General features: G+C 34.7%; 8 protein-coding genes across 11 annotated transcripts in view; 4 read left to right on the forward strand and 4 right to left on the reverse strand.

Moving 5' to 3' along the window:
- LOC116118001 (tRNA threonylcarbamoyladenosine dehydratase) overlaps positions 1-15,228 on the reverse strand; it is a 21,847-nt gene extending 6,619 nt beyond the window's left edge. Inside the window, exons 1-4 of one of the 2 annotated variants that reach the window (XM_031403987.1) lie at positions 15,062-15,228; positions 14,909-14,952; positions 14,331-14,436; positions 13,125-13,272 (exon numbers count right to left, since the gene is read on the reverse strand). In XM_031403987.1, coding sequence (XP_031259847.1) covers positions 13,125-13,272; positions 14,331-14,436; positions 14,909-14,952; positions 15,062-15,153 — 390 coding nt within the window. In that variant the 5' untranslated portion in view covers positions 15,154-15,228. Of the gene's footprint in view, positions 1-13,124; positions 13,273-14,330; positions 14,440-14,908; positions 14,953-15,061 lie in introns of both variants that reach the window. The other variant, XM_031403986.1, reaches the window with a different exon arrangement.
- An 8,324-nt stretch (positions 15,229-23,552) lies between these two features.
- On the forward strand, positions 23,553-77,510 carry LOC116117994 (potassium channel SKOR-like). Of its 3 annotated transcripts, none has more exons than XM_031403973.1 (13): positions 23,553-23,829; positions 66,832-67,056; positions 67,147-67,210; positions 68,320-68,659; positions 69,909-70,204; positions 71,411-71,491; positions 72,090-72,188; positions 72,947-73,168; positions 73,306-73,494; positions 74,724-74,799; positions 74,901-75,195; positions 75,744-75,865; positions 77,186-77,510. In XM_031403973.1, the coding sequence occupies exons 1-13, from the start codon at positions 23,612-23,614 to the stop codon at positions 77,425-77,427; spliced, it is 2,469 nt and encodes an 822-aa protein (XP_031259833.1). In that variant the 5' UTR covers positions 23,553-23,611; the 3' UTR covers positions 77,428-77,510. The 3 variants fall into 3 exon arrangements, with proteins under 3 accessions (XP_031259833.1, XP_031259832.1, XP_031259834.1); XM_031403972.1 differs by lacking the exon at positions 23,553-23,829 and adding an exon at positions 64,597-65,017; XM_031403974.1 differs by lacking the exon at positions 23,553-23,829 and adding an exon at positions 66,416-66,435.
- A 9,135-nt stretch (positions 77,511-86,645) lies between these two features.
- On the reverse strand, positions 86,646-89,246 carry LOC116117975 (protein FAR1-RELATED SEQUENCE 5-like). Its single transcript, XM_031403954.1, has 5 exons — positions 89,223-89,246; positions 87,792-88,770; positions 87,573-87,700; positions 87,137-87,461; positions 86,646-86,938 (listed from the first exon to the last, which is right to left on the reverse strand). The coding sequence occupies exons 1-5, from the start codon at positions 89,244-89,246 to the stop codon at positions 86,646-86,648; spliced, it is 1,749 nt and encodes a 582-aa protein (XP_031259814.1).
- A 2,703-nt stretch (positions 89,247-91,949) lies between these two features.
- Positions 91,950-94,369, forward strand: LOC116117976 (PHD finger protein MALE MEIOCYTE DEATH 1). The gene is made up of 3 exons (XM_031403955.1): positions 91,950-92,244; positions 92,492-92,735; positions 92,806-94,369. Exons 1-3 carry the CDS (start codon positions 91,950-91,952, stop codon positions 94,367-94,369), a joined length of 2,103 nt encoding a protein of 700 aa, XP_031259815.1.
- A 1,130-nt stretch (positions 94,370-95,499) lies between these two features.
- On the reverse strand, positions 95,500-96,660 carry LOC116117973 (probable methyltransferase PMT15). Its single transcript, XM_031403951.1, has one exon. It carries the CDS (start codon positions 96,658-96,660, stop codon positions 95,500-95,502), a length of 1,161 nt encoding a protein of 386 aa, XP_031259811.1.
- A 3,868-nt stretch (positions 96,661-100,528) lies between these two features.
- LOC116118004 (NADH dehydrogenase [ubiquinone] iron-sulfur protein 1, mitochondrial) lies at positions 100,529-112,181 on the forward strand. Its single transcript, XM_031403990.1, has 5 exons — positions 100,529-100,942; positions 101,332-101,578; positions 107,637-107,931; positions 110,514-110,888; positions 111,089-112,181. The coding sequence occupies exons 1-5, from the start codon at positions 100,540-100,542 to the stop codon at positions 111,986-111,988; spliced, it is 2,220 nt and encodes a 739-aa protein (XP_031259850.1). The 5' UTR covers positions 100,529-100,539; the 3' UTR covers positions 111,989-112,181.
- A 2,799-nt stretch (positions 112,182-114,980) lies between these two features.
- Positions 114,981-119,028, reverse strand: LOC116118002 (receptor protein kinase TMK1). Its single transcript, XM_031403988.1, has 2 exons — positions 116,685-119,028; positions 114,981-115,752 (listed from the first exon to the last, which is right to left on the reverse strand). The coding sequence occupies exons 1-2, from the start codon at positions 119,002-119,004 to the stop codon at positions 115,223-115,225; spliced, it is 2,850 nt and encodes a 949-aa protein (XP_031259848.1). The 5' UTR covers positions 119,005-119,028; the 3' UTR covers positions 114,981-115,222.
- A 7,167-nt stretch (positions 119,029-126,195) lies between these two features.
- The window catches only part of LOC116118014 (nicastrin), an 18,825-nt gene continuing 841 nt past the window's right edge, over positions 126,196-144,179 (forward strand). The window contains exons 1-15 of the mRNA XM_031404001.1: positions 126,196-126,259; positions 127,477-127,590; positions 128,612-128,726; positions 131,228-131,310; positions 131,415-131,491; positions 131,975-132,052; positions 133,656-133,727; positions 133,863-133,936; positions 134,090-134,222; positions 134,318-134,389; positions 135,411-135,530; positions 136,611-136,682; positions 141,521-141,661; positions 142,906-142,990; positions 143,097-143,529. Coding sequence (XP_031259861.1) covers positions 126,196-126,259; positions 127,477-127,590; positions 128,612-128,726; positions 131,228-131,310; positions 131,415-131,491; positions 131,975-132,052; positions 133,656-133,727; positions 133,863-133,936; positions 134,090-134,222; positions 134,318-134,389; positions 135,411-135,530; positions 136,611-136,682; positions 141,521-141,661; positions 142,906-142,990; positions 143,097-143,529 — 1,733 coding nt within the window. The remainder of the gene's footprint in view (positions 126,260-127,476; positions 127,591-128,611; positions 128,727-131,227; positions 131,311-131,414; positions 131,492-131,974; positions 132,053-133,655; positions 133,728-133,862; positions 133,937-134,089; positions 134,223-134,317; positions 134,390-135,410; positions 135,531-136,610; positions 136,683-141,520; positions 141,662-142,905; positions 142,991-143,096; positions 143,530-144,179) is intronic.

Genomic DNA, 144,179 nt, shown 5'->3' on the forward strand with positions numbered 1-144,179 from the left:
ATTTCTAAAAAACCTCCCTAGGTTTGCTAAGTTAATTAACACCCCAATACATAAAAATTTTGTAAAATGACAAAAACACCTCCCACCACCTGCAGTGCCAGATTCCGGCCACCACCGTCGGAATCTGACCGAAAAATTATGTTACAACACAGACCAGTCGTATCTGTGTCGTAACGCATAGATCTGGCCTTTTTCGGCAAGATGCCAGATGTGGCCGTCGACATCCGCAAAAGCCCATCGTTGGCAGTCGTTGTTGGTCAATGATGGCCAAGATTTGGCCGTCAGATCAGTGAATTATTAATCAGTTCCGATTGAGATGTAAGCCGTTGTGCCAAATTCCGACAACCACCAGTGGTGGTTGCCAGAATCTGTCAAGAATGGGTGGATGGGGGTGTTTTTGCTAATTTTTAAACTTTTTTTCTGGGGGTATTTAATGAAATTAATAAAATTAAGGGGTCTACAGCAATTAAACAAATATAGTAATATTTCTGGAATAATGTGCCAAACAATATTTGGGGAATAGGATTGGGAATATGAATAGAAATAGGGAACCAAACGCACCCTAAAATATCACTGCTACCAATACCTTCCAAATATTATTACTAGCACGATTGAAAGATAAAATTCCAAAAGGCTAAAGCAAATTGTTAAAAGTCCTTTTTTTTTATTTTTTTTTATTTTATGTTGGTTTGGGCCTATTGGATTATAAGGAACTCATATATTTAATGACTATTAGTGCGTCTATTAGGGCTTGTAATATCTGCCTTTAAATTAGAGTAGGAGGGTTGGTGAAAGGAAAGTTTTTCTTATAATTTCTTCTGCCTATTTTCTCTTTATTTTATTATTTCATACTTCAACTCAAATAAAAGAAATAATATATCAAAAAGTCATTTGTACTAAAACCATAAAGAGTAAAAACACATTTATCTACCAAATAATTACAATTTCTTATAAGTATAGGAGAGCTTTTCTTAAATTTCTTCTGCTATCTTCTCTTTATTTTGTTATTTCATACTTCAACTCAAAATAAAAAATTTAATATATTAAATTGAAAAGACATTTGTACCAAAACCATAAAGAGTAAAACAAGTGTATGTACCAAATTCTAATGGTACATAATTACATAAGCTCGAAAAATAAGAGACCAGATACAATACATATAGAAAACCAAGTTACATGGACCCTTGAAACAAAGTCGGGATGACAAGGTGTCCGACGCAGATTCCTCTTGGAAAAGTTAAAATTTTTCATTAACTTGTAACATACAGTATCCAAATAAACAACTACTCCTAGATGATGAAAAAACTCATATGATAGAGCGATCCAATATCAGTAATGCCATACTAAAAGCACTCAAATGCATTAAATTACCTTTGTTGGCATGTCAAAGAGTATTGACAACCTTCATAGTACATATATCGGCTTCATTTTCATAAAAGCATACAGTATTATATGCCCAACTTCATTTATGTCTAAATTTCAGATATAATTGAACTGCAAAAAGTGATTATCAAAGGGTAACCCCCAATAATACTCCAAAAAACTCACTTAAAGAAAAATTATACAACTAAATCACCCAAATATAAATTGTATGCGAGAAGAATAAAAGAAGCATAATTTTACTAAAATGCTGTTAGTCTCTACACCCATCTTAAGCATTTCACTTCTACTGTCTAAATTCATTTGTTTAAATTTGTTACAAGCAGAGAACTGATTGTAATTTTCTTATGTATTGCATTGACAAATTATACATCAATATATAGAAAAATAAAGAACTAATCTAGGAAATAAATAATCTAATCGGAAATAAAAAATCTAACTTCCTATTTTACAGATTTGTTCCTATTATGTACTGATTACAATCCTAATATCCTATTATAGATTTATTCACTTAATCATGCAATATCTGTAAAATTTTGCATAATTACTACAACATCTACAACACTCCCCCTCAGATGGAGCATAGATGTTAATTATGCCCAGCTGTTACAAATATAATCAATTCGAACCCTTCAAAGCTTTAGTGAAAACATCTCCTAGTTGCTCTCCAGTCTTCACATATCCTGTAGAAATTAAACCTTGCTGTATTTTCTCACGAATGAAATGACAGTCAATTTCAATGTGCTTAATTCGTTCATGAAATACGGGATTAGAAGCATATGCAGAGCGGCTTGGTTATCACACCACAATTTTGCTGGCAAAGAGGCCATAAGACCAACTTCAGTCAAAAACTGATATATCCCTATTACTTCACACACAGACTGGACATAGCCCTATATTCCGATTCTGCACTAGATCGGGACACAACAGTTTGCTTCTTACTTTTCCATGAGACCAAATTTCCACCAATAAAAACACAGTAGCCGTAGTGGATCTCCTATCTATCTGGAACCCGTCCAATTTGCATCAGAGAAGCACTCAATATTATTAGTGTCCATGATTTCCGTACAAAATACCACGTCCTGGAGCTCCTTTTAGATAACACAGAAATGTTCTAACGCTGCCCAATGATCAACAGTAGGAAAGACATGAATTGACTTACTACACTAACGAGTACGAATATCAGGACGAGTGACTGTTAGATAGTTCAACTTTCCAACCAGTCTTCTATACCTCTCAGGATCTTCAAATAGTTCACCATCTTTGGTAAGTTGCAAATTAGGAAACATTGGCGTACTACATGGCTTAGCACTCAATTTTCCTGTCTCAGTTATAAGTCAAGTACTATTTCCTCTGAGAGAGAAGATGCCTTTCTTGCTCCTTGTTACCTCAACCCTAAGAAATACTTCAACACTCCTAAATCTTTTGTAGAAACTGAGTGTGAAGAAATGACTTAAGTAATGCAATCCCTGTAGTGTCACTCCAATATGATAATGTCGTCAACATATACAACAAAGAATAATGCCAACTGCCGATTGTTTGTAAAAGACTGAGTGATCAGACTTGCTCTTTGTCATTCCAACTTTGCAACTACCTCACGAACTTTTCAAAACCAGCACGTGGACTCTGTTTCAAACCATACAACGATTTGCGAAGTGACAAACTTTCCCATACTCCCCCTGAGCAACAAATCCAGTGTTTGCTCCAATAGACTTCTTCCTGAAAGTCACCATGTAAAAAAGCATTTTTTATGTCTAACTGATGTATATGGCCAGAATGAGTAGCCGCCATAGAGATAAATAAGCGAACAGAAGTCAATTTAGCCACAGGGAAAAAAGTGTCAGAATAATCCACTCCATAAGTTTGAGCATAGCCTTTAGCTACAAGACGAGCTTTAGCCGGCCACTGACCCATCAGGATTTCCTTTAACCACACACCCATTGCATCCAATAGGCTTCTTTCCAGTAGGTACCCCATTCCAAGTACCATTAACATCTAAAGCAGTCATCTCTTCTATTATAGCATCACGCCAACCAGAATGAGATAAGGCTTCATGGACAGTTGCAGGAAGGGGACAGAGTCTAGTGATGCCACAAAAGAACAGAAGAAGATGATAGGTGATCATAAGAACAAATGAAGATATAGGATAAGTACACTGACGTTTACCTTTCCGAAGCAAGGAAGATCAAGATCACTCAAGGTTGGATCCAACGACGAAGAGTCTTGGGTAGACATGAAGTCTGAGTGTCTTCTTGACAGGAACACAGGAGCCGGATCACTGGGACTGGGTCTAACGACAAAAGGACTGGTACAAGAGGTTCCTGTCGACGAGAATAGACAATCGAATTGGAGGTAGTGACGAACAAGTGTGGTGCCGGAGGAGGAACGTATGTGGGAAGACTCAGGTGTGAACGTGACAGTATAGATTAGTAAGTCATCGTCCTCCCCCTGCTGTATAGGTAGAACGAAGTGGGAAAAAAAAGGGGTGTTTTCTAGAAAGTAACATCAGGTGACACCTGATATCTATAAGACCAGGACAATAACATCGATATCCCTTCTGAAGACAGAGGTAACCTAGAAAACCAATTTAAGAGATTTGGGATCTAACTTGGTTACTTGGGGTCGAACATCACAACAAAACAAGTACTACCAAATATCTTTGGGGCAATAGAAACAAAGATTACGGGAAGAGAACACTGTAAGAGTGGAACCATTCAAAATAGAGGAAGGCATGCGGTTAATTAGAAAACAGGTCGTGGAAACTGCATCGGCCCAAAACTGTTTAGGAACTTGCATTTGAAATAATGGCTCGAGCGTTTTCAAGAAGGTGCCTTTTTCCTCTCGGCTACTCCATTTTGGGATGTGTGTCAACACAAGAGGATTGATAAGAATGTCATGCTGGCGCATATAAGACTGAAAAGAACTCGAGAAATACTCTTTGGCATTATCGTTTCTTAATGTCTGGACAAAAGCATTAATTGAGTTTTAACTTCAGCACAAAGGCACAAAAATGAGAAAACAACTCAGAACGATCTCATTAAATAAAGCCAAGTTACACAGAGTTGTCATCAACAAAGGTAACAAAATATTTAAATCCAGGTTTTAGACACAATAGACACGGACCCCAAACATCTGAATGAACTAATTCAAAAGGCACTAGCCTTTTATGACTCTGGACTTGAAGAAAGACGGTGGGTGTGGCAAATTGACATGACTCACAATCTAACGAAGATAATTTATTAAACTGAGGACATAGTTTCTTTAACAATGGCAAAGAAGGATGTCCTACGACAATGCTCCTCAAAGGGGTCGATACTGGAACATGCACTGGTTCTGGGCACCTGTGTGTCAAGTGTAAAGCCCTCCAGATTCATGTCCTTTACCAATAATCTGCCTCGTCGTAAGATCCTGAAACGGCAATGATCAGGAAAAATGAGATGCAACATTTAAGAGCGCGAGTGAGTTTACTCACAGAAATTAAATTAAAGCGAACTGTGGTAGACTCAATACAGAGGATAGGGAAATTAACGAGTAGGGGTAACAGACCTAGACCCAAGAACACAAGAAGTTGACCCTCAGCTAAAGTAACATTAGACAGGAATTATGTGACTGATATGATGAAAAGAGACTAGGATTACCTGTCATATGATCTGTGGCACCAGAATCAATGACCCATTTGGAGTAGAAATAAGACATGTGTTTGGTTTACCTGACTCGCGAGAGCAGTGATGGAAGTAGATGAGGACTTCAATGATTCTTGATACTGAGAAAACTTGGCAAACCCATAAGCTGAAATCATAACCTCTTCTCAGAAGTATCAGTAGCGGAACATGAGCTGACTGAGGTTTCTGGGTCTATTTTGCAACTTTCTACACGTGCGCTTTGTATGACCGGGTTCATGACAATAGTAGCACACACCCTCCTGACTCCTGACTCCGATTCTCACGATAATTCGAACCCCCTCCTCTATTATTGCTCCTGTTATAGAACGCCCAGTGTCATGATTCTGACTTACAAGAACACTACTTGATTGAACAGATGGAGTGCTTTCTGTACGAAAACCGTAGTAAATATGTCTTGGAGGGAGGTGATCTCAAACTAGCAAGAACCTGAGATTTAGCAGATTCATACTCAGAAGGGAGTCCAGCTAGGAAACTCATAATCGCCATTTTCTCTCGTTGAGCTTGTTGAACTTTCACATCAGCACTCACCGGTAGAAGAATGTTAAGTTCTTCATATGTCTTTTTAAAATCCATAAAATAGGCCGTAAGAGACTATCTTGTTTCTCAGCTCGATAAAAAGCTTTGCATACATCAAAATACGAGAACATTCCATTTCCCAGAATACAAAAAATCTAGATAGTCCATCAATTCCTTCACATATTCACAATGATTAATTAAACCAAGTACCTCACTGTTGATGGAGTTCCGTATTTGCAAGAACAACCGGGCATCCTCTCTCAACCAGTTTGTTTTGAATCGTCTTCAATGAATCTTTGGTGAGATGATCATTTTTACCCAATGCTTCGCAGATAAAGACGATTGTCTTACTCCAATCAAAATTTTATCAGACCCATTAAACTTATGCTCCGTAATTTTTGACTTACAGGAACCATATCAATTATAGACTTATCAGTCATGTAAGAAACGAAATAGCCAACAAAACTCTTCAACAAACGAACTCTATATCAACAGAACAAAACTGATATCAACAGAAATCAACAAAACTGTTCTGACCTGGCTGAGAAACTGAGGAACTTCATAGCAGTCGCTGAGAAAAAATGGCCACTCTCCAGGTGACTCACGAAAAATGCTCACTTGGGCAAAAAGAAAAAAAAACAAACTGAAAAAAAAAACACAACCTAGAATTGCTTGTATTGCTCTGATACCATGTTACAAACAGAGAACTTATTGTAATTTCTTATGTATTGCATTGGCAAATTACATCAATATATAGAAAAAATAAAGAACTAATCTAGGAAATAAATAATCTAATCTGGATAAAAACTAACTTCCTATTTTACAGATTTTGTTCCTATTATGTCCTGATTACAATCCTAATATCCTATTATAGATTTATTCACTAATCATGCAATTCTGTAAGATTTTGCATGATTATCTACAACAATCTACAACAAAATTTTTTAGAATTTAATTAAACTGCAAAGAGAGATCTTCAAAGGGTAAACCCCAATTATATACTAAAAACCTACTTCTGATGAAAAATATACAACTAAATTACCAGAATGTAAATTAATATTAAGACGATAAAAACAAGTATAATTCTCTAAAATACAGTTACCTTTACACCATCTTAACATGTTACTTCCACATAAACTCTAATTCTTTTTTCTTCCTTAGTATTTGTAGAATATTTTTCTTGTATTTCATAATGAATGTCAATGAATTTATAGCAAAAACAAAAAACTAATCTAGGAAGTAATCTAGGAAGTAAATTGTTACATTCCTATTATAATTCTATTTCCTATTCCTATTATAATTCTATTTCATTATTACAATGAGAAGAAATAATTCTATCCTATATACAAGGATTCTATTTCTATTTTACATTTCAACACTCCCCCTCAAGCTGGAGCTATAAATCATATGCACCAAGCTTGTTACAAAAAGTCACACGAGAACCTTTGAGAGATTTAGTGAGGTGTCTGCTAACTGGTCGTTGGAAACTAACAATAGTTGCAATACACCCTGATAGAACTTTCCTCTCGAACAAAGTGACAATCAATTTCTATGGTTTAGTCCCTCATGAAACACTGGATTTGAAGCATATGAAGGGCAGCCTGATTATCACAAAGTAACTTCATTTGTGATACTTCGACAAATCTCAACTCTTGAATTATTTGTTTAACCAACCAGCTCACAAGTGGCTAAGGCCATTGCACGATACTCTGCTTCAGCACTTGATCTTGCAACAACCGCTTGTTTTCTTACTTTTCCATGAAACTAGGTTTTCTCCAACAATACACAAAATCCTGAGGTAAAACGTCTATCAGATGGAGAACCTGCCCAATCAGCATCTGAATATCCGACAATATGCGAATGGCCCTTATTTTCATACAGTAAGCCTCTACCTGGTGCTCCCTTGATAACCTTAAAATCCGGAACAACTGCATCCCAATGACTATCACACGGAGTTTTGAAGGAACTGACTCACAACGCTGACAGAAAAGGAAATATCCGGTCGTGTGATAGTAGATAGTTAAGTTTTCCAACAAGTCTTCGATACCTTCCAGGATCGTAAGAGGCTCCCCCTGTCCAGGTAAAATTTTAATTAGGATCCATAGGAGAGTCTATGGTCTGCAATCTGACATCCCTATTTCCTCTAGAATATCCAGTACATACTTCCTCTGAGAAATAACAATACCAGATTTAAACTGACGACTTCTATGCCAAGAATATCTGATTAGCCCTAAGTCTTTCGTCTGAAAGTGTTTGAACAAGTGTTGCTTCACTGTCCAAGGCCATCTTGATCACTTCCTGTATACAATATCATCGACATAGACAACCAAATAGATACACTGCCTGATGATGTATGTCTATAGAAAACAGAGTGATCAGACTCACATCGATCATATCAAACTCTTGGATAACTGTGCTAAATCATCCAACCAAGCACGAGGAGACTGTTTTAGACCATATAGAGAACCGACGTTTACATACCAAACCAACTCCCCCTGGCAACAAACCAGGAGGTTGCTCCATATAAATATCTTCCTGAAGTTCACCATGAGAAAAGCATTCTTATATCCAATTGATGCATAGGCCAGTTTTGAATGGCAGCCATACAAAAGAACAACCGGACAGAAGACATCTTAGCAACAGGAGAAAAAGTGCCAAATAATCTGTCCCATAGATCTGAGTGTATCCCTTGGCCACAAAAACGGGCTTTCAGCCGATCAACCTTACCATCTGGACCAACCTTTATAGTGTAAATCCATCGACAACCAACAATCAATGGCCCGAGGTAAGGAATTAACTCCCAAGTATGATTATGATGCAAAGCAGACATTTCTTCAACCATTGTCTGACGCCACCCGGGTGAGAAAGTGCCTCATGAACTTTCAAGGAACAGAAACAGAAGAAGGGTGGAGACAAAGGCATAATATGAAGGACATAAACTGATGAACTCAAAAAATTGTAGATGGGATGAGGTTTGCGTGTAGACCCACATACCTTTACGAATAGCAATGGGAAACTGATCAGCTGGAGACAGGACCGTGGCATTGGAGGAATCGAGCACAGGACCTGCAGGACAGGGATCTCAGGAACGGCAGCGGGAACATCAGGATCACCTGTAAAGGAACAAAAACTATTGTCGACAGGAAGAGTGGTATTAGTAGGAGCTAGGTATCGAAACAGACGAAGGTGGGAAAGCAACGTATGGAATAGGTAGAACATCTACACCGGATCAGACTCCACTGGAGGATGAGGAAAAAATGGAGAAGACTCAAAGAACGTACATCAGCAGAGATGAAGTAACAAGGTTTGGCAGAATACACTTGTAGCCCTTCTGAAACGTGAATCCCTAAAAAATACATTTCGAGACTTGGCTGACAGTTTATCCTGACCAGAGGGAAAATGTGAACAAAACGTGCTCCCAAAGACACGCGGGAAGAGAAATAATGGAGTATCAGGGAAATATGGAGTGTGGAAACCCGGTCTTGTAAAATAAAGAGGCATGCGATTTATTAGTAACAGGCGTTAGAACCGCATCAGCCCAAAACCGGAAAGGGACATGGCTATGTAAAGAAGAGTGCGAGCAGTTTCAATGAGGTGTCTATTTTTACGCTCAGCAATGCCATTCTGTTGGGACTATAAACACAAAAGACTGATGAAGAATCCCCTGAATGTCATGAATTTAGTAAGGAATCAGAAAATTCACGACATTATCACTTCGTAATATACGAATGGTAGTATTATGTTTGAGTCTTATTTCAGCACAAAATGATGAAAATATGGAAAATAATTCAGAACGAGAGCGCATAAGAATAACCAAGTGCAACGGGAATAGTCATCATAAATGTAACAAAATATTTAAATCCCAAGTAGTTAACACGACAAGGACCCCACACATCTGAATGCACTAACTCAAAGGGGACGCAGCCCTTTATTGACATGCTTTGGAAAAGATACGAGTATGCTTTCCACTGACACACTCACAACTCAAGGACGATTTAGATAGACCTGGGATCATTTTCCGAAGTTGGGAAAGACTAGGAGGCCCAAACGATTATGAAGGAGATCCAGAGACTCGAGACAATACGCTTAGATGGGATATGGAGATGATAGAGACCCTGTGACTCACGTCCTGTGCCAATCATCCGTCCCGTGTCGCGATCCTGTATAACACAGAGTCAGTATCAAAACGAATAGAGCAATTAAGGAGCGGTAAGTTTACTAACAGACACGAGATTATGGACATTTGGGAATATAAAGCACAAAGTCTAATGCTAAGGAGGGGGGTTTTGCACATCAAATAGCTTGAACATCGGCTTTAGACCATTGGCTAAAGTAACAGGAGATAAGATACGTATTTGTAATCTGAGTAAGTAAATGAGGGTTACCAGAAATATGATCCGAGGCACCTAATCTAGGACCCAAGGTCCTAAAGCGGAAGACTGGAAAGGCAGCAACTGAATACCCGTTTGAGCGACGGAGGCAATGGATGAGAACTGCTTACTGGCCTGATCCTGTAAGTATTCATCATAATCAGTACCTGTGAGAGTTAGGAGGGCTGAGATCACTGTAGAGGACTCAGAATGAAGATCAGAGTGATCAGCCTGAGTAATATTAGCAGCTCGGGTAGTCGACCATGTAACTTAAAACATTTCTCTCTAGTATGCCCCCACCGATGACAGTAACTACACTTGGGCCGATTTCCTCTGCCACTTCGATCACCTTGTTCTCGAAAAGTTTGGACTGAGAAACAAGGACTAAGAGTCACCTGGGAAGGTATAGTATTAGGGGAGGAAACCCGAAGTAATCTGGCAAACACTTCGTCAAGGAAAGGCACGGTGAATCCAGAAAGAATTTGATCTCGAACAGGTGTAAGTCGGACGACGAGCTGCAAGTGTCAGGACCATAAAGAACTTGTCCCGTTGAGCCAAATCTTCTGCCGCAAATTACCAGCTGGTAACAGCAGATTGAATTCTGTCTTAAGGGAAGCCGTCTTACCAAGGAAACGACATATTCATATCCTGTTGTTTTGAGATGAACTAAGTTGGACACAACAGATATAAACGTTGAATGTCATGTGTATAGAGAAGTTTAGTCTGACTCCAAATATCAACACACAAAGCGGTAAGATTTATAAATAGGGTGAAATGGGATCAATAGTTTGCCATAACATACTACACAGCATAGCATCACTTTTAGTCCAGGAAGACTTACTGACGTAATATCAACAGCTTTGTGGTCAAGTGATCCTCCAGACCTGTACCCATACACCATATCGACAGAGGCAGCCCATGATGAATAAGTAGCGTCCCATTAATCGCTCAGTGGTGATGGGAGGAAGAGATACAAAAGAAAAACCACTTAGATTCGAAGGAGAGGCTGTTTTTGAAGAATCCTGAAGTCTTGAAACTGACGGAAACACAGAAACTTACGCTTGCCGGAAAAACTGAACAGAGGAGGGCTGCTGGAAAAACGATCGGCTCGTGAGGGCGCGTGCAGTGGCGGCCGACGACGAAACCACTCGGGTTGGACGACGAGGAGAAGACAATCAGTCCGGTGTGATTGGACCAGATTCTGATCGTTGCCGGAGAACAGTCGCCAGAGAAACAATTGCCGAAAAAAAAAATCCGAGAAGGGAGAAAATTTTTGAAATTTCAGATACCAAGCTCTGATACCATGTGGAGAAATATTTTTCTTGTATTTCAATAAGATGTACATGAAGTTATAGCAAAAACAAAAAACTAATCTAGGAAGTAATCTAGGAAGTAAATTGTTACATTCCTATTATAATTCTATTTCCTATTCCTATTATAATTCTATTTCCTATATTACAATGAGAATAATTCTATTTCCTATATTACAAAAAGAATAATTCTATTTCCTATTTTACATTTCAACAGTATTAAGCACATGAGATAAAAGCAGCATAATTTTTCTAAAATACAGTTACTCTATACACCATCTTAAGCATGTCATTTCTTCAGTAAACTTTAATTCTTCTTCTTCTTTTTCTCTACCATATCTAACATATGAATATCATAAATATATAACCCCACCCATTATCAAATTTTTTGATCTGCCTGCCAGGCTAGTTAAAGTTATTCCAGTTATTAAGTTATAGCCAAAATTGGCATCCCAAACGGTTTAAATTAATATTGTTATTTTCATATAACTAAGAAAAGAAAAAGCAATTGACGAATAATTTGAGATAGGGTCAGAGAGTTCAATTTTCCAAGAAATTGGACCATATATCTATTCTATTTTATTATCACAAAATTCCCAAAAATATAATAGAATAATAATATATAAAAGCACAATATTATTTTTCCAGATAAACAATAAGCCAATATGAGACATCTCCCTCATTGTACTCCCCAGAAGGATCATGAAAATTTTTATTCACAATCACAAAGTAGATGAGAAAATCAAGCTCTTTCCCTTTTTGAGCTGCTTCCAATCACCTTTTTAAGAGTTTTAAGAATTGAAAGTTTTATTGAATTAATGTAAAGTCAAGATCACATCTCTTCTAGTATGAACATGTCCACTCAAAGGGCATCAATTTTCATTGACGTCACTCACTACTTTAACTGGAGGCTTTAATTGACTTTTTGAAGCCTTATAATCCTACAGCATGACCATCAAAGCTGCAATCTGTATTGCAAATCAAACCAAATCACATTTTGACTCTGATAACTGACACCATCATCCACACAAGAATGACACTTAACTCAATGACCAGATTGCAACAATTACATACAAGGGCAAATCTTTGAGCTGTTAAACAGCCAAGAACCTTTAAAAAAAAAAAAAGAAAAATCTAGAAGGATCAACAGTCTCATAAAACCTAACAAACGGAATAACGCATATCTTCAATTTGAAAGGTCATGCATTACAAGTATTTGAAGCATAAGACAAGAAAGAAGACATGTAGCTCTATTCAGACATCAGATTCGCAAGTTGCAACCCAAGACAATTTTCTCAAACTCTGATTCTTAAAAATAAATATGACAAGAAAATTTAAACATCACTAGTCATCAAATTCTATTGACCATGTGAAGAAGTATTCGACAGATTCAATGGAGAAGGGCAGAAAGCCACCAACTGAATGCCATAGCATAAACACTATATGGATACTCAACTTCACCCCCTGGAGCTACTGATTATTTGTGTTACTGACAAGAATAAAAGCATTTTCATAACAATAATATGCTGCTTGAAGCTTGCATCAAATGATAAGAACAGGATGAATGGCCATTAAACAAAAGAAAAACATGTAACATTATGATGACTGATGTCTATAAATCTTACTGGAGAACTTAATGCATGAGAAAGCAGTGGTGACAGCAAACCTAAAAAGTTAACTCCTCAGTAAATACATATATTATCAGCAACGGGATCATTGGATTAACAACCTCTACAAGTGAGATGAAACTCCGAGAAAATATGGTTGTCAAAGCTGATACTATGTTCAGTTATCAACTACTTGGAGGATACCAGAAAATTACCAGCACAATGAACTGGAAAAAGAAAAGCTTACGGAGAAAATACCTGATCAAAATCCACCAAGAGGAGCCTGCCCACTCCTGATCTCAAAAGCATAGAAGCAGCATGACTCCCAACCCCTCCAAGACCAATGACAACAACATATGATCCAGTCACTTTCTGTTGAGACTCAAGGCCAAAGAATTGAATATTCCTAATATTGAAAAAATAATAACAACTTACTATCATGCTAAAAATACTAGCTTGGAATTAAAATTACATCAGTTTCAAAAGGATCTTTCAAGCCAAATTCAAGCAACATAAAATTTGTCTGCGTAGAGAACTTTCAAAAGTATGAACTACATAATAATAAAAGCAGAAATTTCTCAGGTCTCTGACAAAAATTTCTAAAGATTTTATTCACATACCAATTTCTTCAGTATTGAAGAAATGTGAAACTAGGTTCACACAAACATTTTAATGTCTAACACACACAAGAACCTAAAACTAAACTCCTGAATATTCAATGGTGGCATATCAATTTCTTTTGATATCATTAGAAGAATTGACGTATGAAATTATAGGCATGGTATAGAGTTCATCAAGTATTTTGCTTAGCTAAGTCCATTAAAGTTTATTTAGTTTTATTTTACTGCTAAAGTTTGTTACAATAAGGTCATGGCCTCTATATATAAACGTTTTAGTTGTTTTCTTTTCGGACTTGAAATATGAACAGATTAATGAATATCAATAATACTTTGGGTACTAATGGATGAGTACTAATATGTGTACTAACTAAAGCATAGTACCCATACTATGCACATAGTACGGGTACTATGCTTTTGTTAGTACACATATTAGTACTCATCCATTAGTACCCATAGCATCACTCAATGAATATTGGCTATCTCCACAAGTTTCTCTGTTTCTTCCCTAATTCTTTTGAATTTGCCGTATCTCCACTATTACCAGATTTCCTCCATGCTTCTTATTTATATCCTTCCAGTTTCCCATCAAGAATAGCTGGGTAATTAAGCATTAAATAAAATTATCTAATCTTATCCAATAACTATTTCGTTTCCATGGAAAACCAAAGTTGGTACCAAAACCCAGATATAGAGGCTAAAAGTGAGATGTCTCCAGCAACTAATAAAGCAGTTTTGATTGCATTCTTATACTTAAAATAAATTCATCTTTAGTGTCATTTTTAGTAGGTTTGACACTAACAAAACGGCAGAGACAACCATAATTAAGAAAAGAAATAAAAAGCACCTGGTCAGTTGTTCAGAAACTATTTCATCTTTAAGAAGATCTAAACTCGGCATTCCACCCTTCATCGTGCAACAGTCAATTGGTGTATTAGATACAAGTTCTTTACCTGCTAAAAGCTATCTTTAGAAGAATAGAATAAACATTCAGGTTAAGAGTTTGAGATGCCATCAATTACCTATCCACAAAAAGCTTCATATTTTTGAAATCCACAAACATATTTAAATAAAAATAATAATAATAATAATAATAATGCTGGCATTAGATGTTTTCAGTGTCTTCAAAAATATGATTCTAAAAACACACAAAAACAAAAAATTATCTTCTGTTGCTCCAAATCACAAACACCGAAAGTACTATCATTGTTTTTGTTCTCAAAGTATTGTTTTCGAATTATCCTATCAGGCACCTTCTTAATATTTTGTTTTTCCTTTTTTTCATTTCATGGAACAATTTTTCCAAAAACGATTCTGCACAACAATACCCAAACGGATAGTTGAGGGAAGAAAAAACAGTAATCTCACTTGTCGTTGTATAGTTAAACAAGAAGAATAGCAATAATTTAAGACTTAAGAAATTACCATTCAATTCAACAGCTTTTTCAGAGCTTGAGTGCACCATATTTCTGCAATCAAAAATCACACTTTACAGTCTATTCTAATTATAAAAGAGATTAATAAACTACATGATAATCAATCAATTTAGCAATGAAAATATAAAGAAATTAGTTTTACCTTGAAAGAATTTTATACAGAAAGACGGTTGAAACGGATCCCAAAAGAGCCCCAGCTCCTACCAATGCTAAGCACTTCACTTTCTCCTCCATTTTCCCTTCTCTTTCTACCCTCCCGAACGCACCTGGATTGAGCCCGGCGCGGGTTCTGTTTGAATTTTACTTCAGAAAAACCTTAAACCCGTAGATTCCAAAAGTTCAAGTGCGCATTGTGAGATAATTACATCTGAATCCTGTAAGTTTCATGATATAAGTACAGAGGAACCTTTAATACCATTCCGTTAAAATCCCTCAATAAAAAAACACTATTAAATTTAAAGGGTTATTTCAATAAACCCTCCAGGAGGTGTTGTTCACTTGTTTGGTTGGGGTTATCTCGTTACTATGCAATACCGATTTATATTATTTAGATTATCATGTTTGGTTATTAAGTAATATCATATTTCAATAATTTTTTTAAATTAATAATAATTACTATTGATTGTATAAGAGATAATCAGAATACTATCATTTTCTTATGTATTTTATATTTTTGTTACAAGTTTACTCATCCTTATTAAAATTTTTAGACAATACTACTCCTATTTTGAAAACAATTTACAAATATATTCATAGACTATTTTATCTTTATATACAAAATTTTTAGAACATAAATACCCTTGAACTTGAACAAAATTATCAAAGACTGGTTATCGAATCTAGCCACTACCATCGACCATCGATGCCAGAACAACGCTTACGGCTTCTGGTCATTGTCAACAAACAATAGCCAGAACTATGGCCGTAAATATGATTTTTTTCATATCAATAAAAGGTTCATGTTTGTGAAAAGTTCTTATTATTAATGATGGCTAGATTAAGCACAAAGGTCTATGATCGAAAATAAATGAAATAGTGAATATAACGAGATTGATTTTTTGTATATTCTTACAAACATTAGGAATTGGACACTTGGGTTATACTAATTTATAAGGTTATTAATTTTGCTTATATATAATACATATTATTAAAAAGTTCATGTTTATGAAATGTTCAATTGGGATAATATGATAATAGTTGGTTATCAATTTTATTTTATATTACCGTATGTTTAATTATTATGTTCATTATTGTATAAAATTGATATAGTATGATCTTTAGCGTTATGGTTAGTGACGTAGCCAAAATTTTGTCCAAGTGGAGACAAGTCATAAGAAAAAAATTTCAATTATCATCATCCATGAAAATTTGTTAATAAAATCTTCATAGATAAAATTATTTATTTTTATGTGTGTTATTGATGACAAAAATTAATTTAGAATTTAAAAATAGTAATTACAGTGTTATTTAAAGAATACTAGATATCATGTGACATATGTTTATCCTAATATTTTCAAGTTTTTTTTTTTTTTTTTTTTCCCAAAAAGCTTTTTACTAGAAAAAAATACTTTCAAATTAATATATGTGCAACAAAATTATTATTAATCCATTAATCCCAAATCTTTACTTTGTGCTTAGATCTTAGTAAATGAAAATAAACCAAAATATATTATTTATAATTTCAAAAATAATTAAATAATTCATACTACTATTTGAATAGTTTAAGATAAATTAGGTCAAAAGAGTGAAAAAATTAGTTTGATAATCATAATATGTAAGCATGAGCCCCTACTCAACCCTTAATTTGTTATTGTATGAAGTACTTTAATATATATCCAGCAAATATTATACTCAATTGACGTCTGTTACTATTGATATTTCTTCAACATAACTCACACCGGTTATTTTTGAAGTTACAATAATATTAAAGTAGCACTAAGATATTTCAATAACTACTAAAATAATATAATTAGTTTAATTAATTGAATATTTATTACATAAATAGACACTTTTATAGATATGTAATCATTAATATTGTTTATCATAATGCTTAACAAATAATAATTTTGATTGGTTTTTAAATACTAAATAATTTTCATTAAACTTTGCTCTTAATTAGCCAATTATCTAAACAATGTTTAAGTAGTTAATTAATATATTAAAAAATCATAAATGGCCTAAAGCAATTTGAATAGCCATTGCTTGTGGGAAACAATGACCTGGGCAGATGCTCATGCTACAGGGATTCTCTTAAATTGGAAGATATTAATTACATTTATCTTCCTGTATGCCACGTGTCCTACCACTTGTTCACTCATATTAACATATTTGGGCTTTGTTCCCGTTGGGTAGACTTCACAAGTGGCCCAAATCTCCAATCCAACCCATTTTCAATATTATTTTAATTCATTCTAGACCGTTGATCATATATTTTAGGGGAAGTGATTCTAGCCTCTTATCAAACTGATTAGTATCCTCCTGTTTTAAATGTATTATGTTTCGACAAGTTTTTTTTTTTTTTTTTTTTTTTGGTACTGTTTGAGCCAGTTTACGCGTACTTCAACTAATCTCTATGGTTCATTGAATACCCTACAAACCCAATGAACCGGATAAGACACAATTATACATTGAAGTAAGTGGCTGCAAGATTTGAACCCAAAAAGTCAAAGAAGGGAACACACCTCTTTGACTATCAGGTCAATCCCTTGGATTATGTTTCGATAAGTTTTACCTTAATGACATGATAATTTCTAAATACTCTCGTTGTCTATTTCATATTTTTTTGTTTTAATTTTTAACCTTTAATTCTTACATAAACCTTAAATCTAAATTTTCTATATAATTGAAACATTTTTTTTTTTTTATTTGATGGAAATATATGATTAAAGCCATGGAAAAAGTAGTCACACAATTGGATGAATTTGAACTTGAAGAAGAAAAAAGTAAGTTTCAAGTTTGAAATTGAGAAAAAGGGGAATAAACAAAAGCCTAATTAAGTTTGAAATTGGGTAAAATCAATGTAAATGAAACCTTAATTAAGTTTGAAATTTAGGAGAATGATATAATAAAAAACTCTAATTAAGTTTGAAATTGAAGGAAAATGGTGCAAATAAAAACCCTAATTAAGCCGGGCTACTTTCAATATTAATTGAGATTTAAATATCATAATGCTAACATGAACATACTAAACATAAGATAATACTACTAACAATACAACTTGATCCTACACGCATACAGATAGAATTACGTCTATGGAGTTACTATCAATTATGTCATGATTGTAAAATAAAAAGTAAAAAATAGATTTGGGGTCTTAAATCAGGAAGAAAAAGGTAATAATAAATAGGAGCTAATCCTATGATTATTAAGTCTAACTTTGGCAGATTTGAGATTAATTTTGGATTTTGGTTGGTGGGAGAGTCAAAGTGACAGGTGCATTTGACAAGGTTACAAAGCAGATTAATTAAGAAAGCTAAATATTTTAGCTAAAGATAATGGTATAATATAAAAACCAATGACATATTGTTAATAATGTCAATTACAGATTAGTGCGTAGATAACCTAATTCTCCATATATACTGATAAGAAAAGTTTGTGTTACATTATTTTATTTGTCATGGTTTATAGCCACGAGTTTGTGTTTGGATTATACATATTCAAAACCTTTGCAGTGCAGCAATTGATAAATGACTCACTTGAGTGGGTTAGGACATAAGCAAGTTATTGTGTGGTTGTGGTTTGTACTTATATATATTGCTTTAAACTGGGTGATCAATGATCTCTTATCTCAAGTCTCAACATTCCAAGTGTGATCCAGTTGGGTGTTTTGGCTCTGGGTCACTATCACTAATAGTATAACATATAATTAAGAGGGTGTTTGTTTGACCTTATCAACAATAAGTATTTATAAGCTGTATTTAAAATTTTAAGTAATTACGTGTTTGGTTAAAGTACTTATAAGTAATTGATAAGTAGTTAACGTGTTTGGTAAAATATGGCTTATAAGTACATTTTATTATAAAATGACTAAAAAGCGTATTACATTAAACAATGATATACTATGAAATTTTAAAATTAAACAAAGATAATGCAGTAATATACTTGATTAAACTAGCTTAAACTTATAAACTCAAAAAAGTTATAAACAAACAAGTTAGCTTAATTTTAGAATTTATAAACTAGTTTGTAAGCTTAAACAAACACCCTCTAAGTAAGGATTAAGGAATTTTCTAATTCAACAACCGACCTTGCATCATGCATGCAATGTTTAATGTTATGTACCTACTAAATTCCACTATCCTTACATTTCTTATGAAAATAATGCCTCCACCCTTAGGCCAACCTCAACTTTTAATTGTATAGACTATAGAGCTACCACATATGCTGCATATAGTTATTGACTGCTTATAATTAATACACACAACACTTAAACCTACATTTTATTATAAGATTACGCTCAGCGTGGTGGCGGACCTACATACATGAGAAGGGGGCGTAACGAAACCCATTAATTTCATAATCAATTACATTCCCTTATTACATGTTTGAAAATATTGTATTATCTTATATCTCAATTATTTATTTTTATATCATAAACAAATTTATCTTTTGTTTTCTATTTTAATTTGTTAAACTATTATCAGTTTAATAATATAATTTAAATAAAATGTTGTTAAAGATTTTCAAGGGACCTATCCATAATTATAATTTAGTTTTCACTTTTGTTTTTTTACTATTATTATTCGGTGCATAAATTTAGTACGCTACTTTCAGTAATTGTATCATTTTCCTAGAATTAATTATTAAAATATCAAAAATTACCAGGAAAAAAAAATTAAGATTCATGTTTCTAGGAAATTTATAAGATGATATTTTTTAACACGTAATGTTATTTAAATATTAAAATTTGTATGGTGTCCCCTCTCACATAAATTATTAGGTCGGCTACTGATTACACTATTTATAAATAGATGACTGCCCTATCATAAGAATAATCTAATATTAATATATGGGACAGATTAAATTAATAATATCAACCTTTTCTTCAAAAGAATCATATATAACACAAATTTTGAATGATGCTATTAATAACCAAATATAATAAAAATAGAGAATATGTTATATGTGTGGTGAATTCTAAGGATAACGTCTCAATCATAGTTGAGGAAATCAGGAACAGCAGTGGGGTATAAGTAATCTAGCGTGACAGATGCACCAATAAATACATTATTAAAATAGATAGACTATCCAATTTAATGCTCTCCGGATATTGTAGGGTCGTTTGGTTTGTTATTTTGTATAGGGTTTTGAGAATAATATTAGATAGTTAGATAGGATAAATATTACGAGATAAAATTTAAAAATTAACAAAAAATCTCTTAGGTTTGCTAATTTAACTAAATATTCTAATATATAAAAAATTTGTAAAATGACAAAAACACTCCCATCCACCTACAGTGTCAAGAATTTAGCTGGAAAATAGCATTACGACGCAGACCAGTTGAATCTGGTCGGTCGTGTGTCGCTATGGCCTTTTCTAGTCAGATCTACTATGGATTTGACCAGAAAATGCTAGATCGGCAAATTACCGGTCAATTTCGATTGTTTTTATGTCGTTGTGACAAATTCCAGCAGCCACCGACGGTGATTGCTGGAATTTGACAACTATAGGTGAGTGGGAGTGTTTTAATTAATTTTTAAACTTTTTTTTAGAGGTGTTTAATTAAATTAATAAACTTAAGGAGATTAAAAGAGTTTTTTAATTACACACTTCACCAAAGGCATCATCAATCTATTTATCGTTCACGTGCACATTAATTAGTTAATTAATTAATCACCACAACTTTGTTAGATCAATACATTCAATTATTACTATGTATGCCATCCGCAGTCCCCACTTTCTCGAACTTTCATGAATATCAAAACTAATACCTGCCTTCTCAATTTTATATTATGTAAAATAGTAATTGATTGACATCTAATTCTGTGATTCACATTTGATAACTTTTGTAAATTGTAACATGAATATTATGCCGTTATCGGTATCATTGACTATTATATTTTTGTTCTACAGTTTTTCAATTACATTAACGATAAATAAAATATTTATAAGTGATGTAAATGCATTGGTTAGTGATCATACGAACAAAGTGATATCTACTAATATTCTTTTTTTTTTTTTTTCATATTTTCTAGAAATATGAAATTAATATCATACATACAAACTAAATCTATTAATTTATTGCAGTCTATATTTAATCGTTTAACTTTTTATATACAATCATTCATTTACTTTGTCTTGCATAGCTTTAATATATAGAAAGTCTATATCCTTAAGAATACTATGATTTCAGTTAAATTGTAAAACACCAATTTAATTAATAAATTTTTAATTCAGATAAAATTTGAACAATATTATTAATAATAATAAGAACTCTCAGAATTAATTCATAGAAAGAGTGCAGTTAACATTTAATGAGAAATATAGTATATAACAGAAAGTTTCATGATTTTTTTTTTTTAACCACCACTAAGCATTGTTTTCAAACCCAGACTGGAGGGCAACCCGTTTTGCTGCCCGGGTTATGGGTCAATCGATCCAACCGGTTGGATAGATGATGTCCGCGATAATTTTAATTTTAAAAAACTACATATTAATTCTTCTAATTTGAATATATTACAAAAATTTCCCTAAAAAAGTTTAAATTAGTCCCTAAAATTTTTTATTTATTTAAAAAATGCACCAAAAAATTACCAATTAATCCTTAAAGTTTTGACATATCTCCAAAACATCCCTATAAAATTACAAGTTAACCCTTATAATTTTGAAATATTACAAAAATCCCCCTAAGACCTGAATCGGACCGAAGAAGCTGTCGGGTCCCTGTCTGACTATTTGGTCTGGTCCAGTTTCTAAAACAGAGTCACTGAGTGGTCCAACAGTCAACTAAGACTCTTGAGCGTATTACTCAAGAGGTCCTGAATTTGATCCATTTGAATTATTAATAGGGGTGATCATTGTTGAGATTCACCTAGTTGTCAATTTCAGGGCTCCAGGAGATTAACTAAAATGCGCATAAATTGGCCCGAATATCCCCGGTCACAAAAAAAAAAAAAAAAAGTCTTATGAATAATAAAAATAAAATTATAAAATTTGTTAGAAAAATTGGGATTTATCAAGAAAGTCCTAAGGGCATCTCCAACCCACGCCAAAATGGCGTAAAAAACACCAAATTGGCGTGGGTTGGTACTCCAACCCATGCCAAACATCATGCCAAAATGGCGCAATACTGTAGTGCAAATAAAAAATATATATATATATTTTTTTTTTTTGCTTTATTTTTTTTTTTAATTTTGTTAAGTTAATTTGAATATTAAATTTTACACTAAAAATCACATCAAATTTGAGTATTTGTATTTAATTTAATTTGATTATTATTTATAATAATGATATAATTTAAAAAATGATGAAAAATTAAAAATAGAACTTTATTCAATGCAAATATTAAATTACAGTAACTCAAAATAAAAATTAACACTAATTTAAAAACACTAAAATTAAAAGAAAATACAACATAAACTAAAATAACAATTTAGTATTCCGGTAAATTAGTTCCGGATCCAGTAAGATCATCAAAATATTGAAAAGAACTACAATTATTTTAAGATCCTTGACCTTGTTGTTGAACTCTTTTTTTTAATAATTCTTAATTGCTTATTAAATTAGTATAATTTTTAAAATAATTATTATTTAATAAAAATATCATTCTCAATATTTAATTAATATATACAAAAATAATGAGTGAAATAGATTAATTGTTGATTATTATAATAAAAGAAAAAAAAGAATATTATAAAAAATATTCTAAGAAATATTCTTTTTAGTGTAATATTTAATGTTGTGGGTTGAAGATAAAATAGTGTTTTACACTAAAATTTACACCAATTTGATGCAATTTTACACCAAACTGGTATAATGGGTTAGAGATGGTCTAAATAACTATCAACGTGGCACATCTTTCCACGGACAACACGAGCACAGCATCCCAATTGCCAAAGCATGTGACAATTTTCTCACTTTTCAACTCCACTTTGCAACTTCTTTTCATTTCTCTGTACATTATCCAATTAATTTTATTTTCCAATTTTAACTTATGATAAGAAAAAAAAATATTTAACATAATCATGATTTAACGGTCTATATATATACACACATATACAGCAATCAAATAATTATTAGAAATTTCGTAGAATATTAAATATAATTATAGGCTAAATTATTTAATCATATGATAGCATTATAAATCTTAATTAAGTAAGCAAAAGACACGCTATCGGCCGCTGATTTTTCTCGACTTTAAATAATAATTAATCATCCCACCATTAATTCATCATCACTGTAATCTTATCCAATCTATAGTTCAAATAAGTAGCAGCCTTCTTCATCTTAACACAAAACAATAAAAATAAAACTCATTCTTCCCCCAGAATGCGCCTACGTGTATATCGCAACACATTAAATATATATGTCTCATCCTGTTGCGTCTGTGTTGCTGTATAAATTGCCTATTCACATGGAAACACAACTTCTAAGCTCAGCTTCACTTCATTGCCAATCGTCTCTCTCGATTGTCCGATCTCTCTTCAACTTCCATTCTATTTCATCGTTTTGTAAATTTGAATTGAAGTGAGTATGGGCGATGTTATAAGAACAGAAATTATTAGAGACGATTCGTCGGATTCTGTAGATTACGAAGTGGACGATTTGAGAGATAAGATCAAATCGTCGCGAGGAAGCCGATTTGAATTAATTGCGAATCAGCTGCAGCGAAGGCGATACTTCAGTCGTCAAAATGTTATCACTGGATTCAGAGATCTCTCCAAAACTCTAGTTATTCATCCCGATAACAGGTTCTTTTCGTTTCTCCACAGTTATTTCTAATTATTCAAATTATCATAATTTTTTTTTTATTTTTTATTTTTTAAAGAAAGCGAGAGTTTTTTAAGTTTAACGTGGGAGTTGAGGGTTGAGATTGATAGAGTCGTCATTCCCGCCTATGAAGTACACGTGTTTAGTTTTTATTGGTTTAACGGACCCTGGTTCAACTACTCAACTTAGAGGTAGAGACGTAGAGTCGGACGGCTTATATTTCTCCATATGGGCCTTTCAGTGTCACACACAGTGACTTACTGTGTGTTTGAGGTCCATAGTTTTCGGCTTCGCTTTTTTTAGTTGTAAGTTGTAACCAAATAAAAGTTGTCAACGTGGTTAATAACATTAATCCCCCTGAAGTGAAATCGTCTTACATGGTGTGACACAGGTAAAGAAGAAGAAAATTAAGAAAACAAATGGAGGAAGAACCAAAATAAAGGAGGTTGTGGGAGGAGTGGGGCGGAGATAATGGAGGAGGGCGAGGTGGGAGGCGAAGGAAGCGGGGATGAAAACTGGAGGAAACGGGAGGAAGTGGCAAGGGAAATTGTACTCAAATGTCGATTTGTATAGGCCAATAGAGGAAAAGAAAAAACTCTTTATTCCTATTACAATGGATCAGGAAGTAATGGCCATATAAAGTGTAAGCAGAGGATTATCCCGGAATAGTTTAGGAAGATGTTGACGATGGGCACGTGGCTTGAGGACTCTGTGAGTATTTTCGCTTAATTTTTCTTATTTTTGCCTATGTTTTCCATACTTATCTTGTTGTTTTTATTTGATGCAGCACATCGATGAGATATTGGCACTGTGAGGCTACGACAGACTACTGATGGTGATCTGTTGTATCGGACTATGCCATCACTGATATGGCGTTTGGCAAAGGCTTGTTTGACATATCGCACTTTAATTAAAAATTTCGTTGCTAGTGGTGCAGCAAAAAGACGAAGCGAAAAAGATTGGCCCCAGTACAGTTGGACTGATCCTTGATGATTATCATTTTGATGAAAATTATGCAGTATATACGGGGGGATCAGCCCAAATATGGTCACAGTTGGGCTTTGTTAAAAGAGTGTACTGCATCATCCTCGTCAAAGAGATGCACTGGATAGCAGTCGTTGCGCATCTCGAGGAGGGGTTGCTGAGATCCTTGACTGCAACCCCACCATTTGTCGAGACAAGCAGTTGGAGCCACTGTCCACGTTGTTCCGCAGTTGTTGCGTGATAGCGGGATGTTTGGGCACTTGGGTGATCAAGTACTAACGAAAACTGGCCAATTAAGCGCTCTACCGGCCCAATGAGCAATGTAACTTTTGTGTAAAACTAACTTATATAATGCAATTGTTCTATAAGTTTATTCTAATGCTAATGTCTTCTTCTATGTAGTGTTGAATGTGGGTATATGCCCGAAATTATTCAGTTCGACATGACCAACACCCGGGATGGGTTGAATGACGAAACAATGAGAGGCTGTCGGGAGGGCTGGGTGTCGACTGCTTCCATGGGCAGATGGATCTGTTTGAGTGAGCAGAACCCAATAAAAAGGTATGAAAGTTAGACTTTGAATTTTGTAGTTTATGTGATGTTGATGTTGATGTTGATACTTGGGTTTTGGTGCTGATGCTGCATGCTTATATGGAGTTTTACCGAAAGACGCGGACTGAGTGAACTTCTCACCTACCCACACTGCAACTATTTACGTGTTTTTTTTTTTTTTTTTACAAAAGTTGACGTGTCTGCAAGTTCCTGGCAAACAATGAGAGGAAACTTCTCAAAACAAGCTGGTTGGCAAGAGGAGGGGAGGCATCTGCAATAAAGGCTATTGGGAAGGCATGGTACAAAACAATGATCTCAGAGAGGTTGCTGGCAAACAGAATTCGAAAACTTCTCAAAGGCTGGTTGGCAGGAGGAGGCATCTGCAATAAAGGGATTGTGCAAAGGTGTTAGGGACATTAAACTCTTTGGCATCAAAAAGTAAATTAAGGCAGTGCATAGGAAATTCTTGTGCTGTGGCTCTTCTGCGGCAATGTATAGGAAATTTTTGTAAAGAATTGGATCTGACATTTGGGAGATAAAATTTTTTGTCCATATAAGATATCTTATTAGCAGGTTGAATTTACTATGTATGGTGTGATCATTTGCTTCACCCAAGTTGGATAATGGTTTTTAGCGTTTTATTTCATTTGTGTATCACTACAACGTGTGATGTACTGGTGTGATTATTTGATTCACCCAAGTTGGGGCTAAGGTTAGCTTGATATATTTTGATATTTGCCGCATTCCATGCCTATTTTTTATTTCTGTTTCAATTACATTGATGTTCTTATATTTGATTGTGATGAATTTGATTGATACAAATTCTTTTCGGATTTGGGAGGAAAATGAGTGATGTACAAATGTTTCCCAAATGACCAAGACTTTCACAGATATGATCACTTAAGTGATCTCAAATCACTTAAGCGACCAAGAGTCTATTAAGACATTGCTTAAGCGATATATCAGATCGCTTAAGCGAGATTACCCATCTGGGCAGATGTTCATTCTGCCTTGACAAAGAGAGCTTAAGCGACAGAGACTCATTTAGGAAGCATCGCTTAAGCGACATAAGATCGCTTAAGCGATATAGACTGGGCAGATATTCATTCTGCCTAGGACAAGATCGCTTAAGCGATCATAGATCTGGACAGATATTCATTCTGCCTATGACAAGATCGCTCAGATCGCTTAAGTGATCATAGATCTGGGTAGATTACTTCTGCCTTGGCCAAGATCGCTTAAGCGATTGAGATCGTTAAGCGATCAAGATGTGTTTATGAAAATTGCTTAAGCGATACAAATGGATAGCTTAAGCGATTTTTGATCTGGGCATCTGCCGCGAGCTAGATCGCTTAAGCAACCAAGAGTAAAAGCAATGAACGCTTAAGCGATCTATCGCTAAGTAATCATAGTCTGGGCAAATTCATTCTGCCTTGGCCAAGATCACTTAAGCGATCAAGAGTGTTTTACTAAAATCGCTTAAGTGATACAATGGATAGCTTAAGTGATTTTCGATCTGGGCATCTGCGCGAGCTAGACGCTTAAGCGTTACCGATCGCTTAAGGCCAGGAGTAAAAGCAAGAATCACTAACTGTTCCTATGTATTGGATATATTTATTGTATTCAGAGCATCGGTTTAGCGATTAACGCTATGCTAAACATATAAGGTTTACGATTCGTTCAGTGGACTTGACCGTTATTATATTATATTAAACATATAGTTCTTTACGTCAGTATGAAACATATAAAGTGTTGAATGTTTACGTCTATGCTAAACATTTAGGGTTTACGATTCGTTCAGTGGACTATGACCGTTATTATATTTATATTAAACATATAGTTCTTTTACGTCAGTATGAAACATATAAAGTGTTGAATGTTACGTCTATGCTAAACATATAAGGTTTACGATTCTTTTTGTTCATAACATAAAGGGTGCGTTTGGTTAAATATTCCTATAAATATTATAAATCATATTCCCATAATATATTTTTTAATTATTTAGGAAATATTAGTATTTTTTTAATAAATTTTAGACCCATTAACTGAATTAATCATTAATACGCCTGAAAAGGTTAAAAAGAACAAAAAACACCCACCACCAAACTTCCTAGATTTCGGCACCACCGACGGCTACGAACGACCAACAATGGCTAGTAATCACTGTGGATCTGGCCAGAAAAGGCCACATCAGGCCGTTATCGACTTTCAAAGAAATGGTGACGTGACGGTCAATGACAGCCAAATCTTGGGCACGTTGACTGAAAATGACGGCCATATATTTGGCCGTAGTAGATGGCCAGATGTCACCTTTTCGTCTGTCGACGGGCATATCTAGCCTTTTTCGGCCATATCCGTGGTCGATCTGGCTGGAAAAGGCCATATCGACACCCTATCAGCCTGATCCGACTGTATACATCGTAACGCCCTTTCCTGGTAGGATTCGGCGGTGGTGGCAGAATTTGGGAAGTTGGGTAGGTGGGGGTGTATTGTTAAATTTTTAAATCTTTCGTTGGTCGATTAAGCGATCATACTAAAAGGAACCTCGTTTACACCGGGTCGCTTAAGCGATCGTAGATATCGCTCAAGCGATTCTTTTCTTTTTCACTTGGGCGATTAAGCGATCGTGTGATTGGCAAAATTAAATCTGCCCAGGTGCACGATCACTTAAGCGATCCGTATATCGCTTAAGCGATTCTTGTCTTTGTCTTGGTCGATTAATATCGTTAAGCGATTCTAGTCTTTTGTCTTGGTCGATAAGCGATCCGTGATATCGCTAGTGATTCTTGTCTTTTTGTCTTGGTCGATTAAGAGATCGTGATACGCTTAAGCGATCCTGTTTGAAAAAATCTTTGTCGCTTAAGCGATATATAGTCGCTTAAGCGATCTGGGCAATATATACTTTTCCTTCTTTCTCCTGATTTGACAAACTAAAATTACCAACACGTATTAATTCCATACTTTCCTCAATTTGACAACCTAATTCCAAACTAAAATCACAACAAATATTAGGTCATGTAACAAGAAATATAAAGAATGATTATTAAAGGTAACAATAAATTTATAACATCAATAATTGAAAACAATAACTCATCAACGGGTAGTCTTGGCAACTCCTAAATTTCATCCTTCTTCGAACCTAATTTTCTGGATCTGCATGTGATTGCTTTTAGCAATGCTTTCTTGTGTCCAGGTTGCTGCAAATTGAGCACTATTCATCTTCCGGAGAACCTCAAAGCTGATGGAATACGCCTAACTCTTTTTCTCCCCTTTGCTGTTTTCTTGAATGGCAAGTGGATGATAATATTAGCCATCTCGGCGGCACATACCCATGCTCTTCTGGAGACACCGGATATATCTTTTCTGAATAAGCTAGCATATACTGATCTGTCATATAGAGAGGGGAGCAAAGTTCCATGTAAATTTGAACCAAAATCGGCTTCTGTCGGTGTTTCAGTGCTGCTAGTGCATGAGGACAAGGTAAACGTTGAATGTCAAACACTTTACAGCTGCAAGTTTTTCTAACAAGGTTAACTAGAGCATCCGAACCATAGCCGCGCACAGTGAACTCTTGAGCATTAAAAGGATAGGCAAACAGTGCATTTGACAATTCCATACATTCTGGCAATAATTTTTCAGATGATGGAACAAGGGTTGTAGTAAAATTATCTGACTCGGGACGACGCTCATGGAACCACCGCGACAATGTCCTTTGGATTGCATCAAAAAGTGCAACTATTAGAAACTCTCTTTCTATTAACAACTTTGAATTTATGGACTCGGCTGTGTCGTGTCATGACATCAAACCTTCTTCCAAGAAAGTAAGCTCTACTCCATCGCTCGAAACCAACATCATGCTCAAGATACTTAGCAACTCTATCATCCTTGATTCGGATTTGCTGGAAGTGCTCCTCGAACGTATCAACCCAATAAGCTTTTGCTGCCATGTAGGATGTCTGAAGGAGGCCAGCACACTTAAACTTTTGTTCATGTTCTCACCAAGGTACCTCATACAGAATCTGTGATGTGCTTGACGGTAATAGTGGCAATCCCTTCTTTATAGAGTTGTGTCTATCGGATATTATGCACAACTCGTCAGTGTCAGGCACTATTGTACGTAACTGCTGAAAAAACAAGTCTACGACTCGTCATTCTCAGAGTCAACCACACACATGCAAAAGGATATGTGTGATTCTCGTGTCCTGTGCAGTGGCACCAACAATGTACCTCCATACTTTCTCGTCAGAAAGCAACCATCAACAGTAACACCTTTCTCATGTTTACAAAACCCTTATAGCAGAAACGTAAGCAACAAAAAAATATTTAAACATCATATTCCTATCCCATCAAAGCCGTCTTGCTACCTGGTTTGTCAACTCAAGCACATAACGGTACGCTTCATAATGCATACCCGTGCTCTGGCGTGCCCTCACAAAATTTGTGCATGTTGTCTCCTTTCCAGCATTTCCAGTAACTAACATACATCCCAACTCTGTGCGCACAAGTCTCTGAATGTCTTAGGAGGTGGACATTTCTTCAACGAACTGACTTTTGACAAACGTCCAATAACATAACGGACGCTTGTCGATTCTCACTTGAAATGTCCAAACACACATCGGCTCACGGTATATGTGCTAAGAATAAATTTCCAACTCCGCCAACCTTACACAATAAATCCCCCTGCACTTTCGATCACGAATGCAACCGTCACAGCCAATGAATTTGACTTTTTGGTGATGAAATCAAAATTACCTCTCATGGCAACAAGTTTTAGCTTCCCACCACTTCCTTTTGTTGCAAATAAATACCCTATGTGCAACTCTGATCCATCCGCAAAAACATGAGCTGATCATTACTACCCAATTGCCCCCTTGAACGCATAAACGACCATAGGTTCTCTTCCTCACAATCTACGCCTTCTGCATAATCTGTATTTAAAGGAATCTTACATCTGTGGGAACATCTACGGGGTCCTCCTCCTCAATATTTATTATGCCCTATCACCAACCTCTTCTACAGTGTCCTCTACCACCCAATTCACCGTACTCTTGATTTTTCAAATAACAAATCAATGGCCTCGTAGTTAAATTAAAACAAGGCAAATCCTACTTCCTCGTTATCCCATTCCTTTGAAACAACTTCCAACAATTTTTCACAAGAGAAACCCTTAAAATCGGCCTTGAATCATTATCGGCCACAAATCATATATAACTTTACACCTTTCATCCGACTTTAATATAGCGAGGTACCTTATAATGTTTAGGAACTTGCTTAAAACATACTTCACAACTATATCAATACGCGAGAACTCAAATTACCTCTTCTAATTATTTCATCAATCAACTCACAAAACTAACCTCTGTGCCACAGCATTGGTATAACTTCTTGTTCTTCCAATCCACTTCCAACTACTTTTTTCCTCCACCCACTCACCAAATATTCAACACCCAAAACAACTTGGATCGTGTAATAATAAAATTCTTAAATGTTGTACTAAAGGTTCAAATATTTTAAAAAGAATCTCTACAGTCACTTATATGGTCTGCTGTATCGCTTAAGCGATCAGGTTATTTATATGGATTGCTTAAGCAATACACTTGATCGTTTAAGTGATCCAGTATAAATAACCATGATCGCTTACGTGATCTATGCCATTATGATCGCTTAAGCGATCTGCTCTATACACTAGACTTTTACCAGATCGCTTAAACGATCTATCTGCTGATACTGATCGCTTAGCGATCTATCGCTGCATTACAAACCTACCAGATGTAAGCGATACACCAGATCGCTTAGCGATCCCTATACTAGAACACATTTTCAGTCATCTCCACTACAATCGATCCATCATACCCAGAAACATACCGAGAACAAATTTTCAACAAATTTCACTCCTTTCAACTTGCATTACATCAAACACAAACCAACAACCTAAACAACTAAATCAAAATCATAACCAAACCCCATCATTATTAAATATTTGTAAATCTAAATATAAAATGTAAAAATGAGATACACATACTTAGATGAAATGTCAGGAGGACGAGGAGGGGATATTTGGCGGAGAAGATGTAATGGTAGAGGAAGAAGAAAGTGTCAATGGCGAGGAGGAAGAAGAAGTGTTAATGGCGGAGGAAGAAGAAGATGTAGAGAAGAGAAGAGAAAAGAGGTAGAGAGGAGGAAGAAGAAGAAGATGCAGAGGAGAAGAGAAGAAGAAAAGTGTTATGGCGGAGGAAGAAGAAGATATAGAGGAATGAGGGAGAAGAAGATGTAGAGGAAGGAGGAAGAAGAAGAAGATGCAGAGGAAGAAGAAGATGTAGACAAAGCTAAGAAAGAGAGAAGAATATGCAGAGGTAGAGATGCGTTAATGGCGGGAGGAGAAGAAAGAAGGTGTTTGGGTTGTTTGCAACAATTTTGGGTTTTCGGGAATATAATATAATTTTGAAAAGATTACATAATACTTCATTAATCCTAATTAAGCACTAATTACCCTTAATCATAATATGGCTATTTAGTTAACACTTAAAAACTTGATAGTCTTTTTAATTAAATGCAAACTTTAGATGGCCTTAATAAAACTGCCCAGAAAAACCTAAACCGTAGATTCCAAAAGTTCAAGTGCACATCGTGAGATAATGACATTTGAATCCTGTAAGTTTCATGATATAACAGTACGATCCTCTTGTTTGGGAAGTGAAACCTTTAATACCATTCCGTTAAAATCCCTCAAAAAAAAACTATTAAATTTAAGGGTATTTCAATAAACCCTCGAGGTGGTGGTTGGTTGGGGTTATCCTATTTCTAGGTATATATATTTTATACATAGATTACCATGTTGGTTGTCAAGCAATGGTAATTTTTCAAAATAAATAATATTACTGTTGGTTGTATCGGAGGTAATCAGAATATTACCATTTTCTTATGTATTTTATATTTTGTACAAGTTTACCCTTACCTATTAAAATTTTTGAGCAATAAAACCTTATTTTGAAAATAATTTAAATATATTCATAGACTATTATTTTATATACAAAATTTTTGAACATAAATACCCTTAAATTGAACAAAATTACCAAAGACTGGTGACCGAATCTAGCCACCACATCGACTGCGGTGCAGAACAACGCTTACGACTTAGTCATCGTCAACAAACAACAGCAGACTATGGCTATCAATCGCAGAACTTGGCCGTAAATATGATTTTTTCATATTATAAAAGGCTCATGTTTATGAAAAGTTCCTATTTAATGATGGTAGATTAAGCACAAAGGTCTATGCAGAAATAAATGAAATAGTGAAGTAACGGGTTCGATTTTTTGTATCTCTTACAAACATTAGAAATGGGCACTTGGGTTATACTATTTTATAAGGTTATTAATTTTGCTTATATTTAATACATATTATTAAAAAGTTCATGTTTATGAATGTTCAATGGGTTAATATGATAATAGTTGGTTATCAATTTTATTTTATATTACCGTATGTTTAATTATATGTTTCATTGTATAAAATTCAATTAGTATGATCTTGAATGTGTTGTAGTGACGCAGCCAAATTTTGTCCAAGTGAGACAGTCATAAGAAAAAAATTTCAATTATCATCTCCATGAATTTTGTTAATAAATCTTATAGATAAAATTATATTTTTAGTGTCTTATTGATGACAAAAATAATTTAGAATTTAAAATAGTAATTAGAGTGTTATTTAAAGAATACTAGATATCATGTGTAGGCATGGCAATGTTCCCCTGAATTCTGGGGACTCGTCCCGCCCGCCCCACCCCGTCTCGTATCAAATATATAAAATTAAAAATAATATATATTATATTATATATATATAATATATATAAATATATATATATATATATCATGTGTAGGCATGGCAAGTTCCCCTGAATTCTGGGGACTCGTCCCGCCCACCCCACCCCACCCCTCGTATCAAATATATAAAATTAAAATTATTATATATATAATATATATTCACCTAATTACATAATTATCCTGTAATGACTCTCTTTCTAGCTAGTATATTTGTAAAATAACAGTAAAAATTCATTAAATACATATAAAAAAAGTATATAAACGAGTATAAAAGTATGGGTCCATATTTAATTTTCTTTATACACAAACTTTACATAATACAAATAAGTCTCAAAATATTAGCTTGACAGTTTTGCCCAACCCTTTCCGCTGCGTGATGATCCAAATGACCGCATTTCACCCGTTACCTGCAAAAACATTGTAAAAACGGGGTGAGCACAATTGCTCAGTAATAAAACCGTTATGTATCCTTCTTTTCTTTGCTTAAATTCTGAATCTTTCCTTACTCACATTTCCCTATTCTTCTATCTCTTTCTTTACTCTTACTTTGTTTTCCTCTCTGTTCTTTTTCTATTTAATTTCTCACTACTTAGATAAGGGCATGATATATGCATAAATAAAATGCAAATGCACATTGTATAAAAGGTGCGTTTTCTTTCTGTTTTTCTTTCCTCTCGTTCCTATTCTGTTTTTCTTTCTTTTTTTATGTGCTTTCCTTTTCTCTTTTTTTTTTTTTTTCTTTCTTTCTCTCTATTCTTCTTATTCCTTCTCATCTTTTCTTTTCTCTTTCTTTTTATTCTTTCTTCTTTTTTATTTTTTCTTTTCTTATCCTTATTCTTTTCTATTTCGTATTCTTTTGCCGATCGGACTCGATTGAAGCATGGATTTGGAACCTTGGCCGTGTAAATGTATTCTTCTTTCTTGGGTACAACCCTCATCTACATGCACTCTTACGGATTGTATCAATTCTTCTTTCTTCTTCTTAGGCCGCTCACTAAAGCGGCGTGCATGTGGGAAAATTCTTTCTGTCACTCACGGTTCCCCATTGCAACAACCTTTCCTTCTTTTTATCTTTTTACACTTCTTTAACTAAAATTCAGATATTGGAACTTTTAACATTCTCATTTCTTTCTATTTAATCTTTGACATTTTTTAGTGCTTTTCATACTCTTATGAATATGCATGCATGTAGATGGTTTCATGCTTACTTCTTTCTAAATTCAAATGTTTAAATGCAATTATGCAATAGGAATGCAAACATGTCATTCTCTAACATATACAAAACTCATCTCAATATAATACATAATCATACTCATATAAACAATCTCTTTGACATTTCATCAACACCTTATGTGCACGAAGTAAATTAATTTGGCTAGATTCTATCTCTTTTCTAAGCACCAAAATTTGGGAATAAACCCTCCATATTCAAACACAAATCTGCCCAAAAGAGACACTCCAAAATTTCCACTCCACCTCTTCCAAATTTCATCCAAACATCAATACACCAACACAAAAATTCATGGACAAGTTATATCATTATTCAACACCAAATCCATCAACAATTTCTACATATAAGACATATGTATAAAAAAGAATTCTCTACACCACATAACTTAAATACATATGGGTAGGATTTACTTACCTTATACAAGAGCAATACACTTTAAAAACCTTCTGGATCCAACTCCTTCCTCTAAAATCATGAACATAATCATCAAAATCAACACTTAAAAATTTAAACTCACTTTAGTGCAAGGATCTTACCTAAAGATGCTTAGGATAAAAATCCACCCAAGTACCAAAATCTATGAATTTTCTTGAAGAAAAATTGAAAAGCTTGAGAGATGGAGGTGAAAATGGCGTGTATATGGTTGAAGAGTGGCTAGGGTTTCACTCTTCCATTTGATATAACATAAAAAAAAATAATGTAGTTTCCCATTTTGTCCTTGCACTTCTTTAAAATTTCATCATGTCCCTAGTCAATTACCATAATGCCCTCATATTTATTACATTCACCATGAAAGTCTATCTCTTTACTCCTCACAATTTCAACTAATTTTGAGTGAAAAACCATTTTACCCTTAATGCAAGTTTAAGGCATTTTCTTCACATTTTCTTAAAAAACTTTAACAAAAATCAACTAAGGGGTATAAAAACATAAAAATTAAATACGTACCTCCTGTGGGTGTTACATATCCTACCTATATAAACCCATATTTTTCCAATTTCCCCACTCTAAACAATAGAACAAACCCTAAGCCATATTATGTAAAATAACTATATTTAAACGATTAATTTAAGTGTTTGTCATATGGACGAGAATTAACTACAGTATTATGTTTGATAATACTCAAATTAATTATGTTTATGTAAAATAATGGGGCGGGACGGGCCTCTAACATTCCCCTTTGGGGCGGGGTAGGGGAATTCCTGTCATCCTGTAAGGGGTGGGGGGGGGTAGGGAGTGATTTTGAGGACGGGGATGGTTACAGTGAATGAGACCATTGCCACTAATCATGTGACATATGTTATCATAATAGTTTTCAAGTTTTTTTTATTTTTTTTCCAAAAAGCTTTTTACTAGAAAAAAATACTTTCAAATTAATATATGTGCAACAAAAATTATTATTTATCCATTAATCCCAAATCTTTACTTGTGCTTAGTCTTAGAAATGACAATAAACCAAAATATATTATTAATATTTTAAAAAAAATTAAATATCATACTACTATTGAATAGTTTAAGATAAATTAGGTCAAAAGAGTGAAAAAAAAAATGTTTGATAATCATAAATGTAAGCATGAGCCCCTACTCAACCCTTAATTGTTATTGTATGAGTACTTTAATATAATCCAGCAAATATTATACTCAATTGACGTCTGTTACTATTGATATTTCTTCAACATAACTCACACCGTTATTTTTGAATACAATAATATTAAAGTAGCACTAAGATGATTTCAAAAAATACCAAAATAATTAATTGTTCATTAATTGAATATTTATTACATAAATAGACACTTTTATAGATATTAATCATTAATTGTTTATTATAATGCTTAACAAATAATAATTTGATGGTTTTTAAATACTAAATAATTTTCATTTAACTTTGCTCTAATTAGCCAATTATCTAAAAATGTTTAAGTAGTTAATTAATATATTAAAAAATCATAAAGCTAAGCATTGAATAGCCATTGCTTGTGGGAAACAATGACCTGGGCAGATGCTCCTGATACAGGGATTCTCTTAAATGGAAGATATTAATTACATTATCTTCCTGTATGCCACGTGTCCTACCACTTGTCACTCATATTAACATATTTGGGCTTTATTCCCGTTGGGTAGACTTCCCAAGTGGCCCAAATCTCCAATCCAACCCATTTCAGTATATTTAATTCATTCTAGACCGTTGATCATATATTTTAGGGGAAGTGTTCTAGCTCTTATCAAACTGATTAGTATCCTCCTGTTTAATTATTATGTTCGCAAGTTTTTTTTTTTTGGTACGTTGGCATTGATCAGTATCCTTCTGGTTTTAAACGTATTATGTTTCTACTAACTTTTTTTTTTTATACGTTCGGCGGAGTTTACAAACACCTCAATATATCTCTAGGTTCATTGAATACCCTATAAACCCAATGAACGGATAAGGCACAATTATGCATTGAGATAAGTGATCGCAAGGTTTGAACCCAAAAGTCAACGAAGGACAAGTACACTTTTTGACTATCAGCAACCCCTTGGGTTATGTTTCGACAAGTTTACCTTAATACATGATAATTTTAAATACCCCTGGTCTCATTTCATATTTTTTGTTTAATTTTTACATAAAATCCTAAATCTAAATTTCTATATATTGAAACATTTTTTTTTTTTATTTGATGAAAATATTATGGAAAAAGTAGTCACACAAGTGGATGAATTTTACTTGAAGAAGAAAAAAGTAAGTTTCAAATTTGAAATTGAGAAAAAGGGGATAAACAAAAGCCCAATTAAGTTTGAAATTGGGTAAAATCAATGTAAATGAAACCTTAATTAAGTTTGAAATTTGGGAAAATGATAATAAAAAAACTTTAATTAAGTTTGAAATTGAAGGAAAATGGTGCAAATAAAAACCCTAATTAAGAGGCTATTTCGATATTAATTGGGATTTAAATATCATATGCTAACATGAACATGAACATACTAAACATAAGTAATACTACTAACAATACAACTTGATCCTACACGCATACAGATAGAATTAAGTCTATGGAGTTACTATCAATTATGTCATGATTGTAAAATAAAAAGTAAAAAAAGATTTGGGGTCTTAAATTAGGAAGAAAAAGGTAAATAGACATCCTATGATTTTAAGTCTAACTTGGCAGATTTGAGATTAATTTTGGATTTTGGTTGGTGGGAGAGTCAAAGTGACAGGTGCATTGACAAGGTTAAAAGCAGATTAATTAAGGAAGCTAATATAGCAAATATTTAGCTAAAGATAATGGTTATAATATAAAAAACCAATGACATATGTTAATAATGTCATTACAGATTAGTGCGTAGATAACCTAATTCTCCAATATATGATAAGAAAATGTTGTGATACTATTTATTTGTCATTGTTATAGCCACGAGGGTTGTGTGGATTAACATATTCAAAACCTTTGCAATTGATAATGATCACTTAGTGGGTTAGGACATAAGCAAGTTATTGTGTGGTTTGTACTTATATACTCCCTCGTTTGCTTTTAATTGACGTTTTAGACCTTTTAAAATTTTCAAAACTAAAGTCGTTCTGCCTTTGTTTGTCTGCACCTTCCTCATGCCTCATTCATGCCTTTGTCTTGTCTGCAAAATCAGGGAAAAAAATGGTGGGGAGAGAGAAATTTGTTTTTTATTAAAAATTATACCACAAAAAACTCAATTAAAAGCAAACGGAGGGAGTATATTGCTTTAAACAGGGTGATCAATGATCTCTTATTCAACATTCCAGTGTGATCCAGTTTGTGTTTTTGCGCATATAATTAAGTAAGGATTAAGGAATTTTCTAATTCAACAAACCACCTTGCATCATGCAGCAATGTCTAATGTTATGTACTACTAAATTCCACTATCCTACATTTCTTATGAAAATAATGCATCCACCTTAGGCCAACCTCAACTTTAATTGTATAGACTATAGAGCTACCCAATATGCTGCATATGTTATTGATGCTTATAATTAATACACACAACACTTAAACCTACATTTATTATAAGATTACACTCAGTGTTAGTGGTGGGACGTACATACATGAGAAAGGGGCATTACAAAACCCTTTAATTTCTAATCAATTAGTTGATGCTTAATTTGATACCAACGACTCACACGTACAAAGTGCTAAGCGGGCTAGAAGTAAGTGATATGAAAATGATGAGCGAGAAAATAAATAAAAAGCGATTTTTTATGGTTCAGAGCTCAAAAGCGAATCATACATCCAGATTGCGTGCAACGAGCTGAATTACAATCTAGAGAGAATATAGAGAGAGAAAGAGGAAAATTGTATATTGTTTAAGACTAAAGATAAGTCAACCCGTATAATGAGAGAGAGTCTTCAATTTATAGTTGAAAGGATTCAAGGTAATAATCATGAGTCTGCAGTCCGGTAGGGTGTGGTACAATTCCTAACCCGCTTCCCATTGGTTGTCTGCACGAGAGACATCCTTAAATTGCGTAAGGCTTGGGCAAGTAGAGGATTCCTAGCCACGCAAGCCTGACATTCACCTGCTACATTGATAAGAACATACTTCTGTCATTGCGCGGATGTCGTAGCATCTAGACGGCACAAAGCCTCTTGAATTCTGATTGGCCTTGCTGACGAGAGTTACGTCAGCCTTGACTTTTTAGGCATAACAAAAACATTATGCCCCCTTTAAAATGTTAATTCCTTATTAAATGTTTGAAAATATTGTATTATCTTTATCTATTAATTTATTTTTATATCATAACAAATTTATCTTTTGTTTTCTATTTAATTTGTTAAACTATTATCAGTTTAAATATAATTTAAATAAAATGTTGTTAAAGATTTTCAAGGGACCTATCCATAATTATTAATTAGTTTTCACTTTGTTTCTTACTATTATTATTTATTATTTACTCTACACATAGAATCAATTGTCAGAATGTCAAAAATTACCAGGAAAAAAAAATAAGATTCATGTTTTAGGAAAATTATAATATGATATTTTTAAAACGTAATGTTATTTAAATATTAAAATTGTATGGTGTCCCTCTCACATAAATTATTAGGTCGGCTACTGATTACTCTATTATAAATAGATGACTGCCCTAGCATAGATAACCTCTATTAATATATGAGACAGATTAAATCAATAATACCAACATTTTCTCAAGGGAGAACGACTATTCCACCCAAGGTTCGGGAGAAATGACACTTCCCACCGTTAAGTTTCAAAATGACACCTTTCCACCCCAACGTTAAGTTTCGTTAGGAAAATCCATTCTCTGACATGTATAAACAGTATAAAGACGAAAATATCATTCCTCTTCTTTTTCTCTTTTCTTTCTTTCTCCTTCGCGGAGATGCTGCCGATTTGCATCTGACAAGATGAAGCTAGAGACACAAGACCCTTGGAAGCTTAATTGGCTGTAGGTTCACTAGATTGGTTTAATTCTTTACATTACAACAAGAAACTGATTTAAAAACAAATCATCATCTCAAAAAAGTGCAAATGGTATAAATATTTAACTTAAAATGAGTATAGAAGCTGAAATAGAATGGATTTTCAAGAATAGAAGCAAAACTTTCATGTGGTATACACGGGTTCAAGCAAAAGTTTCAAGCAAAAGTTCTCTACTTAAAAAACTACACTAAAATTAGAAAGGGAGATAAAAAGGCAAAAATAGCTAGGAACTGCTGATGTTTCTTCCCCTTCTGCTCCCACGGTTTGTCTCCCTACCCTTATCATTCTAGAGAGTATATTGCTTGCTTTGTGTTCCCTTCTTGATTAAGGCTAGCAAGCGATCCTCACAGCTCTTCCAATCAGTGGATCCTCCTTTCGCGAGAATTTTAAACAATAAAGAATATGCATTGAAAGTTTCCTCGCTGCATCTAGAGGCATCCAACACTTCATAGCTTGAAAAGTCTAAAATGCATTTTTCTCCTCCAAACAAAAAAATCCAACATCTTTCATAGCTGAAAAGTCTAAAAATGCAGTCTCTCTCCAAACAAAAAAATCCAAAAACTTCAGAGCAACAATGGTTTTCCCTTTCTCAAACAAAATAGATAGAGACTATCAAAAGTGGGTGCACAACCAGTACATCAGTAATCATGCGTCCAAAGGCGCCTCAACATGACCTCTCAGAGAAGAGCTTAGAAGAACTTGGTGACCAAATCGCATCGGCCAAAGACGCGGATCTGGGGAATCTCGTTTTTACCATCTCTTCTCCCATCCCATCAATTTCCCCAACAATTCATACACAAAAACGACCCATTATCCCAAATAACAACAAAATATACACACTGATCCAGTTTGAATTTGGCTAGATGCAATCAGCCAGATGCGATTCGGCCGAACCACTCAGCCTGGTGCAATTTCGACAATTAGTGGGGGAGGCGAAATGATGAAAATATCATTTGGCAGAGAGAGTGGTTGTGTGTCTTGAGTGAGAAGGAGAGAGAGTTAATGTGGCGGATGAAAATAAGCGTAGGTGAGAGCTGACGGTGATGGGGTTGACGAGGAAAAGTAGTGGACGGAGTGGCGGTGGGGTGGAGAAGGAAGCGTTTGAATTCAGGGTTTTTTTTTATTTATTTTTTAAAGTTTATATAGAGGGACAAATGAAATAATTAGCTTTGACTATTTTTAAGTTTACCATGCTCCGTTTGGTTCACAATTTGTGTGTTTTGGGAAAAAGTTTTTGAAAAAAAGTTAAAAAAAAATTGATTGGTGAGGTATTACGATGTAGGATTTACAAATTGCTAAAATACCCCTATGTTGTTTTTTACAAAACACCCCTATAAAAAACATTAAAAGTTAACAAAAAACCCCAATCCACCCTTATAGGACAGCGGCCACCACACGCCGGAGGGGTGGCCGAAGTCGCCGTAACAAAAAACATAAAAATTTAGGGGGTATAATTGAATAACAAATTTAGGGGGTTTAAAAAATGTTGAATAAAGTGAATATATTGTGAGTTTTTTGGTATTTTACTGTTTAACTTTGTTGGGAAGTACTAAAAGTAGTATTCCCAAATCCAACCAAATGGAGCCCATTCTATCCTTTCTGTTAAAATAATGGGTGGAAAAATGCCGTTGTGAAACTTAAGGATGGAAAATTGTCGTTTCACCAAACCTGGATGGGGAAAATACGTTCTCCCTTTCTTCAAAAGAATCATATTAACACAAATTTTAATGATGCTATTAAAACCAAATATATTAATAATATAATAAAATAGATAATATAATATAAAAATAGAGAATAGTTATATGTGTGGTGAATTCCAAGGATAACGTCCAATCATAGTTGAGGAAATAGGAACAGGAGTGGGGTATAAGTAATCTAGCGTGACAGATGCACATGTAATACATTATTAAAATAAATAGACTATCAATGTTTAATGCTCTCCGGATACTACTTGTTCGGAAAAGGCTTTATTTTGCTTGTTTAATAGGTGATAATCAATTGCTTTTGGATGAAAAAAAAAAGGGGGGTATGCAGGGCCAATTTGGTTTATAACAAAAGGCTATCAATCAATTACCCTTCACGTGCACAATTAATAATTAATAAATTAATCACCACAACTTTGTTAGATCAATCATTCATTATTACTATATTGCCACCGCAATCCCTACTTTCTCGAAATTTCATGAATATCAAAACTAATACCTACCTTCTCAATTTAATTATGTAAAATAGTAATTGATTGACATCTAATTTGTGATTCACACTTGATAACTTTTTTAAATGTGTAACATGGAATATTATGATATCATTGACTATATATTTTTTCTACAGTTTTCATTACATTAACGATAATAAATATTTTAAAGTGATGTAAAATGCATTGGTTAGTGATCATACGAACGAGTGGATCTATGATTTATTGCAGTTTATATTACGGTTAACATTTAGTATACAATATACATTCATTACGTTGGGGGGTTTTGTCTAAAGTATAAATGGTCAAACTTGCTTATAAGCTCTAAAATTAAGCTGAATGTGTTTATAATTTGTTTGAAAATAGTTGGGGGGTAGTACTTTTTTTTTTTTTTTTGGCTTATAAGCATTTGCTTATAAGCAGTTTGACCAAGTATATTACCACATAATCCTGTTTAATTTAAAATTTCTAGTATGCCATTGTTTAATGTAGTACTTTTTTTAGTAATTTTATAATAAAATGTACTGATAAGCCACGTGTTACCAAACACGCCATTCTATCAGTCACTTATAGTACTTTAACCAAACACGTAATTGCTTCAAATTTCAAATGCTAAAGTTAATTTAGCTATAGCAATTGTTGCTTATAATATTTTCAATAAGCTCAGAAACACTCTTAATCCTTAAGAATCGCATGATTGCAATTTTAATTAATAAATTTTCAATAGATACAAATTGAACAATATACTATAATAATAACTCTGAAATTAATTCATAGAAAGAGTGCAGGTACTTTTAATGAGAAAATATCGGGTGTTTGTCTGAGCTTATGAAAATATAAGCAAAAAGTGCTTAAAGCTAATTTTAGCTTATAAGCATTTAAAATTTTAAATAATATGTGTTTTAATAAACGTATTTATAGTGATGATAAGTAGTTGACGTGTTTAGTAAAATGTGGCTTATAAGTATATTTTTATAAAAAAACTAAAAGGGTACTACATTAAATAAGGGTATACTATAGAATTTTAAAATAAACAAGGATACTATGGTAATATAATTGGTCAAACTAGCTTATAGACAGAGTGCCATAGCAAAAAAAAAAAAAAAAAAAAAATTGTACTTCCCCACATTATATTATTAGATAGTTGACTTATAAGCTCAAAAAGTTATAAACAAAATATCAGTTTAATTTTAGGCTATGACCACTTATAAGCTTAGACCAAACACCCTCATAGTATATAAGAAAGTTTCATGATTGTTTTTTTTAAACCAATTAATGGGGGTGATCCACACAGTCAACTAGGACTCTTAGTGATATACTAAGAGTCAGTGAGTTTGATCCATTTGGATGTTAATAGAGGTACCAGTGATGATTCACTCAGTTGTCAACTTCAGGCTCTAAGAATTAGTGAGATACGCGCAAACTAACCCAACTACCCCCCAGTCATAAAAAAATAAAAAAAAAATTGATATCTTCTATATAATAAAAATAAAAGTCATAATTTGTTAGAAAAATCGGGATTTATCAAGAAAGTCTATAATCGCGATTTCCAATAATAAATCACGATTTTCGATCGATCTCTTGAACCCTAAAATCGATTTCTTGAACCCTAAACGGAATCTGCACGATTTTCGGCGATACAGCCCACATTTCAGATCCAAACTACAAATTTTCACACCAAATTCAATCCAAAACCATGGCTGACACTCACAATGACGAGGAAAACCCAACGCCACTTCGAATCCTAGATTCCGGTGGCGCAAGCAGTTCAATGGCTGCTCCGGTGGATTATCCGATCAGTGAAGGTGGTCGACAGGCAAATGAGACACCGGCGGCACAAGAACAGAGGGAAGAATCGGCAAACGGTTCTGAAAATGAGGAGTCAAGCGAGAATTCAGGCCAGGAGGAGGATTCCGGTGAGAATTCAGGCCAGGAGGAGTCTTTCGAGGATTCAGGCGACGAGGAGGAGGCCGGTGAGAACGAGCAGGCCGTCAAAGAAAGGGTACATTCTGAACTGTCGCTTAAGCGATCATTTGTATCACTTAAGCGATTAACCTCTTTTACTCCATCGGCCCAGATCTAAGATCGCTTAAGCGATCCTTTATATCGCTTAAGCGATTGATTAAGTTGACTCTGAAATTGCTTAGAATCATAGATATAAGATCGCTTAAGCGATCATTTGTGTCGCTTAAGAGATTCTTTCAGTTTACTCTTGGTCGCTTAAGCGATTCCAAATCGCTTAAGCGATCTTGCACGAGGCAGAGTCAAGATCTCTTAAGCGATCTGAAATCGCTTAAGCGACCACAGTGGTAATTTTTTGTTGCTGATATTTCGTTTATTAGTTGTTTTGGTTTATTTTTGTTGCTGACATTTTGTTTATAACGATTGTGCAGATTGTGCGGACCGTAAACTATACAGACTACGAGTTGGACCTTATAAGCAATAAGGTGCCCTACTTCCCTGTAAAGGTGACGGTGAGGTCAAGTTGGGAAGTTTTTGACAGAATACAGGACATTTTAGATGGAATTACGCATGGTAAAAGAGATTTCAGTCGCACTTGTTTCGGTCGGTTTTTAGGACTCGGAAATCATTGGAAAATGGCATTTTGGGGGCAGGGAATGCATTATATGTTGCTGCACTCAGCAAAATGCAATTAAAAAAAAATGTGGTTTGTGGTGGGCAGAAAGCCACTACGTTTTGGCATGATGGAATATGCCCTGGTGATGGGCTTAGGATGTGGGGAAGTGCCAGATAAGAAGGCAGAGGCAGTAAAGAATAGTCGGGGAGCCAAACAGTTTTATAATAAGGTTTTGCAGGGGGATAAGTCTATTACAGCATAGGTATTAGAGAATAGGCTAGAAACAGTTGAATTTACTGATACAGAGAAGATAAAAGTATGTTTGGTTTTGTTTTTACATTCAATCTTATTGGCTGGTGACTCAACAAAAGCTGTTAAGAAAGATTGGTTGTTGTTTGCAAGCAACTTGAAGTTCTTTAATTCTTATCCATGGGGACTGAAATCATATGAGCGAACCATCAACAGCCTGAAAAAAGTAGACATGGCGTTAAAGCAGTCCTAATGGGAGGGGAAGGATAACCCAAGCACGTACAATTTGTTTGGCTTCCCATGGGCAATGCAGGTAAATATTAATAGCTTTTTGTTATATTTTTTGTAACATATGTGTTTGAATTATGATATGGACTGTTTTTTTTTTTTTTTTTACAATGTAGGTTTGGATGTACGAGGCCATCCCTGTCTTCACTAGGGGGGAGCAACAGTTTGGATGTGCAACAATAATTTCCTAAGATGTTGCGGTGGCATGTCCAGAGGTACACCCATTCAAATTACGAGCAAATAAATGTTAAGATTCAAGCGGCTGGGGTAAGATTAAAAGACTAAGCTTTTGAATATGCAGTTGCTTTAAATTGTCGCTTCAATCTGATTGATTTTGTTTCTTATTGCGGGGAGTTGTCCGTCCTTTTCTCACCGCTACTAGGGTTGAAGCGGAAGAGGACTATGTCAAATCTTTCAAAGCACTGGAGGATGTAAGCGATGAACGGATAAACCGCCTGATGCGGGACCTAAAAGGGGTCATGCATGTGATGGCCGTTGCGAGGCCACTACTTCACAACGTGGTTGATGCCGAGGAGGATGAAGCTCCAATCGGTCGGAGGTCCGAGGAGGAGGAGGAGAAAAGAGAGGAAGAGGTTCTATGCCTCAGCAGACCGATACAACAAGTACAGCTTTGCCGAGACATCAGCGTCGGGAGAATGAGGTTGTTGACCTCATAAATGGCCTGTTTGAGAGTTTTACAACAGCCATTTATGCAAGATTTGACAAGATGGAAGAGTACATGAAAAGGGTGGAGGAGAAAGTGGACAAGCTGGGAGAGAAAGTTGGTACAGTGGAGGAGGAAGTTGGTGGAGAATTAAAGGCGGTTGAAGTGCAAACTGGCTTGAAAAGAGAGAGCCGGAAGAGCAAGTTTGTGAAATCGTCTTACATGGTAGTGACACAGGTAAAGAAGAAGAAAATTAAGAAACAAATGGAGGAAGAACCAAAAATAAAGGAGGTTGGTGGAGGAAGTGGGGCGGAGATAATGGAGGAGGGCGAGGTGGGAGGCGAAGGAAGCGGGGATGTAAAACTGGAGGAAACGGGAGGAAGTGGGCAAGGGAAATTGTACTCAAATGTCGATTTGTATAGGCCAATAGAGGAAAAGAAAAAACTCTTCTATTCCTATTACAATGGATCAGGAAGTAATGGCCATATAAAGTGTAAGACAGAGGATTATCCCCGGGAATAGTTTAGGAAGATGTTGACGATGGGCACGTGGCTTGAGGACTCTGTGAGTTATTTTCGCTTAATTTTTCTTATTTTTGCCTATGTTTTCCATACTTATCTTGTTGTTTTTATTTGATGCAGCACATCGATGAGATATTGGCACTGATGAGGCTACGACAGACTACTGATGGTGATCTGTTGTATCGCGACTATGCCATCACTGATATGGCGTTTGGCCAAAGGCTTGTTTCGACATATCGCACTTTAATTAAAAATTTCGTTGCTAGTGGTGCAGCAAAAGGACCGAAGCGAAAAAGATTGGCCCCAGTACAGTTGGACTGCATCCTTGATGATTATCATTTTGATGACAGAATTATGCAGTATATACGGGGGGATCAGCCCAAATATGGTCACAGTTGGGCCTTTGTTAAAAGAGTGTACTGCATCATCCTCGTCAAAGAGATGCACTGGATAGCAGTCGTTGCGCATCTCGAGGAGGGGTTGCTGAAGATCCTTGACTGCAACCCCACCATTTGTCGAGACAAGCAGTTGGAGCCACTGTCCACGTTGTTCCCGCAGTTGTTGCGTGATAGCGGGATGTTTGGGCACTTGGGTGATCAAGTACTAACCGAAAACTGGCCAATTAAGCGCTCTACCGGCCCAATGAGTCAATGTAACTTTTGTGTAAAACTAACTTATATAATGCAATTGTTCTATAAGTTTATTCTAATGCTAATGTCTTCTTCCTATTGTAGTGTTGAATGTGGGGTATATGCCCTGAAATTTATTCAGTTCGACATGACCAACACCCCGATGGATGGGTTGAATGACGAAACAATGAGAGGCTGTCGGGAGGGCTGGGTTGTCGACTGCTTCCATGGGCAGATGGATCTGTTTTGAGTGAGCAGAACCCAATAAAAAGGTATGAAAGTTAGACTTTGAATTTTGTAGTTTATGTGATGTTGATGTTGATACTTGGGTTGTGGTGCTGATGCTGCAGGTGTCATGCTTATATGGAGCTTTACCGAAAGACACGGACTGAGTGAACTTCTCACCTACCCACACTGTAACTTATTTACGTGTTTTTTTTTATTTACAAAAGTTGACGTGTCTGCAGGTTCCTGGCAAACAATGAGAGGAAACTTCTCAAACAAAGGCTGGTTGGCAAGAGGAGAGGAGGCATCTGCAATAAAGGCTATTGGGAAGGCATGGTACAAAACAATGATCTCAGAGAGGTTGCTGGCAAACAGAATTCGAAAACTTCTCAAAGGCTGGTTGGCAGGAGGAGGCATCTGCAATAAAGGGATTGTGCAAAGGTGTTAGTGACATTAAACTCTTTGGCATCAAAAAGTAAATTAAAGGCAGTGCATAGGAAATTCTTGTGCTGTGGCTCTTCTTGCGGCAATGTATAGGAAATTTTTGTAAAGAATTGGATCTGACATTTGGGAGATAAAATTTTTTGTCCATATAAGATATCTTATTAGCAGGTTGAATTTACTATGTATGGTGTGATCATTTGCTTCACCCAAGTTGGATAATGGTTTTTTAGCGTTTTATTTCATTTTGTGTATCACTACAACGTGTGATGTACTGGTGTGATTATTTGATTCACCCAAGTTGGGGCTAATGGTTAGCTTGTCCATATATTTTGATATTTGCCGCATTCCATGCCTATTTTTTATTTTCTGTTTCAATTACATTGATGTCTCTTATATTTTGATTTGTGATGAATTTGATTGATACAAATTCTTTTCGGATTTGGGAGGAAAATGAGTGATGTACAAATGTTTCCCAAATGACCAAGACTTTCACAGATATGATCACTTAAGTGATCTCAAATCACTTAAGCGACCAAGAGTCTATTACGAAGCATTGCTTAAGCGATATATCAGATCGCTTAAGCGATTACCCATCTGGGCAGATGTTCATTCTGCCTTGACAAAGATCGCTTAAGCGACAGAGACTCATTTAGGAAGCATCGCTTAAGCGATACATAAGATCGCTTAAGCGATCATAGACCTGGGCAGATATTCATTCTGCCTAGGACAAGATCGCTTAAGCGATCATAGATCTGGACAGATATTCATTCTGCCTATGACAAGATCGCTCAGATCGCTTAAGTGATCATAGATCTGGGTAGATTCATTCTGCCTTGGCCAAGATCGCTTAAGCGATTTGAGATCGCTTAAGCGATCAAGAGTGTTTTATGAAAATTGCTTAAGCGATACAAATGGATAGCTTAAGCGATTTTTGATCTGGGCATCTGCCGCGAGCTAGATCGCTTAAGCAACCAAGAGTAAAAGCAATGAATCGCTTAAGCGATCTATCGCTTAAGTAATCATAGATCTGGGCAAATTCATTCTGCCTTGGCCAAGATCACTTAAGCGATCAAGAGTGTTTTACTAAAATCGCTTAAGTGATACAAATGGATAGCTTAAGTGATTTTCGATCTGGGCATCTGCCGCGAGCTAGATCGCTTAAGCGATTACCGATCGCTTAAGTGACCAGGAGTAAAAGCAAAGAATCACTTAACTGTTCCTATGTATTCGGATATTATTTATTGTATTTCAGAGCATCGGTTTAGCGATTAACGCTATGCTAAACATATAAGGTTTACGATTCGTTCAGTGGACTATGACCGTTATTATATTTATATTAAACATATAGTTCTTTTACGTCAGTATGAATAAAGTGTTGAATGTTTACGTCTATGCTAAACATATAAGGGTTTACAATTCGTTCAGTGGACTATGACCGTTATTATATTTATATTAAACATATAGTTCTTTTACGTCAGTATGAAACATATAAAGTGTTGAATGTTTACGTCTATGCTAAACATTTAGGGTTTACGATTCGTTCAGTGGACTATGACCGTTATTATATTTCAAAGGTAACCATGGAATCTTAGTGAACATATGTTCTTCTTCTTTGTTCAGAACATAAAGGGTGCGTTTGGTTAAATATTCCTATAAATATTATAAATCATATTCCCATAATATTTATTTTTTTAATTATTTAGGAAATATTAGTATTTTTTTAATAAATTTTAGACCCATTAACTGAATTAATTTCATTAATACCGCCTGAAAAGGTTTAAAAAGTAACAAAAACACCCCCACCCACCAAACTTCCTAGATTTCGGCACCACCGACGGCTACGAACGACCAACAATGGCTAGTAATTCACTGTGGATCTGGCCAGAAAAGGCCACATCAGGCCGTTATCGACTTTCAAAGAAATGGTTGACGTTGACGGTCAATGACAGCCAAATCTTGGGCATCGTTGACTGAAAATGACGGCCATATATTTGGCCGTAGTAGATGGCCAGATGTCACCTTTTTCGTCTGTCGACGGCCATATCTAGCCTTTTTCGGCCATATCCGTGGTCGATCTGGCTGGAAAAGGCCATATCGACACCCTATCAGCCTGATCCGACTGCTATACATCGTAACGCCCTTTCCTGGTAGGATTCCGGCGGTGGTGGCCAGAATTTGGGAAGTTGGGTAGGTGGGGGTGTATTTGTTAAATTTTTAAATCTTTCGTTGGTCGATTAAGCGATCATACTAAAAGGAACCTCGTTTACACAGGGTCGCTTAAGCGATCGTAGATATCGCTCAAGCGATTCTTTTCTTTTTCACTTGGTCGATTAAGCGATCGTGTGATTGGCAAAATTAAATCTGCCCAGGTGCACGATCACTTAAGCGATCCGATATATCGCTTAAGCGATTCTTGTCTTTTTGTCTTGGTCGATTAATATCGCTTAAGCGATTCTAGTCTTTTTGTCTTGGTCGATTAAGCGATCCGTGATATCGCTTAAGTGATTCTTGTCTTTTTGTCTTGGTCGATTAAGAGATCTGTGATATCGCTTAAGCGATCCTGTTTGAAAAACTCTTTGTCGCTTAAGCGATATACTTAGTCGCTTAAGCGATCATGGGCAATATATACTTTTCCTGCTATTCTCCTGAATTTTGACAAACTAAAATTACCAACACGTATTAATTCCATACTTTCTCCTCAATTTGACAACCTAATTCCAAACTAAAATCACCAACAAATATTTAGGTCATGTAACAAGAAATATAAAGAATGATTTATTAAAGGTAACAATAAAATTTATAACATCAATAATTGAAAACAATAACTCATCAACGGTTAGTCTTGGCAACTCCCTAAATTTCATCCTTCTTCGAACCTAATTTTCTGGATCTGCATGTGATTGCTTTTAGCAATTGCTTCTCTTGTGTCCAGGTTGCTTGCAAATTGAGCACTTATTCATCTTCCGGAGAACCTCAAAGGCTGATGGAATACGCCTAACTCTTTTTCTCCCCTTTGCTGTTTTCTTGAATGGCAAGTGGATGATAATATTAGCCATCTCTGGCGGCACTACCCACTGCTCTTCTGGAGACACCGGATATATCTTTTCTGAATAAGCTAGCATATACTGATCTGTCATATAGAGAGGGGAGCAAAGTTCCATGTAAATTCTTGAACCAAAATCCGGCTTCTGTCGGTGTTTCAGTGCTGCTAGTGCATGAGGACAAGGTAAACGTTGAATGTCAAACACTTTACAGCTGCAAGTTTTTCTAACAAGGTTAACTAGAGCATCCGAACCATAGCCGCGCACAGTGAACTCTTGAGCATTAAAAGGATAGGCAAACAGTGCATTTGACAATTCCATACATTCTGGCAATAATTTTTCAGATGATGGAACAAGGGTTGTAGTAAAATTATCTGACTCGGTACGACGCTCATGGAACCACCGCGACAATGTCCTTTGGATTGCATCAAAAAGTGCAACTATTAGAAACTCTCTTTCTATTAACAACTTTGAATTTATGGACTCGGCTGTGTTCGTGGTCATGACATCAAACCTTCTTCCAAGAAAGTAAGCTCTACTCCATCGCTCGAAACCAACATCATGCTCAAGATACTTAGCAACTCTATCATCCTTGATTCGGATTTGCTGGAAGTGCTCCTCGAACGTATCAACCCAATAAGCTTTTGCTGCCATGTAGTATGTCTGAAGGAGGCCAGCACACTTAAACTTTTGTTTCATGTTCTCACCAAGGTACCTCATACAGAATCTGTGATGTGCTTGACGGTAAATAGTGGCAATCCCCTTCTTTATAGAGTTGTGTCTATCGGATATTATGCACAACTCGTCAGTGTCAGGCACTATTGTACGTAACTGCTGAAAAAACCAAGTCTACGACTCGTCATTCTCAGAGTCAACCACACACCATGCAACAGGATATGTGTGATTCTCGCTGTCCTGTGCAGTGGCCACCAACAATGTACCTCCATACTTTCCCGTCAGAAAGCAACCATCAACAGCCAACACCTTTCTCATGTTTACAAAACCCCTTATAGCAGAACCATAAGCAACAAAAAAATATTTAAACATCATATTCCTGTCCCACTTCAAAGCCGTCTTGCTACCTTGGTTTGTCAACTCAAGCATATAACGGTACGCTTCTAATACTGCGTACCCGTGCTCCGGCGTGCCCCTCACAAAATCTTGTGCATGTTGTCTCCCTTTCCAGCATTTCCAGTAACTAACAGCACATCCCAACTCTGTGCGCACAAGTCTTTGAATGTCTTTAGGAGATGGACCTTTCCCTTCAACGAACCGACTTTTGACAAATTGTCCAATAACATCAGCAGACGCTTGTCGATGCTCACCTGAAATATGTCCCAAACCACAAGTGTGCTCACGGGTATATGTGCTAAGAATAAATTTTTCCGACTCCGCCAACCTTCTACAATAAATCCGCCACTTGCACTTTCGGTCACGACATGCAACCGTCACAGCCAATGAATTTGACTTTTTGGTGATGAACTCAAAATTACCTTTCACAGCAACAAGTTTTAGCTTCCTCACCACTTCCTCTTTGTTGTCAAATAAATACCCTATGTGCAAGTCCGATCCATCCGTAAAGACATGAGCTGATTCACTACTACCTCCAATTGCCCCCTTTGAACCTACATAAACGACCATAGTGTTCTCTTCCTCACAATGTACGCCTTCTGCATAATCTGTATTTAAAGGAATCTCTACATCTGTGGGAACATCTACGGGGTCCTCCTCCTCAACATTTTCATTCTGCCCCCCATCACCAACCTCTTCTATAGTGTCCTCCTCACCACCCAATTCACCGTCTACTCTTGATTTTTCAGCTAACAAATCAATGGCCTCGTAGTTCAAATTAAAACCAGGCAAATCTCCGCCTACATCCTCGTTATCCCCTTCCTTGGAACCAACTTCCAACGGTTTTTCTACATAAGAAACCCTTAAAATCGGCCTCGAACCACTATCGGCCATATCAATCATATATAACTTCACACTTTCATCCGACTTTAATATAGCAGGAGGTACCTTATAATTTTCAGGAGCTCTGCTTAAAACATACTTCACAACTATATCACTACGCGAGCAACTCAAATTACCTCTTCTAATTATTTCATCAATCAACTCATCAAAACTAACCTCTGTGCTCACAGCAATTGGTATAACTTCTTTGTTCTTCCCAATCCACTTCCAACTACTTTTTTCCTCCACCCACTCACCAAATTATTCAACACCCAAAACAACTTGTCCCATGTGTAATAATAAAATTCTTAAATGTTGTACTAAAGGTTCAAATATTTTAAAAAGAATCTCTACAGTCACTTATATGGTCTGCTGTATCGCTTAAGCGATCATGGTTATTTATACTGGATTGCTTAAGCAATACACTTGATCGTTTAAGTGATCCAGTATAAATAACCATGATCGCTTACGTGATCTTATGCCATTTACTGATCGCTTAAGCGATCTGCTCTATACACTAGACTTTTACCAGATCGCTTAAACGATCTATCTGCTGCATACCTGATCGCTTAAGCGATCTATCTGCTGCATTACCAAACCTACCAGATTGCTTAAGCGATACACCAGATCGCTTAAGCGATCCATCATACCTAGAACACATTTTCAGTCATCTCCACCTACAATCGATCCATCATACCCAGAACACATACCGAGAACAAATTTTCAACAAATTTCACTCCTTTCAACTTGCATTACATCAAACACAACCCAACAACCTAAACAACTAAATCAAAATCATAACCCAAACCCCATCCATTATTAAATATTTGTAAATCTAAATATAAAATGTAAAAATGAGATACACATACTTAGATGAAATGTCAGGAGGACGAGGAAGGGGATATTTGGCGGAGAAGATGTTAATGGTAGAGGAAGAAGAAAGTGTCAATGGCGGAGGAAGAAGAAAGTGTTAATGGCGGAGGAAGAAGAAGATGTAGAGGAATGAGGAAGAAGAAGAAGATGTAGAGGAAGGAGGAAGAAGAAGAAGATGCAGAGGAAGAAGAAGATGTAGACGAAGCTAAGAAGAAGAGAAGAAGATGCAGAGGTAGAGATGCGTTAATGGCAGGAAGGTGTTTGGGTTTGTTTGCAACAATTTCGGGTTTGTGGGAATATAGTATAATTTTGAAAAGATTACATAATACTTCATTAATCCTAATTAAGCACTAATTACCCTTAATCAATAATATGGCTATTTAGTTAACACTTAAAAACTTGATAGTCTTTTAATTAAATGCAAACTTTAGATGGCCTTTTAATAAACTGCCCCAGAAAAACCTTAAACCGTAGATTCCAAAAGTTCAAGTGCACATCGTGAGATAATGACATTTGAATCCTGTAAGTTTCATGATATAACAGTACGATCCTCTTGTTTGGGAAGTGAAACCTTTAATACCATTCCGTTAAAATCCCTCAACAAAAAAAACTATTAAATTTAAAGGGTTATTTCAATAAACCCTCGAGGTGGTGTTTGGTTGGGGTTATCCTATTTCTAGGTAATATTATTTTATATCACCTAGATTACCATGTTTGGTTGTCAAGCAATGGTAATTTTTCAAAATAAATAATAATTACTGTTGGTTGTATCGGAGGTAATCAGAATATTACCATTTTCTTATGTATTTTATATTTTTGTTACAAGTTTACCCTTACCTATTAAAATTTTTGAGCAATAATACCCTTATTTTGAAAATAATTTACAAATATATTCATAGACTATTTTATTCTTATATACAAAATTTTTAGAACATAAATACCCTTAAACTTGAACAAAATTACCAAAGACTGGTGACCGAATCTAGCCACCACCATCGACTGTCGGTGCCAGAACAACGCTTACGACTTCTAGTCATCGTCAACAAACAACAGCCAGACTATGGCTATCAATAGCCAGAACTCTGGCCGTAAATATGATTTTTTCATATTAATAAAAGGCTCATGTTTATGAAAAGTTCCTATTATTAATGATGGCTAGATTAAGCACAAAGGTCTATGGCAGAAAATAAATGAAATAGTGAATGTAACGGGTTCGATTTTTTGTATACTCTTACAAACATTAGAAATTGGGCACTTGGGTTATACTATTTTATAAGGTTATTAATTTTGCTTATATTTAATACATATTATTAAAAAGTTCATGTTTATGAAATGTTCAATTGGGTTAATATGATAATAGTTGGTTATCAATTTTATTTTATATTACCGTATGTTTAATTATTATGTTCATTATTGTATAAAATTGATATAGTATGATCTTTAGCGTTATGGTTAGTGACGTAGCCAAAATTTTGTCCAAGTGGAGACAAGTCATAAGAAAAAAATTTCAATTATCATCATCCATGAAAATTTGTTAATAAAATCTTCATAGATAAAATTATTTATTTTTATGTGTGTTATTGATGACAAAAATTAATTTAGAATTTAAAAATAGTAATTACAGTGTTATTTAAAGAATACTAGATATCATGTGACATATGTTTATCATAATAGTTTTCAAGTTTTTTTTTTTTTTTTTTTCCCAAAAAGCTTTTTACTAGAAAAAAATACTTTCAAATTAATATATGTGCAACAAAATTATTATTAATCCATTAATCCCAAATCTTTACTTTGTGCTTAGATCTTAGAAAATGACAATAAACCAAAATATATTATTAATATTTTAAAAAATAATTAAATAATTCATACTACTATTTGAATAGTTTAAGATAAATTAGGTCAAAAGAGTGAAAAAATTAGTTTGATAATCATAATATGTAAGCATGAGCCCCTACTCAACCCTTAATTTGTTATTGTATGAAGTACTNAAATCCATCAACAATTTCTACATATAAGACATATGTATACATAAAAGAAATTCTCTACACCACATAACTTAAATCATACTTTGGGTAGGATTTACTTACCTTATACAAGAGCAATCCAACACTTTAAAAACCTTCTTGGATCCAACTCCCTTCCTCTTAAATCCTATGAACATAAATCATCAAAATTCAACACTTTAAAAATTAAAACTCACTTCTTAGTGCAAGGATCTTACCTAAAGATGCTTAGGATTAAAAATCCACCCAAAAGTACCCAAAATCTATGAATTTTCTTTGAAGAAAAATTGAAAAGCTTGAGAGAATATGGAGGTGAAAATGGCGTGTATATGGTTGAAGAGTGGCTAGGGTTTCACTCTTCAATTTGATATAACATAAAAAAATATATATGTAGTTTCCCATTTTGTCCTTGCACTTTCTTTAAAATTTCATCTATGTCCCTTAGTCAATTACCATAATGCCCTCATATTTATTACATTCACCATGAAAGTCTATCTCTTTTCACTCCTCACAATTTCAACTAATTTTGAGTGAAAATACCATTTTACCCTTAATGCAAGTTTAAGGCATTTTCTTCACATTTTCTTAAAATAACTTTAACAAAAATCAACTAAGGGGTATAAAAACATAAATTAAATTACGTACCTCCATGTGGGTGTTACATATCCTACCTATATAAACCCATATTTTTCCAATTTCCCTCACTCTAAACAATAGAACAAACCCTAAGCCATATTTATGTAAAATTAACTATATTTAAACGATTAATTTAAGTGTTTGTCATATGGACGAGAATTAACTACAGTATTATGTTTGATAATACTCAAATTAATTTATGTTTATGTAAAATTAATGGGGCGGGGACGGGCCTCTAACATTCCCCTTTGGGGCGGGGTAGGGGAATTCCTGTCATCCCTGTAAAGGGGGTGGGGCGGGGGTAGGGAGTGATTTTGAGGACGGGGATGGTTACAGTGAATGAGACCATTGCCATGCCTAATCATGTGACATATGTTATCATAATAGTTTTCAAGTTTTTTATTTTATTTTATTTTTCCAAAAAGCTTTTTACTAGAAAAAAATACTTTCAAATTAATATATGTGCAACAAAATTATTATTAATCCATTAATCCCAAATCTTTACTTTGTGCTTAGATCTTAGAAAATGACAATAAACCAAAATATATTATTAATATTTTAAAAAATAATTAAATAATTCATACTACTATTTGAATAGTTTAAGATAAATTAGGTCAAAAGAGTGAAAAAATTAGTTTGATAATCATAATATGTAAGCATGAGCCCCTACTCAACCCTTAATTTGTTATTGTATGAAGTACTTTAATATATATCCAGCAAATATTATACTCAATTGACGTCTGTTACTATTGATATTTCTTCAACATAACTCACACCGGTTATTTTTGAAGTTACAATAATATTAAAGTAGCACTAAGATATTTCAATAACTACTAAAATAATATAATTAGTTTAATTAATTGAATATTTATTACATAAATAGACACTTTTATAGATATGTAATCATTAATATTGTTTATCATAATGCTTAACAAATAATAATTTTGATTGGTTTTTAAATACTAAATAATTTTCATTTAACTTTGCTCTTAATTAGCCAATTATCTAAACAATGTTTAAGTAGTTAATTAATATATTAAAAAATCATAAATGGCCTAAAGCAATTTGAATAGCCATTGCTTGTGGGAAACAATGACCTGGGCAGATGCTCATGCTACAGGGATTCTCTTAAATTGGAAGATATTAATTACATTTATCTTCCTGTATGCCACGTGTCCTACCACTTGTTCACTCATATTAACATATTTGGGCTTTATTCCCGTTGGGTAGACTTCACAAGTGGCCCAAATCTCCAATCCAACCCATTTTCAATATTATTTTAATTCATTCTAGACCGTTGATCATATATTTTAGGGGAAGTGATTCTAGCCTCTTATCAAACTGATTAGTATCCTCCTGTTTTAAATGTATTATGTTTCGACAAGTTTTTTTTTTTTTGGTACCGTTTGGGCATTGATCAGTATCCTTCTGGTTTAAACGTATTATGTTTCTACTAACTTTTTTTTTTTTTAATACCGTTCGGGCCAGTTTACAAACACCTCAACTAATTATCTCTAGGATTCATTGAATACCCTATAAACCCAATGAATCGGATAAGGCACAATTATGCATTGAGATAAGTGATCGCAAGGTTTGAACCCAAGAAGTCAACGAAGGCAGTACACCTTTTTGACTATCAGACCAACCCCTTGGGTTATGTTTCGACAAGTTTAACCTTAATAACATGATAATTTCTAAATACCCTGGTTCTCTATTTCATATTTTTTGTTTTAATTTTTACATAAATCCTAAATCTAAATTTTCTATATCATTGAAACAAATTTTTTTTTTTATTTGATGAAAATATATGGAAAAAGTAGTCACACAAGTGGATGAATTTTAACTTGAAGAAGAAAAAAGTAAGTTTCAAATTTGAAATTGAGAAAAATGGGGATAAACAAAAGCCCAATTAAGTTTGAAATTGGGTAAAATCAATGTAAATGAAACCTTAATTAAGTTTGAAATTTGGGAAAATGATATAATAAAAAACTTTAATTAAGTTTGAAATTGAAGGAAAATGGTGCAAATAAAAGCCCTAATTAAGTCAGGCTATTTTCGATATTAATTGGGATTTAAATATCATTATGCTAACATGAACAATTGAACATACTAAACATAAGATAATACTACTAACAATACAACTTGATCCTACACGCATACAGATAGAATTAAGTCTATGGAGTTACTATCAATTATGTCATGATTGTAAAATAAAAAGTAAAAAACAGATTTGGGGTCTTAAATTAGGAAGAAAAAGGTAATAACCCTATGATTATTAAGTCTAACATTGGCAGATTTGAGATTAATTTTGGATTTTGGTTGGTGGGAGAGTCAAAGTGACAGGTGCATTTGACAAGGTTATAAAGCAGATTAATTAAGGAAGCTATATATAAGACAAATATTTTAGCTAAAGATAATGGTATAATATAATATAAAAACCAATGACATATTGTTAATAATGTCAATTACAGATTAGTGCGTAGATAACCTAATTCTCCATATATAGTGATAAGAAATGTTTGTGTTATAATATGTTATTTGTCATGGTTTATAGCCACGAGTTTGTGTATGGATTACACATATTCAAAACCTTTGCAATTGATAAATGACTCACTTAAGTGGGTTAGGACATAAGCAAGTTATTGTGTGGTTTGTACTTATATACTCCCTCCGTTTGCTTTTAATTGACGTTTTAAGACTTTTTAAAATTTTCAAAACTAAAGTCGTTCTGCCTTTGTCTTGTCTGCACCTTTCCTCATGCCTTTCATTCATGCCTTTGTCTTGTCTGCAAAATCAGGGAAAAAAATGGTGGGAGAGAGAAATTTTGTTTTTTATTAAAACTTATACCCACAACTAAAACGTCAATTAAAAGCAAACGGAGGGAGTATATTGCTTTAAACAGGGTGATCAATGATCTCTTATCTCAACATTCCAAGTGTGATCCAGTTGTGTGTTTTTGCGCATATAATTAAGTAAGGATTAAGGAATTTTCTAATTCAACAACCGACCTTGCATCATGCATGCAATGTCTAATGTTATGTACCTACTAAATTCCACTATCCTTACATTTCTTATGAAAATAATGCATCCACCCTTAGGCCAACCTCAACTTTTAATTGTATAGACTATAGCGCAACCACATATGGTGCGTATAGTTATTGAATGTCTATAATTAATACACACAACACTTAAAGTTAAACCTACATTTTATTATAAGATTACGCTCAGCGTGGTGGCGGACCTACATACATGAGAAGGGGGCGTAACGAAACCCATTAATTTCATAATCAATTACATTCCCTTATTACATGTTTGAAAATATTGTATTATCTTATATCTCAATTATTTATTTTTATATCATAAACAAATTTATCTTTTGTTTTCTATTTTAATGCGTTAAACTATTATCAGTTTAATAATATAATTTAAATAAAATGTTGTTAAAGATTTTCAAGGGACCTATCCATAATTATAATTTAGTTTTCACTTTTGTTTCTTTACTATTATTATTTTATTATTTTACTCTACACATAGAATCAATTGTCAGAATGTCAAAAATTACCAGGAAAAAAAAATAAGATTCATGTTTTTAGGAAATTTATAATATGATATTTTTTAACACGTAATGTTATTTAAATATTAAAATTTGTATGGTGTCCCCTCTCACATAAATTATTAGGTCGGCTACTGATTACTCTATTTATAAATAGATGACTGCCCCTAGCATAAGAATAACCTAATATTAATATATGAGACAGATTAAATCAATAATACCAACATTTTCTTCAAGGGAGAACGACCTATTCCCACCCAAGGTTCGGGGAAATGACACTTTCCCACCCGTTAAGTTTCAAAATGACACCTTTCCACCCAACGTTAAGTTTCGTTAGGAAAATCCATTCTCTGACATGTATAAACAGTATAAAGACGAAAATATCATTCCTCTTCTTTTTTCTCTTTTCTTCTTTCTCCTTCGCCGTAGATGCTGCCGATTTGCATCTGACCAGATGAAGCTAGAAGACACAAGACCCTTGGAAGCTTAACTTGGCTTTAGGTTCACTAGATTGTGTTACATTATTAACATTACAACAAGAAACTGATTTTAAAAACAAATCATCATCTTCAAAGCTGCAAATGGTATTAAAATATTTAACTTAAAATGAGTATAGAAGCTTGAACATAGAATTGGATTTTCAAGAATATGAAGCAAAACTTTCATGTGGTATAACACGGGTTCAAGCAAAAGTTTCAAGCAAAAGTTCTCTACTTAAAAAACTACACTAAAATTAGAAAGGGAGATAAAAAGGCAAAACTAGCTAGGAACTGCTGATTGTTTCTTCCCCTTCTTGCTCCCACGGTTTGTCTTCCCTCCCCTTATCATTCTAGAGAGTATATTTGCTTGCTTTGTGTTCCCTTCTTGATTAAGGCTAGCAATCGAATCCTCACAGCTCTTCCAATCAGTGGATCCTCCTTTCGCGAGAATTTTAAACAATAAAGAATATGCATTGAAAGTCTTCCCTGCTGCTAAGAGAGCATCCAACATCTTCTCATAGCTTGAAAAGTCTAAAATGCATTTTCTCTCTCCAAACAAAAATCCAACATCTTCTCATAGCTTGAAAAGTCTAAAATGCAGTCTCTCTCCAAACAAAAATCCAAAAACTTCAGAGCAACAATGGTTTTCCCTTTCTCAAACAAAATAGATAGAGACTATCAAAATTGGGTGCACAACCACTGTACATCAGTAGATCAATGCGTCCAAAGGCTTCCTCAACATGACCTCTCATGAGAAGAGCTTAGAAGAACTTGGTGACCAAATCGCATCCGGCCAAATCGACGCGGATCTGGTGCAATTCCGTTTTTACCATCTCTTCTCCCATCCCATCAATTTCCCCAACAATTCAATACACAAAAACGACCCATTATCCCAAATAACAACAAAATATAACACTAGATCCAGGTTTGAATTTGGCTAGATGCAATTCAGCCAGATGCGATTCGGCCGAAATCACACTCAGCCTGGTGCAATTTCGACCAATTAGTGGGGGAGGCGAAATGATGAAAGCAATATCATTTGGCAGAGAGAGTGGTGTGTCTTGAGTGAGAAGGAGAGAGAGTTAATTTGGCGGATGAACTAAGCGTAGGTGAGAGCTTGACCGGTGATGGCGTTGACGAGAAAAGTAGTGGACGGAGTGGCGGTGGGGTGGAGAAGGAAGCGTTTGAATTCAGGGTTTTTTTATTTTATTTTTTAAAGTTTATATATAGGGTACAAAATGACATAATTAGCTTTTGACTATTTTTTAAGTTTACCATGGCTCCGTTTGGTTCACAATTTTGTGTTTTTGGGAAAAGTTTTTGAAAAAAGTTAAAAAAAAAATTGAATTGGGTAGGTATTACGATGTAGGATTTACAAATTGCTAAAATACCCCCTATGTTTGTTTTTTTACAAAACACCCCTTATAATAAAACATTAAAAGTTAACAAAAACACCCCCAATCCACCCTTAAATACGGACAGCCGGCCACCACCGCCGGAGGGTGGCCGAAGTCGCCGTAACAAAAACATTAAAAATATTTAGGGGTATTTAATTGAATTAACAAATTTAGGGGGTTTAAAAAATGTTGAATAAAGTTGAATAATATTGTGAGTTTTTTGGTATTTTACTNATAAGATGATATTTTTTAACACGTAATGTTATTTAAATATTAAAATTTGTATGGTGTCCCCTCTCACATAAATTATTAGGTCGGCTACTGATTACACTATTTATAAATAGATGACTGCCCTATCATAAGAATAATCTAATATTAATATATGGGACAGATTAAATTAATAATATCAACCTTTTCTTCAAAAGAATCATATATAACACAAATTTTTAATGATGCTATTAATAACCAAATATAATAAAAATAGAGAATATGTTATATGTGTGGTGAATTCCAAGGATAACGTCTCAATCATAGTTGAGGAAATTAGGAACAGCAGTGGGGTATAAGTAATCTAGCGTGACAGATGCACCATTAAATACATTATTAAAATAAATAGACTATCCAATTTTTAATGCTCTCCGGATACTGTACTTGTTTCGGAAAAGGCTTTATTTTCTTGCTTTTAATAGGTGATAATCAATTGCTTTTGGATGAAAAAAAAAGGGGGGATATGCAGGGCCAATTTGGTTTATAACCAAAGGCATCATCAATCAATTTACCCTTCACGTGCACATTAATTAATTAATTAATTAATCACCACAACTTTGTTAGATCAATACATTCAATTATTACTATATATGCCATCCGCAATCCCTACTTTCTCGAACTTTCATGAATATCAAAACTAATACCTACCTTCTCAATTTTATATTATGTAAAATAGTAATTGATTGACATCTAATTTTGTGATTCACACTTGATAACTTTTTTAAATTGTAACATGAATATTATGATATCATTGACTATTATATTTTTTTCTACAGTTTTTCAATTACATTAACGATAAATAAAATATTTATAAGTGATGTAAATGCATTGGTTAGTGATCATACGAACAGAGTGATCTATGAATTTATTGCAGTTTATATTTATTCGGTTAACATTTTATATACAATATACATTCATTTACTTTGGGGTGTTTGTCTAAGCTTATAAACTGGTCAAACTTGCTTATAAGCTCTAAAATTAAGCTGACATGTTTGTTTATAATTTTTTTGAAAATTAGTTGGGGGGTAGGTACTTTTTTTTTTTTGGCTTATAAGCATTTTGCTTATAAGCTAGTTTGACCAAGTATATTACCACATTATCCTTGTTTAATTTTAAAATTTCATAGTATGCCATTGTTTAATGTAGTACTTTTTTTAGTAATTTTATAATAAAATGTACTTATAAGCCACGTTTTACCAAACACGTCAATTACTTATCAGTCACTTATAAGTACTTTAACCAAACACGTAATTGCTTCAAATTTCAAATGCTTATAAGTTAATTTTAGCTTATAAGCAATTGTTGCTTATAAGCTAATTTTCATAAGCTCAGACAAACACTCCTTATATCCTTAAGAATCCGATGATTGCAATTTAATTAATAAATTTTCAATTCAGATAAAATTTGAACAATATTACTAATAATAATAAGAACTCTTAGAATTAATTCATAGAAAGAGTGCAGTTAACTTTTAATGAGAAATATACGGGTGTTTGTCTGAGCTTATGAAAATTATAAGCAACAAGTGCTTATAAGCTAATTTTAGCTTATAAGCATTTAAAATTTTAAATAATTATGTGTTTAATTAAAGTATTTATAAGTGACTGATAAGTAGTTGACGTGTTTAGTAAAATGTGGCTTATAAGTATATTTTATTATAAAAAAACTAAAAAGGGTACTACATTAAATAAGGGTATACTATAGAATTTTAAAATTAAACAAGGATAATATGGTAATATAATTGGTCAAACTAGCTTATAAGCAGAGTGCCTATAAGCAAAAAAAAAAAAAAAAAAAAATATGTACTTCTCCCAACTTATTATTATTATTATTATTTGACTTATAAGCTCAAAAAAGTTATAAACAAACATATCAGTTTAATTTTAGAGCTTATGACCAGCTTATAAGCTTAGACAAACACCCTCATAGTATATAAGAAAGTTTCATGATTTTTTTTTTAAACCAATACTGGGTGATCCAACAGTCAACTAGGACTCTTAAGTGTATTACTCAAGAGGTCATGAGTTTGATCCATTTGGATTGTTAATAGAGGTGACCACTGTTGAGATTCACTCAGTTGTCAACTTCAAGGCTCTAAGAAATTAGTTGAGATACGCGCAAACTAACCCAAATACCCCCAGTCATAAAAAAATAAAAATAAAAATTTGATATCTTCTTAATAATAAAAATAAAATCATAAATTTGTTAGAAAAATCGGGATTTATCAAGAAAGTCCTAAATAACTAACAACATGGCACATCTTTCCCACGGACAACACGAGCACAGCATCCCAATTGCCAGAGCATGTGACAATTTTCTCACTTTTCAACTCCACTTGCAACTTCTTCTCATTTTTCTTCTAAAGTATACTTTACATTATCCAATTAATTTTATTTTCCAATTTTAACTTATGATAAGAAAAAAAAAGTATGTAACATAATCATGATTTAACGGTCTATAATTGACACATATACAACAATCAAATAATTATTAGAAAAATTTCGTAGAATATTAAATATAATCATAGGCTAAATTATTTAATCATATGAAAGCATTATAAATCTTAATTAAGTAAGCAAAAGACACGCTATCGGCCGCTGATTTTTCTCAAATTTAAATAATAATTAATCATCCAACCATTAATTCATCATCACTGTAATCTTATCCAATCTAGTTGAAATAAGTAGCAGCCTTCTTCATCTTAACACAAAACAATAAAAATAAAACTCATTCTTCCCCAGAGTGCGCCTACGTGTGTCTCACCCTGTTGCGTTTGTGTTGCTGTATAAATTGCCTACTCACATGGAAACATTAACTTCTAAGCTCAGCTTCACTTCATTGCCAATCGTCTCTCTCAATTGTCCGATCTCTCTTCAACTTCCATTCTATTTCATCGTTTTGTAAATTTGAATTGAAGTGAGTATGGGCGATGTTATAAGAACAGAAATTATTAGAGACGATTCGTCGGATTCTGTAGATTACGAAGTGGACGATTTGAGAGATAAGATCAAATCGTCGCGAGGAAGCCGATTTGAATTGATTGCGAATCAGTTGCAGCGAAGGCGATACTTCAGTCGTCAAAATGTTATCACTGGATTCAGAGATCTCTCCAAAACTCTCGTTATTCATCCCGATAACAGGTTCTTTTCGTTTCTCCACAGTTGTTTCTAATTATTCAAATTATCATAAATTATTCTTTATTTTATTTTTGTAAGAAAGCGAGAGTTTTTTAAGTTTAACGTGAGAGTTGAGGGTTGAGTTTGATAGAGTCGTCATTCCCGCCTATGAAGTACACGTGTTTAGTTTTTATTGGTTTAACGGACCCTGGTTCAACTACTCAACTTAGAGGTAGAGACGTAGAGTCGGACGGCTTATATTTCTCCATGTGGGACTTTCAGTGTCACAGACAGTGACTTACTGTGTGTTTGAGGTCCATAGTTTTCGGCTTCGCTTTTTTAGTTGTAAGTTGTAACCAAATAAAAGTTGTCAACGTTGTTAATAACATTAATCCCCCTGAAGTATGATAAAATAACAACAATCTCCTTAAGGTTTTGACAATAAAAGTAATTCTTCTGTTTTTAAAGTTTTAGGTATCAAAATAAACAATAAAAGGAAAATTTGATAATATTTACTAACTCAAACATGGTAAGAAACAGCTCATATATGGTTCATTAATAATAGGGGTTTTTGTTGTCATTCCAAAAACCTTAGGAGTGTTTTGTTCCTATATCAAACTTCCGGGTCTATGTTAATTCTTCTATTTAAAGCAAAAAAAAAAGTTGAATCTCTTTTAGATGGTAATATTGAAATATTAAAAGTTATCCTTATCTGATTATCGAACATTCCAGTAAAATAATTGGGAAATAATTTTTCTTAATTATTTAGTATTTCTTGTCGTAAAATTAAATAAAACTTTCAATTCAAGTAGTTAACTTATCCAACCACATATATAGTTAAATAGGGTGAGATATATTTCAAATAAACTTTATACAAAATTGTAATGACTTATATTTACATTTTAAATAATTAAACTATATAAAACTAAAATTTTGTCAATTCTACCCTTAACATAGCCTATTATGTTACAAAATATCTATTGTCATTACCCTATAGAATAACCCATTTATTTATTTTTTAAAATTTTAAAACAGTCAGATTTTTTTTTAAATTTTATAAGAAGTGTAACTGAAAACCTACTAAATATTCATTTATGCCTTTAAAAATCTAATGGCCTTTCAGCTTAAAAATTAGATTTATAATATATCATAAGTCTTATTATTGTTTTTTTTTTCGGTACACATTTATTTTTCAATATTATAAGTTTAATATCCAATATTAGAGTAGGTGTGTGATTACAAATTTCACTAATTATTATAGCATAAATAAAATTCAAATACAAAGGAATTTCTCATATATATATATATATACTGTAAATGGGTCTTAGTAGTTTTCTTCTTTCTTCCAGATGGTTTTGGCGATAGGGTTCATGGAGGGAGAATATTGTTATCATAATCTGAAAATTGATAAAAATTCAATTTTCATGATACATCTTTTAGTGGTGGGTAATATACTCCATAAATAATTACTTTCAACGTACTATAATTCAAATCATTAGAAATTTAATTTCATTTATTACATCTTCAAATTTAAAAAAAAAAAAGGAATCCTCGCATGGTTGCAAAAATTCAGTATCATCAATAGTTAATAAATATATTATAAAAAAAATATTATGATAAAAATCTCTTAGTTGAAAATTTTATTTTATTTGTTTTTCATCAAATTAAATGTTAATATATTAAAATTTTCTTATAACGAAAATGTAATTGGAAAGAAGGGGATGTGGGGATGTGAAGAGCTGCATAAAACCCCACGGCCCACCCATTTTCTAATTTGAAAACAATTGTACTCGTGAGTCTGAGGGAGTGTTCGTGCTGATTTTGTGGAAGAAATGCAGGTGGTACCGGGCCTGGACAAAATTCATACTCATATGGGCACTCTACTCGTCCTTCTTTACACCCTTGGAGTTTGCTTTCTTCAGGGGACTTCCAGAGAACCTCTTTATTTTGGACATTGCTGGGCAGTTGGCTTTCCTTCTTGATATTATCTTGCAATTCTTTCTTGCCTACAGAGATAGCCAGACTTACCGCATGGTTTATAAGCGCACACCCATTGCTCTCAAGTACACTAACAATTCAACCCTTACCTTATTCTTCTCTTATATTTTCCCTCTTTCTTTCCCTTTATCACCCTTTCCTTCTTCTTCTTGTAGGTACTTAAAATCCAGTTTTATCATCGATTTACTCAGTTGCTTGCCTTGGGATATTATCTATAAGGTACATTTTTTTTCCCCTTCGTTTCGTTTTGCTTCTTTAGTTTTTGTAGTTGTTAAATGCGTTTCTAGAATGCCTCGAACCCAATGCTTAGTTTTCTTAAGTTCCCAGTTGGTCTAAGGTGCACTATTTAAGCACATTGCAGACATTATATTAGGAAAACAATGATAAATACTAGCTTTATACTATGGCTTTGAGTTTCTTTGCAATATCTGATGAGCAATGCTAGTTTTACAAACACACATACAAAAGGGGCATACAAAGATAATCTCCACCCTTGGTTTTTATGATTTTTTCTCTCTCTTTTTTTCCGTTTTTTCTTTGTTTTTTACTTATGGATGATGTCATTTTGTAACTCTCTTTGTATGGGTCTTTGTAAGGATAGCATTTTTCATAGAGTAGTACAAACAACTCTTACAAAAATTTATGTACAAACTGAAGTGGCAGAAAATAAATAGAAGAGTGGGTACAAAAAGTGAAACTCATCATATTCATTCTTCCATTCATTTTCTGACACATCAGTTTGTACACAAATATTTGTTTGTACATCTAGCATTATTGTTTTTCATATCTTATAACTCGTAAGAAATAACTATAGTAACCTTAGATTGTCATTTTTAGTGAATGGTGAATAATGGAAGGGGAGGTTGCCGACAAATTTCCAAACCTGTGGTAGGCACCTGTTTGAAAGCTTAATGTTAGGGGATCAATGCAATATTTTTTAACTCCTAAGATATAACTAGAATAACCTTAGATTGTTATTTCTAATGAATGATGAATAATGGCAGGGAAGGTTGCTGACAAATTTCTGAACCAGTGATCACTACCTGTTTGAAAGCTTCATATTAGGGGATCAATGAATTAAGCTAACTAATTTTCCTACAATAGCAAAATATTTCAGCATCCTTGTATTTAACTTTGTTTGCCGCACTTCCCCATTAACACCTTTTAGCCACACATTTTGTGGGCTGACTGAAGGCATACTATCAAATTTCTATTAAATAAAAAGCAAATATAGGTATGACAAGATTTCAATATGTAGTGACTATTTGGAGATGCAAATATATTGTTGTCACTCTTTTCTAACAGGCTCAGAAATATTTTTGCCACAGGCTAGTGGAAGAAAAGAAGAAGTCAGGTATCTGTTATGGATTAGGTTATATCGGGTACGCAAAGTCATTGAATTTTTAAATAATATGGAGAAGGATACCCGAATCAATTATCTGTTCACCAGGATTGTGAAACTTATTGCTGTTGAACTCTACTGTACACACACAGCAGCATGCATCTTTTACTATTTGGCTACCACTCTTCCTCCTGAAAAAGAGGGATACACATGGATTGGAAGTTTAAAATTGGGTGATTATAGCTACTCAGATTTCAGAGAGATCGACCTCTGGCTGCGATACACAACATCTTTGTATTTTGCAATTATAACCATGGCCACTGTTGGTAAGTTGCCCTTCTAACTTATACTGTTTGAATACTATTGAAAACATTATGGTTTTACAATTCATGAATACTGGTCGTAAGGTTTTAACGCTCACAGAATTTTGAATTGCATGGTGTCCTCAAACTTTATTTTACAGAGCTCATGGCCAAAACAAAGGACAGTAGGAATGCTTCTATAGGAAGCAAAACCAAATTGTTATAATGAATATAGATGTAGATTATCAGAGATGAAAATATGTTTTCTTTATCTATAATGAAGTTGTTCTCAAGCATGAGGCAGCAGAATAGTAGGCAATCAATCTGTCAGATGTAACACAAGCTTTAATGGTAAAAGTATGTTGCGTTTAATTATGTGAATTGAGTACTCTCAAATCTATGACATTTGCAATTTAAACTAGTGAAAATGATATGATCACGATGTTAGTCACTTTAAGAGTATTATTTGTGAATTGTGATGATTAGCTTGAAACTTGAAGGTCAAGTATGATGACTTTTCAAGATTGGTTGAAGGACAATAAGGAGGTGACTACTTAGACAACTGACATTCAAGTTTAAAAGATTAATGGTTTGGTGAGCCGCAAGTGAAGTACAAAACTAAGTGAGGACCTATATACAGCTATTTGATGGTTGAGATGGGTTTGATGATGGTGGGTTTTTGGAATTTCACATTGCCTTGTTAGAGAAGATTGTTGAATTATAAGTGAAGAACCACATCTCAAAGAGTATAAAGGCTTTTGGGTGATTATCAAAAATAAGACGTGGGTTTTGCCCAAAAAAGGACAATAATACTATGTGGGAGCAGGTACGTATTTTTAGTATATTTATAATGAGAATTAAAATTTATAATGGTGGACTTAGAGTCCACTGTAATAATACTAGATATTTACTCAAAAACTTGAAAACCGTGCGCAATATTAACATCAAAATTAGAGAAAGGTTACAACAACCTAGACAGCCGCAGAAAAGCAAGTACACATAAACTCAACACCCCTGACCAGTCATGAAAAATGAATAGGAATGACTAATGAGGTGTCTTAGAATCTTTGCACCAGCTGCTCGAAGAGAAGCACAAAAATCTGATTTTCTCCCACAGAATCTGACTTCTTCTCCTTTGCTCTCTTCAAAGCATAATAGCATGTTATATTGATTCTTTTATGTCTACTAAAAGCACTTGCCATTGCAATACACACATGCTACATCCACTGGATGTTTTTAGTAATGTCTAATAACTGTGCTTGATCTGTCACAGGTTATGGGGATATACATGCAGTCAATCTGAGGGAAATGATATTTGTAATGATTTATGTGTCTTTTGACATGATTCTTGGAGCTTACTTGATTGGTAACATGACAGCATTAATTGTAAAAGGTTCAAAGACGGAAAAGTTCAGGGATAAAATGGCAGATGTCATTAAATATATGAACAGAAATAGACTTGGGAGGGACATTCGAGACCAGATCAAAGGCCACTTGCGATTACAGTATGAGAGTAGCTACACTGAGGCTGCCGTCCTTCAAGATATCCCTGTCTCCATTCGTTCTAAGGTAAGGGTAGAGGGAGGGGGCTACCTGAACCTAGGAACTTTTTCTTCAACAAGAGAATGCTATATGCTTAATTTTTTTTTTTTCTCCTCTTTTAATTTCTTTAGAGAAGAAAGACGGTCAATAGAGAGAAGGCAGATTCAACCCTAGATAGAACAAAATGGTACTGGAAATATAGTCCTTTGATATGCAGCAAAATATCTGCTCCTCTTAAGCCAAAACTTCCTCATTTGCTTCTCTCTCACCCAATTGAAGTTCATAGAATATGATCGTGCATGTCAGAATGAAGTGGGCACATTACAAAGAGCCCAAAATATCTTAAAAACTCACAGTTCTTCTAAAAAATCCAGCCTCATCCAATGATTGGACTGGCCAACGTCAGTCGCCTTGTGCGGACTCTAAGATTTGGGTAGCAATCTTCTCTGCTTATATTGAAATTCCTGAGCCAGCTGGTTTAGAGAATAATAATTTTAGATCCCCACCTTATCTCTAGCTATGCTACCAAAAGTCAGGATTTGTAGGCAGCAAACATTGGATTACCTCCGATTTAACCCCTAAAGGGAATTCCAATAGGAATGAAGGTTTGTGTTTCTTCTACAAACAAGCTACCATCCAATCTAGGGATATCCACTTAGTCTAAGGCTTCACTAAGACACTTTAGTTGCAGAAGACTAGAAAGGGACAAGATGTTCCCATCATAAATTAGTGGGAGACAATTTATCTTGAAAAACTCTATGCATTACTCTTTAACATGTCCCTCGATAGTCCCTGTAATATCACTAGCAAACAAAAATTTCATCCCTGTTATCTGTACAAAATTCATATGATTTGATTTTTGTCATAGAGGGAATCTTAAAAGGGGGCAACCAAATAATCTGTTCCTTAGCCAACACATTTGCGTGAATACTAGAAAAAGTGTAATGGGTTTTTTCTTGGATTTCTGGGGTTTTGAGCAGTAAAGGGTTCACCTTTTCAACTTCATTAAATTTTTTCTTTTTAAATTTAGATAAGTTTGTGGATCAATCTTTTCTATCATGTAGTTCTTTCTATTTTATTTTATTTATGTATTCAGAATACATATTTATGCTATGGTATAACTTTATTGTTGTTGACTGTCATACATCCTAGTTGCTTAACAAATGTAATTTGTATTGCACCCAACAGTTTAGGGCTTATCATACTGAATTACTTTACCATTTCCTTTTGCAGATATCCCAGACTTTATATTTGCCGTACATTGAAAAGGTTTATCTTTTTAAGGGATGCTCTTCAGAATTTATCAATCAGATTGTAAGTCACTTTCTTAACATTCTGAAATAGATGATAATTAAATTCAATAGAAAGTAAGCCCCTAAAGTTGCATATTTTTTTTGCGTATAAAGTTCATTCCATTCCTGGGTTTTGACTTGCAAAGTTCATTCCACTGGCAGATATCCATCTAGGATCAGGTTGGTTGTACTTCTTTCAACATTCAATCTATTTTGTACAGTGTTAGATGGAGATGACTAGGCATAGATGGATTTGACATGACATGGCGCATTATTACCCTAATGAATTAAACAAGGATTTAAATGATTGGACCTTGAAATATTTTTGTGTTCTTATGTAAAGATTTCACATCTTACCAAATGCATTGAATTTTGTATAGCAAGGACACTGATGCTAATATTCGGCTCCAACATGAATTGTTGGAAGGTTACTTCAACCATTATGGCCTGTGATTTTGGGGTTAGTGGAATGATGTCATACACTCAAGAGGGTTGCTGTATAGTGTTACTCATGTCAATTACGACTTCCTTTTTCTCATAAATATTGCTTGTTTCACTAATATACTAAATTGAAAAGAAGGGATTACAAGTTAATATATCTTATTCTTTTTGTCTTGTAGGTTATTAGACTCCATGAGGAATTTTTTCTCCCTGGAGAAGTGGTATTGGAGCAGGGAAATGTTGTAGATCAACTCTACTTTGTCTGTCATGGTGTGCTGGTAATATATTATATCCATTTTATCACCACTGTTGATAATTTAGTTGATTATATCAAAAGCTTGGCTTTTTTATTTTTTATTTTTCTGATTTTCACCTTGATTAACTTTGCTTCCAATGTATATTTACTTCTTGAAAAATTCCTTTGCGTATCTGTATGTCCTTTGTTTTAGTATTAGTCCATTGACTTTTGTTAAAGTGGTCATGACAAATATTTGGGCACTTTGGAGCGGTTGGACCTCATATGCTCACCTGCCCTTAGAATATTCCAGAAAAAATTATACTTATCACGCAGGAACAAAAAGTTGCACTAATACCATGCTATCTTTCTTGATGTAAAACAGCGATTAGACATATAGATCAGAGCATAATCTTTAAAAAAAAAAAAAAAAAAGCGCCAAAAAGAAGAAAAAAAGAGAGAGGAAGAAGGAAAGAACAATATTCAGGTCCAGATTCCTGGGATCATATATAATTCAGATCTCCAATGTGCACCAATATTATTATTTTATTACTATCTCATTCAAATTACAATGAAGCTAGGGACAAAATGAATTCTTAAATCTCTGTCTATTATGTGGTAAGCACTCCAAAATGTTTTTTTGCAGTATGAATACATAAACAACATCCATTAGCAGGATATCTTTTTTTGTTTAAAACTATATGGTTATTGTGATTGATTCTTTTAGCAGCTTCTTTAATATGTAGATCCCACTATTCTCAACAAGAAATTATTTAACTCTAGGAAAATATATTTCTGCAGGAGGAGGTTGGCGTTGGGGAAGATGGAATGGAAGAAACTGTTTCATATTTAGAACCTAATAGCTCATTTGGAGAGATTTCTATTCTTTGCAACATTCCTCAGCGTTACACTGTTCGGGTTTGTGAACTATGTAGGGTTCTGCGGATCGATAAACAATCTTTTACCAATATCCTTGAGATATATTTCTATGATGGGAGGAAAATATTGACCAACCTTTTAGAGGTAATATAGCTATGTTGAAATGTTTTTTGCTCCTTATAAAGTTACCTTTTTGTGTGGCTGTAAAAAAGTGAACGTGGAAAGATACTTCAATTAGTGTATGTCATTTTCTATACTATGGTTTTCATATAAACTTGCAGGGAAAAGATTCCAATATTCGTGTTAAACAACTGGAGTCAGACATCACATTTCACATTGCCAAGCATGAAGCGGAACTTGCGTTGAGGGTGAATAGTGCAGCTTATCATGGAGATCTGTATCAGCTAAAAGGTTTTATTCGGGCTGGAGCAGATCCCAAGAAGACAGATTATGATGGGAGGTCGCCTTTGGTATGTATTCGCTTTTGTAATTTTCAGATTCGCACTCTTATTTACTTCTGTACTTGAAGTGTGTTTACCAAATATACTGGTCTGTTAGGTGCTGGTTGCATTTTCTAAAACCCTCCCAAATCTAATTGTATTTGATAGGTTTATATGTGTATTTTCTAAACCTGTGGGTGTAGTTGTAATATTCCAAAACTTCAGGGAGGTCACAAGAAATAACTCTTCAATAAACTTTTCACTCGACGTTCATTAATTTATGGTTTATTTCTACTTCGTTTTGTTCTGTATTATTTGTAATTGCTGTTTGGCTTCCATAGTTTGTTTACGTTTTCCTTTTCTTAACTACTTATACTAGGAGAACATAGTTGTCTTCAACCGAAACAGAATAAATGGAAGACGAAGTGTTTACGCTGGACAGCAGTGTTAAGACTTTTATTTCAAAAAACATAATCTGTTTCACCTTGCATATAATTTATATTATCTTCCTTCGATATGTAGCTAAGATGATGCCTCTTGGTTGGAATAGTCACATCCACCACCTAATCTATGTGCCAATTCATCTTTGGGTGTCTTACCTGTCTTTGAGAGGATTTGACATTTATACTCACCCCCAGGCTTAAAAAACAGATTCCAGATTGGCAGCTGCATCAATTTCGGTTTTTCACTCTTTCAATTGTAGCAGATGTGACAGATCAATGAGAAACTTTCTGCAGTTTTGCTTATGCTAAAGAGAATTAAAACATTGATATCTAAATTCAAGGGCATTCCTGATACAAATGATTTAAACTATCATGTAAAGTTCATTTCTTTCTTCAAATGGTTAGGAACATGGTAAAAGTTCACAACAGGCCACTTGTGGAATGTTCTTCAACATTGAAAAGACCAATTCAAGCACAGAGCAGGATAGATTAGCCTCAAAAATATTGTTCAGGCAACGATGCCATTGTTTTAATTGAAGAATAAAGTTTATCTTACATAACACTTGAACAGTTTTCTGATTAGGACAGGGTCTTTTTACTAATCTCATTCACATGCAAAAGAGAGAACAAGGGCAAGGAGGGGAGTTTTAATGACATTTATTGTAATTGCATACATAGTGAGCATCACAGGTTGTTTCTTCATGTTGTAGGATTTACTGTTGAAACATGCTCTGATCATTGATGCCACTTTTGTTGTAAGGTTTTCAATTAAAATTTTCAGTCTATAATGGATCTTTTTTGGTTTTCTCCCAACAGCATCTGGCAGCATCAAGAGGATACGAAGATATTACAATTTTCCTTATTCAAGGAGGAGTAGACATTAACAGAAAAGGTAATTTTGTTTGTAATATTTTCATCCCACGTGAGTCTATGCAGAGTTTACTCTGTCAGTCATTTCATATTAACCTGTGTCAATAATTCAATTTTTTATAGATAAATTTGGGAACACACCGTTACTAGAAGCCTTAAAAAATGGACATGATCGAGTTGCTTCATTACTTGTTAATGAAGGGGCCTCCTTGAGTATAGATGATGCTGGTTGTTTTCTCTGCAAAGCTGTTGTTAGGGGGGATACAGACTTCCTTAAAAGAGTTTTGTCCAATGGCATTGATCCAAATTCCAAAGATTATGACCACAGAACCCCACTTCATGTAGCTGCCTCAGAGGGATTATATCTGATGGCAAAGTTGCTGTTAGAGGCTGGTGCTAGTGTTTTTACGAGGGACAGGTACAGTAGAATTATTCTTCTAGCTTACTTGATATGGATACATTCATTTTCTTTAGGTTACTGCTGAGGTTATGTGCAGTTAGTCCCTATGCCTAGCTGGAAATGCATGAATCCTTTTTATCTAACTCTATATGAACCTCATGGCAGGTTCTGCAGACATTAAAATTTAAAAGAATATTTGAACTTCGATTTCTAACATAGATGGTTAAAGTTTGTGAGAAATCTGAGCTCTTCTGAAACATGAATATATCTGTTCCATGAACACTGGGTTCACAAAGGTTTTCTATTTCGGATCATCTAAATTCAGCAATTCAGTCTACCAGCCCAATGTTTTTCAGATTTTATTTGGATTTGTTTTATATTATTGACATGACATCTTGGTGTTCTAATATATTCTAATGTGAGGGGAGGGAGAGAGGGAGAGAGAAAGAGAAAGATTTGTATCTTATTCACCTTTGACAACTGAGAAAAGAAAAACTTTCATTCACATTTAATAATATCTTGTATTATTCCAATGACTATGTTGTTCGGATATCTGAACTGTGCAGATGGGGGAGCACCCCTCTTGATGAAGGTCGGAGGTGCGGAAACAAGAATTTGATCAAGCTACTGGAAGATGCAAAATCCTCTCAGTTGTCAGAATTTCCTCATCGCTCTGAAGGCATGCTAGGTATTGCATCCAAACCTCTATTAAATGCTTCTATTTTGTGGATTGAACTTTGAATTGCATAAAAGATCTCCCTGGAAATGCTTGCCAAACTATTTTTGCTTTAAAACATAGTTGTCTAGACAAATATGTTACAAATAAAATGATAATGAAAGTTTGCGGGACACCGTATGTTTTAAACTTCACTTCAATGTGCAATGTTGTTTCACTAATTACATCTGGTCACATCAAGTAAAGGAGGGAGTTTCTGCACATGACCTTGCAGGGATTTTGAAGAGCAATGTTCTCTTCCCTCTTTTGACTTGGTCAAGCAAATATATATCTGCTCAATATTGGTTAGAATATTTTCACCTAGTTTGCACCTGAGTTTGGAGCAGGAGTGTATTTGTTTTGCTAAGAGTAAATAAGTCATATTGCGGATATTAACCAAAACATAGAATCTACAGGACTGATTCAATATTTCAAGAAGTCGGGGATATAGTAATATTTCTTTTGTTATTTTTGGGTGAAATGGCAATACTACTATGTTTCTTTGTATAATGTGGCACACTTGTGTCTGAATAGGGCCTCATATAGGCCTACTCTTTGCGCTGATTAAAATCTTCCAGATGCAGAATTATATATGGAATATTCAGTTAATATTTTAGTTTAGGAATTTTTATTTTTACTTATTTGAGTAGGTATTGATTTTGTGGGTAAGGTTGATTGGATTACCTGAGCTAGATTTTTTTTTTTTTTTTTTTAAGAAACTTGATTGATATTAAACTAATGAAATTGGGATTTTCTTCTCATTCTCTTTGATTTTCTAACCTTTCTAATCCCTCCTGGGTGCTTTCGCTCCTCTCCATTTCTTTCTTCTTTCCTGTGTCACTTCCTTGTAATTTCACCTTTTAATTTTATATCTGGACCCTCATAGTTACATGATCAATGAACAGTTTATTTTGATAGTTTTTGGTTATGTGGCAATCGGAAAAAAATCCCAGTGGTTGGGTTGAGTAGTTACAACATTTGGTTCCAACCAAGAGGTTAGTAGTTCAAACTCCCAGTTGGAGCTAGCTTCTTAGAAGATTAACAACTTTTTGAAGATCAAAGTTGCAAGGTCTCACAGTAAGTAGACGTAATTTCTAATTTAGTCCATTCATAAGGAAATTAGAGGATTTTTTAGTATTAACAAAAGGTATTTAGGAATTTGCCATGAACCAGCATTGCAAGTTTTTATTTGTAAGATTACGTAAGACAGCTTGTTTCAGTAGTTTCTTTTAGTTGTGTGCCTGATCTTGCGACTTTGGAAGTATATAATAGAATCTCTGTTGACTACTGCAGACAAAAAACTGCTGAGGAAATGCACTGTGTACCCTTTCCACCCATGGGATACTAGTGTGCATAGAAGACATGGAATTATGTTATGGATTCCGCATACCATTGAAGAGCTTATAAAATCCGCTGCAGAGCAGCTAGGTTTTCCAAGTGATTGTTGTATATTATCAGAAGATGCAGGTAAAATTATCGATGTAGATATGATTAGTGATAGCCAAAAGCTGTACTTAGTGAGTGAAACACATTAAGTAAGAACATTGTCTGTTGTTGTATATTGTAAAATTTTAGCTTCATTTGTTTTCCAAATTTGCTTGTATCTTATTGTACCCGTTCCATTTCTCATTGGCTTTAATATAAAATTTATTGTTTTCAGTTTTCAGAATTAATTTGTCAAGGATGCAATTGACTTTTATGATTGGATTCAGGTCCTTGCACATGTGTTGTTCTCTATTTGTGCATTTGCTTTTATGCTTTGTGGGTTTTATCATGACAATAGTGAACTAAATTGTAAACCCAAGATACAAAATAAAACATGCAAAATTGAATACTCTGGGTCTGGGTCAATTGCTTAATTTTGGAGTTATTTATTTAGTGGGTTTTGTGTTAAAGCTGCAATCAATTTGCAGGCTGCAGCTTATCTTTCTCTACAGACTAGAATAAATTTACTTCATGTTGGATACAAGAAGAACAGACATAAGTTCATTTTGGAATCGAAAGCAATAACAAAAATCCAAGATTATTTATATATATGTAAACACTAATCAAATTCCGTCCATCCATCTAATTGAGCCACAACCAAACTACAAAATTGCAAACCACAGAAAGATTTATCAGTTTTTATAAACTGAAACTAACTACGTAACTTACACAAAATAAGTCAAGAGGTTCTTATGTTTTGAAGTTGCCTCAAATGTTTCTGAGCTACTGCACTAGTAGAAGGCGTGTCATCAATTTTATTTTCCTCTTCTTGATCAGATGTGAAAAACTGAACTAAAGAAGCCACTACACATCCCAAAAGGGGAACAGATGAACACACAATCATGACTTGCTTCAGATTCATCATACCTTAATGTTTCTTCAACTTCAAATGGAATGACAATACTGTGTATATATATATATATAATATTCATTGCGTGTTAATCAAGTTCTGAAGAATCTCATGTCAAGCCAACAAAAATTGACTTCCAAGTTCCAAGTGGAAAATGATGCTCCAAGCATTTGATATGAAACGACGTGGGCATTTCCAATTAGTTTGTGTTTTCAATTTTTTAATCAAAGTAGAGTAATTAAGGGAGCTTGACCCAATTTTCAGCTTAATTGGAGGATTTCTTGGTGACAATGTCAATGGGTGTAGGCACGTGCTTTGACCATTTTACTTGGACAATATCGATGTTGATATGCAATACATCCTATAAGGAAATTTACTATTCTTCTTAAGTTTGATTCAATAATAAAAAGAACTTAATCTAATATCGATAATATAAGACAAAGTTTCTAAGAAATTTTTGTATGCGAGCGAAAGGACAAAATTATTGTCTTTACTACAATTAAGCTTTTGCTAATTACCTGAATAATCCATTGATGATCAAACATTTAACCAAAAGAAAAAAAATTATACTATGAATAAATGTGTTGATGCTTGATTTTAACATTAACTATTCGCATGTGCAAAGTGTTAAGTAGACCTAGAAATTACATGTGAATTGAAAATAAAGTAAATAAAAGAGAGACGAATTTTAAAATGGTTCGGATGCCCAAAGTGAATCCTACGTCCACTGTTATTTTATTATTCTCTGACTATTTCTATGATATTGTCTATAAGGTGTACAAAGATGGAGAAATATTTTGTTTACAGAGGAATATAATAAAGCTCAAATCTATGTCTAGCTCTCATCTGCCTAGTTTCCTCTTTTCGTGAAGAGAGGTGCCAATTTATACACATTTGAGGTCAATATAATGAGTGCTTTTGCAAGTTGCCTTGATATATGGAGAGCTCTCATTCGTCCTTATCTTAAAATGAGATAGGGTTGGTATAAAATATCTTTGAGGCGGTATGGGCTTGACAGTTAGTACACTTTGTCTTTTAGGCACTTGTTGAGCTAACATTAGTGTGCTTTTTTAGGCATAACAGAACCCCCCAATTTTGGAGTGCGTAATCACACTTCAAAAACTCATGTCTTAGTTCTGAATGGCTGTCGCGCTATAGGCTACAATCTTGAACTGAAGAGCTCGAACTATGCCTAGCGCGATCTGGTACTAAGAGCTAGGAATGCGATCTGAGTGCTTGGAACGATCCGAAGCTAAGCGCGATTTGATAATTGACATAAAATGTCTAGTACATGAATTCATGAAGAGAGTTGACGTCAGAAGCCCAAACGCACTGCTTAGAGGCCTTAAATAGACAAGCCAACTTAAAACAACAATAACTTTTGATCCGGGAGGAGTTTTGGAGCTCGTAAGATATCCACGGAAAGCTCGTTCCAAGCTCTATGTCGTGGCAATTGGGGAACCCAGTTGGGACCATTTTTGGGACCAAAATCCACCGTTTCGGCATGTTTTGAGTTTGCTACGCGTTTTTTCTTACGCTGGTAGTTGGTCGCGATCTGAGAACTGAGAACTAGTCGCGATCTGAGAACTAAGAACACGACCTGAGGCTTTTCACAATCTCAAAATTAAGAGCTGATCACGATTTGAGAGCTAGGATCTTGATTAGAGAGCATAAAGAGCTCGATTTGAGATCATAAGGAGCTCGATTTGAGATCATAAGGAGCTCGATTAGAGAGCATGAAGAGCTCGTTCTGAGATCATAAGGAGCTCAATCAAAGAGCATGAAGAGCTCAATCTGAGAGCATGAAGAGCTCGATCTGAGAGCATGAAGAGCTCGATCTGAGATCATAGGGAGCTCAGTTTGAGATCATAGGGAGCTCAGTTTGAGATCATAGGGAGCTCGATCAGAGATCATAAGGAGCTCGATTGGAGATCATAAGGAGCTCGATCAGAGAGTATGAAGAGCTCAATCTGAGAACTCGAGAGCTCTTTGCAATCTAAGAGTTTAAGGAGTTCAATAAAAAAACAGAAGGAGTTCAATAAGAAAGCGTGAAGCTTGATCTAAGAACACAAGAAGTTCGATTAGAAAGCGCGAAGCTTGATCTAAGAACACAAGAAGTTCGATTAGAAAGCGCGAAGCTTGATCTGAGAACACAAGATCAGTGATCTAAGCGCTCGGAAGCGCGATCTGGCCGCTCGGAAGTGCGATCTAAGTGATCTGAACGTGTGATCTGAACAATCTTGAACGCGTGATCTGGATTATCTGAGTGTGCGATCTGGCCACGTGATTGGAGTGATCTGAGCGTGCGATCTGCGATCTGGCCACACGATCTGAGAGCTAAAGATTAGAGCGATTTGAGCGTGCGATCTGCGATCTGACCATGCAATCCAAGAGCTCTGATGCGGCCGTTTTGCGATCTAACTACGCAATCTAAGAGTTGAAGATTAGCGATCTGAGCGTGCGATCGACGATCTGACCACGCGATTGGAGAGCTAAAGATCGGCGATCTAAAGCTAAAGATCGGCGATCTAAAGCTAAAGATCAGAGTGATTTGGTCACGTGATCGAAGCAATCCGACTGTACGATCTACGATCTAGCCACGCGATATGAAGCTAAAGATCAGTGATCTGAAGCTGAATATTAGAGCAATCTGCGATCTGACCACACAATCCGAGAGTTGAAAATCAGCGTTTTGAGCGTGCGATCGGTGATATGACCACACGATTGGAGAGCTAAAGATCAGCGATATGAAGCTAAAGATCAAAGCGATATGAGCGTGCGTTCTGCAATCTGGCGATCTGAGCGTGTGATCGGTGATCTGACCATGCGATCCGAGAGCTCTAATGCGTGTGTTCTGCGATCTGACCATGTGATTTGAAAGCTGAAGATCAGCGATCTGAACGTACGATCGGCGATCTGACCACGCGATTGGAGAGCTAAAGATTAGTGATCTGAAGTTGAAGATCAGAGCATGTGATCTACGATCTAGCCACATGGTCAGAGAGCTCTGATGTGTGTGATCTACAATCTGGTCACACTATCTGAGAGTTGAAGATCAGAACGATCTAAGCATGCGATCTACGATCTAACCATGCAATTCGAGAGCTCTAATGCGTGCGTTCTACGATCTAACCACGCGATTTGAGAGCTGAAGATCAGTGATCTGACCATGCGATTGGAGAGCAAAAGATCAGAGATCTAAAGTTGAAGATCAGAGCGGTTTGAGTGTGTGATTTACGATCTGGCCATGCGATCGGAGAGCTCCGATGCGTGCAATCTACGATCGGAGAGCTCTGATGCGTGCGATCTGCGATCTGGCCATATGATCTAAATGATCTGAACGCGTGATCTCAATGATCTTGAACGTGCGATCTGGATGATCTAAGTGCATGATCTCAACAATCTTGAACACGCGATTTAGATGATCTGAGTGTGTGATCTGCTATCTGAGCGAGTGATCTCAATGATCTTGAATGCGCGATCTGAGTGTACGATCTGTGATCTAGCCACGTGATCGGAGAGCTTTGATGCAGAGCAAGCTTTAGTATTTTAACGATAACTTAAGTTTTAGACCTTAGATTGGGATGATTTTTAGACCATCGAAAAGCTAACTTGAAGGGCTACAACTTTTGCGTTATCACATTGCCAGATTTAGACTTTATCCTGCTCAGATTTCCACATCAGATGACGTGAAGATTTTGAGGCTTGCTGGAAAAACATGGAGAGCTTATATGAATCATGCCTTGACTCTAGTGCCAAACTGTTGATACTTGATTTTGACACTAACTATTTGCATGTGCAAAGTGCTAAGCAGACCTAGAAATTACACGGGAACTGGAAATGAAGTAAATAAAAGGGAGATGATTTTTAAAGTGGTTCGGATGCTCGAAGCGAATCCTACGTCCACTGTTATTTTATTATTCTCTGACTATTTCTATGATATTGCCTGTAAGGCGTACAAAGATGGAGAAATAAGTTGTTTACAGAGAACAATAATAAAGCTCAAATTTATGCCTAGCTCTCATCTGCCCAACATCCTCTTTTCGTGAAGAGAGGTGTCAATTTATACACCTTTGAGGTCAATGTAATGAGTGTTTTTGCAAGTTGTCTTGACACATGAAGAGCTCTCATTCGTCCTTATCTTAAAATGAGATAGAGTTGGTATGAAATATCTTTGAGGCGGTATGGGCTTGACAGCTAGTACACTTTGTCTTTTAGGCACTTGTTGTGCTGACATCAGTGTGATTTTTTAGGCGTAACAGAATGTATACTTATCTATTGTATACTCATCTATTAAATAACACTGTTATTTAGTATGATTGAATGAATTTACATAAGTAGTGTTATTAAAGAATTTTAGATAAAATAAATATTCTTAATATCTAAAAGTGGAAACAATCAATTATCATTTTACACTAAAATAGCTCATAAATTTAATGGGTTTACCAAGTAACCAGTTAACTCTAAGAGTCAAACAGCAGTCCTCATAAATTTAATCTACATATAACACTACACAAACATCACTCCCTTACAACAGCCCCTTACAACATGACATGGCAGCTGACGTGGCAGATGCCACCTCATCTGCCACGTCATCCAGATGCCAAGTCACTCCCAAAAAAAAAAAAAAAAAAAAAAAAATTTCTCTAACCCTAAATTTCAAAATTTAGCGTTACCCATGAATCAAATCTTAATCCCAAAATTCATTTGCAAACCCTAAAGTTCAAATATCCTTTCCTCTCTCTCTCGCGGCCTCTCCTGCCACCACTTGAGCCCTCTTTCCCTTCTAGCTCGTCCTCTCCCCCTTATCTTCATGGACTCTCGAAATGTTGTCCAGTGTCAAGATAAGATTTAAAAAAAATCTCCAAATTTACACCCGAAAACCTTAAGATCTCCGAGCTTTTCAATGTTGCTTCAATCCAACTAAAGCTTTTGGTTTTTCAATTAGAAACGCGAATTTCACAGCAAGTTTTCGCGGGAACTTGAGTTTGCTGCCAGTGTAGTTCTTGCTGCCATGTTCGTCTTCAACCATTTTTAGCTTCTTTACATGTTCCTCGCGTGGAACGCTGTCGTTTTGTAAGTTTTTTTCAAGGTAACATTTTTAGTTTGTTTTGTTTCTTAATTTATTTATTTTTTTGGTTTCCCAAGTAATGAAGTACTATGTTTAATGTATATTTTGCAGGAAGAAGAAAGAGATTGTTTGTAGAGTAACTAGGACAGATAGAGAACCAAATAGCAATAATGATAAGGTGATTTTTTCTTTGAATGTTCAAATTTTTTTTGTTAAGATTCGATGTAGATGAAATGCATTTGTATGGTTATTGTTTTTTTAAGCAACTATTTTGAATTTGGTCTTGGGGCTTGGTTTTGGCCCTACAAAGCATACTCCTTTATCAAATGTTTGTGTTTCGTTAATTGATATTGAAGTTTATATGAATAAATATAGGAAAAGCAAATAAATGAAGATGGGGAAAACCCACCTGCCACTGATACCCATCAGAAAAATGATAAACCTGAGCTTGATTCGAAGCTTGATGATGTGAATCAGATAACCAGCAATGATATAGAAACAAATGGTCTAGGTGGTGGTGTGCAGGTATTTATTTCTGATTTTTTATTGAATTATTGCTAACCTAAATGTTAGTCACTGGATATGTTTTTTGCTGCATGCTGATTGGTTTAGTTACTAGTTAGTCGGTGCTATCTGATGAATTCAACTTTCCATGATTTGCCTCAATAGTTGAACTTATGGGGATGTCATTTGCTTCATATTTATTTTCTTCTGTTGTCATAGACTTCTTGATATGCTTAGAAAGTCGAAGGGTAAAATCTTGTTCAATATTATGGCTTCGGGTAATCTCATTAAAGAATACGATATTGACTTTTGCCTGTAGCATTCAAGTCTATCAAGGAGATAGAAACAAATGTAAGGAATTAGTGAAGCAGCAAAATGCTTGACTAATTATGATTAATTGTGATCTAAGAAACTCACAGTTCATCATAATGATGGATTTGAGCTAGAAGGCTAAGCCAAGGTGGGGACTATTTATTAAATATATAAATCTCTATACTGAAGCATTTATTTTTTATTTTTCATTTTTAAACTGTATATTGTTATTGTTTTTAAACCGCATAACTTGTTTATTGAGACTTGATCCCAATAAAAAATGCATCATTGTGTTTCTTTTGCTTTAAATTTGCAGCTGGTATGTCTGTCAACATCTTTTTGAACATTTGCATGGAGCTTAGATTTTAGAATTGTTACTTTAAAGCTTGTGATAGTTCTTAATATAATTGGTTTGGTCTCAATAGGTAATGGAGGCAGCCCAAGCTTCAGCTGGATTGTCAGGTAGTTACTGTGGCTATGCATTGTTGCTTTAGATTTCTGCATTTTATGTGAGGCCATGATTTCTGTGCAGCTGGTGTAGATTGGTGGGTATTGGATAAGAAGCCTGGGCATGTTGTAGTTTTTGCACTGTGTAGATTGAGTAGGTGTGCAGGTTGTAGTTTGTTTATGCAGTTTCCAGGAGTCTTGGGCAGTATGTGCAGGGTGGTGTGTGCTTGAATTGAAGTAGTGATCTGGATAGTGGTATGTATGGAGGTGCAGCGTGATTGCTGCATTTTCTGCAGTTTCTGCGTGAAGGCTTCAGTTTGGTTGTCTTGTGTAGTCTTACTATTTGTGTATAAGGATTGTATATACTTGGTTGCTCTTGTTTCTTTTTGTGTAGTTTGGTCTCTTGGGCATGTCCAAGGTCCTTGCCTGTGTAAAAGGAAGTGCGATTTTTAGGATGTAAATCTTTTATTTTTTAATAAAATTAACAGGTTTACCTAAAAAAAAAAAAAAAAGAAACCTGGATTTTTAATGTTTGCAATTAACTAAAAGCAGATGATACATTATTTCTACCATCACAGTTTCTAGAGGAAGAGCTGGCTTATCTTTGGCACAAAAAAGAACAAATAGAAAAAACAAATGTGAATTGTATTACTGATCATGTGCAAATACATGAAAACCATATTTATTCACATGAAAGAAAATAAAAGTTCATGATATCTCCACAACTGATTTTTTCTCCAGTTTCATCCTAAACAACCTATTCCATCCTAACATCCTAAACAATAAGTCCAATTTAACAAGCTCCATCCTAACATCCTAAACAACAACTTTTCTGCAGCTTCTCAAATTCACAAAGTGGAGAAAAACTGCACAAATTCTGATTTTTTCAAATTCTGCACAAACTGGAGAAAGATTGCAACTTCTCAAATTTTACAGCTGCAGCAGAAACTGCCCAAGCTTCCCACCCAGCAAACTGAGAAAGACTGCAACAGAAAAAAGACAACCATCAGATTATAAATAGAAAAAAGACATGCATCAGATTATAAATAGAAAAGAAAATACATGGAAAACTAGAATTCCTTCTCAGCACTGAACATATATGCATCAGATTATAAATAAAAAGACATGCATCAGATTTATGAGCATTTGAACATATATGCATGAACATCACATACCATGTAAACAAGGCCACCATAGACTTGTGCCACTCAATCTTGAAGACCAGCAATGATACCAAGTTCCTTCTCAGCACTAAGGACAAAATCTGGCTTGACTTCCACTTTGACCAAATGTCTGACTTTGTAAACCTAGGAATGCACATGCAAAGGCATTGGAACCTGAAAGTCTTGTTCGAAATGTCAAAATTATGAAGAACAATGAAACATCAACTTAAGCATCAACACAGTAATAAATAACTTACCTGCCCCACAAGATCAATACTTGAACATTAAACATTTAACAAAATCCAAGATCAGTCAACTCCAAAAGATCAGGCAATTGCAGGCCATAACCCCATAATTACAGCATCACAAATCAAAGAAAAAAAAAAACAAAAAACAAAATAAGAATCAAGATCCACATTGAACATTTAACAAAATCAAATACATTGCTTAACTTTTTTTGTTTTTTTTGTTTTGGTAATCCTGGTAATTTTATAAGGAATAAAAGAATAATAGTCAACAAAGGGGACTCCCCTTAAGAGCAATCACCTTAGGCATACCCAAGGAGAATGAAACAAAAAAGAAAGGGCAAGGAAGGATAAACAATCCTTTTACACAATAGATATGCCCATGGAGAATGAAACAAAAAAGAAAAGGGCAAGGAAGGATAAACAATTCCTATACACAATAGACCCTATCAACTCTATACAAAAGGAGCCAACAAAAGCCATCAAAAAATAGGCTCATGCATCCTACCTACAAAGCAAAAACACTACACAGCACCAAAGACCACCATAATCTAGCATTCCTACAATCATATAACACAAGTTGTGTTAGTTATCAATAAATAGAAAAAAAGAATAATAAAATAGGCAACAAAATTGATAATTACTAAATTTTCACCTTCAAGCTTTTTTCATCAATTTATTGCTTTCGCAATTTCTTCTCTTTTACTTTACGAACAATTTGTTCAAGCTTTAATTGCTTTCTTTTTAATGGAGGACGACCTTTGCTTCGCATAGCCCATGGAGTAAGAATGTTACTGCTCCCCTCTTTAGTAGTATCATCAACACCTTCACAATTCGTTCTACTACTAGTTGACACATTTAGTCTTTTACCAATCCCACCAACACTTTTATTCGACGTCAATTTGTTCTTCATATCGTTGATCATTTCTATCACCATATTACAATCATCCTCATTGCTTGATGTCGAATCTGCTACCGTAGAGAATAAATTACACATCTGATCAAATCGTTGTCCTTCAAGGGTGGTGCTCCAACTATTGTAACTTATCCTAACCTTGGTATGCTTGGTATGACATCTGTTTATATTTTTACTCCACCGCTTTAAAATGTACTTTTCTGGTACATTATAAGTTTGCCTACGAATCAACACCATAATTGCATGCTAACATAAAATTCCTCTAAACTCAAACAATCGACAATTGCATCGAACGTCACAAGTTGCTTCATCAAAGCAAACCACAAAAGGAACACGACGGTGAGTCTCTCCAACCACAACATCTTCTTCTATTATAAATTCCATACAGGAATCAGTCTCTTTGAAAGAAGATAAATCACAATAGATCTTAGCCGCTAGTTCTCGTTGAAACTCTTTGAATTTCACAATGGTATAAGAATCTTGAAATTGTTTCTCAATAGCATAAGTCGTTATGCAAGGGATCCATAATCTAAAAGATTTAAAATCAGCCGCCCTTTCTTTTTCTACTTTATCCCGCTATGCATTCTCATATTGCTCCACAAACTGTTTTAAAGTGGTTTTTGAATTAACATATCCATTAAAGAATGCATGCATACTTTCACTGTGTTGAGTAGTAGACATACCTACCCAGAAAGTGTCTTTAACTAAAGCCGGCACCCAACGTCGTCTTTCATTATACAATCCGAGCAACCAACCATTATCATGAAGGTTGTATTTATCAATGAACATATTCCACCGTTCTTCAAACTCCTCACCTGTCAATGAATCATACACGACATTTTGTAAAGAAAATTTAATACATTCATATTGACTATAACCTCTTAACTTTCATTATATGCCACAAACACCATCTATGTCGTGTGCTAGGGAACACAATCTCGATTGCATTTTGCATTGTCTTATCTTGATCAGTGATTATTGTCTTGAGAGCACAATTCAACATACATACAAGCCAAGATTGAAATAGCCAAACAAACGTCTCTGTGTCCTCATTGGAGATTAACCCACAACCTAACAGTATCGAATGGTCATGATGATCAACTCCGACAAAAGCACCAAATGGCATATCATACTTGTTAGTCAAATATGTAGTGTCGAATGTCACAACGTCACCAAATTCTTTAAATGCAGCCCTACTTCCTGCGTCCACCCATAAAATATTCTTTAATCGACCATCTTCATCTACATCCATTATGTAGAAGAAATTTAAATTCTCATTTTGCATTTTCAGAAAATATTTTTGGATTGCAGAAGCATCTCCAAGACCAAGTCGTAGCCTCCTAACTTTTTCAATGTAGTTTCTACAATCTTTTTGTAGGAAAGGCAAATTCTCACCACTACCAGCTTCAACTAACAAGGAATTGAAGTTCTTGTTTGGTCTAATTCCAGCCTTGTCATTCAATTCAATCTTCCTTTTCACATACGGTTGTATAATTCGATTGCTCTTAAAATATCTTGTTTTTCCAGGACTACTAAGTTCATGGTTATGATCAATGACAATTGACAATATTTTCCATTTTCCATTAGAATGTAGAGATGCAGTAATGTGAGCCTTACAATCAGTTTTTGTCACCGGATGCATTTTAAAGGCATTTCTAGAGTTACTGTTCCACTTCCCGCTACAAGAACAAGCCAAGGTTGCATATCTCAACTCTCCATCATCTCCTTTCCTTGAAGATCTTATAATAGCTTCAAAACCTCTTTTGCTCCCATAGCTTTTGTAGTATTGTAAAAGCTCATCAAATGAATCAAAAACCATTCCAAGCTTAGGCTCCCAATCCTCTTCTGCGTTTCTTGTATCTTCTATTTCTTGAAAGTGATTATCCTAATTTATTGATATTATAATAACCAGAATTAGAATATAATCATACTTAAAAAAGGGTATAAATAATATTAAATTAAATTAAATTCATATTAACGAATAAAAAGAGATTGCAAAGACTAAATTACCTCTATGACATTGAATTGAGCAGAATAGTTCTCTGAATTTTTTGACTGCACTCTTCCATCTTTGAGAGTGGTGGTGGAAGAAGAAGAGCAAATGATGACAGTTTACGATGGTGGTGTGGTTGGGAGTAGTCGTGGTGCGGTTGAGGTTGGTGGTGGTGGCAGAGTTAATAAAAAATTCGGTTAGTACTAAAAATCTGCTTCAAAAAATAAAACCTATAATTAGCTAAATAAACAAAAATAGTTCACTCAATATGTTCGTGCTTTCCTGTTTTCATATATGTCACAAACATGCATGCATGCTATCTACCGTACCCATCATCAACTTACTCCAATTAGCTCCCATTCATTCATTGCGAGAGTAATTCAAATCACAAGAAAAAGTAGCATAAAATTGCATATTAATATCAACGGTCCAAATGCATTATCATATCATAAATTTCGTTAAACTCTTAAGGGAATGAAGTTCAATTTGAAAAAAAGGAGTAATGAAAACGGGAAAGCACGAACATGTTGCCATCCATTCCAAACTCCAAACGAATCAATAAGCATGTTATTCCTGTATTCCATCCAGTGGCGTAAGACTGCACAAATTAGCTCCGTCCTAAACAACAACTTTTTTGCAGCTTCTCAAATTCACAAAATGGAGAAAGACTGCACAAATTCATTTCAAAATTTGTGCCCACCTCATTTTTTACTGTGAGAAAGACTGCACAAATGACTGCACAAATTCTGATTTGTGCAATATTTCTCACAGTAAAAAATGAGGTGGAGACAAATTTTGAAATTCACAATTAAGAAAATAAAAGAGACAGAGACAAACTGTGAGTGGCGAAAGACTGCAGCAGTGAGAGGAAAGGGAGAAAGTCTTTCTACACTCTGTGAATTTGAGAAGCTGCAGTCTTTTGCCACTCATTTTTGACTGTCTATTTTATTTTCTTAATCCTATCAGAATTAAGAAAAAAAAAGAGACAGAGATAGAGAGAGAAATAAGGGATATGATGGACATACGGATGAAAGGGAGCAGTGAGAGGAAAGGGAGAAAGTCTTTCTCCACTTTGTGAATTTGAGAAGCTGTAGTCTTTCGCCACTCATTTTTTATTGTCTCTTTTATTTTCTTAATCCTATCAAAATTAAGAAAATAAAAGAGATAGAGACAGAGAGAGAAATAAGGGATATGATGGACATATGGATGAAAGGGAGCAGTGAGAGGAAAAGTGAGAAGGCCAAAATTGCTCCTCAGGAGGTCGTTGATGGAAGAGTAGAGAAGGTGATGGAGGAAACCAGAGTGGTCAACACAATCAAGGTGGTCGAAATTCTATAGACCTGATAGATGAATACCCAACGGAGCTGGTGCAGAGGTCGACCTAGTGCGGTTGTGGTGGCGACTACGTTTTGCCTGAGATTGGGGAATATGGTGGCTAGGGTTCTAAAAATTGAAAGGAAATCTGGGAAAAACTTTAGGGTTCGAATTTGAGTGAAAATGAAATTGATTTAGGATTTGGATTCCGGAAAGATAAAATTTGGAATTTGTGATTATAAGAAATTTTTTTTTTTTAAAATTTTTGGAGGGAAATGACATGACATCTGGATGAGGTGGCAGATGAGGTGGCATTTGCCACGTCAGCTGCCATGTCATGTTGTAAGGGGATGCTGTAAGGGAGTGATGTTTGTGTAGTGTTATTGATATTATATACGAATAATACTACACATACATCATTCTCATACAACATTATGTGGCAAGATATGATTGAGTGACGTTTAATTTTAACTTTAAATTAGCTAATCATATCTTGCTACATAATGTTGTGTGAAAATGATGTATGTATAGTATTACTCTATTATATACACTTGCTGATGACTTTTGATTTTAATTTAATGGATGATGATCTCCCTTCCACAACAATGTGTCAAATCTTTTATTTACAAATCTTTTTTTTTTTTTTTTTTTTTGGGGGGGGGGGAGAGAACCACATTTTCCCACCTAAGGTTCGGCAAAACGACACTTTCCCACCTGTCAAGTTTCAAAATAACACTTTTCCACTATTTGTCATATTCAGTTAGTGTTTGACTAAAAAGACAAAAACACCCTTAAATAGTTTATTATAAATTAAAATTTAGTTAAGTGAAAGTTTTTACTCGATTATTTATTAGTTTAAGTGTATAGATATCTTATTTTTCCTTTGTTTATTTAATTAATTAGGAATATCGATTTTCTATGTTAATTAGTAAAAATGAAAACATTATGTTATGAAAAACATTATAAATTTAGTAGGTTATTGAATAATAATGATGAGATATTGATGATATTATAAATAAACAAATATAAAAGTCACTTTACTTTAAACAATTTCATAGTATTACTCTTAAATTTTTTAGGTGGTGCTAATTATTTTTTCTTTTTTGACTTTTTAAATATTTGACTTTTTGGCTAATTAAAAAATAATAAAAATTTTATAAAGTCAAATATTTAAGGGTATTTTTATCTTTTCAGTAAAATATTAACAGAAAACATAATATAACCTAATGAATGATGGGAAAGTGTTATTTTGAAACTTGAATTGTGGAAAAGTGTTGTTTCGCCAAACCTTGGGTGGGAACATGTAGTTATTTCTTTTTTTCTAGAAAAACCAAGTTAGATCAGTTTCAGGAGTTCAATTTTGATAAAGTTCTAAATTATTAAGTAAAAATAATAGAAAAACCAAATTAGATCAGTTTCAGGAGTTCAATTTTGATAAGGTTCCAAATTATTAAGTAAAAATAAGGGTAAAAGTGGAAAGGACTAAATGACTTAGTTATTGATTTAAACAAAAGTAGTTTAAAGATATTTAATTGAAGAAAAAACTCACAAACTGTTTGCAAGTCCACGTCACCAACCTTCTTCATTTGATTTTGAGCGGGCAAAATTGCCAGAACCCAACGGCTAACCAGTAACCACACTCTGTAACAAACCTTCTGAAAACCCTAACATCCCCAACAAATTCAGTTAAAGAAAACTAAAACAAATTCAAGAATCAAACACTCCAACTCAAAGAAGAAGCTTCACTAGGTTAAAGAATGTCGATCCCAATTCTTGAATCCTTCCGGAAGAGAAAGAAAACGCCGAAATTGTTTGGCTTCCACACTTTTGGCGACTCAGGTTGCCCCATTACTCCCACGGGTCCTTTTCGTGATAATATTCGTCTCTTTCTGCAACAATGTGGTGAGCTTCAAGACTACAGTGTTGAAGGCATGCCCATTTGGTGTATTCTTCTTGTTCACGAGTCCTCCAATTTTGTTATCCCTCTTTACACCATTGAAGACACTGTAGCGCACTCTCCTCACTCCTTTTGTGATCACTGCAAATGCACCGGTTAGCCCTCTATTTTTTTGTTCTTGAATTTACTAAGTGGGTTCTTCCTTTTTTCATTCGTTTGTTATTACTTTTCATATTTGGACTCATTTACTAAATGGGGTTTTGTGTTAATTTGGAGATCTTAGGCTTAGTATTTGTGTTTTAGATTGTGGGTTTTAGTTTTGGATGTGAATACTCTGCAATTCTGTGTTCGATTTGCTGTTGTTTTGGTTTGATTGAGAATTTGAAGTTTCGTTGTGGTTAGGTTGGAGTAATCACTTTGTGTCCAAACGGAAGTATCATGTGATTATACCAAATGATTATCACTGGAACAAGCATTTGAAGGATGACGTTTTCCGTGTACACAATCATCTCTTGCATGGTTTAATTCATTGTAATGGATTTGGTCATTTGCTCTGCATTAATGGGATTGAAGGAGGTTGTAAGTATCTTTGTGGAAGAGAAATTATGGACCTCTGGGACCGAATTTGTACAATTCTTCAGGCCAGGTAATCTAAACTCCCATATTGATTGAGTTTCTTTGTGTTTGTGAACATTAACAAATGTTACTTATGGCAGGAAAATCACCGTTGAAGATGTGTCAAAGAAGAAGTCCATGGATCTTCGCCTACTCCATGGAGTTGCATATGGGCATCCATGGTTTGGTAGATGGGGATACAGATTCTACCGTGGAAGCTTTGGAGTTGCAGAGCACAATTACAACAGAGCAATTGAAATCCTTAGCTCTTTGGAACTTGATAATATCATGCAAGATTTTCGAGACACCAATAAGTGGAGACAAATTAAGCAAATAATTCACTGCTACAGAGATATGAGTGAAACCCAATTGATCACACTGAAAGATCTTCTCAGGTTTATGTTAACTTTCAAGTCTTGTACTTCTACTCAGAAGAAACCAATCATGGCAAACAATGCCCCTTCATTGTCTATCTCAAAACCTTCAATGAGGGCATCCCTGAGGAATAAGTCTCTAGTTAAGGATAAGTCTTCAAACTACAGAAAGTTTACTAATTTGATTGCTAATATGGATAGTAGATGGTCTGCAAGAAGACTAGAATCTTCAGCAAAAGTGATTGTGAATGCATTGTTAGAAAAGAAAGCAGAGGAGTTTGGTCGCGGTGGGATGAGTCGACAAGAATTAAGAGATGCAGCCAGGATGCAAATTGGGGACACTGGTTTACTTGATTATGTATTGAAATCTATGAACAATGTAATTGTTGGAGATCATATTGTGTATCGTGCAGTGAATCCAAGAACTCGGTTATTAGAATACACAATTCATGAGCTTGGTAATGGTGAAGAACTTGAAGCCTTTGAGCCAGAACCAGAAATACTCAGACACCACCTACTACCACCAACTATAGAGCATGGAGCTGATGTTAGCAGTGAAGTTGTGTATTTGTACAGGAATGTGCTTTTGAATTACCCGGGATCGAAACTGGTGGGTTTGGCAAGCCAAGTAGTTCTTGATAGCAAATACTTTGTAAAGGAATGGCCTTTTAAGGATGAACAAGACCAGGTATTGAGATTTATGTGCCAAATAATACCAAATTCTATCGACGAAAAATCCGATTTAACACCTGGGGAGCTGGTAATGGTTCCATTGCATGCGACGATTCTGGAGCTGAAGAAAGCCGTTCAAACAGCACTGAGAGATACGTACTGCATCATGGAGAAACTAGTGGTGACAGATATCGAAAACATTCCAGGAATGGAGGATGGAGAAGTTGTATTTGGAGCAATAGAGTCGGGTGCTGAAATTAGTGTGAGAGGAGATGGGATAGATTTGGAGTCAAAGTATAAGTATGAAGGAGGAGATGAGAATTGGAAGGTGAAATGTGAATGTGGGGCTGAAGATGATGATGGAGAAAGAATGGTAGCATGTGACATTTGTGAGGTTTGGCAACACACACGCTGCCATGGGATTCAGGATTCAGAGACAGTGCCATTGCTGTTTGTATGCCCTGGCTGCTGCACTTCTTCATTTGCAGCATCAACAACAACTCAATCACGGTATGAGTATGAGTTTGAGAGCACCAATGATTTGTTTTTGGCTTCTGAATCTGAATTTGGACATGGGGCTGAGCTTATTATTAAGAATGATGATGAGATGCTTTTGTGAATCATTTTGTTTTACTTTGTGCTGTTTGTATGCGCTGGCTGCTGCAATTGTTTTACTTTGTGCTGTTTGTATGCGCTGGCTGCTGCACTTCTTCATTTGCAGCATCTCATCATCATTCTTAATAATAAGCTCAGCCCCATGTCATTTTGGAGATGGGGCTTTTGAGATACTTTTGTGAATCATTTTGTTGGGCTTTTGAGATACTTTTGTGAATCATTTTGTTTTACTTTGTAATTTTCACATACTTTTTTGTACAGTATCTCAAATTGTAATTTCAAACTCTGAAGACATGGATTCATTATATTCATAAAGAATTTTGGGTTTATTTCTACCTGCTGTGATTGTTTTTATTTAATTGATCTCACTTTGTCAATGATTTCTTATATTTCTTAATTTGGAAACGGTAAAATTGATATTGTATTAAAGAAAATTGACTAACTTTTATTTTATGGAAAACATATGTATATCTACAGCAGGTAGAATGAACATGAAATATCAGTCAACTGTCACGTTCAATAGAATATTAAATATTTATTTCCTGTTTTCTTTCCTATATGTTCAATCATATGTGGTGACTGGTGTAATCTGACTAAAAGAAGTGAATTTTAGTCCCTATCAATATTCTTCATTTTGAAAATTTTAACTTAATGAAAATTATTAGAAATGACATAATAATTTCTAATACATTCATATGCTTTTTTTCTTTTCACCTTTAACCTTTAATTCTTAATCATAAACTCTAACTCCAAATCTTCCAAATCATTGAAATAATTTTTTTTTTAGTTCAATATATTTCTTTGTTTTATAAAAATATGTTATTAAAGTTATAAAGAATATAATCATAAATCTAAATCTAAAAAGAATATATATAAAAAATATTGATTAACTTGACCATGGAGGCCCAATATGCTGTAACAGGCCGGATTGACTTCACTACAAAAGGCCTACTGAACTCAGCCTGGGTTGACCTCACTAGAAAAACCTTAACCGATGTCCTCATTACAGACCCTAGCATGTACTCGATGATCTTGAACATATTATCACAAAATTTAAGGATTTTATCGTACTTTGTGTAATATATTAAATCACCGTGCCATTAAGAAAAATAAAAAACCTTGTGAATTTAATCTCTAATAAGAGTTATTCAATGGCTTCTCCAGCAAAGCTGAAAGATACATCTCTCGAAGCTCTGGTCCTCGATCAAGCTTCCTCCCAACCGCCCATTTCAACTTGTTGAATCCAATGCTTTCAATCAGCGGCGTGTAAACCTCCTCCAACTGCTCACCCACACAGAAGAAATGGTCCAACCAGAACAACCCACCTGGCCTCAGAACTCTATATATATCAAACATCAAAAAATGTAACAATGTCGTAGGAATCCAATTGCTCAAAACGTGCATAGAATGAACAATATCCAATGTGTTATCAAAAAATGGAAGCCTCTGTGAAATACTTATATACAAAGGCACCACCCCTCTTGAAGCAATAAAATTATTGAAAGGACCGTTCAAATTCATTGAACTTGTGACGATTGTGATGTTCCTCGCCATCATTCTTACCGCAAAAGTGGCAACGCCACCGCCAATGTCGAGCCCTATTCGAATGGTGCCCGGTTTCTTTGTTGCCAATACTTCATCAATGGTGAAATCAAGTCCTCCATTACTGCTTTTATCTGATGACCAACGAGTTTTCTCTCTGCCTTCAAGGTCAAAACAGTCTTTACAATCGTCAAAACCCTTTTGTGTGCGTCTGTTGATGAGACAATTGTAGTTCTTGCATGTGTATGCTGTCCAAACGACTGATGAATCGGAGGGTGTGGTCCATAGGCTGGTAGGGAGAGGGTAGGGTTCTACGTAAGAGGGCGGTGCTGCGGGCCGGCAGCGGCGGCGGGGGAGGGGCTCGCAGCCCTTGAGGAGGAGTTTTTGGGCGAGGAGCTCATCGTCCGGGCATGAGCCGTTGACTTTATATGACATATATGGATTGAGTTCGTTGGGGAATTGAGTGCATGAGCTGCCAACGGGAGGGTAGACGGTGTCGGAATCAAAGTTAGTGTTGAAACCGAAAGGGAGGAGTTGGCCAGAAGTGAAGGCAAGGAACTCTGATGGAAGGTTGGAAGTGGTAGTAGGTGGAGGGATATGGGAGGAAAGGGTGGTGGTGGGGGTTGAGAGGGAGCATGATGAGTAAAAGGTTGATGAAAGGAACAAGGTGAGGAGATTTGTGGATAGTAGAAGGAATAAGAAGAAGAGATTTGTGGATAAAGACATAGGACGTTTATCATGAGGGGAATCCATGGTTTCTCTTAGAGACGAAGCTAGTTAGATTCAACTTAGTTAAGCATCATTGTGCTTTGCCATTCATGTCATCAAAACCTACCATTAAAAAAATAATGTAGCAGGTTACTCACTCGGGCCATTGGTTTTCAAAGTCCAACTGGACTGACCAACCATTAAAAAAATAATGTGGCTGGTTACTCAAGGTCAACACTCGGTGAATTTAGACATTCGTTTTCAAAGTACAACTGGACTGACCAATTTAATTATCGGTTGGACAACTTAGTCAGCTTGCAATATCTGTATGACAATTATCAATGATTGATTTCTACACTAACTATTTATACGTGAGAAATGTTAAGTAGGTTTAGAAGTCACACGTGATATGAGAGTATTTAGTTAAATAAAGGGTGAAGAGCAGTGTTTAAAGTAGTTCGAATGCTCAAAGGCGAATCTTACGTCAACTGATATTGTATTAATGAGAGTAAAGTCAGGTTCGCATTCAGTGAGTTGAGTTACAGCTCAGAGAATACAAGAGAGAGAGAGAGAGAGAGAGAGAGAGAGAGAATATGCTATTCTAGAGTGAAATTAGTTAATCCCGCAAATGAGAGAGAAGACTTCTATTTATAGTGGGATGAATCAAGGTAATGATTACTAAATATGTAACTCAATGGGTACCGTGCAAATCCTTCTTTGCGTTCCATTGTTCACCTGCTCGAGTGATTTCCTCTATTTATGCAGGGATTTGACATGTAGACGATTTCCAACCATCCGCCAACCTTGCATTCACCCACTGCACTAACAAGGGCATGCCATTTACGCCATTATGCGACATGACTATGTTTGAACAGTCGCAGAACCTTCCTAAGTTCTGACCACCCTATGCTGACAAGACTTTGCATCAGCCTTACTTTTTTAAACATAACAACAATAGCTAAGTATATTAAATTCTATATATATATATATATTGCTATTTGCAACCTTAGATCCGCATAAACAGGTAAATCTAGATCAAATTAAATGTATAAAGAATCTATAATTTAGTATTTTGATGAAAATGCACACAAAACGGTAAGTCTCACATGCATGTGTCCCGAATCTTTAACTCATGGTATGTAAAAAATACATTGGCTGTTGCCTGGTGCATTTTCATTTACCATGTAACTTATAACATATAGTACCACGTTGACATGTCAACCTCACATGAAATGAATAATATTTGGGTTGGGTTCAAATTCTAAAACTCAACACGTTTATTAAATGGGTTCGGTTAGGGTTGAGGGTTAACATATTGAGATTTATACACAATAACATAACATATAAATATTATATTATATCATACTTAATATAATTTTCGATGATAGTGTTTAAATGACAATGTAATTAATGTCTCACATTTTTATGATATAGTTTTACAAATACTCAATGTCAAAAGTTCAAGACTCCATAAAATTGATAATTGAGAGATAAATATTTTGCCAAATAATATAATATCATAATATATAACTACAAGTGTTGTTGGTGACTTGGTGGCCTTTTTTGTATTTCTAAAAAATTAACAAAAAAAATATAGCAAAATGAATTATGAATAAAGAGGTGCACTATTGGTCACGTAAATTGTGTCAAACAGCATATGAGAAATTTGTAGGGTTTTATCTAGACTTAAGCATGTCTAGATTCATTGAATTTAAAATAAATAAGGGATAATGATAACACCTTATTTATACTTAAATTCTTATTATTTATGTTGTATTTTCTTGTAAAATTGGTCGTTTGATGTGTGTAATGAGTGTTTTGTAGGTACTCGACCCTAAAAATAGAAATAGCTCCAAATATTTCTTTTTTCTTTGTAGGTTTTAAACTTATGTTTGGACTGTGAAAACCTTGGTTGTGAATATTTGGTTATTGGACTTAAAATGATTTTGTATCTATATTTTGAATAATACTACACATACATCATTTTTATACAACATTTCCCATACAACATTTCCTATATTTTTATTATATTCAAATGTTAAATTGTGATTCAAACCTGGTTCAATTTGGGTTTGAAAAAAACCAAACCGATCCACACACACCCCCAACTTCCGATCTTATGAATGAACCTTTAACTTGTTGATATAGAAATCTACACCAACTAGAGCGATTCGATTGATCTTGGTGGGATTGGAACTGGTGTGTGCGTGATTATGGATAATCAACAATGAACAAATAATTAATGTAAAGAAGAAGATGACATAGAGATTTTTAAAGTGATTCGACGAGATAAACTCTTAAGCCTACGTCCACTGTTCTTTGTATTTGTTGTGAGAGCTAACAGTCTAAATTCTATCAGAATTTCCTAACCCCTTTTTCATCATTTGAGGGAGTTTATATACAAAGTTTGTACAAGAAGCAAGAGTGAAATTAAAGGGATTATAATTAAATTGAAATGTAACTCTCATATTCTCGCGATTAGGCACTGTGATTGCGCAAGGATTGCTGTCATTTTGATCATTCCCGTAATATTTGGGATATGGAATTATCTTGAAATTGATTGAATGATCATTCAGATTGTTCGCGACTAGCTTGTGTTGGATCAAGCTATATCTCGATGAGCTTATGCTGAGTCGGACAACTGGTAGAGTCAAACTGATTCTGGGTCGAGCTACTACCTCGCAACTTCTCGAGCATGGTGGAAAAATCACACACAACACAACTCTTTAAAACTGTCATCCCTCTTAAACAAATCATAAATTAATTACAATAATTTAAAATACAATTTGAAGCCTTAGTACTTAAAACTCCGATAATCAATTACTAAAATCTTTGACCTTCATGATTTACAAAACATTTGCAATGCCATATCCTACAACTTTATAAACACTAGCAACTTAATACACACTAACGAAACTTGCATCATTCTTTAAATAAAAATAAAAAAAGTTGCCTTTAAAAGATTACTTTTAAAATTTTCTTTAAATTTTTTTTTATTTAATTCGCCCCAAAGAGTCAAAGATAGCTAAGTCTTAAGGGCTGCAACGAGTTTTGGAAAGTATTGGTACCTCCCCAAAATTACAAATGTCCCATGGAAATATAATAAACCCAAACTATCAAAAAGCCCCCTATAAACCCTGGTCAATATTGTTTTCAAAAAAAATTCTTTGGAGTTTTGGATTTTCAAACTCCAATCACTTATCAAACATTAATCACGATAAAGATTGATTAAAGTGACCATTTTGCTTGCAACATTATGACTTTCGGCCAATTCTTTGTAGGGGAGAATGAACCGAATTTACTAGTTTAAATTGTTATGATTTAAGATAAATGTTAAGAGTTTAGGATTAAGGTTTAAACTTTGGTGAATCTCGTTAATGTGTTTGTTCTTATTTTTATGGATGTTGTAGGCGTTGTTGTGATTGATTCCATTTAGAAGTGTTGAGGGTTAGATTGATTTGGATTAGATTTGTTTTTGTGACACTTAACGTGATTTTCCTAGTTTGTGGTGATTCTTCATGCTAACCGAAGGAAAAATTACGCTAACCTAGGGAAATCACACTAGGAGGAAATATGTTTTTTTTTTTTTTTTAAGTGTTGGGAGGTTAGTGACAAGGGTAGTTTGGTATTTAAATGAATAAGTTGGTTATAAAGGTATAGGTTGGGAAAAAGTTGTTAATTATATAAGTAATATAACGCCCCAATATTTGGCTAAACTAATTAATAACCCATTAAATAAACCCTTATTGGGCCTACTTAACAAAACAAGAATAGCCAAGTCCATTATAAGTTGAAGCCCACCAAAAAAAAAAGAAGTCGGCTAAACTTAAAAACAATTTTAGCAATTAGCAACAGAAACTCCACACCCCTTTACGTTTCACTCCTTCGACTGAAAAACAACTGAGCCAGCTAGACGAAACAAAAATGGGGTTAGGGCTGTTGGCTTCAAGGGCAATGAGACCCCTCAAATCTTCCAATTTCAGAATGTGTGCGCGCTATATTGTCACTAAACCTGAACTCCAGTCACCGGAATCTGCGGCGGCCGAAGCCCCTGCCCAACCTGATCTCCCGCCGCGAACCCCCGTTGGCGGGGCTCGGATTCACTTCCCCAATCCTGAAGATGCGATCGAGGTGTTCGTTGATGGGTATCCGGTCAAAATCCCCAAGGGCTTCACTGTTTTACAAGCTTGTGAAGTCGCCGGCGTTGATATTCCCAGATTTTGTTACCACAGTAGACTATCGATTGCTGGAAATTGCCGCATGTGTCTCGTTGAGGTCGAGAAATCGCCCAAGCCTGTTGCTTCTTGCGCCATGCCTGCTCTTCCGGGTTCGATTTTGGTTCTTTTGATATTGCTTTATAATTTTTGTTTTATCTTTTCTTATATAAGTTCCTCTAATATATGATTATATGTAATTAAGTTTATTTATATGTTAGGATCAGGATACGGGTTATAATTTGTCATCACAGTCGATCAATAAATTATTTTTTTATGTATGCTGTTTCATTTCTGGCTTTTATGATTTATCATTTGAGTTTGGTTGGTTTTTTTAATTAATTGGTGTTTTGATGTTATTGTTTTTGAAACGATGGTGTTGTTGAATATGTGTGTTGGTTTGATTTTAAAGAGTTTTAGTTTTTAATATGGGTTTAATATCATTATCTTTATGTTTCTGTTCATATCTGGGTTTTATTTATTTGAGTGTTATGGGTTTTAGGGATGAAAATTAAGACGGACACACCTATCGCTAAGAAGGCACGGGAAGGGGTGATGGAATTTTTGTTGATGAATCATCCTTTGGATTGTCCAATTTGTGACCAGGGTGGAGAATGTGATCTCCAAGATCAGTCTATGGCCTTTGGATCTGATCGCGGCCGGTTCACTGAAATGAAAAGGTCTGTAGTTGATAAGAATCTGGGACCCTTGGTGAAGACTGTCATGACTCGGTGTATCCAGTGTACAAGGTCAGAATCTATTGAAATCACTTGTCTTTCAAATTTTTATTGCAGAACTTGTTTTATATTATAAAAATTTGGCTCATTCTCTTCTTTGAAATTTATGTGTGTTTATAAGTTAGATAAGTGTCATAATTTTTAGTTGGGAAAAACTACACTAAAACCAATTGTCTTATCTTGGACCAACAAAAATTACAATGTCCAATTGAGCTTTCACTAGTTTGTATTTGTGATTAGATGATTTTTGAAATTCAAACTGATTGTATCATACTGCACAGACAACCCAAAACACTGGGCTTATTAGCATATTTGGTCATCAATTGAAGTAACAGTATTACATATTTCTGTATATGCTTAAGCTGTCTTATTTTATTTTTTAAATTCGAATTCATTTTATCAAGTTAAATAAGCTAGCTTGAGTAGATAAATAAATATGCAATAATGTTATTTTATTTGATGATTAAACTTGGTCATAGCCCCTTGTTTTTGTTATTTGTGCAATATGCTGCAAACTTGGGATATAAAAATTATCGATGTTTGTAGTATTTTCCTCGTTGTTTTTGTGTGCTTGCTTCAAGGTTGTGGTTTAGAAAATTCATTATTGTTTTTTTTATATTTTTATTTATTATTATCCTGTTGTTTTGTGTCATTACTTATTCTCATGTGCATAGTAAATCTATGGTATCTTATATATATTAAGTAAATAGTGCAAGTTTAGTGTAAATGTTGATACCTTAGAATTACTTTGGTTTCTCTTTTCATACTATCTTTGGCCTGCTGAGCTTTTCAACATTTAATTGTCCCAAGCTTGTTCTTCTGGAATCTACCACCAAACTTATTAGCTGATTCAAACTTCAAAAGTAAAAGATGCATTTTTTTTTACAAAGTATGAATCATTGAGGAGATAAACTTTATTTGAAGATAATTATCATGTGCCAATGTTTGAACTAAATATCTAACTTGGCAGAATTTGGAGATTCATATTTATCTCCTACTTTACAAATCTGAAACAATAACATATGATAAAGCAAAAACAACATCCACATGATCACTGAAATTTTCAAAGAGAAAAGACATGAGAAAAGAGACCCAATATTTTGCACTAGAAAGCCCTCCGACTGAAGGAACTAGAGATAACAGAAGCAAATTCATACAACAGGGGTTGATAGAACCCTGTATAATTGTATTTCCTAGATTCAGTAGACGCTATTCTTGTTATAAGATTGATAAACTGATATTAAACAGATTGATCCATTGCTCAAGGTTTAATATCAGTGGTTATGATTTCAAGTGTGTGTGGAGAGTCTATTACAACAGTTTTTCTCCATGGGTTAGAATTTTTGGAGATAGTCTGCCCTTTGACTGTCCATTCCAGGTCCAGCGAACAGCTGGTTCACAATTTTTATATCCCCCTTTCCATTGGTTTTTTAATGGGATTTGTTTATCATCAAAAATGTGTGGAGAACATAAAGATTCAGTAACGAATTTCAGATAATAAATTAAGAACTTTAGGAAGTAAAAAGATGGAAATGTTATGTAAAAAGTACAGTGCCTCACATGGTTTTCCAATTTTTCTATGATTTACAAAAGATTTCCATTTCAGTGATGTAAAAAGAAAAAAAGGTTGTCTTATCAACCAACAGGGAGCAATTATATTGGTAAAACTTTGCTGCACTGTTACAATTAGAATAAAATAAACTACAGCTCCAGCATTACAGTTTCCAGCAAATATAGATCACAAATGATATGTTTAGCTTCCAACAAAAAAGGATTAATATAGATAAAAAATTAACTCCAAATGTCAATTCTCTAGATAGATAAAAAAAATAAAAAAAAAATCTAGAGAATTGTAGAAACTGCATCCCAATGACTGTCAGAAGGAGACTGTAGAAACTGACTAACAACACTGACAGAGAAGGAAATATCAAGTCGTGTAATGGTGAGATAGTTAAGTTTACCAATCAGTTTTCGATATTTCCCAGTAAGAGGCTGCCCTTGTCCAGGTGAGAGCTTTGAATTAGGATTCATAGGAGAGTCTATCGGTCTACAGTCAGACATCCCTGTTTCTTACAAAATATCCAGTGCATATTTCCTTTGAGAAATAACAATACTTGAGCTAGATTGAGCCATTTCGATACCAAAGAAGTATCTAAGTAATCCCAAATCTTTGGTCTGAAAGTGGTGGAACAAGTGTCTTCAACTATTTACTGCCATCCTGATCACTTCTCATAATAACAGTATCATCGACATAGACAACCAGATATATGCATTGCCCTGATGAGTTATGTTTATAGAAAACAGAGTGATCAGACTCACATCGAATCATCCCAAACTCTTGAATGACATTACTGAATCATCCAAACCAGGCACAAGGGGACTGTTTTAAACCATACAGAGAGCGACGAAATTTACATACCAAGGCAGACTTCCTCTAAGCAACAAAGTCAAGCGGTTGCTCCATATAAATTTCTTCTTGAAGCTCACTATGAAGAAATACATTCTTAATTTCTAATTGGTATAAAGGCCAGTCGCGGAGAGCAATCATGGATAAAAACAAGCGGATAGAAGACATCTTAGCCATAGGAGAAAAGGTCTCATAATAATCCAACCCATAAGTCTGAGTATACCATTTTGCAACCAACCGTGCCTTCAGTCGATCAACCTGACCATTTAGGCCAACCTTGATAGTATAAATCCAACGACAACCAACAGGCGATTGGCCGGGAGGCAAAGGAACTAATTCCCAAGTATTATTATGATCAGTCAGTGCCTCACGAACATTAGAAGGAACATAGACAGAAGAAATGGTTGACACAAAAGCATAATATGATGGAGATAAGCGGTGATAACTAAGAAAATTATAGATCGGATGAGGGTTGCGAGTGGACTGCATACCTTTATGAATTGCAATGGGAAATTGGTCTTTAGGAGGTAGAACCACAGCAGGAGAGGAATCTGACGTAAGAGGATCAGGAAAAGGAGCCTTAGGAACATCATCAAGAACAGTGTCAGTAGTTGTACTCGGAACAATAGCATTACCGAGAGGAGGAGACTCGCCCATAGGGGTAGGACTTGGAGGAATAGTAATAGACTCTACAGGATGATCATAAGTAGACTCAATGAAGGGTATAGGAAGGACAGTGGTGATAGAATCACTGTCTGATGTAGAAAAGAAAGGAGAAAGTATTGACGAGTGGATGGAGAATAACATTTATAACCCTTTTGAAGTCTTGAGTGTCCTAGGAAAATACACTTGATAGATTTGACAGATAGTTTGTTGGTGCCTAGGGAAAGGATATGGACAAAACATGTGCAACCAAAGATACGTGGAGGAAGAGAGTGTAACGGTTGATCAGGGAACAAAACAAAATGAGGGACCTAGTTTTGTAGGACAGAAAAAGGCATCCTATTAATCAAGAAACAGAGGTAGTTAACATAGCGTCTGCCCAAAACCGGAAAGGAACTTGATATTGTAAAAGCAGGGTTCGAGCAGTTTCAATCAAATGTCTATTCTTACGCGCAGCAACTCTATTTTGTTGTGGAGTATAAACACAAGAGGATTGATGGAGAATTCCCTGAGATGACATGAATTTGGTAAAGGGAGCAGAAAAATATTCACGAGCATTATCACTCCGAAACACACGAATAACAGTATTAAATTGTGTCTTAATTTCAACACAAAAGGATTCAAAGATAGAAAGTAATTCGGAACGACTTTTCATTAAAAATAACCAAGTGCAACAAGAATAATCGTCAATAAACGTAACAAAATACTGAAACCCTAAAATGGACGAGACTCGACAAGGACTCCAGACATCGGAATGAACTAACTCAAAAGGGGATGTAGCCTGTTTATTGACACGCTTTGGAAACGTACTACGAGTATGTTTTCCAAGTTAACAGGACGCACAATTTAAAGACGATAAAGTCGAGAGACCTGGAACCATCTTCTAAAGCTTTGCTAAACTAGGATGACCCAAACGATTATGAAGGAGAAGAGAAGACTTGGAGATAGTGCAAGCAATAGGGGCAGAAGGTAACTTGAGATGATAGAGGCCCCGTGACTCATGTCCTGCGCCAATCATTCGTCCCATGCTGTAGTCCTATATATCAACAAAATCATTAGTAAAAGTGATAGAACAATTTCAAGAGCGGGTGAGTTTACTGACAGATAGAAGGTTAAAAGGGCAATGGGGAATATACAAAACAGAATCTAAAGTCATGGAGGAGAGTGGTTGTGCCCGACCTACTGCTTTAGCAATTGCTTTGGTCTCATTGGCTAAGGTAACAGGAGACAAAGAGGTAGTATTAATAAGATGAGAAAGCAAACGGGGGTTACCAGAGATATGATCCGATGCACCAGAATCAAGAACCCAAGACCCTGGAGGAGACGACTGAGTGAGGCATGCAACTGATTTACCTGACTGAGTGATGGAAGCAACAGATGAAGAAGACTATTTATTTGCCTGGAACTTGAGATATTCGTCATAATCAGCACCTGTAAAAGTCAAGGATGGCGGATTTGGTTCTTCAGAAGATTCAGAATGATGATCAGGATAAGCGACATTGGCAACCCGAGGAGGATGCCCATGTAATTTGTAGCATTTCTCTTGGATATGTCCCTACCTATGACAATAACTACACTTGGGTCGACCTCCCCTGCCTCTACGATTCCCTTGTTCTCCTTTAACAAAAGTTTGAGACTGAGAGGCCAGGACAGAAGAATCAACTAGGGAAGATCCAGCCACAACACCAGGGGAGGAGACTCGAAGTAATCGAGCAAAAACTTCATCAAGAGAAGGCACAATAACACTTGCCAGAATCTGATCTCGTACTGGAGTGAGAGCACGACTGATAGCGGCAAGAGTAAGAACCATAAAGAATTTGTCTCGTCGTGCTAGATCTTCTGCTTCAGACTTGCCAGCGGGTAATAACAAATTAAATTCTGCCTTGAGAGAGGCCATCCTGCCAAGAAAGTCAAACATGCTCATATCTTGCTGTTTGAGATTAACCAAATTGGACACAACATAATAGAGTCTCTGGATATCATTAGTATAAAGCAATTTGGCGTGTCGCCGTACATCAAAACAGGTTCGATATATTTTATAAGTAGAATGAAGGTAAGGGTGCCATAATAAACCACATACCAAAGCATCTGTCTTTACTCAGGTAGTTTTATCATCCATGACATCTTCAGCCTTAGTGGTCAAGTGATCCTCCAGACCATGTCCCATACACCACAGTTCAACAAAGGCAGCCCATGAGGAATAATTGGAGCTGCGTATTAATTTTTCAATTGTGATCGGAGGAAAAGACAAAAAAGAAACATAACCTGATTTGGTGTTGGATCCTTCAAGGAGCATGATTGTCTTGTGGGAGAGATTGAACTGATCTAGGCTGAAAAACAAAACTGATTCCGGGCAGATCGGAAAAAAAAGAGGATATTCCGGTGGTAGTGGGCTATTTCCGGCATCGGTGATGACAATGCAGGTCGGACGGTGGTGGGTGTGCTCGTCGGCGGTGTCTGAGTGCATAGGTCACGCTCGCCGGAGAAAGAGGTCAGAGAAGAAGCTACCGGAAAGAAGACCGGCGCATGCGGCAGCGATTGGCGATGAAATTTTCAGGTTTGTCGGCGAGGAGAAGATGAATGGGCTGGTGTGGTTAGAAGAGTGATTCAACACCAGAAGGAGATAACCTGAACTTTGCTGGAAAAAAAAAAAAAAATCGTTGGAAAAAGAAAAGAAATTTTTTCTAGGGTTTCTAATTTCTTAGCTCTGATACCATGTGAAATCAGAAGAATTTTCTTAATATTGATTGTGAACAAAATACAACAATATATACACATTCAATAGTCCATATAAGGAAATGAAATAATCTAAACTAGGACAGGGAATGATCTAATTTCCTATTCTAAAGATCATATTCCTAAAACATTTGATTTGTACAACTCAACAGATTTCTACAATTCAACAGTTGACTTGTATAATAACTTTTGTTAGTTTGATGTGTTTGCTTCGTAGTTCTGATTGTACAGGCTTCTGATCATAATAAATTCCTGGCTAAACAGGTGTGTCAGGTTTGCAACAGAGGTTGCTGGAGTTCAAGATCTTGGCATGTTAGGCCGTGGCAGTGGAGAGGAGATTGGAACTTATGTGGAAAAACTTATGACAAGTGAACTCTCTGGAAATGTGATAGATATCTGTCCTGTGGGAGCCCTTACTTCAAAACCTTTTGCATTCAAAGCTCGAAATTGGGAGTTAAAGGGAACAGAGAGCATTGATGTTACTGATGCTGTTGGATCTAACATTAGAATTGATAGCAGAGGTCCAGAGGTTTTGCGCATTACTCCACGGTTAAATGAGGTACATTTTCATTAATTTATGTTGAAGTTAGTTTCTCTCTTTTCCTTCTCCTTTTTTTTTTTTTTTTTCACCAAAGCACCTGCTCATTATCTTTTATATGCAACTCTTGGGCCATGGAGAACCGTTATATTGTTTTGGCAAGTTAAGGCTACTGATTTCATTTCTAGAATGAAATTGACATGGCAAATAAATTAGTTGGTTTCCATTGTGATGTAATAAGAATTTGATTGAAACCCATGTCACTTATTAAAAATGTGTGGTGCATTTGGTTATTATTGTTATACGCTGTGGTATTCTACTGGTAAAATTTAAACATTTTTTAAGGACTGTATGGAAACCCCAGAAAGGGCTGAATAGGTTTCAAAAAGGGCCTGTATAAAATATTGAACAAATAAAAACTTTCTAAAGAGGGTAGACTTAACCTTGTTTACCCATTTTGGTGGCTGTTCCAGTTTACCTTCTTTGTTTCATATTCCTGCTGGGTTTGCAACAAGAAGGGAAAGAATGATAATGGAGTTCTTTTGGGAAGGGTGGGATGAGGGTAAAGGTTCTCATATTATTAGGTACACTTTGTAGGCTTAGTGCACGGGGGGCTTGGTATTGGTAATTTGATGAAAAAGAATAAGGCTCTCTTTGCTAAACAGCTTTGGAGATTTCCTCTAGAAAAAGTTCTCTATGGCATGCTGTGATTGAAGTGACCATGGCCCCAATTCAAACAAATGGGACTCAAATGCGATTGACTATGTTTCCTTCGAAAACCCTTGAAAAGCTATATCTAAGGAGTACGCTTATTCTATCATGCACATTTCCTTTCATGTAGGGTATGGAAATAATATGTTGTTTTAGGAGAACAAAGGGGAAGATGACTGTTCGATATGTGAATCATTCCCTCATATTCGTAGACTTTTCCATACTAGAAATATTACTATTTTTTATCGTGTAGTTTCTCTCATTTTACTCAAAGTTGGAATTGGAATGTCAACTTCAAAATGAGCTTGAATGAAGGGGAAATCAAGGATGCATAAGGCCTTTGGAGGTGATTGAAATTTTGAAAATAGATGAAATGGAGATGGTAATTTTTTTATGGTTGAGGTCCTAGGCACCTATTCTTGTCAATCATATCTTAATTGGTTGATTGTTGATCCCCCATTGATACTATCGAGCCTCGCAATATGATTTAGAAGGCAAAAATCCCTTGTAAGATCCAAATCCTTGTGTGGGCTTTGGCCCAATGCAAAATTAATACTAGTGATGTTATCCAAAAAAAAAGTATCTTCTTATGAGTCTCTCTCCTTGGTGCGAAATTTGTAAAAGAAGTGCAGATTCTTGTAACAATGTTTTCCTACATCAAGTTCTGGCCTCAAACTAATGGGCAAGAGCTTGTGGAGAAGCTAAGACGTCTTATGATATTCCGGGTTGTTGTGATGCATTTCTTACGGGGAATTTTATTTCCTTTCAGAGAGGAAAGAAAGCTAAAACACTTTGGAGAAGCGTTGTTTCAACTATTATTTGGGTTATTTGGTTGTAAAGAAATATTCGGCATTTGGGTGAGAAAAGAGAAGAAAACAGTTGTGAGTTGTGTGATAGAGTTTGCCTTTTCACTTCCCTTTGGGGTTGTTAAGGGTTTCAAGACGCCACTTTTTTCTTTATTCATCCCCATTGGAAAGGGGTTTTGGGTTGATATTGTTGTGTTTTTGGTTCAATGGAGGGATGATTATTTGCTACAATATGTATAGATTTGTTTCCCTTTGGTTTTTGCTTTCCTTGTGGACACTTGATCCACAACTATATCTTCTCATCTTTTCATTTATTTCAAACTTGATAGCTTCTTAAAAATAAAAATAAAAACTACTTATAATTAAAACAATGACAAAATAATTTGCAAACAATACATTAAAGTTGGGGAATTTTTTATTTTTTACTTTTTGTGATGACCTATGTCCAGTCTAAACTTTTCACTAAGATTTTTTATTTCCTCTCACCCTTAAGCCTAAAGGGCTAAGATTTCTTGTGCAGTACTATACCCTTATGGTACCAATCCAAACCATTTACATGAATGGAGAATGATCCCACTATGTTAGAGATTGACAAGTGTCACCAATATTAGTTAGAGAGTCAGCAGTTCCCTTCCCTGTAAATATGAGCACTGACAAATCTCATTTCTCTTATTTGAGCCACACACCTCAATTAATTAACTTATAACTGCCTTGGGGGAGCATTATCTGGTTTCATGAGGCAAGCTAATGCAGCTTCAGAAACTTACTAACAATAAGTATTGCAACCTTTTAGCATGAGCAGTACCAATGGGTTAGTGCATGGTTATTGTGTCCATGATCTAGATTATCACCTTAAGATCCACTTATCCATTTCATAGATTTAACTTAAGCTGCAATTTTGTTGGTTCGGTTCTAAACTATTTATCTTGCAATGTAATTCAACTCGTGTATTTAATCTTGTTATATTATGGTTGTCGTGTTAATGAGGAAATCTAAAGTGTTTGGGTGCTTTTGTTTATCTTTTGTCTTTAAACATCTATTGGATGCAAATTAACCTATTTATATGACTACACTGACCTGTTTCAGGACATAAATGAAGAGTGGATATCAGACAAAACTCGTTTCTGTTATGATGGTCTGAAGAGGCAGAGGCTAAATGATCCAATGATTCGTGGTGCTGATGGGCGTTTTAAGGCTATGAGCTGGCGGGATGCCTTAGCTGTGGTTGCCGAGGTCGCACATCAAGTTAAACCAGAGGAAATTGTTGGGATCGCTGGTAAGCTGTCTGATGCAGAGTCCATGATGGCACTAAAAGATTTCTTAAACAAAATGGGGTCAAATAATGTATGGTGCGAAGGAAATGGCATGCAAACCAGTGCTGATCTGCGGTCAGGATACATTATGAATACTAGCATCAGTGGTCTTGAAAAGGCAGATCTGTTTCTTTTGGTTGGTACACAGGTAATGCTGTTATATATTCATATTTTCATATGCTGACTAAAACTTGTTTCTTTATTGTTTTAATGCAATTTTTTTCGCATGAGAGTTCCAATTGTGTATCTTTTAATGTGCCAAAGTGCTGTTTCTTATCCCTGGTAAATCTTTTTTGTTCCAATTTTGGAATAGGTCATGTAACCATCTATTTTTCTATTTTTGGCCAGCCGCGGGTAGAAGCTGCTATGGTAAATGCCAGAATCCGCAAGACAGTCCGAGCAACAAATGCTAAGGTTGGTTACATTGGTCCTGAAACAGATTTCAATTACGATCACCAGCATCTTGGCACGGGCCCAAACACACTAGTTGAAATTGCTGAAGGTCGTCACCCCTTTAGCTCCGCCATATCAAATGCCAAAAACCCAGTTATTATTGTTGGTGCTGGGCTTTTTGAGAGGGACGATAAAGATGCTATTTTCTCTGCTGTTGAAACAATTGCGAAAAATGGGAATGTCATTAGGCCTGACTGGAATGGGCTAAATGTATTACTTCTGAATGCTGCTCAAGCTGCGGCCCTTGATCTTGGACTTGTGCCCGAGTCCAGCAACTGTGTTGAGTCTGCAAAGTTTGTGTACCTCATGGGTGCTGATGATGTCAACTTGGACAAGGTTCCCAACGATGCCTTTGTTGTTTATCAGGGCCATCATGGTGACAGTGGCGTGTATCGTGCCAATGTCATTCTTCCAGCTGCGGCATTTAGTGAGAAGGAGGGCACGTACGAAAATACAGAAGGTTGCTCTCAACAAACATTCCCTGCAGTTCCAACTGTTGGTGATGCCAGGGATGATTGGAAGATAATTCGGGCACTGTCTGAGGTGGCCGGAAGGAGATTGCCATATGATACAGTTGGAGCCATCCGATCTCGGATCAGGACAGTGGCACCAAACCTCTTGCATATGGACGAGAGAGAGCCAGCTACATTTGGGCCTTCGTTGAAGCCCAAGTGCACCCAAAAGATGAGTTCGACCCCATTCAGTAGCGCAATTGAGAATTTCTACATGACTGATGCTATAACTAGAGCATCAAAAATCATGGCCCAATGCAGTGCAATGCTACTGAAGAAGTGAATGTTTGGATTTTCATTTATCTAATAAGGTGCAGATTCACTTGTTTTTTTCTTTGGGGCTGCAGTCTAAGCTGTGTATTTGTTAAACTACTGGAAAGCACTTCCAATAAAGTAAATTAGACATTGTTGGGTTTTGTAATTTGTCCTACAATGTAAAGGCATTTTAATGTACAACTTTGCTGCATAAATTTTTTGGGATTTTTTTCAATCTTTTTAATGTTTTTATGCTGATCTTCGAAAATATTCTCTAGTAATAGTAAGTATACTGATAGTCAACTGGCGGTTTAGGGGCTATTTATGAAAATTTCCTTTTTTTCATTATTTTTATCTTGTAAAACGTTAAAGAAATTGTGTGTTTATATTTTGTTCTTCTATTCAACAAAAAAAAAAATTACAATTTATAACAAAGAGTTAAGACAAACGGACAAAGAAGAAAACCGTTTTATTAATTAATAATAATGAATTTAAAAAGATAACAGTGTAGTGGGACAATAGCATTCGACGATATCAATGGTGTTACGACGTTGCTGTGATGTGGTTGATCTATTAACAAGTGACAGTGTAATCAAATGTTCGTTTCTAGTTGGTTTGTTGACTTTCTTGTTGAAACAGATTGATTTTTAGAATATTTCTATGGCTGCGTTTGTTTCAGTTTTGGGAATACTACTTTTAGTTTCCTAAAAAAGTTAAACAGTAAAATACCCAAAAACTCAGATTTTTGGGAATACTACTCCCAATATTATTCATTTTTTTAACCCCTTAAATTTGATAATTTAATTAATACCCCTAAATATTTTTTTAAAAATTACAAAAACACCCCAATAATCCACATTTACCAGATTCCGGCCACCACCACCGGAAAATGGCCGGAATCTGGTAGGATGGCGCACTACCGGCTGAATCTGGCCGGTAGTACGCCGAAAAAGGCCAGATCTAAGGCCAAAGATCTGGCCGTTGACGGCCAGATCTTTGGCCGTAACAGTCGGTCACGACGGCCAACAAACGGTCGTCGTTGACCACCAACGACGACCGTTTGTTGGCCGTCGTTGAGAGCAAATACGGCCAGATCTGGCGGTTGACGGCCAGATCTGGCCGTAGATCTGGCCTTTACCGGCCAGATCCACCGTGGATCTGGTCGGAAAAGGCCATATCAGCGCATGACCGACAAGATCCAGCCGGTCATGCGCCCATAAGGTGATTTCGGCCACCTCCGGTGGTGGTGGCTGACTGGGGGTGTTTGAGAGTGGGTTAGGGGTATTTTTGTTAACTTTTAATGTTTTATTATAGGGGGTATTTTGTAAAAAAATAAATATATAGGGTATTTTATTAATTTATAAATCCTACATCGTAATACCCGCCAAATTCAACTTTTTTTTAACTTTTTTCAAAAAACTTTTCCCAAAACCCCCAAATTTTGAACCAAATGGAGTCTATATTTTATGTTATCGTATTTTAGAGTATTTCTAAATAATTCTTTATATAATTCAAACTCTTTATTATTAAGAGTTTGTTCATAAAAATAAAAGTTCAATAGACTCTTTATTTTTTAAATATAAATTAAATAATGAGTTTGACTCTCTATATCTAGAGAGTCAAATTTCACTCTCTATCCTAATTTTATTTAATAAATTACAAATTTTCATGCATTTTATTTTTAATTCTCTCTCCAATTTATTAAGTATAATTTAAAGAGTCCGTTAAATTTGAATACAAATTTTGTTCTTTATATATAGAAATTAATAAATACGCTCTTTATTTATTTGAAATATACTCTTTAAAATAAAGTGTACTATTAAAAATGCTCTAAAATCATTATTTAATTTACAAAGTCAATCAATATCACATATGTTGACACTTCATTTGGGATTTAAAATTCAAGATATATTTTGAGAAAAATAATATTATTATTTTTAATATTATCTCAAAAAACAAAATACAGTAAAACCTCTCTATAGTGATACTCTATATAAGAATAAACTCTACATAGTCATAAAAAATTATAATCTCAATTTGGGATAGTTATAAATAAGAATGAACTCTACATTGTAATAAGTTATAATTTTTCTAATTCCCGCCTTAAGGAAAGTTGTCTCTACATAGTAATAATTATCTGTATATTACAAAAAAAATATGTTATGTAAAATTAAAGGTTTAAAATGAAATAAAATATTTATTTATAATTGTTTGGGACAATGATTTATGTTTTAGAGTTGTTATCACATCTTTTACCTTACAAGTACGTAGTAGCTCGTGATACCTTCTTGTTGAAGCCAAAATATTTTTAGTTTCTCAAGCATGTTTAGAGCTTCATGACACAAGACTTTTTGTATTTCCGTACTATTATCCTTATGATTGTTTCCTTTCTCTTCTTGTCTAATTGCAACAATGATTTCTCCTTTGGTTAAAGTATACACAATTTGTTGCTTATTTGGATAATCGAAGAAGACATTTTTATCCATTCGATTAGTGTAGTGAATTTGTCGAATCTAATCACTCAATTCTATAGTGGCTCTTTTATTCCCCTCATCCACTTCATTTGTAACTTACAATTCATTGACATTAGTGGTCATAATTTTGCAACGCTTAAAACCATTGACAGTTGTATGTGACTTCACATCAATTGACCATGCATCAACTGTATTTACAATTTCATCAATGACACTTATTTTTATTAGTTCTAAGAAACGATCTTTTATCTGTTTCAAAAGTAAGTAATTGAAACACTGTATTGAAATCCTAATATTACTAAAATATGAATTGAAATCTTAATTTTATACTACTAAAACATGAATTATAAAATAAAAAATAAAAAACAATAATTTTTGTAACTGCATCTCTATTAAGTTATAACCTCTTTATAATAATAAAATTAGTTAGTCTCAACATTATGACTATAGAGAGGTTTTACTGTAATTAATAAAAAAATGCATTAAAAAAAAATGACAATAGGACAATGAAATCCATTAAGAAATTAATTGTTGGTAAATTATAACCACAAAAGTTATCATGAAGTGAAAGATTTAATTCCTGTTCTTCAGAAATCCATCTCATTGCATCTTCAAAATTTCTTAAACAAATTAAGATCATCCAAATTACATATTCAAGAAGAATACCAGAGCACGCATGCAATGAGAGTAAAATATGAAAGAATTTTGAGTCAGACAAAGATCTAAGACTAAAAATAAATACGACTAAACAAAAGAAAACTACCATCACCACCATTTACAACCACTTATTATCTCCCATCTGCTGATGTGAATGACTCGGCAAATCCATACGGGCGTGTAGGTATGCTCGTCTGAGTATTGTCTAAGCTGGGAAGAAGCGACGAAGAAGAAGAATCCAAATAGCTTCTACCTTCATAGGCTTGCCACTTCTTCAGTGCTTGTGGCAATGACATCTCAAGGTCAATGCCATATACATCTTCGGAATTTTGGTCAGCTGGTTTCCAGAACTCAACCAAAGAAGATAACACATTCACAGCATGACCCATATCAGGCCTTTGATATGGCTCCCTTGCACAGCAGTGACCTGCCAGCTCAGCAACGGTGCTGATGCTGGCAATGGTTTCTTCGTTAAGGTCTATTGTGGGGTCGATTGCCTTGCGAAATGAGTCCTTGTTGATGTGGATCCTTCGGAACCATGTTACAAGGTGCATGCTCTCCTCAGGCTGGCTCTCATCTAGAGCTTTTCTACCTGTGATTAATTCCATCAATATCACTCCAAAGCTAAACACATCGGCTTTAGTTGTTACCCGACCTGTCACTGCAAGAAAGACAGACAGTTTCTGTCAATAAACTAGAAATCAAATTCAAAAATAACTAAATGCAAATATTAAGCCAATGAACAAGTCCTAATATAAAAGAAAATCCATCAAAGACGAGAAAATAAAATGATCAAGCTAGACAAAGTTGAATTTTTACAAATTCGAAAGCATGAAATCTTGTTGACAAGCAAAAGGGTGAAGGCGGAGGGAACACATTTGAACAAGTAATAAAGTATTCATACCAAACATCATATTTCTAGTATTCTATTAGTTTTATATTCACATATTACAAGTTTTACAATTCATGTCATACAAGTGGAAGGTTGAAAATTACAAATTCTAAGTAACACGTCTAATGAGAACAGTATTTATTTATTTATTTTTATTTCAATACTTTAAATAGGATAAATCTTTTCAAAAACAATATACATCAAACTTTTAAAAGTAAATTAACATAAAAAAAAAAACTATAATTCTTAGTATTTAATGACTTGGAATTAAACAACAAAAACACAGAGAAACAGAAAGAGGAAATAAAATGAGAAGATTTGGCGCTTGATAAATTGAGAGAAGAACAGAAATAAATAGAACGATTTTTAAGAAATTAAATATGAGTAAACTCTTAATTGTGTGTAGAAAATTGCTCAAATTCAATTGCAAGGTATGCCATTAATTCTTAAATGTAAGGAGGTTCCATTCAATAAAAATATCTTATATTTGTTATTACTGGCTAAAACTTCTCATGGCATGGCTCCACAAAATAGAGTAGCTCTGCCCATGCTTACTGATATACTTGTCTCAATATTATAAAATTATATACATGCACTTCTGAAATATATACAGACAAGAGAACTTAAACACCTCGATAAACAAGAATTAATAAAAGACTAGGATGAATATTATGGGGCAAAGGACTTAAAACCAAAAGTACCTGCATATTCTGGTGCCAGATATCCGAAAGTGCCAGCAATTCTTGTTTCAATGGAGCCTTTCCCCTCTGGAGCAAGACGCACAAGCCCAAAATCTGCAACTTTTGCCCTCATATCATCCCCAAGAAGAATGTTTGAAGGCTTTAAATCCCTATGTATAAAGCTTTGATGAGCCAGACTATGAAGATACTCAACACCCCTTGCTACATCTAAGGCAATAGTCAACCTTCTGGTCCATTCCAGGGGTTTCAGTCCTTCTTCTGCCCAATTAAAGATATGCTGACTTAGCGTACCTTGGGGCATGTATTCATATACGAGAAGCTTCTCATTCCCATCCAAGCAATACCCAAGAAGAGCAACAAGATGCCGGTGCCTAACCTTAGTCAAAACAGCAATTTCAGACTTGAACTCTGCCGATCCCTTTCCAGTAATTAGCCCAGATTCCATTCTCTTCACCGCAATCTTCGTCCCATCATGCAGCTCCCCCTTGTAGACAGTCCCAAAACCTCCTTGCCCCAATATATTTTCTTCACTGAAATTGTTTGTTACATTTCTCAAGACTTGGATAGATATTACCATGTTTCCTGCTTCAACCATTTGAATGTCACCATGGTCACTACTAGGAATGGTACGTGTTTCACTAATTGCACCAACACTAACACTTGATTCAGCAACTGTAATCTTCACGCTCTCATTATCAGATCCAGAACGGCGAGGATGGATCACCATTGCATTCGGGCTCTGTACTCTGCTAAATTGCTTCTGCTTCTTTTTGTACAGACAGAAAACCAACAAACCAATCAAAGAAATCACAAAGACACCCCCGATAACACAAAACAAAATTATTCCAATCATAGCAGAAGACTTTTTGCCACCATTCCCCGAATTGGCACCATTATCAGAACCTGTACTTTTTGGACTTCCTGAAGAAGAACCTTCAGTTGAAGAACTACTCTTGTCCTTCCCAATATCAGGGTTACCATTGGTATTAACAATTACATTACTCTTAAAAACTGGGACTTTTCCATACAGCTGATTGTTCGAAACATCGAGTTCTTTCAATGCAGGCAAAGTAGAGAGCTCCTCAGGAATTGAACCAGTAAAACAGTTATCAGCAAGAACCAATCTCTGCAGAGACTTAAGTGAAGCAAACCCAGATGAAATAGTACCAGTAAGATTCATCCTCCGAAAATTAACAACAATAATGTTCTCATCACTACAAGTTATCCCAATCCAATCCGCACATGGATCATTTCCCTTCCAATTCTCAGCAAACTTTTGAGGATAACCCGTCGATTTCACAATCAAAAGCAATGTATCAATCATGGAATTACATTTCCCAGGAGTTGGCAAACAAAACCTATTAGAATCCTTCTCCATGTCCAATGAAACTGAACTTCTGAACTTAGGCATTGGTCCTTGAAGCAAATTATTAGTTAGATTAACTGTGTTCAAAGTTTCAAGTTTCATCAAGGAAACTGGAACAGGACCAGTAAAGAAATTATCCCTCAAGCTCAAACTTCGCAATCCATTAAAGGCAGAAAAGTCAGGCAAAGGACCAGTAAAAGCATTGGAATGCAGCCAAATCTCTTTCAAAGATGTCATATTCTGTATAACATCAATCCCACCATTAAGATTTTGACCATTAAGCCATAAAGACTGTAATTGCGAACCAGCCAGGCTTGTAGGCAACCCACCACTTAGTTGGTTGAAGGCTAGATGCAAGATGGTTAAACTTGGAAACTCATCGGGTCCAAGAAAACCCGGAATTTGACCCGAAATATTAGCAGAATTTGCTGAGAAATTCTGCAAAGCTGAAGCATTTCTTATACTTCGAGGAATTTCCCAGGAAGAAAACGGGTTGTTGTCCATATCTATAGCCTGGACTGAAGATAAACCGGTAAAAAAACCACTTGGAACTGAATCAAACTGATTGTTACTCAGCATAAGTACTTGTAACGAACTTAACCCGTTTAAAATTGGGAGAGGACCCGAAATGTTGTTCCATTGGAGCTCTAGCCGCTCCAGTTCAGTGAGTTTTTGAAGGTTTGAGGGAAGTGTACCTTGTAGATTTTGGTGGCCGATTTGGATACGGGTGACCCGTTTTTCATCTGAGCAAACAACGTGGTGCCATTTGCATGGATCCGGGTCGGACCATCCAAGGGTTTCGGGTGGGTTGAGGCTTTTCTTGAGAGCTAACATCACTGGAACATCAGGAGTTGGATTTTTCTGAGACTTTGCACACACAAAGATTGAGCAAATGGCAAGTAAAAGAGTCGAGCTCTTGAGAAGTTTGAAGCCCAAACTGTGTCGTTTTGTCATCTTGAGAGACGTTCAAAATGGGTTGTTTTTTTGGATTTCAAGAGAAGAAGAAGAAGAAGAAGAAGAAGAAGCTTAGATTACATGCATTACTTAGAGAGAAGAAAGAGAAAGGTGAAAGAAGAAGGAGGAGAAGGAAGGACAGCAGACGAGTAATGGACAGAAATGCACATGCAAATGGGGACCACAAATCTGGGAATCAAAAGGCTGTCATAGGAGTGTTCATTGTTTAAAGCCTGCTCTGTTCTTCCATGCTTTTTGATTCCTCCATTCATCACCCCCAGCCTAAATTCAATTTGCTCCCGCATGGTTTGAGATATATTCATTTTCATCCCCGAACTTCTTAGAAGTGACAACTGAAACAATTTGCTTTTTAAAGTTGAAATGATAATAGAGTTAATGTGTAAGTGTAATGATTCGATATTCTGTTTCAGGTTGAAGCCACTCATGGTGATTAATTACTAGCAAAATCAATTAATGCAGCCAATTATTTGTGTTGGTTAGAATTGATGTAAAAATAATGAGGTTTATTTGTTACTTTTAGAAAATAATGGATGAAACTGAAATTATGAAAACCTAAGGCTAAAATAATTGTCCCATTGTTTGTTTTAGTGTAAAGTACGTATCTCCCAACTGAAAAATCAAAAACTTTTAGGTTTTTTTTTGAGCTTTATGGTGAGGTGGAACAGGTTAAGCGACAGCAAGGATTTGGTCCACAATCACTGTTTAACAGAAGATTCGCACATGGGTTCAACAAACTCTGCCACTTGAGATTAATAAAAAATATATATACACCTTTCTAGGAGTTAATTACATTTTGGTCCTTCAAGTTTAATGAAATAAATTAGATTCAATATAATTAATTATTTAATTGTTCTACTGCAAATGTCTAAAATATTCTTAATCTTACCTTCTGCAAAGCAATTAAAATTTTATATAACAATTATATTAATTACAAGAAAATAAAACATTTAACATATTATGATATTAAGAGTATATTTAAGACTTAGCTAATTAATAAGGACTTAAGGAAACTTTTACATTCGAATGAAACTTAGGTTGGGTAGGCCAGTAAGGGATAATAAGTTATATCTGGATAATCTTTACTTAAAAGTTAGCCCTCAACCTGTGCTTGGGAATTGGGATTACTTTTCCACGTCATTATAGCTATATCTTAAAGCATAAAATGTACGCGTGTCTACATAAATGTTTGTTTTAATGTCTTATTATAAATGTCAAGTTATAATCTTTATTAAATATTTTGACACATTTATCTTTATTAAATATTACAATTTTTTTTTTTTAATAGACAATAGAGCATCTCTATATTCATAATGTTAGAACCAATTAAATTTATTATTATAAAGAGATTATAATTTAATTGAGGTGTAATTATAAAAATTATTATTTTGATATCTTATTTTATAATTCATGTTTTAATAATATTAGGATTTCAATTTATTATTTTAGTAGCATTATGATAGTATGGAAATGGATATCATCACTGTAAAATTGAGTTTTAAATGAAAAATAAATCATTACTGAAATTAGACAAGAAGAGAAATGAGATAATCTTGAGGATGATAATATGAAAATACCAAAAATTCCATGCCAATAAGCTCTAAACATGCTTGAGAGCTATAAATATTTTGACTTCAATAAGAAGGTATCTATATAGAGGCAAGTTTCTTAAGACGGGACCTAAAAAATTTTTATTTTATTACAATGTGAAATTTATTCTTATTTATAACTGACCAAAGTTAGAACCATAAGTTTTTATGACTACATAAAAGTTATTCCTATATGGGTAAACTATTTGTACAAACTCCCGTACAAAGAGAGTTTGTACAAATTGATGTGGCACACCATGCGAGTGCCACATGACATAAGGATCCACATGATATTGATGTGATATTAAATTATATAGCCCCCAATGCTATGTGGCATGTTATATGACGTGTCATGTCAGTTTGTACAAACTCTCTTTCTACATGAGTTTATACAAATAGTTTTACTTTTTCTATATAGAGTATCATTATAGAAAGGCTCTATTGTATTTTACATGTTTAAAACAAATCTAAATAATCATATAATGGCAATCAAATCAAAACAAATACATTTAAATTGAAGATAATTATGTCATTAATTTTTTCAAAATAATTTTTAGAAATTAATTAATTATAATAATATAAATATGTAAAACAATAACTACATTAATTAGATTCTTGTAAGAGTTTATTTGTATTTATTATGATAATTGTTAAAAATATGTTAATTTTTGTCCAGAATGCCTAAAAGGGCCTGAATGAGCTGATTGAAGAGTTGGATTAACAAAAGGAGTTTCAAAACCTTTCAACGCTTCAAAAAAGCCTACTAGGCCCAATAAATCAATATATTCAAAACTTTGTTTTCTTAAAACCTTTTCTTTTTTTTCAATATGACATTATTTGGTGGATTTTGATGTGGTAGGGAAAAAAGTCCTATAGGGTTTTTTAAAAGAGTGGAGCCATTGGAACTCCATTAATGGTCTAAAAAAAGCTTCATTTTTTAAGACACCACATTTCAAAGTTCTAAATTTTTTTTTTTTTTTCTTATGACACCCCATAAATTCCATAAATGCCCTTCATTCCATTTTTTTTTTTTAATTATATATTTCAAAAGAGTTAATATGTTTATTTTTCACTTATGCTATATACCCCTCACCTCACTATCATTATTTCTAAAATAAAATTTTGGATTATTAAATTGAAATTTCGAAAAAAAAAAAATTAATGATAAAAGAAATCCATACAAAAAATTTCAAAAACATATTACAATTAAACAACACCAAAAAATATATAGATTAAAATAGCTAGCAATAATTTAAATTAAAACTTATAATTTTGTATTGATTATAACTTAATCATGGGATCACGGACATTGACCTTACAACTTTATATCTTGACATTCCATCTTGGTGTTGACAGTATACAACTAAGACTTATGGCTTCAATTTACGTGTCAGAAAATGCCAAAGTGCATTGAGCTTACATGTCAGAGAATGTCGTGGGCTTTTAAAAGTTTTTGGGCTTGCAGTTAGAGAATCCCAGAATGCTTTGAGCTTACATGTTAGAGAATATAAGGGGCTTACCACTTTGATGTCGTGAGCTTATATTTGGGAACACCATGAGCTTTATTTAAGATCCAAGAAGTAGTGATTTGGGCCCAAAATGTAATTTCAAAGTTGAAGTTGTAGCTTTGTACCTTAATTGGAGCCTCAATTCCGTAATTGGGCTTTGATTATGTGATTGGCTTTCCTTGACAAAAATGGATTGGGCCAAACCTTAGAGGCAAACCTGAGAGAGTTTATTGGATTGGGGCAATCCTTAGGAGCAAACCTGAGGGGGCTTTAGTATTCGGGGAAAACCTTAGGGGCTTAAAGAATTATCCCATATTGTGTTGAATGAAGGATTGTAAATTAGAAGTGAAAGAATAATATGCATCTAACAAGGTTTACCTTTTGTATACATTTTTCTTTTAATATCAACTTAATACATTGATTTTTTTTTTTTTTTTTTTTTTTTTTTTTTTAAGGGAAGTGATTATTCATTTATATGAAAGTTGAAAGTTGAGTATGCCAAGAAAAAATTTTTTTTTTTTTTTTTTTAAGGGAAGTGATTATTCATTTATATGAAAGTTGAAAGTTGAGTATGCCAAGAAAAAATCTCATGCAACCATGTGATGCTGAAAACAATAAAATAGATGACCGAAAAACGTGTGTAATAAGTGATACGATAATCACTATCAAATTTTATCAAGATTCAGATACTGAATTGTGTGAAATAACCATTAAGGTTCGTAATAATTCATTCAACTACCCACTTTTTGAGGCTGAAACAACATTTAAATAGTTTTCCCTAAAATCTTAATTCGAAAATGCAAAGGAAAAGAAAATTAAATAACATTAGAAAATTTGTTAAAAATCCAAAAACTTACAAAAGCCCCCCTGAAAATAAGAGAAGGAACAAAAACCCCTCAAAATGATTCCAAAATACTAAAAATGACGACCCTCATATTTGTAAGTTTGTTTGTTTGTTTGTTTGACCGTTTTGGTGTGCCGCGTCAAAAATCATTGCATTCTCACAGTGTCAAAATTATTCATCTCGTGGGGCCCTGCATCACCATGAATAATAACCTCGCTGCAATAATTGTGAACAATTTCATCTCTGTAGTACTTGTGATTTGTGAATAGTACCTCGCCACAATAACGTGCTTAAATTCCCCAAGAGCAAGTGTAATTTCCCTATTTGATATAACTTACACTTTAAGCAAATTATCGTAGGAACATTCTCCAAAATAGGGAATTGAATCAACATTGAATAAGAAGTCTAAAGGAATAAGGAAGTAGACCGAAAATAAGAAGTGAATATGACTAGGATTCGGTCCTAGAGAGGAAAAAGATCCCATATTTTCCTAAAAACCAACTATTTTTTTTTTTTTTCTGTAACCAAGGCGTTCAGGCCAATGTGCACGTAACTCAATTGATCTTCAGAGGATACTAGCGCAGTAAACCACCGTCACGACTCTCTACTTAAATTGTGAATACTCATATAGGGAATCATATCTGAGACCGTGCACCTATTCACACTATCTTCAATTCGTCCTAATCAGTTAGGTTGCCCACGAATGAGTAACCAACATTGTCCTGTCTACTTGAAATCTTACTCTACCAAAGGAAGTAACCTACTCAAACTCTCTCTACTTCACTATATAAAGGAGGCTAATGGCATGAAATAACACACAATAATTCAAACGAAAAAGTCTCATACTAAGCATTCCATTTGAAAGTTGACCACAACCTATATCAGGCTAAAGAGGAAAAAGATCCCATATTTTCCTAAAGACCAACTTTTTTTTTTTTTTTTTTGTAACCAAGGCGTTCAGGCCAATGTGCGCATAACTCGATTGATCTTCAGGGGATACTAGCACAGTAAACCACTGTTACGACTCCCTACTTAAATTGCGAATACTCAGATGGGGAATCAAACTTGAGACCGTGCACCTATTCACACTATCCTCAATTCGCTCTAATCAATTGGGCTACCCACGGATGAGTAACCAACATTATCCCTTCTACTTGAAATCTTACTCTACCAAGGCAAGTAACCTTACTCAAACTCTCTCTACTTCACTATATAAAGGAGGCTAATGGCATGAAATAATACACAATAATTCAAACGAAAAAGCCTAATACTAAGCATTCCATTTGAAAGTTGACCACAACCTATATCAGGCTCCCATTCCAGTTTTAAACCTATGATCCCGCAAGAGCTTTGCTATTTCTTGCAAGGATCAGCGCCACTGTCAACGAAGACTTAAGAGACATCAATCTTAAGGTAGAATGCGAAGATGACTGTGTTCTGAATGGCAAGACTATAAACCCTAGTTTGGTGCAAGCTTTGGCATCAACAAGTAGCTATGTTATAGTAACTGTAAAAAGAAAAAAAAATACCAAAATATTATAAATTAAAAAATTGATTGACAATTGGTTTTCATTGTAATAAGATATTTTGTTTGCTCCTAATTTTATTAATTCTAGAAGTCTAGGGTTGGAACATATTAGATTTACCGAAACTATGGGGTAGAAAGTGATTTTTTCTCCATAGTAAAAGGGTATAAATAAAGAGAGTGGAAGAGCGACATTTAGTAGAAACAGAGATCGAGTGTAACAATACCAAAAAAATCCCTCGCCAGAAATTGAATCAGCGGTTGGGTCAACTCAACGGAGCATTGTAATTGGAAAAGGCCTTTGAAATTTATATGTGGTCGATTTAAGACCATGGTTTAGGGTTTCCTTTTACAAAATAAACCATTAAAGATTGACGCCATGACCTTGAAACTTCGCCAGATCTGTGTCGCAAAGCACCGTCTGGCCTTTTCTGGCCAGATCCGTCACAGATCTGTCCGTCGAGGCTGCATTGTCTGTCAACGATGGCCAAGATTTGGCCGTTAGCGATGGAGTTTTGCGGCCTTGATGGCCAGATCTGGCCGAAAAAGGCCAGATCGACGCGTTACGAAACAGATCCGACGGGTCTGTGTCGTAACACAATTTTTCAGCCAGATTCCGGCGGTGGTGACCGGAATCTGGCATTGCGGGTGATGGGGGTGTTTTTGTCATTTTATAAAATTTTATATATTGGGGTGTTTAGTTAAATTAGCAAACCTAGGGGGTTTTTTAGAAATTTTTAAATTTATAAAAAACTAAAATGTCAAACTTTCAAGGGCATTCTAGTCTTTTCACCATTAGCAAACGGAAATCACTAACAGCACATGACAGAAGGTACCTGTTTGTTGTTTCCAAACCTTTTGGATACCAATCTGTCATTACGACAAACCTTGGGTATGTGTAAGTTGTTCGGCCGTAAAAAAAAAAAAAAACCAAAATATTATAAATTCAAAAATTGATTGACAATTGGTTTTCATTGTACTAAGATATTTTGTTTGTTCCTAATTTTATTAAGAGAAGTGCTAGTCTTACAAAGATAAATACAAAGGGGGCATATAAAGACAACCCCTACCCTTGATCTTCATGATTTCTCTTTACCCCTACCCTTGATCTTTATGATTTCTCTCTCTCTTTCTTTCTTTTTTTCCGTTTTTTCTTTGTTTTTTCTTTCACTTTGTAGCTTTATTTGTATAAGTCTTTATAAGAATATCATTTTTTTTTTATTAATTATAGTCTCTAGAAGCCTAAAGGTTGGAACATATTAGATTTATCGAAGAGTAATGCTACAGTCACCGAAGTAGTACACCGAATTTATGCACCAAATAACGTGATAAAATTCTGACCGTTGATTAATTTTAATTTAATATTAATCAACAATCAGGATTTTATCATGTCATTCGGTATATAAATCCGGTGTATACCCTTCGGTGGCTGTATCCTTTCCGTTTACCGAAATTATGGGGTAGAAAGTGATTTTTCCTCCACGGGAAAAGGGTATAAATAAAGAGAGGGGAAGCGCGACATTTAGCAGAAACAAAGACCGAGTGTAACAATACAAAAAAAAATCCATCGCTAGAAATTGAATCAGCGGTTGGGTCAACTCCGGGGAGCATTGTAATTGGAAAAGGCCTTTGAAATTTATTTGCGATCGATTTAAGACCATGGTTTAGGGTTTTCTTTTAGAAAATAAACCATTAAAGATTGACGCCATGGCCTTGAAGCTTCTCTTTGTTCTTTTGATCTTCAATCTTCAGCTTCGTCTCTCTTCTTCCGGTAAGTTTTCTTACTTTTGCAATTCCTTAAATACTTGTTCGCTTCGTTACATATGAATAACTTTTGATTTCAATCATAAAGATAGACAATATTAGACTTTTTGCATGAATGTATGAGGGTTCTGCCTTTATTTGATGTTTTAATATGCTAGATTAGTGAAGTGAATTTGAACAATTCTTTTTTCAATGTCATTTGAAATCTCATTACTCAATTTTGTGTATGTTTCAAGCTGAGCATGAACTAGATTTTTTTGACTTTGATTAGAAGTCAAGTTCAGTTCCAAATGACACTCTGAATTTGTAAAGATCCAAAACTTGAGTATTCAACTTTACTCGTGGTCTTTGCATTCTCTTTTATGTACCTAGGGATCATGGGGTACAGTCCTGCATATTCATGGTATGCTGTGCCTTCTTACATAAAGATTTCTTGCCATTACTGCAGCCCTTAGTTTTGAAACGAGAGTTTGAATACATTATTTACTCATTTTGGAGATAAAACTGCTTTTGTGATAACCCTTTCTCTATATTTTTACTGTATGTTTATTCTTTATTGATGCAAGTTATTTTGACTTTTCTGTAATCAGTGCGTATATCTCTTACATTGCCAAGATTATGCTAATAAGTTTAGGACATTAGGAACCCCTCCTTCCCTTGCTTCCTAGTGTTGAACTTTTCTTTTTTTAATTTCTAGCTGGATTGAATCCAAAGATTGATGTCTCAAATTCTTGTTTGCATTGACATAGAGCAACCTACTGGTATGAGAATTAAGCACTGATAACAAATGTGGTTGCTTCATAAGAAACTGTTTTAAAAAATGTTTAGGCAGCAAACAATTGAATAATATATCTTTTAAAACTGTATAGTTATAAAGCATATGTAAAGACTGCCTTGAATATATCTATTGGAACTCTGTACTTTTAAATTATTTTGGAAAGACTTGTTTAGATGAGTAAGCTAGTAAGCAGTGTTACTTTGATTAAAATGTTGTGCTGGCAATGATTAGTCAATTTAAAGTGAAACTGAATTTGCTTATTTTCTGTTTAGTTAAGGATGTATGGGAGGTTTAAAATTCATACTTAGGTTTGATGTTAACCTTGAGGATTGAACGTAACCATGAACTTGGTTTTGCTTATTTGCTTTTACTAAAATCATTACGATACATTGCTGATCAATTCTAAGAAATCTTGATGTTAACTTTTTCTTGTTTGGCAATTTCAGGAGAGTCCAACTCAATGGAGTCAATTCCTGATCTTCGGGATTCAATGTACATGGTTGTTGATGGATTCCCTTGTGTACGGTTACTCAATCTCTCTGGGAAGATTGGTTGTTCAAGTAAGATCTTTGAAGGATTAAATAATTGTGATATAGTAATTTACCTCTTGGATGTTTCATGAGATCAAATTATTCTTATAATGAAATGTTGATATTATTTGGTATGTGGGCATATAAATTTTTGAAGAGAAAGAAGCAAAAAAAAAAAAAAAAAGAAAGAAAGAAAAAAAGAAAGACAAAATAAAGATAATTTACCGAGGTTTTAAGTTAATTCCACAGGAAGCTTGTTTATAGAAACTTTTTTTGCCGTCTATATTTTATTATTCTACAATAAGAATTTGTGTATAAAACAATCTTATGATTACAATTTACAAGCATCAAAGGTTGAGCAAAAAGTTATCTTTTTTCCCTACTTTCAATTACCAACTGTAGACCTCATCGTCAAAACCTACATATTTCCTTCTCTCTCCCATATTCCCTTCATTCACATTTGCACTTAATGAAGTAAATCTCACTCAACAACCCACAAAAATATTTCTCATCCCATTTTCGCTTTTCTATTCCAAAGTTTTTATATTTTTAAGTGCTGCTTATAATGATGGCTCTAGGAAAAGTGCTTGCTAGCATACTTCCATATTCTATTACATATAGCATCTCTCTCCCATATTATAGGGGTAATGATGCCCCTTTCATATGGGATAGTTACATCTTGGCCTCTTTATGTGCTTCTTTTTCTCTAAAATTTTGAGATATTCCCTTTTCTTCAATCACTTTAATTAGGAAGCGGCTATTTCCTGGCCTTCCAGTTTTTTAATTAGTTTTTAAGTCTCTAGTTAGGTTTTTTTGTACCTCAAATCTTAGGCTGGTCACAGTTTTCCTTTTTAATTCCTTTGTGGACCGCTTGTTTACTTACATATATACTTTTTGATCTCTTTCTTGAATAATATGCTTTGTCTCTATTAAAAGAAAGGGTTATAACAGTGTCCAATTCTTTTTCTTTCAAATACTCTTTCTAATTTTGTTTCTTGAAGAACCTTCATATTCAAGTTACATTACATGTTTGGTACATTATTATTTTCAGATCCTGGACGAGAGAAGGTTGTTGCTCCAATTATTAGTTTTAAGAATGCTGAAGAGCTGACCCAGTTATCTGCTGTTTTGGTATCATTGGATGAAGTTCAAGATTTATTCCACAGGCATGTGTATTTGTTACTTGCATATTTTTGATTTTATTCTTTTTTCTTTGTTTAGACATGCTTTTTTTATGTTATCAGAGAATAGTTGCTTTGGTGATTTATTTTATTCCGCCCCACACCCCCCCCAAAAAAAAAAAAAAAAAAAAAAGATTCAGTATTTTTGCTCATTAGTCCTTCCTTTTTCGATGACTCTGGTGGGTGAAGTATTATGACACTGCATTATGAATTTTATGACTACTCAATCAATCAATTTTCTTAGAGCTGAAAATTAACATATGCATGCGTGATTTTGTTTAATTGCAAGAAAATTTATTTTTTCTTTTGTCTTTGCAATCAAATGTCTGTATGATACACTTTTTAATTAGACAGTAAGCATCATCAGGTTTCAGATATCTAAGATCTGTTAGATTTGAATTGAATTGAAATGTCAACAGTCATAATTTGATTTTGATTTGGATCTTCATGAATCTAGCACGAATCTGACCCGGATATGACCCAAAGTGATATCTTCAATGTAGGAAATCTATGACATAAATGGAAAATTTAGACTGTGTTTACTTTTGTTTTGTATTATGAAAGATGATTGAATTGGAAGTCTAAATTGAATTTTGGGTATTAACTCTTACGGATATAAAGTTTTCAAAAATGTACTAAAATGAAAACCAGTTTCAAATCCTTATGAAATGCCACATGTATGGTCAAACTTTATTAGCCTTAACTATGTGCAAGGGGATTTAAGGGAATTTACCGATAAAAGGTGCATAGGAAAAGTAAAACTAAAAATAAAATAAAATGATATAAAACCAGTCAGATGATGACATGTGTCAAGGCTAGTAAAGTGATGATTAGTCACCTCAAAACTTAAAATTATATATAATGACATGAAAACCAATCAGATGATCACATCTGGCAAGGCTAATAAAGTGATGATTAGTCACCTTGTCTACCCATTATGTGAAAAACAGGGAAAGAGAAGAGCCATCAAGCTAAAGAAGTATAGACCAAGAAGCAGGGTAGAGCATCTTCCTTGGGAAATTGTAGTAGGCATATTATCAAGGCTGCTGTAACATCTTTATTGCTATCCAAGCTTGTATGTCGAGTCTGGAAATAGTTAACACCTGACCTTCATCTTGTTATTATTCATTTTTTCTCACGGCTGAGATTGATCCATATCTTATCTTACATTGTACTTTTCCATTCAAAATCATCTAGACTGTTTAGATCTCTCTGCTTGTTATGAAGACATTTAAAGGGTAAACAAAATATTTGTGCCTATATTGCACTAGTTTAACGTGGTAGGATCATGTGAAGATATGTTATGCTTATGTGATTTTCTTAACAAAAAAAATTAACTCTTTTATATATATTCCTTTTACCAGGGACTACATAGGATAACCAAAATCCATAGAGTTTTAGGGTCAACATGTGATGTTCGAATTTGGTTTTCATCTGATAACAAAGGATTAGAAGGGGACTGCACTAGATGAAGTCCTCCCCCTTCCTGTTAAGTCCCCTTCTCTGATGTGATGTTTGATTTGAGGTCTTTTGATGAATGACTGGTAATTTAGCAGATGCTAGTTAGTATGCATATGTTGAATGGTTTTCTAAATACCTATATGGATACACATATGGTTTGACAAATTAGCTGACTAGTCGCTTATATGTACTGTATATTCTAAATTCCTTGGTGCTGATTTCATCAGTTATGAGAAAGGTAAATGGGGAAAAAAAGAAAGAAAGAAAAATAAGAAGAGCATTCCTTATAAGTCTATAGATAAATGTATCTCACTATAAGAGAGTTCGATACAACTTTTTCTTAAGCATTGGTGACTGAAAGCATTGAGTTTGTAGATGGCTTGTGGTTGCAAATCTAGTTCTGTCACACTGCATTTTTGTATTTTTAATGTAGGCAGAAGGCAAATTTTATGTAGAACTGTGTTTATAGAACTTAAAATTGAATTTTATGAGGCTGTGGTATTTTCAGTTTTTTTTTTGGGGGGTGGGTGTTGTTAAAGATCTGGCCGCTTGCAGTTGACAACTGGTCCACCATGTTTAACTTCATTTTCATTTTCAACCTGCTAGTTGTTTCCTTAAAAACAAAAAGAAACTTGGTTTCCTCATTGGAGGTTTCCGTAAAATATCTAATTGCTTGTACACCTGCCTATTTGGAAAACATTTGCACTCTATAAAAGTTAAAGTTTTCCATGTCTGGAAGTTTTTCTGATGCTGAGTTGACTTTAATAATAATTAGCTCTAACTCTTCTCTCAAGTCTATTAAATTGCTTTATATGGACAGCCAATAATTTGTGCTAGAAATATATGTTTAAAATTTCTGTTATAATACCTTAACCCGTACACATACACATATACACACATACACATATACACACATTTTATAAGAAACAATAAAATTTATCATATAAAGAATTATTTACAAGGAGGGGAGTTGAAGATATATTTCTCTTTTAATTACTATTATCAGATATTTGTTTCTGTTTCAGAATATCAAGTGATAAAAGTTTTGCTTCAAAAATTGGTGGAGTTTTAGTTGAATCAGGTGCTGAGATTCGAAGTAAATTAAAAGGTGACTGTGCTTATCTACTAAAATTCTGTCTTTTTGTAAAAAGCCGTGGTGAATGAAGGACATAATTCAGAAAGCAGCTGACAGTGGCCGTTTCTATTTTGCAGGATTCTCTCCAACTCAAAAGTTTCCGCTTGCTGAATTTGCACCTTACCAAAATGCTGACTATGAATGGAACCCAAATGTATGCTATTAATATACAAATGGGTAAAACTCCTTGAGTGTTTTGCTGTTGACTGACCTTTACTCAGCTTCTTGTTGTCTGACTTTTTCTATAACCTCAATATCTACTGCTAATTTTATGAGCAACTTCAACAATTCAACAGTTCTTAATACAATGGTAGGATGGCTTGTGAAAAATCAATTATCCATGAGAATGTTTTCATGTAGATAGTTGGTATTTCTTTGCCCTGTGAATTTGTAATGAGATGATTATGATGAAATGATAAACATATATTCAGTTTGTGGTCATTAAAGAGATATAAAACAGATGACCATCAGAATTGCGATATTTTTTTTTATGGGTAATTGGGATAGTTAAACCTTTTTTATTCATTACAAAATTTCAGTGAACTTTACTATATTAGGTGAACACACAATTTTGTGGATATAGTGTTTTTTACATTAAGTTTGACAAGCTAAAGCATTATCATCTTTGCATCTGCAGGGATCTGGTATCATGTGGAAAGCTTATGATTTTCCTGTGTTCTTGCTCACTGAGAGTAGTACATTGACCTGTCAGGAGGTACACATTTAGTTTTAAATTTTGTTTGACTTCACTAGGTATCACATCTATGATTTATTTTTGCTGTATATTACAATTTTAAGTCTTATGTTATTGGTATGCTGTTTATTTTGGGAATTTAGAGTAGGCTGTTTCAGAAGTCTTTAAAGAGTATGTTAGGAACGTAGGGTTCTAACAATAAAAATTCAGAAAATTGAAAAAGAAAAGAAAAGAAAAAGGATCACTTGAGGGGATCCTCCTCCAATTTTGACTATTATTTTATTGCTTTTATTAATAATACAATTTATTTATCGACTCTAGATAGAGAACAAAAGGAAACTCTAATACAATAAGGAAAACATATTATTATTGGAAAATGAATTCTAATCTAAACATAATCCTAGATGAGGGGGAAATATAGAAGAATAGGGATATATGGAATCCTGGTTAGAATAAATATTGTATTAGGGTACAAAACTACATGGATTTTATTTAATTAATTAGTTTATTATAATGGTTTTGTGTTAATATGTCCATTACTACATTAGCTTAGGGCAATTATCTATTTGAGAACAACTTTTTCAGAAACTTACTAAACGGAGGTACGAGTTTGAAAATGCATTGAAAAGGGATAAATAACTGTTAGAAGATTTTAAATTTAACATTTGGTTAGGGAAAAAATGTTATTTGACAAGCTTGTAATATTTGACAATTATTTATAATTTAAAAAATATTTGCAAATTGGAAAAATAAATTCAGATTAAAATAATAATAATTAAATGGTAAAACATTTTGGCTATTTTATTTTTTTAGATATTAGTTAGGGGCATTTATGTATTCTAATCATTTTTTTTTGGTTAAATTTAATGGTAACTATTTTTAGTTTCTTTTTGGTGTTCTCAAACTTGTCTCTTTTGAGTGAGTTTCTTAAAAAGTTGTCCACAAATTGATATGAGCCCTTAAGCTTAAAGGGTTTTTGGCATTTGCTTTTCCAACTTTTGATAGAGAACACTCTTGTTTGGGTTTCTATTCTTGTGTAAAAAACTGCCTCTGATGTGGTATATTGTCGAAAACTCAAGGAGTGTGTAACTTAATTACGACAAGCTTTGGTGTCTATGTCAACCTAAGGGTTTAGTCAAGCTGTCAAATGTGGTTTTCTTTCTCAAGGTCAAGGCTTTGACTCCTTGAGATCACCTACCTGGTGAAAAGTCACAAGATTCCCTCCACCTAAAGATTTCATGGTTCAGCGAGGCCCAAGTTTCAAATTTGAATTCCTTGGAGGAATTTCGTGTTAACAAAAGAAGGAAGTTTTGGTGCCTATTGCATTATTCAGATGTGAGAGATTTAGTGCATCTCTAAAACATTACAAATGGTGTAAAGTAATTTTCTGAAACACTTTCACTAAATTAATTAATCTTTAATGCATTTAGAGATTTGACAGAGACACTAGTGTCTAGGGTTTAAGTTTTCTTTGGCTGTGCTTTCCTTTTTTTAATATTAATTTAGTTAAATTTAACTGATCTTCAATGAAGCATTGTTTTTCCTCCCTCGTCGGTATTTTTTTGCTGGGTTAATGTATAGTCTTGGTCTAATTGGTATTTCATGCCGTCTATTATCTATGCAGGCAGCGTTGAAGAATGAAGACAGAAAGAACTCTTATACAGCTAATGTTGCCGAATTTGATCTGGTGATGCAGGTATTTGATCTTCTGTGTCAATATATCTGTGACCTTCCTTTTGTCAATAATTATGTTGAGTGGATTTCTTGGGTTCTTATGTTTTCTTATTGGTTTCTTTTTTTTTTTTTTTTAATTAAATTTGGCTTGTGTTAGACAACAAAAGCTGGAACTCAGGATTCAAAATCTTGCTTAAAAGAAGAGACTTGCCTTCCTTTAGGTGGATACAGGTGAGACATACCTTCCTTTTGTATTGGTATGTTTTTGTATATGTATGCACGTATATAGATAAGTATATATAGTCCTTTCTTGTCGATGTCTATATAACTTATTTTTTTTTCTTTTTAATTTTTAATTTTTGGTATCGTGATTATGAAGGGCAGTGTTTGGTCATCGCTCCCTCCAATTAATACTTCGTTGTCATACCAGTCCAAGCCCATTATACTATCAGTGGCTTCCATGGATTCTGCTTCTTTTTTTCGTGACAAAAGCATTGGTGCAGATTCTCCAATATCTGTGAGTGCAAATCTTGTAACTTTAACTTGTGAAATCTTGTTTCTTTATAGTCCTTATTCTATCAGTGATTAATATGCGTTTGTGATGTGTTTTAGGGATTGATTTCTTTGCTGGCAGCAGTTGATGCTCTCTCTCGTTTGGATGGTTTGGATGACCTTAATAAACAGGTGTGTTGTTAGATTAGTATTTTTTCTAGTACAGGAGGAACTCTTCTCCGAGTCTAATAAGGAAACAAGATAGAAACCTTTTTAACAGGAATTTCATATATAGATAAGTAAAAAAGTTTTTCAGTTTTACTCCTTGCCATCACTCTCGTTTGAGCTAGATCTGGAGCAATGCCATTTTTTCCTATTTTAACTGGTTGTTTGTACTCCACCTTCTGTTATATGTTCAATATATTCTTGGGTTGCACTTCATATCTGTTCCTTTGTTGATTGTTGTCGATACCTTTGTTTAGTTGTACTGATCTTTTTTCCTGTTGCCATTAGCTCTTGTTTGAAAATTTCTCTATTGTTTCTGCCGAAAGTTTTGATTCCTTACTGGAGGTTGTCAGAGCTGGTATTATTTATAGAAAGCTCACAGTCCATGAATGTTGATGTGACAATGTTGCAAACCCTTGGTTGTTTTTCTGTGAAATACTTTTATATTAATGCATGCCATTAAAGATTTCTATTTGTGCTTTTGTTCTTGTTGATACCTGGTCCACTTTTGTATTTCTTCTTCATCAGTTATTCAAATCGTACATTTCTGATCAAAAAAAGAAAAATTATTAATTAGGAGTCGAATTATCGAGACTCTTTCTTTTCTATGTAAAAACAACAGTCAGGTTTAGGAAATTGTAAGGGCGGTTAAATAAATTCTAGAAACCTCAGAAGTTTTTAAGATACATCAAATTTTGTTCTGTAAAAGGAGGCAGTATAGATGCAATTTGATCCTTTTGCAGCAGTAAGATATCATTTTGTTCTTGGAATTTTAAAATATCCTATCGATCTAAGGATTTTCCTTGATTTCTCAAGAAATTTTATAATGCTGGTACAGATAATTTGTAAAATGGCATTCTAGTGTGCATCTGATCTATTTTTGGTGGTATGTTATAATATTGGTGCAAATAATTTGTTATGTTCCAATTGATTAAGCATGCATGCTTTTAAAATTTTTCATTCTGATAGTTCCGTGAATTTAATGCAGCTTGTTTTTCTAGTTCTCACTGGAGAAACCTGGGGTTACCTTGGTAGCAGACGATTTTTACTTGAGCTTGATCAGCATTCTGATGCTGTTAAAGGCCTAAATGGCTCATTAATTGAGATGGTATTCTTCTATTCTTGATAATTTGAGCCCTGATGATGTAATCTGGAGTACTGTTATCTGTCAGTGTATTGCTATCAATAGTTAAGAGTATTATGCATTCATACACATGCACTTTAAACACAATTTTCAAAAGAAGTATTTAAATTTAATGACGTGGTGATGATTTTATGGATTGAACTCCCCATTTGGCTGTGGTTTGCATTTTTATTTTATCTTTTGGCTGAAGTTGTTCAATCTTTGTGTGGTCTTTTACCTTATCTTTTTGCTATTTTCAGTTTTAGATGTATCTTTGTCATTATTTATGGTAAACCTCTGGAGTCAGATTGAATTTTAGTTCTAGATAGCAGAACCATTGTAAAGTATGATGCTCTACCGTCTGTGGCTTGCATCTGGGTTTGTGCATATCTCGTATTTACTCTTTAACTTTTCATTGTGTTATTTAGAGGCTTGTGGTTCTCTGACTTGGTACTATTTTTATAAGTCTCTTATGGCTAGGGAGACCCTCATAACCATATTGTTATTTAGTTTTTGATATTCATATTTCGAGGACTCTAATTTTGCACTGCTATTCTACGAAAGGTAAAATATTGTGAGTGGTTGCCAAGAGGGGTAAAATAGAAGACACTTTCAAAATGGTTTAAAGCTTATAGATCTGCTGAGTTGGAGTACTTGGTAGACTTCTTTTCCTGTGGTTTGAGTTACCATCAATGCTTAGCGACAAATATGGGGCTAGTTATTTTGGTTAGGTTAGTCTTGTTATATGGTTTTGTGGGGAGCATTTCACATTTTTATGTCTGCCTAAAGGTTTTCTCTTTGTATTGGCTAGTTCATGAATTGGAGATGAAGGGAAGATTTTAGTTAGAGCAAGAAGAATATATCTGTCCATTCTTAATTTTGGCTGTAGCAATATGTATTGCAACTAGCTTGTCCTTTTGTTTGTACTTTTTGATTTCTCTATTTGTTTCTCTTATATGACTGAAAGCTGATAAATATACCTTGTTTCCTTGACATGCCAACTTTTCTTAAATTAGTTGAAAATTCTAAGAAGCTAATATATATTTTGCTGGACATATTGTGAAGGTCATGGAAATTGGATCTGTTGGAAAGGGCTTCAATCAAGGGGTCAAAACCTTTTTTTCCCACACAGCAGGGGTAAGAACTCATTTGTTTTCTGAAGTTTCTGTTGTGCTAATCTTTACAATTTATTCTAATGTGCTTCAACATTTTGCTTTTGGATTATTATGATCATTCTTTTGTTTTATTGTTATTATGTATTTTTATTAATAGGTTGAGTGCACTTTATATGCTTATGGTATTCAAACATTATATTGTGCTGTATGTGGACAAAAGTGGTAGTAAAAAATGATATAGTAAAAATCTTTAAGGAGATGTAGTGATGCGTTTTCACTTAGCTAGAGTGAGTTAAAAATGCTTCAACTCAACAATAGCAAATGATAACACAACTAACTTCAATTGGTAGGCCAAAAAACACTTAAAACAGCACTTAGAACACACACAACATACACAAGATAACGTAAACTCAACAAATAACAAGATAAATTAAAGATAGATGCAATGATCTCCAAAGCGTAAAAGCTACGCCACCGGCTATGGATTTTACTAACAAGGATAAGTGCCAATAACTTCAAGGCTTAAAGGCTATGCCACCGACCAAGGATCTCCAAAGCGTAAAGTCTAGGTCACCGGTTATGGATTCCACCACCAAATCTTGGCAAGGATTTGGATAAAGGATAAATGATAAAACTCTCTCAAGAACTCTCACATTTTCATTTAAAAAAATTCAACCTCAACTTCTATTACAATGAAGGAGAAGACCTATTTATATATGATTACTTTGGATGCCATATAGGAGAGAGAATGACAAAGTCAAATTCAAGATAATAATAAAGGACACATTTTAATTAACCACCCTAAATGTCCCCTAAAAGCCAAAATGCCTACAAACATAAGTAAGAATCTTTGACCTAGAATTTTTCCAAAATGGTAAGAAAGATAGAGCCGCCAAGGATGACAACCTTGTCTTTGTCAAATCAGGAATGTCTTGAGCCGCCCATGTCATAATTTTGTCCCTTTCATTGAATGCCTCCATCTGCATATGTTTGACTAGCCTTTGTTCTCTCCATTTTAACTTGAAATCTTGGAGGAATGAAGCAAGATGAGCTCAAGTTAAGCCCATTTTGTCAAAGCCCTTCAATTGTTGATCCAATAGGCCCAATCCATTTATTGGTGTGTAATTTGAATAGTTGAAGCCAAGATTTTCAAGTTAAAATAGAGGGAACAAAGGCTAGTCAAACATATGCACATGGAGGCATTTAATGGAAGGGACAAGATTATGACATGGGCGGCTCAAGACATTTCCAATTTGGCAAAGACAAGGTTGTCATCCTTGGCAGCTCCATGTTCCTTACCATTTTGGGAAAATTCTAGATTAAAGATTCTTACTTGTGTTTGTAGGCAGTTTGACATTTAGGGTGACTAATTGAAAAGTGTCCCATAGTTTATTATTATCTTGAATTTCAATTACCTTGTATTACCTCTTATGTATTTTTGGATGCCATTTGTAAGGCCAACTTCTCATTGTAAAAGAAGATTAGAGTTGAATTTTTGGAAATGAAAATGTGAGAGCTTTTGAGAGTGTTTTATTATTTATCCTTTATCCAAGTTCTTGCCAAGACTTGGTGGTGGAATCCAAAACCGGTGGTCATGCCTTTACATTTTAGAGACCCTTGGTCGGTGGCGTTGCCTTTAAGCCATGGGATATTGGCTTCTATCTTGTTAGTGATGTTCCATAGCCGGTGGCGTAGTCTTTACACTTTGGAGATCATTGGTAGTTATCTTTAATTTGTAAGTTATTGTTTGTTGTGTCTATTTTCCATTGGCCAGTGGCATAGCCTTTAAGCCGTGGATGGTTAGGCTTCTATCGTTTATGTTATCTTGTGTTATTTGAATTGTTGTTTGGACTGCCGATTGGAGTTTGCTGTGTTATCATTTACTATTGTCGGGTTGAAGCATTTTTTACACACTCTAAGCTTCCGCAAACGCATCATGTAGTTTGCTCAAACCGCTTGGCAAATGTGACAAAGCAAAAAGCAAAATTAGGTGAGGTAGTTGGTTATGCTCGCAACCCAATACATATTGAGAACAAAATGTTGACCAATATACAATGCATTAAATTCCAAAGAAAATGCCTTTTAAAGTTCCATACTTTCCAGCTTTCTCCTTGCTATCGGCTGTGTGATCAGTATGTAAAATTAATACACAGAGGTTTGGAAGTTAATATTTTCGAGTATTTTGGTTGGGAGGAATTGAGTGTTGGTGTCTGATAGGAACCCACTCTAATAACTCAATAATTTGGGTTGGGCCATGGGTCTTTCATGGACTTGGGTAGAACTCTCCTTGGAAAACCGGCTTGCCAAGGGAGGGTGCTCAAGCCTTTATAACCCACATGCCTACCCTTTTCCCTTTCAATATGGGATCCTAACATTCCCCCACGCTTCGAGACCCAATGCCCTCGTTGGTCTTCTTTCCAGAGAGCACCCGCCCTCATCGGCTACCCCGCCCTCATCGGCCTTTGCTGCCCTCCCTTTGGGTCTTACTTCGCCTAGAAGCCTGTCAGGCCCTAGAAGCCTATCAACAACTCTCTTTCTCGACCCCTCGGGGGACCCACTAGGCCCTGCTGCGTGGGCTCCATGTCGGCCTCTTTACCCCTTGGGTGACTTCGTGGATCCCCTTTCCTTGGGTAGCAGCCCGGGCCCAAAGTCAGCCTGCCACGCGTGCGCAGGATCATGCTCTGATACCAATTGATAGGAACCTACTCTAATAACTCAATAATTTGGGTTGGGCCATGGGTCTTTCATGGACTTGGGTAGAACTCTCCTTGGAAAACCGGCTTGCCAAGGGAGGGTGCTCAAGCCTTTATAACCCACATGCCCACCCTTTTCCCTTTCAATATGGGATCCTAACAGTGTCATATTTTCAATTTATCAATAATATTATATTTTCTTCTTTCAGGGATGAGTGTATTACAATGGGTTCAATATTTATTTTTTTTCTTTATATTGGGACTCAAAGTGTGATTGTTGGGATTAATTATCGAGAGAGCAACGTAGAGTTCTTGATATATAGAATTGAATATTGTATTGGTAGGCCTTCTGTTACTAGTTAAAAAGAAATATAAGAAAGTTTTAAAGATTTTTTAGGGCAATTTATTGTGGGATAGAGTTTTTGGTATTGCCCCGTTTTTTAAACTTTTTTTTAAAAATAAATCCCTGGTATGATTACAGAGTTAACTAGCTCAATAAATTGTATAGTTCGGACATGGCACTGTTTTGTGAGGTGGTGGCTTCAGTTTTACTAGGATGAATCATGCTGTCTATTGGTTCTTTTTTAACCTTGATGGTGATTTTTAACTCAGCCGATTGCTTTTGAAGTATTTGAGTTGAGGTAGTGCGATCAATGTTCATACAATGGTTTTATGGATTTAGCTAATCCTTTTCATGAAATAAAGGTAGTAGGAGACCCTTTAGTTGATGGAATTGAGATTCATTTAATTTGTTTCTGAGATTTTTTCACATTTAATGACAATGTATCGCATATAAGGTATCCATATTTTACCTCTTGGAATTAAGATTCATTTCATTTATTTCCGAGAATTTACTGCATTTATTACCTCTATACCTGCATTTGAAGGTACCCATATTTTACCTCATAGAACACTTGGTAGAAAATGACAGAGATCTTAACAAACTAAATAAACCACAATTTTTATGGTTTTGAAATTTTTATGGTTTTGAAATAGATATATTTTATTATGACCAGAGGAAGTGATATTATTTGATTTACTTGCAGTTTTGTGGTTTCTTGGTGCAAATAGTTTGTTTTTAAAATAATAAAAATTATATGGAGGTACCTTGGAATTGTTTTCCCCATTTAGTAATTTTTAGTTCAGAAAAACATTGTAAGTATGATAATTATAGAATGGGGTCCTTTTAAGGAAGTTAGTGGGGCTTAACGTCATTCTGGCTGTGTTCATTGATTAAACTATGTTGAGTTTTGTTCTCAGTCCGATAAGGCATGTAGCTGCTTCTTGAAACCACTACTGTAACTCCAGTACTGGTTGCCAGCACCATGCTTGGTTATTTTCTTACGTTATATTTGTTTTCTCTTTTAAAGTGAATTCAATTACTGTTTATCTACAGATACAAGCAACTGGTTTGTTAGTATCTTGTCTAATCTCTCTCTCTCTCTCTCTCTCTTTCTTTCTTTGTAATTAGCTTTCTTGCGTTGATGTTCAAACCCTTTGCAGTTGAAAGAGGAGGGGATCAATAGCTCGATAGCCAAGTTGACATTTAAAATAGTTACAAAACTTTTGGGGAAGGATACCGATTGCTAGTGTCTGAAATAACTAAATCATATTCTTTACATAAATTGAATCAAATTATATCCTATTGATAAGATGGATTATTATTATAAATGGAAACAACTCTGTAGGACAAGCAACAAAAATACTTCCAGTAGTTTCTATTTTTCTGCCATGTAACAGATTCTTGTCAATTAGGGAAAATCTGGTCAATGATCGCAGGATTTCCCTATATACCATTTGTGACTGAGCCAGGGTTGTGATTATATTAATTTGCATCATAACAGAACAAATTTGGAGTTTCCTTGCATGAACTATGAAATATTTTATCATTAAATAAGAGAAGTAGCTTGAATGGTGAATTTCTCTACTCCAACAAGTTTAGTACTAAAAATTTATTGTGCTACTTTTCTTAGGATTTGTAGGAGCTAATTGAGGTATTGTTTATATGACTTCTGTTTATGCTATTTGCTATGGTATTTGTGTTATTTTATACGAATGAACAATTGACTGACCTTGGTTGCCTACTGTTTTAATTTAAATTTTTTTTTTCTCTTAGTGGCTAAGTGATGAGGCCTTTCTTTCCTTGTTCCAATTGTTATTAATGTAGGAATCATCTTCCACAAATAAAACACTGGATGCTTTACAGCGTGCTCAAGATTCACTAAAATCTGAAAACATTACAGTCTTGCCAGCTAATGCCTCAAATCCTGGGCTACCTCCATCTTCCTTGATGGCATTCCTGAGAAAGGTTTGTCAGAAAACTTGAAGTTATTATCTTTTGCTCCTTTTACACTTATTTTTATTATTACTTATACGTATTTGGTTCAACCATAAATAGTTTTGTTTATGTCCCAAACAAGGACATAAGTTGATTCAAAAGTGCCATTATTTTCTTGTATATTATCAATTTGATTTTAAGATGCCTCATTGAGAATGGTTTACTGTGTTTATGTTCATTATTTAGTATATTTGTAATTTGGTACCTTCTGTAGTCTTCTGATTTCTTTGTTAGAAATATGTGGACATATTCTAGCTTGTGTGGTTTTTCTTGACTGTAATATTATCTGAACTTGAACATTTCTCACCTAATTATTTCCTGTGTTTACCATAAAATAGTGACACTATGCTGAAGGACCTTGTGGTCTTTGATTTTGTCGGTATATATGTAGTTATCTTTTCCTGTTATGATTTATTGATTCTAAAGATTCGGAAATTTATCTTGGAAGCATGACTAACAAGTCTAGAATTTTTGGAATAGGATTAGGAAAGTTGTATAGTTTTCAACCAACTGCTGTTTCTTAAATTATAAAAGGATAAGTTCATTATTGTGGTGTATGCTTGGTTAGACGAGTAAATTTTTGAAGCCTAAGCTAATGTTTGACATGGCTTAGATTATATGGTGAGGGTGATCCTGCCAATATTATCGATGCTTACCTCTATATAGTCTTTTTTACCTCTAAAGAAACAAATAGACGACTGAATTGTGTTCAATGATTTAGTCAAGCTTTCTCTACCACCATATGCCTTTTTATAATATCCCCAAAATCTATCATGATTTGGCTCATCTAATCATGAGAGGAAGCATCCTCAAATATGAGTTCTGCTATCTTAATATTAATATCTGGGCTCTGAATTGATCTCCATGTCCTTTGAGACTTCCTTTTTTGGTAAAACTAGATGTTTTGATGTTTTTACATGGAATTTGTTTTTAGTTAGAATTCTGGAGCTCTTTATGCCGTAGCAGTCCTAAGAAGGGTCACTGATATTGAAGCATTTTGCAATGCTGTTCGTCTGTTCCCTATTTTCAATTTACTTTTGTTTTTGGAGTACTGGTTCTCATCTGCTAAGTTCATAGCTGGTTCTTATCTGCATAGTTTCATAACTATATGTAAAATAACATTTTAAAGGAACGAAACTTAGTGGTTGCTGGCGTCAAAGTTACAATATGCTTGAAAGGAGTATTAACATATCGCTAGGTTTCTCTCTTGACAGCACTCTTTGGCTTCTGGAGTTGTATTAGAGGATTTTGATACGGTCTTTTCCAACAAGTTCTACCATAGTCACCTTGATGATTTATGTGAGATTATTTATATCATTCTACTCTTGTTTCTCACATGATAAATTTTCATCATTAAACAACTGTCTCAACTCTTAACATTACTCCATTCGTATCTTTGATGCAGCAAATGTAAACTCATCTGCCATTGTGGCAGCTGCTTCTCTTGTTGCCCGCTCTCTTTTCATTCTTGCAAACGACAACAATGATTTAAGTAGCGCTGTTTTAGGTTCCATAAATGTAAATGTGTCTCTTGTTGAAGAACTTATGAGCTGTCTATTGAGCTGTGAACCGGGTCTGTCTTGTGAGCTTGTGAAGAACTATATTTCTCCGGACGATGCATGCCCAAATCATTATGTTGGTGTTGTCCTTGGTGAGCCTTCCTCCAATCCTGGATATGTGGATGATGTTTCCAGGTTTGTTTGGAATTTTATGGCTGATGTAACATCCATTCAAAAGGAGAATGCTAGCTCCAGTTGTTCACAAGGTTGCAGCAACAAAGAAGTGTGCATTAGAGCAGAAACAGAAGGAAAGGGAGTTTGTGTTATCTCTACAACCAGGTACCATACAAAGTAGTTTTTTCTAAGTGCAAAATGTACTTAAATGCAGTCCCCAAGTAACATGACTAAATTGAATTAGAGATGGATACTGGGTAGTGTTAGGATGAACAATTTTTTTCCACTTGTCCGATTGAATCAAATTTCCAAATTCCGGTCGAGTGCATCTCTGCTACCATTGCTATGTAATGAGACCTTGTTGCTATAAGGTCATGGGCCTCTTGGTGGGTTGCTTTATTCCTGATTCATATATGTGATCTCACATGGAATGGAAATGGGTTGGATGGGATTATAAAGCGGGAAGTAGCATCACCTAACAGGCTACCACTTCAAAACAGGAAAAGAAAAGATATATTCTGACAAAACTCTGGACCAAGCCTTCTTCTGAACTCATCGTATGCTTTATAATCTAAGTTGATAACGTATCTACCCAATTGTTTAACAGTTATTTTAGATGACCATGTTGTATAATCTTTAAGTTGATAGTCTCTGCCGTCTACACACCTAGTTTGTTTTACTATACCTAATTTATTTTACAGTTTTGCTTAATAGTTATTAGATGACTATGTTGTATAATCTAAGTTGATAATGTCTTTGGCCTCTACACATCTAATTTGTTTAACATTTATTTTTGACAATCATTAGTAGATGTC

This window comes from Pistacia vera, unplaced genomic scaffold, assembly GCF_008641045.1.
Source record: "Pistacia vera cultivar Batoury unplaced genomic scaffold, PisVer_v2 Contig829, whole genome shotgun sequence".
NCBI classification, from domain to species: domain Eukaryota; kingdom Viridiplantae; phylum Streptophyta; class Magnoliopsida; order Sapindales; family Anacardiaceae; genus Pistacia; species Pistacia vera.

Coding starts and splice junctions, on each gene's coding strand:
- LOC116118004 (XM_031403990.1), top strand. CDS start 100,540: ATGGGGTTAGGGCTGTTGGCTTCAAGGGCAATGAGACCCCTCAAATCT. Junction 101,579..107,636: donor CGGTGTATCCAGTGTACAAG/GTCAGAATCTAT, acceptor CTGGCTAAACAG/GTGTGTCAGGTTTGCAACAG. Junction 110,889..111,088: donor TTCTTTTGGTTGGTACACAG/GTAATGCTGTTA, acceptor ATTTTTGGCCAG/CCGCGGGTAGAAGCTGCTAT.
- LOC116117973 (XM_031403951.1), bottom strand. CDS start 96,660: ATGGATTCCCCTCATGATAAACGTCCTATGTCTTTATCCACAAATCTC.
- LOC116118002 (XM_031403988.1), bottom strand. CDS start 119,004: ATGACAAAACGACACAGTTTGGGCTTCAAACTTCTCAAGAGCTCGACT. Junction 115,753..116,684: donor TCTGGCACCAGAATATGCAG/GTACTTTTGGTT, acceptor TCTTTCTTGCAG/TGACAGGTCGGGTAACAACT.
- LOC116117975 (XM_031403954.1), bottom strand. CDS start 89,246: ATGAATGAATGGGAGCTAATTGGA. Junction 88,771..89,222: donor ATGAATGGGAGCTAATTGGA/GTAAGTTGATGA, acceptor TCAATAAATTAG/GATAATCACTTTCAAGAAAT. Junction 87,701..87,791: donor TAGCACACGACATAGATGGT/GTTTGTGGCATA, acceptor ATTCATTGACAG/GTGAGGAGTTTGAAGAACGG.
- LOC116117994 (XM_031403973.1), top strand. CDS start 23,612: ATGGGCGATGTTATAAGAACAGAAATTATTAGAGACGATTCGTCGGAT. Junction 67,057..67,146: donor CGCACACCCATTGCTCTCAA/GTACACTAACAA, acceptor TTCTTCTTGTAG/GTACTTAAAATCCAGTTTTA. Junction 73,495..74,723: donor ATGATGGGAGGTCGCCTTTG/GTATGTATTCGC, acceptor TTCTCCCAACAG/CATCTGGCAGCATCAAGAGG.
- LOC116117976 (XM_031403955.1), top strand. CDS start 91,950: ATGTCGATCCCAATTCTTGAATCCTTCCGGAAGAGAAAGAAAACGCCG. Junction 92,245..92,491: donor TGATCACTGCAAATGCACCG/GTTAGCCCTCTA, acceptor CGTTGTGGTTAG/GTTGGAGTAATCACTTTGTG. Junction 92,736..92,805: donor TGTACAATTCTTCAGGCCAG/GTAATCTAAACT, acceptor TACTTATGGCAG/GAAAATCACCGTTGAAGATG.